This window comes from Hippocampus bargibanti, linkage group LG03, assembly GCF_051943395.1.
Source record: "Hippocampus bargibanti isolate YZ-2025 linkage group LG03, ASM5194339v1, whole genome shotgun sequence".
Taxonomy (NCBI): Eukaryota; Metazoa; Chordata; class Actinopteri; order Syngnathiformes; family Syngnathidae; genus Hippocampus; species Hippocampus bargibanti.
The window spans coordinates 13,553,003-13,697,181 of record NC_142736.1 but is presented as its reverse complement, the minus strand read 5'-3'; the positions used below and the strand labels follow the sequence as shown (position 1 = coordinate 13,697,181).

General features: G+C 42.7%; 6 protein-coding genes and 2 pseudogenes across 13 annotated transcripts in view; 6 read left to right on the top strand and 2 right to left on the bottom strand.

Moving 5' to 3' along the window:
• Nucleotides 1-19,474, bottom strand: part of itga11a (integrin, alpha 11a) — a 49,410-nt gene extending 29,936 nt beyond the window's left edge. Inside the window, exons 1-10 of one of the 2 annotated variants that reach the window (XM_088992075.1) lie at nucleotides 19,339-19,474; nucleotides 9,073-9,187; nucleotides 3,463-3,575; nucleotides 3,003-3,094; nucleotides 2,015-2,129; nucleotides 1,784-1,911; nucleotides 1,545-1,693; nucleotides 1,314-1,458; nucleotides 693-858; nucleotides 74-144 (exon numbers count right to left, since the gene is read on the bottom strand). In XM_088992075.1, the coding sequence (XP_088848201.1) occupies nucleotides 74-144; nucleotides 693-858; nucleotides 1,314-1,458; nucleotides 1,545-1,693; nucleotides 1,784-1,911; nucleotides 2,015-2,129; nucleotides 3,003-3,094; nucleotides 3,463-3,575; nucleotides 9,073-9,187; nucleotides 19,339-19,411 (1,167 nt within the window). In that variant the 5' untranslated portion in view covers nucleotides 19,412-19,474. Of the gene's footprint in view, nucleotides 1-73; nucleotides 145-692; nucleotides 859-1,313; nucleotides 1,459-1,544; nucleotides 1,694-1,783; nucleotides 1,912-2,014; nucleotides 2,130-3,002; nucleotides 3,095-3,462; nucleotides 3,576-9,072; nucleotides 9,188-19,338 lie in introns of those variants that run through there. The other variant, XM_088992076.1, reaches the window with a different exon arrangement.
• A 28,525-nt stretch (nucleotides 19,475-47,999) lies between these two features.
• Nucleotides 48,000-82,699, top strand: coro2ba (coronin 2Ba). Its single transcript, XM_088992074.1, has 12 exons — nucleotides 48,000-48,323; nucleotides 70,278-70,478; nucleotides 73,366-73,482; nucleotides 74,139-74,288; nucleotides 74,988-75,152; nucleotides 75,657-75,773; nucleotides 75,870-75,974; nucleotides 77,320-77,416; nucleotides 78,612-78,724; nucleotides 78,963-79,053; nucleotides 79,163-79,302; nucleotides 79,940-82,699. The coding sequence occupies exons 1-12, from the start codon at nucleotides 48,309-48,311 to the stop codon at nucleotides 80,069-80,071; spliced, it is 1,443 nt and encodes a 480-aa protein (XP_088848200.1). The 5' UTR covers nucleotides 48,000-48,308; the 3' UTR covers nucleotides 80,072-82,699.
• Nucleotides 82,700-82,950: 251 nt separating this feature from the next.
• On the bottom strand, nucleotides 82,951-96,079 carry LOC148900403 (acidic leucine-rich nuclear phosphoprotein 32 family member A-like). Of its 2 annotated transcripts, none has more exons than XM_088992071.1 (3): nucleotides 90,322-96,079; nucleotides 84,082-84,280; nucleotides 82,951-83,983 (listed from the first exon to the last, which is right to left on the bottom strand). In XM_088992071.1, exons 1-3 carry the CDS (start codon nucleotides 90,592-90,594, stop codon nucleotides 83,817-83,819), a joined length of 639 nt encoding a protein of 212 aa, XP_088848197.1. In that variant the 5' UTR covers nucleotides 90,595-96,079; the 3' UTR covers nucleotides 82,951-83,816. The 2 variants fall into 2 exon arrangements, with proteins under 2 accessions (XP_088848197.1, XP_088848198.1); XM_088992072.1 differs by lacking the exon at nucleotides 90,322-96,079 and adding an exon at nucleotides 85,762-85,848.
• Nucleotides 96,080-96,607: 528 nt separating this feature from the next.
• glceb (glucuronic acid epimerase b) lies at nucleotides 96,608-129,323 on the top strand. Its single transcript, XM_088992070.1, has 5 exons — nucleotides 96,608-96,776; nucleotides 112,806-113,329; nucleotides 115,957-116,202; nucleotides 121,578-121,870; nucleotides 122,110-129,323. The coding sequence occupies exons 2-5, from the start codon at nucleotides 112,819-112,821 to the stop codon at nucleotides 122,839-122,841; spliced, it is 1,782 nt and encodes a 593-aa protein (XP_088848196.1). The 5' UTR covers nucleotides 96,608-96,776; nucleotides 112,806-112,818; the 3' UTR covers nucleotides 122,842-129,323.
• Nucleotides 98,993-100,674, top strand: LOC148900402 (uncharacterized; annotated as a pseudogene).
• On the top strand, nucleotides 101,628-106,585 carry LOC148900400 (uncharacterized). Its single transcript, XM_088993122.1, has 2 exons — nucleotides 101,628-102,257; nucleotides 105,260-106,585. The coding sequence occupies exons 1-2, from the start codon at nucleotides 101,628-101,630 to the stop codon at nucleotides 106,583-106,585; spliced, it is 1,956 nt and encodes a 651-aa protein (XP_088849248.1).
• LOC148900401 (zinc finger protein 445-like) lies at nucleotides 103,251-103,835 on the top strand (annotated as a pseudogene).
• An 8,738-nt stretch (nucleotides 129,324-138,061) lies between the features above and the next one.
• paqr5b (progestin and adipoQ receptor family member Vb) overlaps nucleotides 138,062-144,179 on the top strand; it is a 9,935-nt gene continuing 3,817 nt past the window's right edge. For 3 of the 6 annotated variants that reach the window (XM_088992067.1, XM_088992066.1, XM_088992064.1), the window contains exons 1-6: nucleotides 138,062-138,217; nucleotides 139,338-139,465; nucleotides 141,125-141,330; nucleotides 142,171-142,297; nucleotides 142,688-142,732; nucleotides 143,251-143,347. In XM_088992067.1, coding sequence (XP_088848193.1) covers nucleotides 138,062-138,217; nucleotides 139,338-139,465; nucleotides 141,125-141,330; nucleotides 142,171-142,297; nucleotides 142,688-142,732; nucleotides 143,251-143,347 — 759 coding nt within the window. Of the gene's footprint in view, nucleotides 138,218-138,934; nucleotides 139,066-139,337; nucleotides 139,466-141,124; nucleotides 141,331-142,170; nucleotides 142,298-142,687; nucleotides 142,733-143,250; nucleotides 143,348-144,179 lie in introns of all 6 variants that reach the window. The other 3 variants (XM_088992068.1, XM_088992069.1, XM_088992065.1) reach the window with 2 other exon arrangements.

Here is a 144,179-nt window from a genome sequence, read left to right as displayed (position 1 = left end):
AAAGTGAGACAATGTGTTGCTTGATATGATGAGAGACGGTATGAGACAATCTGATAACAAAAGTGCGACTAACCTCAACATTATGAGCAGAGAATCCAGCCTGAGACATCTGGAGACCAAACGCCGTTCCATTTTTACTGGTTCCTGTGTAAACAAATACGTCTTGAAGGTCTTTAGCGCACACAGAATGACTCTTTTAAACCATGGAGAGAGATCCAATTGCAGTTGAATTTTTATTACCTCATTTCAAATGTACAGTATAATGTGTACATTCTGCCTAAATGGCTATTGAGACAAATAATAATGTCTTGCCATCGGAACAAGTCTCTGCCAGCACTAGTCTGATGAGCAATACTGTGACAGAGAGGATATTGCAACTATCGACACATTATGGGCATCCAGCGAAAACACAAAGTCATGTATTGCATTGCCTGATTCAAGTGATGAGACTTTGCTCTACTAGCTTTATTGGTTGAGTTAATGGGACATTGACCGCCACTGAGGAGTTTCACGTGTTCAGAAAGCAAGGGAGGGAGAGTTGAAGGGAGTTTGTCAACGATGTGAAGCAGACGATGCACTGGCATGACAAAAGAGTGTCATTACCTCAAAACAACCAAAGTACTTGCACACATTTATTCGATCTGGAAGAAAATTTTACGAATATCGAATCACATAAGGATTATCAAGCAAACCTTCTAAACTGAAGATGCGCTCGCCAAGCGCATCGACGATGTCCTTTAGGGCCGACTCGTCCGTCACATTAAAAAAGTGTTTATCATCTGGGTCACTGGCAATGTATTTGATCTCATTGAGGAATGCCTCAGGGTTAATTTCTCTCCTGTTGTAGTAGCCAAGGACCTGTCAAGATGAAAGCAATATTTAGAATTTGCATCAATAAAAACATTTCTATTGTGGTAATGCATAATTTGCAATTTAAAGAATCTCGATTTAAAGTGTCAGAGAATGGTGGATTATGATTATTTTGTTATGACTAACTGTACTTAGTTCTTAGAAATTCATTCCAAAATTAAAGGTTGTTATCAGCAACACAAAGCAGGGCCTCAAATCACAGTTTTAGGTGTCCTGGAAAATCTCATTTATACCTTTCATTCAACATTCTCTCAGTAGAGTTTGGGGTTTATTGTATTTTGCTCCATTGTTAACATGAGATTCCCACATCACCTGCTGATGTCATTACTGTTCACATGCCATTGCTGCTTTTAAGCTGCACTTAAAACTCTGTCGCCAGCAGAAAAGTAACCTCATAAAATGAGAGCCCAAACCCGGGTGAATGAAAGGTCTAGCGGACTCACGGCAATGGCGTAACGGGTGATACCATCCTTCTCACTCTCCTCTATGGCTGGCTGGAGGTCAACACTATCATGGGACTCTCCGTCAGTGATCACGATCATCACTTTCTTGGCCCCACGTCGGCCCCCTTGTTTGAAAGCCTCAGATCTGTGGATGCAAACGTGCAACTTATTTGAACCAAATGACATTGTGAAAATGAGCTCAGAATACATATGCGGAACGGTGGCATGTACCGCGCAATGTTGATGCCAAGAGCCGTGTTCGTCTCCTCGCCACCTCGCTGCTCGATGCTGCGTGCTCTCTTTACGACTTCCTCAACAGATTTGAAATCATTGAGTTTGAACTCGTGCACAACTTTCTCGCCGTACTGAACAACTCCAACCTGTTCAAAGAGAGACGGTAACAAACCGCAATTCACAATGAGTATAATTCCAGATAAAGAACACGTAGTGTAAAATAAAAAAAGAAACACCTGGATTTGACCTGGTCCAATATAGAACTTCTGAAGAATGTTGATGAGAAAAGCCTGCACTTCATACCAAGGATAGATGGAGTTGGATCCATCAAGAACGATCACTATGTCCATATAGGTCTCACATCCTTCAAAAACAATTTAAGATGACAATTGAACAAAATGGAAGTTCAGCACAATCATAAATAAATAGCCCTTTTTGGGGCAGGATGTGCTTGTTTTAAAGCTTACTCTGAAAGGCAGGTGCGATCGTCCGAGAGAACTTGAAGCTCGCATTGACTCTGGAGCATATACCAGTGCTGTAGTAAGAGCTGCCACACTCATAAGACCATAGTGGGCCGCAGGCCTGAAACATGAAAGAATCATCGTACACTGTGAAACCCAACATGTTGAAAGTACTCAAATTTTTTATGGCAACTGATTACGTCAACATTTTTGCGTACAGTTTACTCAAAAGTTTTGAGTAACCTGTAACCTGTTTTGAGTAACCTGTACAGGTTACTCAAAACTTTTGAGTAAACTGTACTCAAAAATTTTGACGTAATCAGTTGCCATAAAAAATTTGAGTACTTTCAACTTGGTGGGTTTTACAGTGTACTACTCATATCTGGAATGGTTTTAATCAAGAGCTGAAAAACCAAAACAAAACATTGTTGTTGCAGAAAAGGGAGCAAAGACATTTCCGAGCGCTCGTTGATTGAACATTGCTCTGAATGTGGAATAACTGCCGGTATGTATCTTATAACAATCAACTCTTAGAATAGGTTTGATGGTGATGATGGAACCGCAATTTCAAGCAAAACAGGGAACTTTCTGCACCATCACAAAGTAAGCAAAGTCAATAAACTGTCATCTTGTAGATTTATTCTGACCCAGTTGGCTCAACAAAACCAATCCATACATGTGAAAGTAACGAGAACAAGAACAGGGAATATCAATTTTCAGAATCCATTATACATGCTGTGAGTCCGGAGCAGGGTTGTGGTAAATTTGATGCTAAGCCAACCAAGGCAGGAAATTGAAAACGTTGATCTGCGCTCAAGTGACACTGCGGATTTGCGAGTAAGAAGAACATTGATTATACATGCATCATAAATTAACATCAACAACCTAAAGTAAATTGAAGTTTTCGTCAAGCAAAGACGCTCTTATGAATACAGTTCATAGTTTTCCGATATCCTTAGTCTGGCAATCAATTCGATATGTAAGATGGTCTCACCACAAAACTGTTGTCTTTGGGATTGGTCGTAAGTGTCATTCCCAACCTCATCTTGTCTTTCCGCTCAGATACATTGGTCAGAGATATCCTTCCTTGATCGAAAACAAGAGGTGTTCTCAAATTCTCATTTCTCAAACTAAACATACACAAAGTACATTCATTGTGTTGGACTTAGGTGTCGCCCTGGTCACACGCAAACTAACGAAAATGCACGTTTAAATTAACAGGGCCAAGATGTGAAGTCTGAATTAGTTGGCATGCAATGTAAGGACATTAGTGGGAGAAAGCACATGGAAATGTAAAGAAACTGTAAAACTGTTAAACTGTAAAATGAGGAATGACTGCTTTGCTACCAATATCTGTTTCGCACATGCCACCGTGGTGTTTCATGATTCACATGCAGGAGCACATGCAAGGTATTTGTACAGTGATTTGTCTTACTGATCATGAATCACTTTACCTAGGTTAAGCTTGGTGCAACCATTTCCATTGGTTCGTTTGGTCAGTGAACATTTGTAAACATCACCCGTCTGGTAAGCACCGTTCATTTCATATGGTGCGCCGACTAATAACCTGCAAAAACAAACAAAAATGAATCATTAATTTTCAGTGTGTCCTGTCGCATACTGAATGAGCGCACAAACATCCTGATTGCTAATTACCTTGATAAAACATACATTCTCACGGATATGTTAATGCATAGTAAACGATACAACATACTGAAAACTGCAGCTTAAAAACAACAGAACTTGAGAATGCTAGGTTTTATGCTTTTTATTTTACTCTTCAGGAATAAAAAAAATGGACCAGTTTGAACAATATTTAATGTTGCTAAACTAACAGGAATAAATGACCTTTTCTAAAGTGTTCATGTTTTTATTATTTTTTTCAGGTTCAGTCTGAATGTCAATGTTTCCATTTTGACATGAAAACACCAACAAAGTGATCAACAGTTCTGAATTATGTCCATGTCTTATAATAAGTTGTTCTTGAAGAGAAGTGTCTTCCAAGCTTGCAGTGTCAGAGTGTCATGGGTTGCTTCAAGACAGGCCAAATTTAGGTTTGTCTTAAGAAAGAAATAAGGCAATTTAATCATGTTAGTCGTGTTTTTGCATGTATTGGTTATTCCGAAACGGCAAGCCACGGTGACCACATTTAGTTACGTGAAGATCAAAAGTATTCATAATGGTACTGATGCAACACAACCTCACCAGACAGTCATTAACCATTATGACCTGAGAGCTACATTAAATAGCTACCATGATGAATGTTACCTTCATCATGGTAGAATGTTTGTCTTGTACAGTACTGGAGATAGTAGGAATAATATGATCAAGCGATTATATTGTGGCTAGTTGGTTCTGTATTTATGGGCATCCAATTGTATTACAGTAGCTATTTTACAACAATTGCTTGAATGCATTTATTTGAGGGACTTGCGGTAGAAAAGTTGCTACATCACAAAAGTGCAGTAATATAATGAGCTGGATATTTAATGCACAGACTTGGCCCCCAGGTCTTGACTTTGACACCTGTGTCTTAGATCGTTTCCCCTTTGGTTTATGGTCTGGGGCCAGCAGTGTGGAGGTGTAGTCAGAGAATCCAAGGCGGGGGAAGACAGGCATATTTATGCACCGCATGTATTCTTCTACACACATTCCAGCATGTTGTCCACCCGTGTTGGCATGGTGACGTGCTGGTGAAAATTTGGTTGAATGTAAGTCAATTTGACATTTTCAACATCACCTGTGACCTCATACAATTCCTTCGGGTGCTTGGATTATAGAGAGCTAATGGAGCTCCAGAAGTGCCTCTCTGGCATTTTCATTAGAATCAGCTCTGAGAACTATTTAAATTGTGGTGACATCCAATTAACAACCATAAACTCGTGGAAAACACACACACTCACACACACACACACACACACACACACACACACACACACACACACACACACACACACACACACACACACGCACACACGCTCACACACACACACACACACACACACACACACACACACACGTACACACGCACACACACACGCACACACACACACATGCACACGCACACACACACACATTCACGTATACACACACACGCGCACACGCACACACACTAAAAACCTCAGGATTTTGTCAGTCAAACCTTGAGGTTTGAGGTTGATTTTATTGGCAGCTGACATCTCTGCATACAATCCTCTCTTTCATTTCAATATACACAAAAGCAAAAGCACTGACCAGCCCAAGCTCTCAGGGTGAAAGATGATTAATAACACAAGAAACTGAAACGTATGAAACAAAAAACGGATGAAAAAAGTACAAAAAAAAGTATGACACAAAAAAAGTATGTTTTTTACATGAATACCATTTGGCCCAAAGTGCAATACAATACGACTTTTAATGTAAAATACATTCATAGTTTTGCAACATGTGAAGGTCGTTTTCTGTTGTTACTACTATGATTGAACATGTTGCAGTGAGTGACCACAGTAATAGCTGATGGGTGTATTCTGTCCATATTTAGTCCTTCAATTGTAACTTTCCAATGTCCGCAGTGAAATTTTGTCCTTGAAAACACACCATCTGATGAAATAGACATAAGGGTATCTCTCCCCCAAACATGACATTTTCAGTATTTGCAAATCACTCAATGTGAACTTTATTTTTATTGTTGATTGAAAATCAGCTTTTTTTCTTCATGGTGAATTAGTTCATTAATGAGTGGTAGAAGTTGATTTCATGTTTCCTTGAATCTCATTTTTCTCATTAAGTTATTTACGGCAATTACTTTGTTCCCAAAGCCCGGATAAATACAGAGGGTTGTGTCAGGAAGGGCATCCGACGTAAAAGCTTGGCTAAAACAAACATGCGAATCAAACCTCTGAAGATGGAGGACACTGATTTGCTATGGCGACCCCAAGAAGGGAAAAGCCGAAAGTAAAAGAAGACTTTACTCTCAAATTTGGCGAAACAGTTTTCAGAAGTACTTTTTTTTCTTGTAACATTAGCCAATAGACCAGGGATGTCCTTTTTTTTTTGCAAAAGGGGGGCAGCTTTTGTGTGTTAAAAATGTAGGGGGGTCATCTTTGACAGACATGCTTTACATATAACAGCAATTCATTCAAATAAATTTTAACGAGCAATTCAGTTTCACATTGATTTTTTTTGTTACATTTCAGTATGTGTTTTGGTTTATTTGAAACATGAATATCAAAATTGAATTTATATCACCATTTTATAAATATGGGGGACTCATTCAGTCAATAACTCATATACTAATTTGCTGTTCCTAATTGAGCTTCTAATGGCGGCAAAAACCATTGTATTTGTTTTTTTTACTCACCTCCATTTTTAATTTCTTCACAGAAACTGCATTTATCTCAACACCATTCATCCATTAGTAACTAAAACGATGATTTGATTGTTATTTGCAATTTCTTTCTCAATTTCATTTTAATGAGATAGCAGTCTTAATTCCTGAAAATATAATGAACAGACGGGTGGGGGTGTATCTGGACATCGATCAAGATTCTGAAAACTGCATATAATATTGTCCTTATGTTTAAACCAAGTAGTGTACTGTGATTTGTCTTTTTTCTCGATATGCAAAAATCAGCAATTTCATACAAATTCTTCTACAAAAACTTCTTCATGCTGAACCTATTCATTATTGTGCCTTCCTTGCTTTTGGTGTTATGGCCCAATAATATTAGATATACAGAGTTCATTCGTTTAAAACTTGTTCATCAGTACCATATGTATTGTTATATTATACTGTCTGCCAATACTCACAAAAAAACGAGAGCATATGGCTGCCTTTAGACAGAATCCTTATAGGTTACAAATAAAACAAATCAGAAAAATACTACACTGTCAAAAAGATCACACCAGCTTTCCAAGTCAGTGATTCATCATTTGGCAAAGGGACCTTAAAGCAGAAATATAAATATTCCTTCTCACTGCGCTTGGCAAAATTTATTTAAATCACCGGCCTGAGGTTCGTCATTCAGTTATTTAAATTTGTTGGGAAAAAAAGAAACAAGGAGAGCAACGCCATTTCAAATGCTAACGTTTTGACTTTATCAATGATGAAAAAAAAATTACGACAAAAAAGTAGTTGTCAGGGAGCACTTTTTTAACTAAGCAGAGGGAGGAAAAAAAACCAAACAAAACAAAGAAATGACTCAATACTGAGAAAAAAAGGGCTGGAATTATGTAAATGTCCATTGCCCAAATGACCATTGGCATACTATTGCATCTGATCATTAGTCAGCAGTTAATCTGTTGTGATCCCCTTGGACACCCATTGCATCAAGTGATTTGGCATGAATCCTGGCTGCAACAGAAGAGATGTCATTTCAAAAAAAATATCTGCTCTTTTGTTTCACATGAAATCTGTACATTTCTACATTTCGTAAAGAAGGCGAATTGTGCAATTTTGCAAAAGATGACGGATCTTCACAGTCAGCTCTGCCTAAAATCTGGCCCAAGTACAAAACAAGTCAGGAAGGGCTGTGCAAAGTAAGCACAGCACAATGATAGACCAAAGATGACATCAAAGTGAGACGACACAAACCTGAAAGCAATATGTCTTGAAAACAAAACTCGCACACCCAAAAAAATCAGTATAACTACGTATATGAAAGCAATATTCAGTGATGAAAGATAAATCTGCATTGGGCATGGCGATTGGGAATATCAGACAATTTTTATCAATTTAAAGCAGGTTTGGAGATGATGAGACCCATCCATCCATCCATCCATCCATCCACCCATCCATCCATCCATCCATCCATCCATCCATCCATGCATCCATCCACCCTTCCATTCTGGACTGCTTATTCAGGGTCGGGTCGCGGGGACAACACCTATAGTGGGAAAGCTCAGACTTCCCTCTGCTGAATCATTTCCAGCTCTTCCCCGGGAGCAAAAAATGGGTTCTGTCCTGGGTTGTCCTCCCAGCAGGACATGGCCGTAACACCTCAATAGGAAGGCGTCGAAGAACCATCCAAATCAAATACTCGAGCCACCTCATTCCGGCTTCTCTCTTCATAAAATACACATAAGTTGGTGGCCTGCAAATAGTCTGGATCTCTCTCCAAGTGAAAATATTTGGTGGAAGCTCAAGAATATGATTGATGACAAGGCTCCAAAGCTGATCTGACAACAGCAATCGGAAGAAGTTGGAGCCAGAGTGATGAAGAGTATGTTTTATCATTCAGTCTCTCTCTATGATACTGGGACCAGGTGATGTTTCTCTTGTTGCTTTTTTCAGGATTCATTTTTTCCCCTCTGAAATGAGCGATATTTTTCCCCCCTCTGCTTGGTCTAATCAAACAACTGTCACTGAGAACTAGCCCCGTCCCCTTTCAATTACAGTAAAGTCTCCTTATATCGATATTCTCGGGAGTCGGAAAAAATATCGATATAACCGGACTATCGATATATACGATCCTGCGGCATGTAAATTTTCTCCTTGCGTTCATAGAAATAGTATCGTAATAAGCAGTACTATCGATATAACCACTATCGATATAACCGATATCGATATAACGAGACTTTACTGTATTTCAATCTCCAAGCAAGAAAGGTGCCATTTTAAATTATTTTCGTTTCATGTCACGTCAGTAATTTTTTTTTTTCACCAAAATTGAACTGCATTAGCATCCTCTGAGACCATTGGAGGTTGTATTTGAAAAGCCAGTGTCTCACTGGGGACACACAGAGTGAAAATATAGAGCCATTAAAATCCAATAACGGTAGTTTCACAGCTCATCAATAGCAGACTGCCTTTTGGACATACAGTAGTTTCAGGTGGCAGCAAACTAATTTTGGCCATCCCTCTGTGCCAATTGGCCAACGGATGCCTGTGTGATTCAGGTGTATGGGTATGATTCATGATGAAGATGAAACATATATCTCAAATGCATTGGAAAAAGGGCAGAAATGAGTTGAGCGAATCGATAAACAAAATCAAAACATTAGCTATAAAGAAAAGTCAACTTTATAAGTGAATGATCTGATCAGGATCTTAGTAGGCCAATGTTTCGAAAGAATGAGTAGCTTACCATTTTTCTCCCCCAGATGCCACATGTTGCTGAACGGTGTATCCAAACTGTGCTTGCTTTGGGCCTTTGATGATCTTGTGTTTTGTTGTGTCGATATTAAAGCAGTAGTGGCATCCTAGAATGAGTCCAAATGAAAATGGCTTACTTTCAGGAACCAAGCAGAGCAAATGAAAGAATCAAAGCATCAAAGTTAGTGCACCACAATAAAGTCTGTTCATTCTTTAAACACCTTTGACGACGCAAGGTTCAACAAAAGCATGATTACCATGTCATTGATCATTTCCATATTGATGGTTGATGGTATACACAGTGGTTTGAGTGCACATTGTAATTTTTTGGGGATGATCAACTCAAATTTTCTGTCTGTCTAACAATTGCAGTACAACTTCTGAAATGACTTGCTGCATTGTTATTATTTCAGGAAGGTTATCTTTTAAGGAATGTGGCCTCACACCCACAAAATCTTTACGCAAGTTGGCAACATATCACAGAGTAGACCTCACTTGAGTGTAGTTCAGTGAACAAATGATTAACTTGGGGTCTTTTTTCATTTCTTTGAACTACGCCGTGACCGATGGCAAGTAATTTTAACAATTAATAGCATAAACTGAATATATGGACCAGATAGATGTCGCTAATTGAGTTTCGAGTCTAGTCTAGTAAGAGAACCTTTCTGAAAGCCGCAACCCTATGTTTTGTCTCTTCAGATACCTTCAGTGTCATTTTGCATGTCAGCACTTTTAGCGTTCATGTGTATGGGGGTTCATCATTTCAGATATGTAAAGGACAACAGTGCACTATGGACATCTGCAATGGAATTGTGAGAAAGTCCAGTATAAACAAATCTACCAATCAATTCCAATTCAAGAAATCACCTCATACTTTTTCAGGTATCTTTTTTTTCTAACCAAGATTTTTGTCAACATCTCAACTGGAGATATCTAAATCTGTCATTTGTAGCTGAATTGTAGAAACCCTTTCTCAATACTCAATACTTTTTATTGTGTACATGTTTTGTGAGCTTTAATAAATTCAATAAGCGAGATATATCTACCAATAAAAATATCCTGTGACTGTAAAGTGTCCTTGAGAGTTTTGAAAGGCGCTTATAAATGAAATGTATTATTATTATTATTATTATTATTATTATTATTATTATTATTATTATTATTATTATTATTAAAAATGTGAGAGAAGAGGACGCACAAAACCAGGATAGATGGAGGACATTGATTCGCTGTGGCGACCCCTGAGGGGAAAAGCCGAAAGGAAAAGAAGATTATTATTATTATTAATGTACTTTTATAATGCTGTCCGCAGGAGTTACAAGTGTTAAAATTGCACTTTTCTTAAAAACTAAAGTTTGAAGTTGGCAAAATTTGGTTGTACGATGGATTCATAATTTAATTTACAGTAAAGTCTCGTTATATCGATATTCAAGGGAGTCTGAAAAAATATCGATATAACCGGGACTATCGATATATCCGACCCTGTTTGCATGTAATTTTCTCCGTGCGTGCATAGAAATAGTATCGATATAACCGGGACTATCGATATATCCGATATCGATATAACGAGACTTTACTGTATGTTGTTTCCAGTCAGAACATTTATTGTAGAAGGTCATAGAACGGGTTGTGTTCAACCAAATTTTCTCTCTCTATGTCTGAGCATTGCAACATCAATGCATGTAGAAGTAAACACCGTGAAGTGTGATTTGGATGCATTTCTTACATTCTTACACCAGCTAAGATGGACAGAAGCTGAAATAATAAGGACATGTCAGTTTTGCCTAAATGCCCAATACTTGAATAAATGCAGACCCATGCTAAGTGTGGGAAGTAAAAAACGTCCACAATTTAGCAATAAGGACTAATCATTTCCTCGGTACGTAGTCATACATTTTTTTTTCCATGAAGTCCAACAATGCTCTTTACAATGCCATAGTAATGATTGTGGTGTGTTCGGTTTCCGTCAGCAATGTGTGGAAACACAACCCCAAAGAAATCGTCAAAACCTCAGAGGCACTTTGGTTTTTCTGGTGTGATTGCAGATCCGGGGAAATGTGTTTTCGACATTGTGAACTGTCACTCACATCGACTGACAGCTTTGCGGGTGGTAGAACTAAAGCAGTGGGCCTGCTTTTCATCAAAAGTCTAAACATAAGATAAAACACGCTTTAAATATTTGCCACAATGACATTTACATTTGCATCCGAGCTCTGGTGTACTTCATGAAGAATAGAGACTTTATGTTGGTCTGTGAAGAGGTGTAACACAGAACCAACAACCATTGTATACTGCTCTTAGTCGCAACTCATATGTCATTGATTTAATCTGCTAATGGTATTTTCACTGCTTACCAGAAACATTCTGTCTACAGTGCTTATACAAGGTCAAGGGCAAAAATGTCAAGGACCCTCATGACTTTTAAAAGACTAAACACTGAGAATCTTTTCAGAACATTGAGTAAAATCATGTTCTGTGTTCATAAAAGGGGAATCTTGTGAAGCTGACTATAATTGTTGATGAAGGTGTAAAGGTGAGTGTGACGGAGTCTTAACACTGTCCTTGTTCAGTGGCATACAAAAGTTTCTCATCTGGCCTCACCACCAGCAACTCTCCTTAGTCCACCCGCTGTGAGGCTTACTCAATCACTCACTTACATGCCAAACATTCTCTCAGATCTGTCGCCCCATATGACAGTATTCAGGGTCAAGTCAAGTCAAGTGTTCCTTTTTCCCTGCTAGGAGGTCTTCAAGTTGAATGCAAACAACAAGAGGAAGGAATGAAAGTGTGAATGTGAAATTTGGCGACTGAGCGGGAGGAACAGTTGCGACAAGGATATTTTGTTTTAGTGTAGCCAATTATTAACAAGAAAAAAAACAGATGTCGGCCAATAGTTTTTCATGTATATCTGCATTTTATGGCGATTTACTCTGAATTCATAATGCTAAAGTCATGGTCTTTTGTGAGTATACTTATTGATGCCTTTTCTAGTATAAAACATTTTGCAATTTGCATTGGGTAAAAAGCGACTTAGTCATAACAGCGACAATGCAAGTCAACTTTGTGAGTACACTGGCCCCATCTTTCCAGTGATAGAGATGCAGGTGTTGCCAACAACCCGTTGTGTATAGTGACATATATTTATAATAGTGACATAAGGTTCTTCGGAATAGGCACTGTAAAATGCATATAGCATAAACTGTTTTTACAAATGGAGGAAAGTTTACAAGAGAATTCAAAGACCTGTATAAAGTATAGGTGCAATGTAAAATAAGCAAGAAGCAATGGTGAAACGGAGAAGTGATCTATGAAACTCAAATGAGTGAACATTTTGTTCAATGTGATATTTAAGGCAGAGCAGTGACGCAATTGTGAAATAAATATCTATAAATATACAGCATTTGCTTTTGTGCTTGTTACTGTGTGTCATTTAGACCCTTGTTTGTACTGTAATTTGAATTGCACTGAGGTTTGAGATTTGGGTCTATGATGTGACAAGAAAAACGGTTCTGAATATATATGTTGATGCATGTTGTTGCAAATAATATCCATCCATACATACATTTTGCATACATCCTCATTATGGTCACGGGGGTTGCTGGAGTAGCAGTCTTCGGTTCTGTTCTGTACTTTCCGGTGTATAAGGTGCACCCAAAGCCTTCATTTTCTTCAAAAGATGACCCTGCGGCTTATACACAGGTGAGCCTTATATATGTGAAGTAATATTGAGCCACAACAGGTCTCGCAACTACTGTGAGCAGCCACCGACTCCATTTTACCCTGTAGAAGTAGTGCAGAACGCCAGCCTCTCCTGTTGCGCCTTATAATGTGGTGTGCTTTATACAGTATTTGGAAAACTTTTATATATGTATATATTATAGTGTAAATACTTTAATTCATTGAAGGTGCGCCTTACATATGGAAAATGTTTGAAAATACACTATTCTTTGGGTGTGCGCCTTATACTCCGGTGCACCTTGTACACCGTAAAATACGGCAAATAAACGAAGGGAGGAGGAGACATAAAACTGCTCAGGACAGTTGGCCCCTTGTAGATATGAGTTTCTGCGATTTGTGTGCCTTTCTGTTGAATCTGTTGTCATCATAACTTTGGTATTTCAGTTCGTTTTTCGTAATGCCATTTATATTAATATGTTTAATATCCATCTTTGGGGCAATCACGACTTCAGCCTTCCTATGTGGAGTTTACATGCTCCCCTGTCCCTGTGTGGGTTTTCTCTGGGTCTCTGGATTCGAAAAACATGCATGGTAGATTGATAGAACATGACAAATTATTCTTCTATATGAGCGTCTTGCCCTTGTGAGGATTAAGCGGATCAGAAAATGGATGGATGGATATCCATGTTTGTGACCAGTTATCATGACTTTTTTCCAGGTGCAGCAGTTATAAAGGCGATACAGTGAGACCTCAAATTACAAACACCTCAACTTACAAACTTTTTGTCTTACAAACGTCAAATTTATGAAAATTAAACCTTATAATAAGCACTATTTTCATAATACACACCCACCACGGCTGGCGGAGTGATCTTCGGCGGAAGCACACGACCGAACAGCACCAGAGGTTAAGTTGCCAACAGTCCTTATGGAAGGTGACTCTCCTTCCATAAGCCATCAACGACCATCAAAAGGGTAAATAAAACTTTATTTTACAGCACAGTTTATTTCTTTAATTACAGTCGTCATGTAATGCGCCTCTCTTTCCAAACAGCAATTCCCTTTGACCTTCGACCTCCAACGCCAAGTGACTTTATGATACAATGCAGTGTATTTCTTTCATTACAATACAATAGCACATTTATTATACATAGAATAAGGTATGTTGTGTGTAGTCTTAAGGCTTATTTAGTTAAAAAGTATATTTTATGGAAACCCGGGAACGGATTATTCCCATTTTAATGGTTTCCTATGGGAATTATTTTTTTGAGATACACACTTTTCGCCTTACACACTCTGTCTGGGAACCAATTAAGTTCGTAAATTGAGGTCTCACTGTATATCACAGGTGTCTATGTCAAGGCACAGGGACCTAATCTGGCCCGCTACATCATGATGCTTGTTCAATTATTTTTTTTAATTGTCCCATGTAAATCACAATAACATTATTTTTCACTTCAAATTTGAAAACTAGTTATTCATGAATTTGTCATGAGCTCTATATGTAAAATCTGGAGGGGGTGAAACATCCCCAAATACATAATGGCCCCAAAGATGAAAAAACCTAATTACAATAAATGAGTTTGACACTCTTACTCTATATAAATAAAGCTTTATTCCCTTTAGCATAGCTTCATCTAGTAGTTGCATAGCACCGGCGCATTCAGTATTCGCCTTACAAAGCAGTGTGCCCGATATATGAACACTGTTTTAAAATAGACAATTTATTAAAAGGTGTGTCTTCTAATCTGAATCGCCTGATAGTGTGGAAAATACAGTACTTAAGTAGCTGTTGACCAAAAATGCTCCAGCATTTTTGGTCATAGAAAAACACCACGTGTTGGACCATGTGATGAGTCTTGTTTTCTATCCAAGTTGATTTCGACATGGTATGTCGAAGAAATCGTTCGTCATTGTTGTAAGATGAAACCAGTGTTGTTTTCATCAACGATGATGAGGCCAAAACTATGTTATTAATGCCCCTTTATTCATGAGAATGAGGAGCTAAACATGGCTTTTTGCTGACTAAACTATGACGTCTGTGACTTTCTTTGACGAGCCGAGACTGGATGAAATTGTTAACATGTGATGTCTCAGTCGTTTAAAATGCATGACATCTCTCTTCCTATTGTGCATTCATTCTGTCTGTCAAAATAGCAATGCTGCTGCAATTCATCCTTGTTTGGTTACGCCTAACACCTGGTCTGCATGCACACAATAATTGAGTTTATCCAGCTAACTGACGATAAACATTTTTGGGAAATGGCACAGTGTACAGTGTAATACCATTTAACATGAGTCGGTGAAAGGACTCCTTGTATCTGCTGTTTCTCATCGGGAAAGCTGTGCAGCTGTCCAACAGTTTTTAAGCACCGCTACATCTGAATAGATGTTTGACACAACGTGCATTCCTTAGATAGAGAAGATTTAGGCATGTTAGCATTATAAACAAACAGAAAACCAAACATCTATTTGCCTGTTACCCTTGGGAATGTTTAGCAACCTCATTCTCTTCTTATGGCACAATTCGCAGCCACGGAGTCAATAGACCACTGATGTGTGTCACTCAAGTCAGTCGTGGCTATCAAAAACAGCAAAAATGAAGTCAGTTTATTTTGCTTGGTTAAAAAAAAAACTCATCTAAAAAAATAAAAACTCATGATTATCACACCGCCATCACTGTGATCTCCTTGTGTAAATATTGACACATTCTTCACACACTCATTTCCTGTCGGATAATGAATGCTTCCCATGTCAAACTGACATTTGATCTCACTCTGAAAGGTTAATTGATGTTTATTGAGGAACAATAAATGTTTATAAAAATCAAGGGAAACCAGCACCGTCAGTTTTGTGTTGATTAAATCAATTTTAAGAGAGAGTTGTTTTTTTTTCGTTTGGTGTAGAGTCCTTCAGGCAAAGAGAGGAATTTCCAGAGGAACAATAACGCGCCACCATGAAATGAGTGAAAGCTTAGACATGGACAGGAAAAAGTAAGTGCATGTGAAAATATGAGAATGGGTGAGGTTTCCAGTTTCCATTTCACGCTGCTAAAGGGGCAGCACAATTTAATATTCCAAGAAATGTCAGCATGTGTTAAATGCAAGGTCTTGTTGGATTTCCTGTGTAGCTGCTTCCCTGCCCAAACAAATAAACTTAAAGCCGGTGGCTGTCGGAGTGACCGACATTAGTTCAACGTTGCATTTGGCCCAAAATCAAGCTGTAGGAGCTCTACCGCAGACGCAGTGAGGCAAAGCAGCCACTGGACTTCATCATGCTAGCCATTAACATCAGGCATGCATGATTGTGTCGCAAGTAATTATCATTAAACATTATGCAGATGGTTCACAGCTTTTTTTGTGTTCACTGTTTGTTTACTTCCTGTCCTGGGATGTCGATGTGGGTGTGTATTCTCCAGACATAAAGATAAAATACAATCAAATCATTCTCTATGGTAGCTGAATTTACAAGATCTATGGGGTGTGCTGTTTTTCTATTGATCCATTGGGTCTTCTATTTCAATGGTTTTCATGAAAAAAAAAACAGCGTACAATACTTTGTATGAAGCATTTTGGCAACTTAGATTCCTCTTGATCTCCGCCAACGTAAATACTGAGTATCCAAAACCAGATGTTCCTGACACACAACAGCCAACTGCACTCTTCTTAACAGGCTATTAACCTTGTGAACTACAATAAGACACTCCAGCCATTTCAGCCGAGGTTTCATAATAACACATCATCAAACCCAAATGAACAAATAGGTTGAATACAATTTGTCATTTACACTATCACAAAAAAAGGATTATGAACACATATAAACAGCTGGAAACTGCCATTTTGACTGGTAAACTGTTTGAACGTGTCTGAAATCCAAGTTCATTCGAACATAGATCACACATTGGCTACTCTTGAGCTGTGTGTGGCTTTTTACGTATCAGTGGCTGCCTAGAGCTTTTTCAAAATTGGTTGAAAATGGAAAAAGATGGGAGGCATTTTTCTTTTTTTGCTTTAATTTGTTAAAGAAAAAAAACATCACACAAACATTAATATTTTACAATGCTTTAAAATGTGTCGAATAAATATAAATGTCAACATTTCGTCAATGAACATTAACATCATAGCGTGTGACACACGTTGCTATTAGCTGGGTGGGATGTCATCCAAGGGGCTGTTGTGAAAAAATAAATCCACCAATAAATATTTTTTTTAAATAGCCTCCTCTCACATACTGAGGGTATTTGCTATGAAAAGGAATCTATGCGGTCAACACAAGCATTTTTAAACGGTACATGTGAACTAACATAGTTAGCATCCCGTTAGGGCAGTTACTCATGACGGCATGCATGTGCAAGTGTGTACGTATGGGCAACGTGTGCCCCCATAATGCCATCAGGTATTGACTTTCGCATGCACATAGGCCACGGCATGATGGGGAAAAAAATGCAGAACTGAAACTATACACTGCAGAGATACCTCCTTACCCCCTTTTTTCCCCACTCTGGATTTTCCATGCGTTGCAGCTGTGACGTTTCAGTAAATAAGTTCCACCTGTCATTGAACCTCACCATTATTTCATAAACATTGTGAATATATTATGTTGACCAATTAATTGGCCAAACGATTAAATCATCCGATTATATCCCTTTTAACATCGATCAAAATAATTGACCAATGGGCAATGTCATTTTTTTTTTCTTACTATATCTACAATAAACAGTTGCACCGAGGTGACACTGCTCTCATTATTTACTCTACATTCTATGAATCTACACAATATGCTTGTATCCCTAAAAGCTCAGTATATCACAATGTTTGTTGATAAAGGTCATTCAAGCGACCAGTCAGGCAAACCCAAGCAAACCCACACTTTTACAATGTTGAATTAAATGGTGCGAATTGTGCAAAGAATTGGCCAAGATGCCACTCTGATTACATATTTCCGTGTGTGCTTGAGGAAAAACCAAAGCAGATTCTGTGTACACAAAAAAATCATATTGAAAATCTAAATCTGGATCTTTGATAACGACTACTTTGGCATGGCTATACAACAGTGGAAAAACAAAATATTGTAAGACATTGCAAATTATATGAGATGATGATCATTAATTCGGTACTGCAATAAGACACTTTTTTTCATGGCCTGTACATAATGATTTATATTTTTAAATTTAAGTATTCTGATCTAAACAAAATGCAGAAAAATCCCAAGACCTGGTGAAAGAAGGATGTATTATCTCCCAAAGAAACGTGTGGTGAAATACAGTTCAGCCCACCACTCGCAATTAAGCAAGTCTTGAATGGTCATCAATGATGACTAAAAGCTGTGCTTGACAGATAGACAAAATCTGAAACGAACATGAAAACACTCTGGCTGAGAGGGTGGAAGATGCAAACAGAGTTTGAAGTACTGGACTTATTTGCTCACCAGCCTAGGAACTAACAGAAAGAAAGGTATGGCAGCTCTAAAAAGAGAGTGAGGGGGTGGTCTGACGTCACATTAAAAGGGCAGATGACTTTCGGGAGGGAAACTGTCGTCTGAGCCTAAGAACTTGTCTCCTCCCTTGGATACCTGCATGTTCTCATTTGATGTTATCTAATGGGATCATCCCACAGCCCCAATATACACAAACTGTGGTCAAAAACATAGCATCGTTCTTGCTTGATGAAATATGTCTGACAAAGCCTCCCACCACATCCAGCATTCTCTCCCTATTCACATACTGCTGGCACAATTCCATTTCCGACTTCCACCAAATTCCAAAATCAAGCTAAATATTTGCAAAAGACATTCCTTTTATTCTTAAAACTTTTCAAAGTGTAAGTATTATTTACTGCTGTTGGCTGCCAAAATTCTTCACCTTTAACAAAATTCAGTTGCCCTCAATCTGGATCAACATTCGAAGGATTTTTTGCTTTAAGGAAATTGGATAATACTTGAATGGGAGTCAGCAAGGATACAGCAAGAATGAATAGCTAGCGCTGTGTAGATGTAAACACGATGACTGTGGTACAAATTCAGACATTATTTGCATTCTTAAAAAAAGAATATGCTTTGTAATCAAGTATTTCATATCTGTCTCTCTTACAATTTTAATGCCAGAATGATTTCACCGGTAATTGACCGCAGTTCTGGATGAGAACCAGAACCTACACAGTCACTGGAAACTTGACTGTGAGAAGTAGAGCATCAACATTCTTTTTAAGCGGAGACGTCTGTTTCCAATGAGACACAGGGTAACCCTGTTGACGTGATATAGTCCATATAGTCTCAGCAATCTCCTACCTCCTGTACCCAGGCGACAAGGTCACGTTGTCAGGAAAGGGTGCTATTCATATTAACAGCTATTAATTCACAGAAGGCAGTCAATGGCATTCTTAAAATACACTTGGGACAATATTTCACAGCTCCTTATTCGGTAGTTTACTTCAGAAACAACATTGTGTAAATGTTACAATGTAGTTTGAATGGATCACGCTCAAAATGTAATCTATAGCAATAATAGCACCACAATACTTAATCTATAAAATTGGGGAGAAGCTTTGACATACACATGTACACATAACACACTTTGACTCACCTAACAGCTGACTGCAGGTCCAGAACAGAAGCAAGTAGGAGTACTCCATATGTTGGCGGGTGCACGCATGCATGACGGCTGTGATTGTGAATGGGATGGACTGAGGCAAAGAAATTCAGTGGAAAGCCCTGTTAAAGACCCCACTCTGATTGACTGTAAGTCTTAGTTAAAGCACTCCCTATGTCTCAGAGAAGTAGGAGGGGGCTGCAGAAAGAGGAGGTCCACATCTGCAGACAACAGGCAGGAATAGTCATTAAACATTTTACTACAATGAAGGCATGGAAAAAGATGTATTTTGACAATGTCTATGCTAAATATATATATTTTTTTTCATGTATGAAGAGTGTTTTTTTTGTTTGGATAAAAGTCAGCAATTCCTAACCACTGTGAGCATGAAGCATCATCAAATACCAAGCAAAGGGCCTACTTGAGTTATAAATTCAATGCATCACACACTTGAGCTGTAAAATACTGTATGTGGTGACCGATGGTAAGTCATTTTAACATTTAACAGCAAGATTGGACAGGTGGTGTCGTCATTCAGTTTCAAGTCAAGCCCAGTAAAAGATCGTATCGGAACTATGCTCTGTGTTCAACTATGTTCAAGTCACCTGGAATGTCATTTTGCACATATGATATCACATTTTGACATTTATATGTATGGGCTTTGTCATCCGACATGTAAAGTACACCTGTCCATTATGGATATGTGCAATACAATCAATTTAATACATTACCAGTTAACCCGAAAACCAACTTTTCTTGTGAGGCTCTGCTTAGACAGAACTCATCAAATAAACTGATGATGCTGAAGCTGTGATTTAAAGCTGACACAGCTGCATAATTTGTACCACGACTATGCTTCAATAAAGTGATCTAATTTGTGAAAAAATGTGTTGCAGATAGTATTATTATTTCTGAGACAGCAAACAAAATTACAAATATCAAATTCTATTTCATTTTTACAAGTCAAAGTAAAACTCACTTACAGATATCTATACTGTATTCTGTTTTGGCGAGTATCAATATACGTGAGTGACAGCTTGAATAAAATGCATCCTCTTTAAAATATAAGTAATTTATAAGCAGACAGAATTTTTAGAAAGCTGTTGTTAATTCTGTATATTTCAACATAGCCTTTGATTCCCAAATCCGCTTGCCATAGTGATCAGACAGTTAATACTGCAGACTCTACAGTATATTTATGGCCATCTCAGATCTGATGCATATCGTGGTTGAGCTCTGAGAAAGCTATATTCGCAGATCCTTCCCCCGCTGCGCAATATCAATGGTTTAATTTTTAAACTATAATAAATATGATTATTACAATTACTTGTTCATTGATTTAATTTTTACAATAAATCAGAGGTTTAGCGCACCATGTTGTCATATTTCTGAATTACATACAATGACATGCACCACACATGTCCACAGAGGACATCATCTGTCTGTCTGCCCCTGGATTACATTCAATAAAATCGCTTTATACGATATTTAGTTCCAGCAGGCTTCAAGTTCAAATGTGTGACTGTCAGACACCATATTATGATGTCAGTTTTTTTACACTGTTCTGCCCTTGTGCTGAATTCAATAAATGATGAACAAACAACATGAAAATGCAGGACGGAAACAGTTTTACTGAGGACCGCCTTACAACAAATATGAGCTGAAAGTATAATTTTAAGTCGCTGAACACAGTGCTACAGCTAAAAAAGCCCTTTCACTGCTGGTTAAACAAGTGATTCTGCCTGTAACTACGAATATTCGCTGTCAGCATTGGTAAAAGGCTACAGTGTAAAAAGTAGCAAATGCCCTTTTTTCACCAGCACAACTATACCCGATGATGTAAAAGTACAATAACTAGAGAGGGTTAAACATCACTGATTGTATGTAACGATAAATTTGTATTACAGTGGATAACTTTTCGGGTAGTAGAATTTAACTCGCTATTTTAACATAAATACCCTATGGAAATATTGCCTTATGATAAAATGGCCCTAAGTCAAAAAACAGGCTATGGAACATTGCTCTTGAAAACAGAGCGCAAAGCATTCATACAGATCCAGGTGGCTGAACTTTCCAAGGGTTTGAGTGAATACGTGAAAATATTAGTACATCAGCATTGCCTCTCTAGTCGCAAATGTCAAATCCATTGGCTGACTCACTGTTCATCATATTTCAACCACAAACTATTCAGAGTATTAACAGTGGAACACAAACACAGGCTTTGTATGTTACCTCATAACCTTGCAGTTAGACCATCCAGTCCTAACTACAGAATGCATAGCGAGAGTACTTGGGTAATTATGAATAGTACGTCTACGTTACCTTCCCTGAAATCCCTTTGTGGTCACTTTTTATGTCATCATGTCCTCATGTAGATTCTTTCTTGCAAGGGTCTTGTGCTAAAGGCCTCCACAATGTGGAATTTAATGTCAATGCCTCGTGGACGAATGAAACAATTTCTATGTTGGGACAATCTTCAAGACAATTATGCAACCAATACTAATATAGAATCATCTTTTATCAAAATGTTTATGTCATGAAGTCCAGTCAAATGTTATTGCTCAAATGAACAATGTGAAGATCAAACCGACAAAAAATTTAGTTGTACTTAAGAGGCCTAAACCCCTGCTTTTTCTAATTATATGTTCACTCTGACGTTTAAAAAAAATAACACTGGCTAAACTCTTTGAAATTAAATAGTGACTCACACAATATGTCAACTTAAGCAGGAAGACTGAGATCATAACAGCTTTAGGTGATAGCCACTGTTAAAACACTTTGCAATGTAAAATTGACAAGGCCATTACACTGGTCTTCTGAAGTCCTGACAGTAAACCTGCACGGCTGAAAATAATAGCAACTCCTTTTAAAATGAAATGTTCTTAAATTTGGAGGGAGTTCAAGGGGAGTTCAAGGGGTTAAATGGATTGTTTGTAGTCACAATATAAATGCATTCTTCATGAACAACAAATGTTTCATAAAAGTGTGTCGTCATCTTTTGTGGGTACAAAAACTAGCCTAAGAGTTTCCCAGATCTTGTAAGACAAATGATGACTTGTATTAAACCTTTTAAAACCATGTGCTGTGAAAGAAGGCCATGTGCCAGTGCAAAATTTATCACTGTTCATCTGTCACTGATCAGCCACATGAGTAAGAAACTCTCTTAGTCCTTATGAAAAAAAAAACAATTTTCATGAAAATGTTTAGGTTATTTTTTGGAGATACTGATGAGAACCCCCCCCCCCCCCACTCCCTAAGCCGGTCTCGACAAAGCGCCAATGTGAAATGGAATGTTACTTAACTCACCTTTCTTGACCTTCCACAACACCAAACCTCAACTGCAAGCAATTATCTCAATCGCCGTGGATTACCTGACCGTCTCCTCAGGCGAGAACGGTACTTTTATCCAAACACTAGACAAGACCTCAGGGATCAAATGCAAAGAAGCAAAGTGCTAATCCCCATAAGAATTCAGGCTGGATACCTGCTTTATGTTGAAGCTCAGCATATATTACTTATAATGTTGTTACATTGGAAACCTTTTAGCTGAGTCTCAGAAGTTTAGCCTAATATCCTTATGTCTGATTTATCCATCCATCCATCCATCCATCCATCCATCCATCCATCCATCCATCCATCCATCCATCCAATTACATTCATTGCTGGTTGAGAAGTTTCATTTTTGAAGTGTTCAAAGAAGCAGTTTTCTTAATAGGAGTGTAATCTTGGAAGAAAAGATCACACAAGACCATCAAAATGAATGCATGGGTACAGAGAATTTATAGAAACACTAATCTTTTTTTTTCAGAACAATGCTCTGTGAAGTGATACACATGATAATGTATGTCTGAAGCAATCTGCCTGCACAATTACAAAGAGAAACATTTTGTATCCTGAAAAAACTACCCACTTATGAATTCTATTCTTTTTCTGACGACAAATTCTATTAATGGTAACATCTACAGGAGATGGAATGAAATTCAACCAATCAGAACAGAAGGGAATGTGTACTTCAATTTAACGAAGTGTCAAAGGACAATTACTGCGATCGGCTGACCCCCATGACCCTTATGAGGATAAATTGATTAGAAAATGAATGGATGGATGTTTGTCTGAAGTTATGTCCAACATGCCCCATCAGAGATAGAAATTCAGAAAATCATCCTTTCTCACATACACAGTGAGACCATGTTACCCCCAGGTGGTTGTCAATTTTCACAAATCAAAAACCAAGGAAGACTCAATGCAACTGTCACGGTTTGCAAGGTGGTGATGGCGGGTGCGGATCCCAAGAAGCAGGCAGGAGGGAGCAGGAGGTTGTGTTTGACAAATTGTATTAAAATAAAATCAGCAAGAACAAAATCTAAAAAATCAAAATCATCTGAATCGAAAAAATACAAAGTATCAAAAGAAAAACAAGATTAAAAGTCCGCCAAGGTTAAACAAACACATGCACAGCATACAATGCATGCGATTGCAGACAAAGCATGCAACAAACAATGAACCAACACCGGATGGTCGTGCCGGGAGTCCTTTTAAGTGTCAATGATTAAAACGACCAGCACCTGCGAGGCTGCAGGCAGGGCTGACGTCTCTACCCGTTGGTCGCCAATCCCAACGTGGCAGTCCGCTACTGATCGGAACGACCAGCAGCTGTGCAGGTGCAGGCGGGCCGACAGCGCCACCGGTTGGTCGCCAACCAGATCATGACAGCAACGAAGAATGATTCTAATGTAGTGCCATTAAACGTGGTTTGTGTAGACACCAGAAAGAGATTACAGATTCAGCGGATGACCGAATATTTGTTTGGAGAAAGTGTTCGCACGGAGTGTTAAGCAAACAATTCATTTCTTCCATGCAATGATCCTTGTGGGACAATTTCAAAATCTAATATTATCAGCCACAAAATCACTCATAGAGCTTGCGAAATACAGTGAGACCTCAATTTACGAACGTAATTGGTTCCCAGACAGAGTGTGTAAGGCGAAAAGTGTGTATCTAAAAAAAAAAATTCCCATAGGAAACCATTAAAATGGGAATAATCCGTTCCTGGGTTTCCATAAAATGTACTTTTCAACTAAATAAGCCTTAAAACTACACACAATTTACCTTATTCTATGAATAATAAATGTGCTATTGTATTGCAATGAAAGAAATACACTGCATCGTATCATAAAGTCACTTTATTTACATTTGTGATGGTCATTTATGGCGTGATGGAATGGCGTTGGAGGTCGAAGGTCAAAGGGAATTGCATGAGGACTGTAATTGAAGAAATAAACTGTGCTGTAAAATAAAGTTTTATTTACCTTTTTGATGGTCGTTGATGGCTTATGGAAGGAGAGTCACCTTCCATAAGGACTGTTGGTGCTGTTCGGTCGTGTGCTTCGCCGAAGATCACTCCGCCAGCCGTGGTGGGTGTGTATTATGAAAATAGTGCTTATTATAAGGTTTAATTTTCATACATTTGACGTTTGGAAGACGAAAAGTTTGTAAGTTAAGGTGTTTGTAAGTTGAGGTCTCACTGTAAATCACTGCTTTCGATATAGTTTTCAATTTTGGAACACACAATCCACTGGTTTCCACTCAGTTTTCAAAGGAGCAACAGCACCTTTAAAAAGCTAGACACAATTATGGTTAATATTTACACGATTCTGACAACTTTCTGGCTACACTGTCACAGGATAAAACTGTTTTAAATAATTAGTTCACTTTGCAATCAGCCTGAGAATTATAAATAAGCCACAGATAAGCTGTCAGTGTGGAGGCCAATGGAGGGAGCAGATAAGCTGTTGGTGTGGAGTCCAATCAAGGGAGCAGAAAGTGTGAGAAGAGTGAGGATTAGAGAAGGCTGAGGCAGACATGATGAGGTGAAAAAGCAAGAGGAGGAAGGCGGGTAAAAAAATAGAATTACTGAGGACATACCAGAGAAATAGTTGGGATTTTCTTATGGAAGTGTAAGGTTTGTGGGAAGTACAACATCATCAACATGCATTAACTCCATCCTGAAAAAGCCCGAGCAGAGGATGTACAGTACTTCCTGAGGCTGTTGAGGAAGCATAGTCTGTCACAGTACCTGCTGACGCAAGTCTACACAGCAGTCCCATTTTCCTCTATCACAGTCCGGTTTGGGGCCACAAAAAAGGGACACAATCCCACTGCAACAGACAATAAGGACTGTGGAAATCAATCGCAGTGCTTATTATAAGGTTTAATTTTCATACATTTGACGTTTGGAAGACGAAAAGTTTGTAAGTTAAGGTGTTTGTAAGTTGAGGTCTCACTGTAAATCACTGCTTTCGATATAGTTTTCAATTTTGGAACACACAATCCACTGGTTTCCACTCAGTTTTCAAAGGAGCAACAGCACCTTTAAAAAGCTAGACACAATTATGGTTAATATTTACACGATTCTGACAACTTTCTGGCTACACTGTCACAGGATAAAACTGTTTTAAATAATTAGTTCACTTTGCAATCAGCCTGAGAATTATAAATAAGCCACAGATAAGCTGTCAGTGTGGAGGCCAATGGAGGGAGCAGATAAGCTGTTGGTGTGGAGTCCAATCAAGGGAGCAGAAAGTGTGAGAAGAGTGAGGATTAGAGAAGGCTGAGGCAGACATGATGAGGTGAAAAAGCAAGAGGAGGAAGGCGGGTAAAAAAATAGAATTACTGAGGACATACCAGAGAAATAGTTGGGATTTTCTTATGGAAGTGTAAGGTTTGTGGGAAGTACAACATCATCAACATGCACCATCGGGACTGGTGCCCCCTCCCCTTAGGCCCCTAAGGATGCGGCCTCGCTCCAATGCTCTTTTCTCTCTACACGAATGACTGCACCTCAATACATGCAGCCATCAAAATCATAAAGTTTGCAGAGACCACAGTCATCAGCCTCATCAAAGACAGGGATGTGCTGACAAGAAGTGAAGCAGCAGGCATGCAGCCAACACCACCTGGAGATCATCATGGACTCCATCTGCCCTGTGTCAACCGCGGATACCTTTAAGTTCCTGGAAATCACACTCTAAGGACATACGGTGGGACGCCAACATTAACTCCATCCTGAAAAAGCCCGAGCAGAGGATGTACAGTATTTCCTGAGGCTGTTGAGGAAGCATAGTCTGTCACAGTACCTGCTGACGCAAGTCTACACAGCAGTCCCATTTTCCTCTATCACAGTCCGGTTTGGGGCCACAAAAAAGGGACACAATCCCACTGCAACAGACAATAAGGACTGTGGAAATCAATCGCAGTGTCCTACGCACTCTTGAGAGCTAAGAAAAGGGCACAGAAAATTATACTCGACCCAGTTCACCCTGACCACTACCTCTTCCAGCCACTTCCTTTCAAGTAAGTGCCATGCGCACAAAACCAGCAAATATTCCAAATGTTTTTCCCTCTTTCCATAAACTCTCTGAACAGTAACTCAAATCTATCTTGACTCTGCATTTTAGCACACCCCTGTGAAACAGTATTATCAATCTGATCAATGTTGTGGCAGCACACTACATTCTTGTACAATTGTCCTTGATCAATATTCCACAGCATCAGACACTTGAAAGGACCGAAAGACTTTCTGTTGAATTACACAGCTCAAGTTGTACTCTTATTCATCAACTGCACAGGTGTCATATTATTTTACTGCACCACTGATCACTTTATCTCTGTACATTGTTGCACATCTGTCATTGGGTGGTCCTACTGCACAACAGTACCCTTACATTACAGCAAGTCTTGGGATATTTGTATGGCATGTCTTTGTTTATTGTAGTTGTTATTTTTTGCAATACTGCTGTGTGTAGTTTATACTACCGGAGGAAAATTCCTCGGGTGTTTCACATCCTGGTCCAATCAAGATGATTCTGATTCAGAAAAAAAATTACATGAGGAAATGGCCAATAGCTACCCATCCCCATCTCCTAAAACACTGCTTAAGCCATCTGACTAAAATGACAGAAATAGATGCTATCCATTGTACAGAGACAATATTGCAGGTGAAAACGTTGTTTGTTATGTTCTTAAGTGTCCTATTTTATTGTCAGCTGCAGGTTTGTATGATGACATTCCCAGAAAAAAAAACAGATCAGCACCACTGCTCTAGCCAACTAAAGAAATTAATATGAGATCATCCTTTGGGAATGGGATAAAGTAGTTGACAACGATTGAGGTTAACGCAAATCAGAGTATGGAGAATGGTAGTGGGTAAGGGGAATATGACTGACAGTGTACAGGCTGAGAGGAATTCAGTGGTCTCATGGCCACCATTCAGGCATATTTTACGTCTGCGTCATGTGGACTATATCTTAACTAGAAATTGTTGAATCTGAGGCAGTGTGGAAAAAGTGTTAGCCCCTTTTCCTGATTTCTTATTTTTCCGCATGTTTGTCAGACTTAAATGTTTCAGACCATCAAACAAATTAAACTATTGGTCAAAGATAATACAAGTATACACTACATGTGTTTTTGTTTATAATTAAAATGTTAACTATTAAAGGGGAAAGAAAATCCACTGATCTTTTAATTGGCTTCAAATTTATTATAATCTCTTAAAAAAACATACCTTGGTCTATACATGTTTTGGGCATTATAACGTGTACATTTGATTGTAGTTTTAATAATGTTGGCTCATACAGTAGCGGTGGTTACATTAAACGTACATTTAAACTGTAGGTACAAACATTTACTTCATGAATTTGTTTCTCCATTTGACATTCAAGAATTTGCCTGGCCACATTTACCATGTCAAGATCAAACGACTCAGTCATAAAAGCCCATTGAATAACTTGGCTCATGTGTGTCTCTCTCACACTCCCACCTAACCCCCCCACACACACAAACACACACAAACACAGACACACGCACAAACACGCACACACACACACATGCACACAACTAGGGACTGATGTTAAACTACCCCCCAATTACTCCCGCTATGTTCTTTATAACATAAAATAAACACTTTGTGGTTTTGAAAAACGGATAACAAATTCAGGATTAAAGTATAATGAAGTGAAATCTAAATACATTTCGGAGTGAGTTATACATCTAAGGATGAACCATTTGATCAGACTCAAATATGATGTCTAACTTGATGTGCTTTGTACTTTGACAAATCTTCATCCATTCATGGTTTGTTTCCGCTCATTAGGGTTGCAGGTGAGCTACAACATATGGCAGCAGGCATTGGACCAGAGGTGGGGCAGACCCTGGATTGACCATCAACTAGCTGTTAAGCCTATGAGTGCTCAGAGAAAGCCCATGAAAGGGCAGGAAGAACATTTAAACTCTAGCATGAAAAAGTACCCAAGATTCAAATCCCAAATCTTAGAACTGTCAGGCTGTGCTAACCACAACTGTATTTCACAATGTTGCTTGGGTGAATCTCCCACCAAGAGAAACATACATACATTTTGCCTCAGCCACTTCAATCTCAGCAGCTGTCAAATTCTTGGAAATTCATATATCCAGTACATAGTCTGTGAAAACAATGAGAAGCAACTTTCAAAGAATGAGAAAGATAAATGTTTCTGTCTGAGTTTGAGTGAGTCATTTGAATGTTTCCAGATCCCTCTCCGGTTGAGTTGTGCCATCAGTAAATATAAGTAAGTAAGTGGGCAAGTAGACTTATCAGGAAACGTAAAGCCACGCGCCTCAAGATGAACAACAGACTGCAACAGAGTTGAAGCATTGACGAAGTTGAAACTGAAATTCAAAATACCACAATATCCACGTTAAAAGCATGTCACATTTCTAATGAGGTGCATAAACAAAGTGCAGATACATTAATCACTATCACAAGACAGAAAGAGATTCTTGCAGCAGATTTCGAAGAAAGCTAAACCACAAGGTACAAGGAATCGTTCAAAGTCTTGCACATGTTTTAATGCTGTTTGTAAATAAAATAAATTCATCTTGTGATTAAGGAAGAGGAGGCGGGTTCATGATATAAAATATGTATGTTCATTTTAAAAGGAATCCTTTCCTGGTCTTCGGTTTAACACACATACTGTAAAAGGAAATATGAAACATATGTCCAAATGGATCTTACACGCGCCCTTCTCTTGTTTTCTTGACAAAAATGTTGAAAAGAAAGAAAAAATTAGTGTCACCACATTCATTGATTCAATTATGCTGCTCATAACAGATGCTTTGGTCATGCCGTCATGTGGTTTAACATAAACGTATGCTTCCGTCATGCCTTCATCCTTGGGAGCACTCTATCTTCTTTTCATTGCTCTTGGATTTTGATCTGACAGATGGAAAAGTTGTAACAGGGTTTTTGTTCTGTTGGATTTCAGTGGAAGACCAAACAGTCTAAAATATCCTGCATACAACGATTATGCTCCACTCCTTGACTTCTTAAATGGAATACTTAGGACAACAAGACTCTCCTCCAAAGGGAATGTGTGTGTGTGTGTGTGTGTGTGTGTGTGTGTGTGTGTGTGTGTGTGTGTGTGTGTGTGTGTGTGTGTGTGTGTGTGTGTGTGTGTGTGTGTGTGTGTGTGTGTGTGTGTGTGTGTGTGTGTGTGTGTGTGTGCGTGCGTGCGTGCGTGCGTGCGTGTGTGTGTGTGTGTGTGTGTGTGTGTGTGTGTGTGTGTGTGTGTGTGTGTGTGTGTGTGTGTGTGTGTGTGCGCGTGTATGTGTGTGTGTAATTGCGTGAGAGCCACTAGTCTCTGTTGCTATACACCCTCACAGCAGGCACTGTTCAAACTTAAGATTTAACGTTTCCTTTTCGATCCGGCTGACAGTTTGCTCGGGATGGAGTAGACCGATTTTCAAACCGTATTTTTTAAATAATTGTGTCATTTGGCAAGCAAAGGAAATTGTAATGCGGTCCAAATTATACAGGGTGTATGTGCAGTACTGTGCTGATCAAAAGTTTTCCCGACGTGCCACAAAATGGTGACGTGCACAGGTGACGTGCACAGGTGAGCTCCAAGTCTCAAAGTAAACAAGACGTTGTAGTGTCCATTGATGAAAAAAACGAGATTGGTTTCCATTAAATGCACTTCCAACCGGCGACTCTCAGTTCCAAATATGCATCAGTGCTCCGCGCTGACGCTCTTCTCTCATCATCCTCAACTTTTCAGCAGCCATTCATGCACTCTCACTGACACAGACTGTCCAACAGCGCCAATGAACAAAGAGAGACTGTGAAAAATGCTGTCCATTACAGGCGTAAAAAAAAAAAAACTCACAAGTGCCCAGGGGCTGTCCAGCACATGATATAACAACAAACGCCATGATGTCAGGGGATGGCGCTACACCGGGGGTAGGAATGCGATAGCTCTGTCAGAAATCTGTCGCCCCATTTAAGCCTCCATTTTATTAAATATTCTACATTATATGTATCAATTATTTTCTCAGCCGCCTCCCAGGTATTAATCAAGCCTCGCTTTAATCTGGAGAGAGAGAAAAAATCCCAGAGCCATTTTTGAATTGCAGCTTTCACAAATCAGCAAAGCTGTTCTCAAAGCGTCCAAAGGACTTAATTCAAGGTCATCGCTATCCTTCAGAAAACATATTTTGTATTGCACAACCAGCACACACATGCATGTTCAATGCAAATGAAGCTTTTACTGGGGATCCACATACATGTGAACACAGTGTTGTGAAAAATGTTAACATGTAAAGAAAGATTAGCATTTGTGAGACATGTGTCTGAAATGGGTAAAATATCCCCTCTGGGACATCTCATGACACGAGATTACCTCTTGTAAGTGAAGGCCCTATTGTGAGAGGCCCCTGAACCCAGGGGAGTGTTCAAAGTTACAAAAACACAGACCTCAAATGTGAAAGCGGCAACTGGCAGAACTTCTATTCAGTGTTTGGCTAGGAAGAAGATATTATTCTACTTTGTAAGGGAAGGGCAACCATTCAGTGATACTTTTTTATACGTGGGATAGCAAACCTACTCGACAAACCATTTTATTACTGTTCTATTATTATCCTGTTCTGGGAAACGGGAACAAGGGGATGACGAGGGCTGTAGGACAATTCAACAAAAAGTTCAGAGACAGGAGAACATATGACGCCAACCCTGAGCTAAAAAAACGTCACAATACAACTTTTCACTTACTGACTTTATCTGTCAATCAATCATGTTCAGGTTCAAAGGTTCAGAGCAAACGTTTTCAACTTTTTTTTTCCAAGTATCCCCAAATTTGAAGAATTACAATGGATTAGATTTCATCAGACATCCTGGAGTTGTCGTGAGAAAGGTTGAGCCATTCAGCACGGACTCGCTAGACTTGAACACACAACCAGAAAAAGAACATCAGAAAGATGTCTATGGAAAAAAAAGGACACGGAGTGTACCTATACCAAAACCGCTGAAACAGCTGGCTGGAGCCCCAGTTTCCTTAGCCAAACAGCTGGTGTCCAGGAATGAAAGTTTTAGCTGGAAATACCGACTCAAGACTGCAGCTTTTTGAACACTGCCTACTACTGCTACTGTAGGCAGTGTTATGTTAGCAGACTGCTAAGTACCTTCTCTTCGCCAGTTGCAAGTCAAGTTGCCCCCTGTGGTTGTTAACAGCCGGAGAGCCCGCTCAACATCGTACTTTCAAGCTCCCTTATGTTCATGAAATATGTCGGTTGTTGAAATTCTCTATTTACATTCATATTACTGGTCATGGAGGAAGACTTAAGAAGCCACAATTTTCTCATTTCTAAACTTTATATGATTAGATGAAGAGCGTTAGCGGTTTTTGCTGGGGTGTATGTGCTTTGTTAGTCCGAATAAAATAAAAAATAATAAAAATAATGACATTCCCACACTGGTATCACAGTCATGTAGAATTAGTTTCTGTTACAGAAAAATCAAATATATTTTGTGAGCTTTTGGAAAAACTGTTTCAAGAATAAAGATAATAATTGACCACTAAGGTACTCAACTAGATAGGAATGCACTAAGTAAAATCCCATTCAGCACCAAATAATATGCGCACAATAACATCATTAACACTTAATGACTTTCTCTGTCTGCATTTTACTACCCACAATGCTTCGGTCTGATATCTTTATGATGAACACAAGACAGGCTTTCATGTAAAAAGAAAGCAACTACTCCATGAGTGGAGTTTGCATGTTGCCTGAATGGTTTTTTCCGGGTCCTTCGGTTCCCTCCCACATTGCAAAAACATGCACACACACTTCATGAAAATTGATTGTTTGTTTCTCCCACTTTGATTACCAAGCGCGCAATCATGAGGGGAAGTTGAAATGGAATCAAAACCAAGCAGTTTATATTCAGATAATTTGCCCAATTTGAACAATTCAATAAAGGAAACAGTGAGATGAAAGCGACATATTTAGATCCACTTTGGAGTGACATGATTGTCAAAAACCTCATCTGGTTGGTTTTGAGAAAAAAAAATATATATATATATACAGTACACACACACACACACACACACACACACACACACACACACACACGCACACACACACACACACACACACACACACACGCACACGCACACACACACACACACACACACACACACACACACACACACACACACACACACACACTGTATTTTGAGGGTGTATAAGGTGCACCCTCAATGAATGGTGTAGTGTATTTTGGAACTTTTTCCACATAAGGCACACCAGACTGTAAGGCGCAACTTCATTGAATTAAACAAGTTTTCATAATATAATATATATAAATATATATATTTTGAGTGTTCAGAAAGGCGCTTGTAAATTAAATGTATTATTATAAAAGTTTTCCAAATATAAGGCACACCATCTGATGTGGTGCTACAGTAGAGGCTGGGGTCACGCACTACTTCTTGGGAGAAATGGACTCGGTGGCTGCTGACAGTAGTTGCGAAACCTGTTGTGGCTCACTCAAGCGCAGGGCCATCTTTTGAAGAAAATGAAAGCTTTTGGGTGGAGCGCCATAACCAGGTGGCTGGCATAGTCTACCGAACCATCTGTGCGGAGTATGTACATCATTAATGTATCTTAAATAATAGGGGAATATATCATTGTTCTTGACATTTTTGTATTCGGTTTCAGTCATAACGGCCCTCCAAGGGAAATTTAGTCAAATCTGGCCTGCGACATAAATGAGTGTGACAGCCTTGATCTAAAGTTTCGGGAGCATTCCATTGCTTTTTTTCATCATCCCAAGTCTGTTAATGTTGAGCGAGGGAGTGAAAATTTCAGACTTGGCAACAAGCTGTGTAAGCAATGGCAGAAGCTTCACTAATCGAAGAAAGAGTTTTGGATTTAGTACTGAACCAGATGATAGCCTGTCTTTTCTCTGAACTCTGAAAAAAAAGACGACCACACAATAACATACACAGCACGTTTGTTTCTGTGACACTATTAGCGCAACAGGAGGCTAAAACAAATTCGTTGGATTACATAAAAATGAGGGTCCCCGAACAAAAATTATTGTGAATTCATCATTGTAGAAACAGAAAAAGTGGTCACGTAATACAATTTGTGATATACAGAAAAAAAATATTGTACTATTAAACTAATAAGACATAGTAAAATCAAGAATATTGGATGAAATTGAAAAAGGAATAAACAGAAAAGCAAACACAAAAACACACTGTTGGGGGTGGAGTTGTTCAAAATAAAGATTGAAGATTACATTTTGTTGAGTACAGGGACAGTAGTTGAAAAGAATACTTGCCTGCCTCTCAAATTCTTTTTTAGATTAGTTTCCCTTCTTGAATTGTAATCAAACACAAATTTCAGACAAAAATAATCCAGCCACAACATAGAATACGTACAGGTTTGAAAATTGTAGTCTTAATGATTTAAGGTGGGTGGGGAGGGCATTCTGATCATTGAACGTAACTGAGACAAAGGAGGGCAGGGATGCTTTAGACGTAGTCCTGGGTTCTTTTGTGACCTCCTGGATGAGCCGTTTCTGCAGTTTTGTTGGCTTGCCATTTGTGGGAGGGTTCACCACATTTCCATGTTTTCTTCATTCATGGAGAATGGGTCGTTGGAATCCTGAAGGTTTAACTTGTAGATGTCAACTACTGTATTTCTTGTTGATTCTTGGATTTTCATTCATTCATTCATTCATTCATTCATTCATTCATTCATTCATTCATTTTCCGATGCGCCTAATCCTCACAAGGGTCGTGGGGAATGCTGGAGCCTATCCCAGTCCTCTTCGGTCAGCCTGCGGGGGGCCCTGAAACGGTGGCCAGCCAATCACAGGGAGCCACATCCACACTCACACCTAGGGACAATTTAGAGTGATAGATCAGCCTGCCATGCATGTTTTAGAATGTGGGAGGAAACCGGAGTACCTGGAGAAAACCCACACAGGCCCAGGGAAAACATGCAAACCTCACACAGGAAAGCTGGAGCTGGAATTGAACCTGGTACCCTCTGCATGGTGAGGTTGATGCGCCAACCAATGGATCACCGGCCAACTGATTCTTGCATTTTCGTTTTTTGAGATTTTTGGCTGTCTTAATTTTTTTCTTGACAGTTTCACTTTTAAATGATTTCTTAATTCAACACTTATGACAGTAATCAGGCTTAGTTGTGGACAGTGAAAACAAATTAAGCTTCCACAAAAAAGTGGAACTCCATCAGTGTTTTCATGGAAGGCAAAGCTGTCCATCCAATTTCTTTAGCTCGTCAGTCGCGGGTGAGCTGGAGCAAATCCCAACTGTTTTTGGCAGAGAGGTGCCGTCTAGAACAGTGGGTCTTAACCTGGGGTCGATCGAACCCTAGAGGTTCGGTGAATCGGTCTCAGGGGTTTGGTGAATCCTCCGCCGCAGAGGTCCAACCCTGCAGTTAGTGGGCAGTTATTGAAAGGAGGGTTCGGTGACTGAGCATATGAAACTGGTGGGGTTCGGTGCCTCCAATGAGACTAGACTCTAGACCAGACATGGGCAAACTACGGCCCGCGGGCCACATACTTAGGCTTTTTAATCCGGCCCGCTGAACGTGTCCAACCAAATAATAGTAAAAACAGTGTCTGAAACTCATGGCAAAAAATTAGCGGACACCAGGGCAGACAAACCAGGGCAGACAACTCTGAAAACTTACCTGCCAATAAAGTTGCCTGTCCCATTTTTCTTCAAACACAATAAGACGACTAATCGCAAAAAAGCGTCATAAATTTTGTTAGCTTCTTCTGAATCTTTCTTCGGGGGCTGAGGCTCTGTGCACCTACTTTAGAAAATGACATGCAAATGCGTGACCTTATAACGCACGGGACAGTCTGAAGCACGAAGCAGGCCTCTGATTGGCTGCCGTGCCGACTAAGCAAATTTTAGCTGCAGGTAGGATATTTAATACAGCCAGCCTATCTCTGTATGCTTGGCAACGATACACGTGTACTGTTTGCGCGTGAAGGCGAGGGCGTCCGTGGCGAGTTTGTAGAGCGTGCGGTCAGGCCAATCCATCTATGATTTTGAGGAGTTTAACACAAGTAGATATTATTGAGCTTGAGTAGTTCGTTGTGTAATAATGTTTTGAATTTTGAAAGTGGTTGCATTTTTCAATAAATGTTGATTTCTTTAACTTTGCACCTCCAATTGAAACTTATTAAAAACAGACGCAATCTTGATAAATCAGTGCGTATGTTATTTTAATCTATTTACATTTCCTCCTCCCAGTATCTGCGAAATACAGTAAAGTCTCGTTATATCGATATTCAAGGGAGTCCGAAAAATATCGATATAACCGGGACTATCGATATATCCGATCCTGCGTCGAACTGCATTAAACAAAAGCCGCCAAAAGAGGGCAGCCAAGCGCCATATAAGAAACGGAGCTGGCCATTAGCTCCCTTTTTTTTGGGGGTGAGAGATGTTCCCCCAATGTTGCCTCAAAATGGCACATAAAATTCTTTAATGATTGTAAACATGTATGCTTTAATCTTCAGAACTACAGTGTATTTGAAACATATTCATAACTGGATGTGTAACAGGAAAGCATATTATCCGAATCTGAAACCATTGTTTGGATTCACAAGCAATGCAAGACGTCTTGGCGTGAAGTCATTTTTATTTGCATTTGAATAAAAAGTGACATCGGCTGTCCTTTAATACACAGTATGGAATGTTAATAATTTTCTAAATCATCGCGCTTCAGCAGACAAAACAAGAAACATTGTTGCAAAAAACGATTGCATTCATATACAGTACAGTGGGCATGTACATAACACAACAGGGAAACTGCAACGCTTACATCTTACTGTATTATGTATACAATTTAAAAAAGTCATCAATCTTCTTCTGCTTCCCATTTTTACCTTTTAACACAAACACTTCAATCTCGTCTGCTACACACGAGCTAGCGTCTGAAAATGAAAATGGCTCTGCTACACGGGTGCTGGGCACGTAACCAAGTCACCTGACCAAGTCGACCAATGGCGCGACTGATGGCGTGACACGTAACCAAGACACGTGACCAAGTTGACCAATGGCGCGACCGATGGCGTGTCACGTGACAAAGTCACACGGCCAAGTCGACCAATAGCGCGACCGATGGCGGCTCATGTGACCAAGTTGACCAATGGCGCGACGGATATATCGATATAAACAACAAAAATGGCCGGCGGGGGATGAAAAGGAGCACCGTGATAACCGGATTATCGTAATAACCGGGTATCGTACTAAACGGTACTAATTATACATAAAAAGACTAGAAATGTGCAAGGGAAATGAAAATAGTATCGTAATAAGCGGTACTATCGATATAACTGATATCGATATAACGAGACTTTACTGTAGTATGTAAATGCCATCTCTTGCATTTCCTTGAGACAAATTTATTAACTGATAAGGGCTATTTTTCACATTTGAAAGACAGTTAATAAACACCAACTCTATCCTGAAAAAGGCCCAACAGAGAATGTACTTCCTGAGGCTGCTAAAGAAGCATGGCCTGCCACAGGAGGTGCTGCAACATTTCTACACGGCTGTCATCGAATCCATCCTGTGTTCTTCCATCACCGTTTGGTTCGGGGCCGTCACAAAAATGGACAAAATCCGACTTCAACGGACAGTTAGGACGGCGGAAAAAATCATTGGCACCGCCCTACCCACTCTCGAGGACTTGTACACTGCAAGAATCCAAACTAGGGCGCGGAAAATCCTACTGGACCCTCCACACCCTGCCCACCACCTTTTCCAGCTACTCCCCTCAGGCAGGCGCTACCGATCCATGCGCACCAAAACCAGCAGACATTTAAACAGCTTCTTCCCCCAAGCCATTAACTCTTTGAACTCTTTCAACAGTAGCCAAAATGGAACTGTATAGTGCCACTTAGCAGTTTTTTTTGACAACGATACTAATGCAGCGTGTTCTACCGGAAACAAATTCCTTGTGTGTTCTACATACTTGGCAATAAAGATGATTCTGATTCTGATTCTGATTCTGATTCTGAAATTGGGTTGTAGTGTTCTTACTGTGCTATGTTTGCACACACTACATTTAATGCATTAGTATATTCGGCCCAAACACTCCCTCCGAAAGCTCCTGGCTCGGCCCCTCTGTCAAATTTTAGAATCCATTGTGGCCTGCGAGTCAAAAAGTTTGCCCACCCCGGCTCTCGACTGATCACAAGCACAAAGTAATTAACATTTGTGAAAATAAATCAAATTGAACAGAAATTCTATGTTTGGTGACTAATTTGAGACCTGCAGAGGCACATCCCTCCTGTTGGCTAATACAGTATTTGAATTATCTTAAATGGAACATTCAATAATGACAAGGAGACCTTGTCAATAATTCAGGATGTACTAACAAGAGAGAGGTGTGAGGCATCTAAGCTGCCACCCCTTCCTCACCTCCCAATTAGATGACACATCTGCATAAATGACAGCCAGGTGAAAAAAAATATAAGTCAAACTGCAAAGGGAAAAGTGGAGAGAGGACCCATGTATATTCCAGGGAACTGGAAAATCTCTTCAGAGATGCTGAGATGTCAGTGATCCAATAACTAATGCAAGGGTCAAGGCAGCTGTGAGCAAAATATGAGGGGGGAAAATGACGTTAATCTAAATATGGCTCATTACTACTGTCTGGCGTACTTTCTGGTTCTGTTAATTTTTGTCACATATTTTCCCTACCTATTCTTTTCACAGTCCTGCTCACGCCCCTCCCTTCTTTTCCCCCAGTTTGCTGTGGCTAGAGGAAGTGTTTTTTGGGCGCAGACAGTGGCTGACTGGAACTCAGTGCCATGAGCTCCAGAAGCTGAAATTCGAGGAGCTGGACATTAAATGTTCCAATAGAGCAACAGTTTCACTGAAGGGAAATAATGGGGGCGGCGGTGAAAAGGACCTTCAGGGGATTTAGGGTTGGAAGAAGAGGGAAAGGAGGAGGGATAAATTACAGGAGCTCTTCTCTTTCTTCCAGCTATGAAAAATGGCCCCTCTGGTGGTCTCGATGCAAACTGCAGTGAGCATTTCGAAACTGATTGTGTGTTCAAATCGTAGAACAAAGCATTGCTGTTTTGCTTAACTGATTTCTATCCCTCGACGAAACACAATAGTTTGCAGGAGGATAAAAATATTGTGTATGTTTCAGTAGTTCGCCTTTAAGGGTGTTAAGCAAATTGGTTCCAGCATAGTAGCTTTGATAAAGAGAGTTTTTCAAATAGCTGAGGAAAACTCTGAGCGATTTAAACTAGAGGCCGACAGCATTTCATAATTTTTCAGACCTCTTTTTGATGATGCATGCTGTATGGGCGTGGGTTTTCGTACCATGTATTGCCAAAGGAGAACCTTTGATTCATAGTTTACCACCAAAGGAATTCGATTTTGTGGAAGAGAGTTCCCAGATTTTTGTTTTGCTCATTATTCAACTTGATTAAACATTATTAGATGTGTGGTGGCGGCCCCGTTGTCGACTGGTGAGCACACTAGCTTCACAGTGCAGAGGCTGTGAGTTCAAGACCCGGTCCGCCCTCCCTGTGTGGGGTTTACATGTTCTCCCCTGGCCCGCGTGGGTTTTCTCTGGGTCCTCCGGTTTCCTCCCACATTCCAAAAACATGCATGGCACTCCAAATTGACCCTAGGTGTGCGCGCGGAGGGTTGTTTGTCTCTGTGTGCCCCGCGATTGGCTGGCAACCAATTCAGGGTGTCCCCTGCCTAGTGCCCGAAGACGGCTGGGATAGGCTCCAGCACCCCTGCGACCATGTGGTTTGATGAGAGTTTGAGGTCGACACACATTTTTAAAGGCAATTTAGTCACTCAAATCAATGATTTTTCCATTGATTTGAGTGACTAAGTTTGCCACTTAACTGGGACTCGCTCATTTATATAGGAACATACATGATACAGATACATATGGAGTACGTATAGCTACAAAGATATTCACAACCGTCTTCAGTTATTCATTGATGGTATGTCTGATCTCATTCAAATAATAAATAAATAAATTATAAGATTGACATCTTTGTTTTATCGCCATTAAGAGGTTACATGGAGGATAACATAATGAGATAGATAAATAGTTCATAGGCTAAAATGATAATACATTAGATTAGATTAGATTAGATTAGATTAGATTAGATTAGATTAGATTAGATTAGATTAGATTAGATAAAATAAATCTTAATTAGTCTCACACTGGAGAAATTAAATTTCTCAGCAGCAAAGTGATGAAAAGAAGAGGAAAGGAAAAGACATGGAAAAACAAAATACAGGAGCTGCTGTAAAGGCAGCCACTCTTGCGGCACTATCTTGAAGTCACAATAACATAATAAAGCACAACAAATAAGACACAGTCACTCAATCAGTCACCACTTTTCTGCATACTCGTTTGAAGCGTTTCGAGATGAAAGAGGAGAGGATCAAAGCGACCTTTTCACCAGTGAATCAGGGACGTCATGTCTGCTACAAACTAAATTTTGAAAGCAAACATGAAGCTGGAACAGCCATTGACGAAACGAGATTGTCTCACATCTTCTACATACATGTTAAATTTCAGAAATCATAAATCGGGAGATTTTCGACTGTGTAGTGCGTGTTAAAATAATGTGAACGTTATAAAAGTGTACATTACCGATCCATGCATACCAAATCTACCGGACATTTAAACAGCTTCATCCCCCAAGCCATTCATTCTTTAAACAGTTACCCCAATAGAACTGTATAGTGCCTATTTGCATTTTTTTTGATGATGATACTAGTGCAGCGTGTTCTACCGGAAACAAATTCCTTGTGTGTTCTACATACTTGACAATAGATGATTCTGATTCTGATCAGATTCTGATTAGAAGTAAATGCAAGACAAAAATGCTTTTGTTGTTTATTTATACACTCAATTAGTATAAAAATGAATGTGTTTAACATTTTCTTTTGTTTCACCTTACAAATGAACTGTCTGTATTGTGTCAATAGTTGCTTGAAAAGTGAGTATTGTGACTATTGCGGTCAAAATCGGGAGTCTCCCAACCAAATCGTGAAACTTAACTTGTATGCTTCCGTCATACGTAAATGCGCTTCAATTCTTAGGCACGACGGTTTCACATATGCATCGACTCTGCACTGACACTGTTTTCTTATCGCGGGATGCTCAAGCTATGCATCCATCCAGCCGCAGACTCGATAATAATAAAGCCAAATAGTACCGAATATAATTAAAAAATGACCAACCTATATTACCTACCTTTTATCATGTTGTTTTGATGATTAAGAATATTTATATACGTGAATGATTTCTCATATTAATTAAGAAACATCCATCCATCCAGTTATCCATCCACCACACTAACCACTCAACTAGTAGATCTTCGCCAATGTTCGTATTTTGATGATCACGTTTAACAACAAGATGAGGAAATCACTATGTCCACTAGACGTTGAGATCTTTGTAAAGTATTGAAAACTCTGGCATGCCCCTGGTATTCGAGTCTGTCTTGGTCTTTTCAAAATTGGATCTAATTAAGATGTACCACTGCTCATCAATGGCACAAGAGCCCTTCAATGGCTTGGCATTCAGAAGGATCAATTATAATATTGCACCACAATTGACATACAATGACGAAACGAGTTAGCATCCAGGAGATGCCAGCGTACTTGACTATAAAAGGCACACCTGCATATTGTCAGATCCCGTTTACCTATAACACTATCGGGAAAGTCCTGGATGACTATGTTCAAAGGGTTGAAATTCCCATTATCCCTCACTCGCTCCAAAGTGGTCATTTTCCTAATCCGGTATTACAGGGGCTCATCTAAATTCTCACTTCCTCTGTTTTAAGAAGTCAGTTGTGTTTTAACATTTTCATCCAGTTTATTGTGTAATCTTAATAGAAATAGAACTAATATCAGGTCCTTTAATTTATATTTTTTTATTATCCTTCTGTTACTGTTAAATGAACATAAAACTCATGACAGTTTTGTATTTTCATGTATGATCATCACATAAATATTGACATTCAGGGAAAAATACTCAAATTAATTTTTTCCCACAAAGCTGTCATTTCAACATTTTTCATTGGGACACCATTGAATAAACACAAATTTGAGTTCAGTGTGTGTTTTGAAAACAATTTCCAGTGATGCGCAAACATAGTTTAAAGGTGGCCAACTTTTATTTATTTTATTTTTAAGGTGATTTTACAATTTCACCACAAGAGAGCAGCAAATGATTGGCAATGCAGGTAATTCTCATGGCCGTGATAAGTGGACAGAGCAGGCGTGTTCAATTAATATTGCATGGCGGGGCATATGAGAAACTGGACTACTGAAGGTGACATGGTAAATCTTGGTCAGCACATTCACCTCAGTGTGTCGAGGTTCTGGGTTTGATTCCTGGCTTTTTGCCGTTCTGTGTTGAATTTGCATGGTCTCACCTTGCCTGTGGGCATTTTCTCTCTCACATTCCATAACTATGCCCGAAAGGTTGTTCGAACACTCGAAATTGTCCAGAGGTGTAATCGTAAGGGAGAATGGTTTTTTTTGCGTTCAGCAATTTCCTGGCAACCAGTTCAGTGTGTAGACTCGATAGACTCGAGATGCCCACTCGTACCGTGAGGCTAAAATGGTTCAAATAATGAATGGATGAATGGATTATTATCCAAACAGATGGAAATGACCTGTGTAATCCCCCTGAAAACTAACTATGATGTCAACAAATAATACATTTCAAGCATATCTTTTTTCTCATTTACACATTTCGAGACAACTGGTCTAACATATGGGACAAGTGGACTATACGTCAGAGTCAGACACATAGTTATCCAACAACCCCTACTACTTGACGTCCATGATTGCCTCATCTCATTTTATTGGTGTCAATTTGGAAGACTGCCCTGTAATTAGCTGGCAACCAATTCAGGGTGTCCCCTGCCTAATGCTCAAAAAACTGCTGGGATAGGCTCCAGCACCCCACGCCACCATAAATAAAGAAGAGAATAAATAAGGAATACGCGGTCTGGAAGATTAATGAATGAATGAATGAATGAATGAATGAATGAATGAATGAATGAATGAATGAATGAACGAATGTTCCCCAAATCATACATTGCCCGTTATAGCATTCTTTAGAACACACAGTGAAGCAGTGGTCAGCATTCTAGCCCTAAACTTTCAGGTTGCTATATTCAGAATCAGAATCATCTTTATTGGCCAAATATGTAGAACACACAAGGAATTTCTCTTCGGTGGAACATGCTGCACTAGTATCATCATAAGAAAGACATGACAATTAAACAATATGGAGGACAAGAAGAAAGAAAATCTAATCTAATCTAATCTAATCTAATCTAATAACGGCTCTGTTCTTCCAGTATGGAATTTGCATGATCTCCCACAGTCTAACCTGTTAGGTTAGACTAGAAGTAATTGAAGACTAGCCCAGTGGTCCAGATACAGTACCAACGTGAGCGTGAATGGGTGTTGGCCAATATGTACCCTGCAATTTGTTGACGACCAATCTAGTCACTTCCTACACAAAGTCAGCTTCTTTTTTGACTTCCGCTCATCCGAGTCCTGAAGGAGGTTAATTGAGCCATAGAAAACGGATCGGAGACTTGGATTGGATATCCGGTGAGCCGTAGTGAAATAAAGCTCGGCAATGTTTCAATCAATTAAGTTTCACACTTGATTTAGGAAATACTATTTTGTTGTAAACAGGAAACACTTAAGAATGTTGCAGCAAAACCGTAAGAGAATGACAATGTGTGTGATGATCAAACCGCAGTAAATTAAAAAAAAGACAGTGCTGTTTATTCTATAATTCAGAGAAACAATCAAGTCCCACTGCAAAATAAACTTCAACCACAGAAACAATGATTGGAATCTTGACTTGTCTCGATCATCGCTCCATGAAAACAGATTAGTATTAAAACGTGACTCTGGGAGACGGGGCAAAAGGCTGCTTTTGTGCAACACCATGGAATGATGACAGCTTTCTTTGCAAAGCACAAAATACTGTGATCACATCAAGTTTAAAAGTCAGATAGACAACACTGCAATAGGTTTCAATCAAAACCAACATGTGCTTGCACATCTCTGAATTCAACATATATGTTTGGAGCAACATACAGTGGATTGATGTGTTTTTTTTTCCAAGGTTGTCGCCAACTATTTCAGCAAGACAATGTCAAGCCGCATTCTGCACATGTTGCATGTTATGTATTTCAGAGACGCGGGCTGATGAACAATTTAAGTTGAGCATCTTCAACAATGAATGTCCTCGGTTCCAGAACCTTTTTTCAAGATGTTAAAGACAAAGTTATTGAACATACAGGCATTGTCATATTCCCGCGTCATTTTTGTTTTCAGTACCAAAGTGGAGGCAATAATTTTAGAGTGGCGAGTTACCAATCAGGCCTTTCCATGATTTAGAGTGACAAGCTGCTAAATGAATGTCAGAATGTTGACTTTGCTTGAAGTTTGCTCATGAGAAATGTCCTTGATTACCTACTCATGGTTCTAGTGGCTATCATTTTAATAGCTTTCCGTGTTTTTGGGTTTGTTTTTAATCTTATTTAAGTTTAGTGTAGTTGAATTGTTGCCATTTCGATAACAAAATAACTTTTTTTAAGTGTTTTTTTTTTTTATATTGGCTTTTCCTGATTTTTGTTTATACTGAGGCGATACTTGGTTGTCCTGTAAATAATACTTTGATGTATCATTGTTTATTCTGGCCATCGAATTATGAATCATTTGTAGCTCTCTCTCTTGTTTCTATTTATAATTGTATTTTATTTACTGCATTCTATTTGATTGGATTGGATTGGATTTGCCTTTATTAGTCTCACAGTGGAGAAATTTACATTTCACAGCAGCAAAGTGATGAAAGGGATGAAAGTAGAAAAACAAAATACATGAGCTGCTGGAAAGGCAGCCACTCTCGCGGCGCCGTCTTGAAGTCAAAAGAACAAAAAAAAAAACTAAATAACAAATAATTGTGAATTGTGAATTGTAAATATTTGTGATTGTATTTTATTTATTATAGTACCTTTGCTTGTCTGTGACTGTAAAGTATCCTTGAGAGCTTTGAAATGCACTTAAAATGTTATGTATTATTATTATTATTATTATTATTATTATTATTATTATTATTATTATTATTATTATTATTAGTATTATTATTATTATTATTAACTCATTCACTTCCATTCCCAAACTTATTCGGGAATTGAAAATATGACATGGAGTACCATTCCCAAATTTGTTCGGTTTTTTTTTTTTCTTGCGGGGATGCCGATAAAGCGCTGGTTAGACCTCTGGTCATATTTTTCCCTTCCACGAGGGGGCAGCATTTGCCTTTTGTACAGCCACCCCCACTTGCACCTCATATTGCTTCAGACCCTTATAAGTTGGGAAGTAACACTTTTTTTCTGATGAGAATCATGAAACACTGGACGTGATGTTATTCTGTCCATTTGTGCCAATGGATGGTCCTCGCGAACAAGGAATGGGATCCACCTCCCACCTATCCGGGCATACATGGTTGACATGACCACCTTGACCACTACAGCAGCTTGCACCAGGCGGCTTCTTGGAAAACTGCAGGAAAACATCAAATGGGCCCGGATGAAAATCAAGCCGAACAAGTCACGCAGCATCTCATTCGTCAAGGGACAGCTAAAAAATGTGAAGTTCTGCATTGGTGATGACCCAATACCAACGGTGTCTGAGGAACCGGTCAAAAGCCTGGGCAGGTGGTACAATGCAAGCCTCAGAGACAAAGATCAAGTGCAGCAACTAAAGTCTGGAAAACATCAACAAGACTCCACTGCGAGGAAAGCTCAAGCTCTGGTGTCTGCAGTTTGGACTTCTCCCTCGGGTAATGTGGCCACTCACAGTCTATGAGGTCCGACTCTCAACTGTGGAGAAGATGGAGCGAGCCATCACTAGATATGTGAAACGCTGGCTTGGTGTTCCACACTGTCTGTTCAACATCGGACTTTATGCCAAAGGGGTCCTTGAGCTTCCAATCACAAGCCTCACTGAAGAGTACAAGTGCGCTAAAGTGAGACTTCAGATGACCCTCACAGACTCCAGAGACTGGAAGATCAGTCAAGCTGCACCCCCCCCCCCCCTATCAACTGGACGGAAATGGACGCCATCCATTGCAGTGCAGCAGGCCACAGCAGCCCTAACATTGTGGGACACGTTCAGCTAGGAAGAGGGGGGTTTGGACTTACAAACAAACCTTCTTGGCATAAGGCTTCAACATCGGAAAGAAGGAAAATGGTGATTGCAGAGGTGCACCGCCAAGAGGAAGCTGAAATAACTGCACAGGCTGTCTCTTGCAAAGCAGGGACAATGGATGAGGTGGGAAGGCCTGGAGAAGAGAAAGCTCAGCTGGAGGGATCTCTGGAAAATGGAGGCAAGCAACATCAGCTTCATCATCAGAGCTATCAATGATGTGCTCCCATCTCCAAAAAACCTCCACCAATGGTATGGCGAAGATCCAACCTGTGACCTCTGTCAAACTCCAGGAACTCTCAAACACATCCTGACCGGTTGTAAGACCAGCCTCACACAAGGCCGCTACACCTGGAGGCACAACCAGGTCCTGAAGAGTTTGGCAGTTGTCCTTGAGAGCAAGAGGAATACCATCAACTCCTTGCCAATGAGAGCCACCACGTCCAGCACAGCACCATTGATTTTCATCCGAGAGGGACAGAAAAAGCCCAACCATCCTCTTGCCAAACCAGAAGTTGGACAGCTATCCAGGGCCCGCGATTGGGAGATGCGGGTTGACATTGGCCAGCAATTGGTTTTCCCAGCGGAGATTGCAGCCACCACCCTCAGACCAGACTTGGTGCTCTGGTCCCCTTCACTCAAGGCTGTCTACATCGCAGAACTCACAGTCCCGTAGGAAAACTCTGTTGAAGAGGCCTATGAGCGCAAGAAGCTGCGCTACACAGAACTCGCAGTGGATGCGCAACAGCAGGGACGGAAAGCTAAGGTATGTCCAATTTAAGTTGGATGCAGAGGGTTTGTGGATTCCTCCACCATCAGGCTGCTAAAAGACCTGGGTATCCACGGAGAGGCTCTGCGGCACACAGTTAGATCAGTCTCTGAAGCCGCAGAAAGAAGCAGCCAGTGGATCTGGATGAAGAGGAAGGACCCTTGTTGGGCTCATAGAACAGCAACCTAAGACACAACACCCCTCCCCCACCAGCTTCTCAACATCTGATTGGGCATGGGACACAAGCGCGGGCGTGATCAACCTGTCGCTGGCCACCATCGATGAGGGTGTCTAGTGATTAAAAGGCCGAAACACCCAATGATTCTTTGGCACACTACTGACGATGTGTCCTAAATTCACAACCTCCCATCCCTGAGGCACAGCTCCCACACCACTCTCAACATCAAGGCTAATCTCATGTGAGGGAATAATGTGATGGAAGAAGATAGTCTTAAGGTTTCATACGCTGTCCTAAAACTAAATTCTGTGGGTCCTGGAATTTCAGTAAAAAACCCTGGCACTGGAGTGGACACATTGTTGCACGTTTGGCAGTGAATGAGTTAACATGAAAAGGTATTTCCCAATACATGTTTTATGGCTTGGAATGATTGTAATTGGCCCATGAATTAAATTGGCCACTATTTGGAGATTCATTTGGGTTGGTGCATCCCAATGTAATGCAACACAAGCACAAATGTCTTTATAGTCAATGCTAGTAAACACCAGAATAGTTGTACGTTCATGGAGTCAGCTAGACTTGGATATTTTCTGTCATTTTGGGTACCAATTGTACCAATTTGAATCGCAAATGATATCTTGCAGCTGTTAAGAGAACAATAGAAGCCTGTAAAAATTAACTATCAAACACCTTTTTTTTTGCTTTGAAGCGTGAAGGTCACATAAAGGTAGTACATAGACAGCTCACAATAACTTTCATTTGTGTACAGACAACATCCAATCAGTCATGCAGGGCACACAGCAGTCTGCAGGGTGGCAAAGTGAGACACCCCCAGTGTCCAAAATTCCTCTTCCGGCCAATCATATTTTTGCACAGTCACTCACCCTGCACAGCTCAATAAGCTGTATGAGCCCACTTGTAAACATACAGTACAGTACTGCAATATTGAGTGAGAAAGCAGGCCAGGCAGATCGTGTGCATCATCCCAACATCCCAGTGTGTGTTGTTTCCTGTGGACATGTAATGAGGTAGGAGGAGAGGGGTGTGTCCTGCGGAATGCGGGGAAAGCGTTTCCCTCTGTTTGAAGCCAACAGCACTCAGAGCGCCAACCAGGACTTCACTGCAGCAGCAATCAGCCTCCGGTACTTAGTGGGCGAGACGCACAAACGCGTCTGTCCCCTCCTCTCTCTCTCTCTCTCTCTCTCTCTCTCTCTCTCTCTCTCTCTCTCTCTCTCTCTCTCTCTCTCTCAGCCCCCTGCACCCAGCCTCATGCCCCCCTCATCTCTCTGCAAACCAGCAACCAGAGCTGCCCTCCTTTCCTCCTCATCACTCTGCCACTCCTGCAGCATTGATTTCATCTCTGTTTGAACGGGACACTGGCCTGTCGCTCACTCACTGATTCTGCATGACTGTCACAAAGGTAAGAGGCGCCGTATTGCGTTGGGGTGACTCCTCTGACATTTTTGTTTTGAGATGGTGAGGATGGTCGCTTCTCTGTGCTGCGATTGATTCCATTCAAGTGCATAACGATGTGTAGCCAAGATGGTTACTGTTGAAATAGCAAAAACTGGGTGGCAGCTTCTAGTCTGCAATATGTGACTTTTACCACAACTTTTTATCCTCACAAACTGTTTTCCCTTTCAATTGTTCTAGATACATTTTCAAGTCTGCAAAGCACAGGTATTATTTATATGCAACGCAGAGCAACCTTATTTGTTTTGGATTGGATTGGATTTGAGTTTATTAGCAGTAAATTTCTCACAGTGGAGAAATTTACATTTAACAGCAGCAAAGTTATGAAAGGAATGCAAACATTCACATTTCTAATACTACACCACCCGAGGCTGATTTAATTGGGATTTAATTATAAATAGAATGAAACGCGTAATAACCGGAAGCCACAGGTGTGAATAGTTTTGCTCACAAAAGGTAATTTGGGTTTTCATGGAAAATTAACTCCCATACAAAATTTCTGTAATTAAAACCACTACGAATGCTTTTTGAAAAGTATTATACGCTTTTAGGCATTAACTGTTTCTTTGAGCTTCTAAATACATTTCATCGGGAGTTGTATATATTTTGAATTGAATGGCTGATTGAAATGCATGTGTGAACCGTTTTTTGGCCCTGCGGCTGAAGGTCACCCATCCACTCTGTGAAGCAATCCAAACAAGTTTGGGGTTCTAGTCTGAAGGTGAGAGCGAGGCAACACCCCTGGCAAGAAGGATTGAGACTTGCCCAAAACACGTTCATATCAACCATTATCAGGCTTCACTCGGGGCCCCCTGAAGCCTACATTCATCAACGTCAGCCATCTTGCTTGGCCCAAGGCCCAAGGCACATCCTCACATCGCCCACACTGTTGCACCATCTCTGGTCAACAAGTGTGCGTACAGTCATAAGTTGATCTGAGTGTTTACGTTGAGTCAAGATTGTGTTTTGTGCTTAGGACTGCAACAGCAGGTGGAATCCTCTTAATCAATTAACCAAGGGAGAGAAATCCAAGACAGGAAGACAGTTAAGGGGAATGAGCACACCTACACCCAGGAGGAGAATTAAGCTGAACCAAAATAGATGCCCTCATGGAGGCACAGGACATTGGCCTCATTTGCTCATTTTTCTGTCCCACGCCCACACGTTGTACAGAAATCTTCTTTCTTTCATTTAACATGGAATTAATTGTGTGTGTGTGTCTTTGGTTTATCTTTGACATGCACAGAGAAAGATACTTTCACACTACAAATTATTATCTTCCTGTGTGTGATTGTGTGGGATGTGTGAGAGCTGCTGCTGCGTAGGTTTTGCCACTATGACAACTGAAATAGGAAAAAGCCATGTGCTCCTTTCTTAGAACGAAGCATGTCAAAATATGACTCCTGAGAGGACACGCATTGTTCTCATCCATTTGGCAAAACAATCATGCAGTTGTCCAAAATTTAGAGGTGGAGAAAAAGGCCATGGCTGGGTATTGTTGTCAAAATGTTGATGAATTAGAGAAACGGGCAGAGATGAAAATTTTCTAGGCTCTGCCTGCCAACCACAGAGAAGTCACCTTGGTATAGGAAGCAGGACAAGTGCTACTGTGCTGACAGTGCTGGATGACACTCTGTCCCTGAGCAATATTGTAGACAGCCGTCTGGATGATTTTCCGTCATCATATCATATTTGAATACTAGAAGTTGGAACATCAAGATACAAGATGGCGCCCCCCTGTGTGGCTGCCTCCACAGCAGCTCTTTCCCTTTCTTGTCTACTTTTTCACTTCTTTACTTTTCCGTTTTTGTTTTGCCTGATCTCGCTCCATAAACCTACGGAGAGGAGATGGGCATCTTTTCTTTTGCTCATCGCCGTTATTTTTTACTTTTTCATCGCTCCTGTGAACGGGGAATCCACGCGCACGCGGAATCCCATTGTTTACAGTCGAGACCAGCTACTAGCGTGGCGGGCTAATAGCGGACTAGCGGCCGCCGCACCAGACATCCCCGATGAATTGAAGAGGAGGAAACGAGGATGTCGGGCCGGGAAAGATCGCCGCAAAAGAACGAGGAAATACCGACACGTTCTCCCGTCCGTCATCATGGGGAACGTGAGATCGCTCCCAAATAAAATGGACGAGCTGGCGGCGCTAACGCGACATCAGAGGGAGTACCGGGAAGCCAGCTTGCTACTCGTCACGGAGACATGGCTTTCGGCAATCACTCCGGACGCCCACGCAGAGTTGGAGGGCTTCCAACTCGTACGAGCGGACAGAAATGAAGGCAGCGGTAAGCAGAAAGGAGGGGGGATTGCTGTATTTGTGAATGACAAATGGTGCAATCCTGGGCACATCACGGTGAAGGAAAAACTTTGCACTCGGGACATCGAGCTGCTAGCCGTTAGCCTTCGGCCGCATTACCTGCCACAGGAATTCTCACACGTCATAGCCGTGACGACGTACATTCCCCCTACGGCAAATGGCGGCGCTGCCTCCGATGCCCTCATATCTGTTGTAAACAAGCTGCAAACCCAGTCCCCCAACGCCTTGTTTATCATCTCAGGGGACTTCAATCACATTTCCCTGAAATTCTCCCTCCCAACATTCACACAGTATGTAACTTGTGCCACCAGAGACAATAACATATTGGACCTATTTTATTCAAACGCCAAGGATGCATACAAACCCTCCCCCCTCCCCCCTCTCGGAAGAGCAGACCACAATATGGTTTATCTCAAGCCTGTGTACAAACCCCTTGTCCAGAGGCAACCAGCTGTGACCCGCACGATCAAAAGATGGTCCACAGAAGCTGAAGAAGCTCTGCGGGACTGTTTTGATTCAACCAGGTGGGAGCTCTTTACTGAGATTCATGGGGAAGACATTGACTCACTCACCAACACCATCACAGACTACATTAACTTTTGTGAACAAAACACCGTACCCACCAGGACTGTGCGGTGTTTTGCCAACAACAAACCATGGATTAATCCCGACATAAAAGTCCTCCTGAAGGAGAAGAAAAGGGCTTTTGTGTCGGGCAACAGAGAGGAACTGAAGGCCGTGCAGATCCAACTGAGGAGGAAGATCAGAGAGGGGAAGAAGGCCTACAGGATGAAAATGGAGGAGCCAGCAATGTCGCTGGTGTCTGGAAGGGCCTGAAAAACATCTCAGGCCACAAAAGCCCAGTGACATTGAACGAAAAAGACAAGGACTGGGCAGATGAACTCAACCGCTTTTTCAATCGGTTTGACAAGACGCCAGCCGCCCCCGGCCCACCGTCAACTTCACCTGTAGCTGCACCTGCACCAACTCTCACTGTGGCCTTACCCTCCCTGCCCCCTCTCACGACCAGCTTTCCACAACCAACATCTGCCCTCCCAACCGTTGCCACACCCTCAGCCGCCACTCTGCCTCCTGGTTCCTGCCTGTCTGTCACAACTGCGCAGGTGAGGAACCAACTGAGGAGGATGAAGGTGAGGAAGGCAGCAGGTCCGGATGACATCAGTTCCCGACTCCTCAAGACCTGCTCCGACCAGCTGTGTGACATTGTCCAGCACTTGTTCAACCTGAGCCTGAAGCTGGACAGAGTTCCACAGCTGTGGAAAACGTCATGCCTGGTCCCAGTGCCCAAGATTGCCAACCCCAAAGAGCTCAACAGCTACAGACCGGTGGCGCTGACGTCTCACCTGATGAAGACGCTGGAGAGACTCGTCCTCGCCCACCTGCGACCGCTGGCAAGCTCATCGCTGGACCCGCTGCAGTTTGCCTACCAGCCCAGCATCGGTGTGGAGGATGCCATCATCTACCTCCTCCATACGGCGTTGCTGCACCTGGAGAATGCTGGGAGCACGGTGAGGATCACATTCTTCGATTTCTCCAGTGCCTTCAACACCATCCAGCCCAGTCTACTGGGGGACAAGCTGCAGCATGCCGGAGTCGACCATCACCTCACATCCTGGATTACAGACTACCTCACAAACAGGCCACAGTACGTGAGGGTAAAGAACTGTGAGTCGGACAGGCTTCTCTGCAGCACCGGAGCGCCGCAGGGAACAGTCCTGGCTCCATTCCTCTTCACCCTCTACACCTCGGACTTCAACTACAACACCCCAACCTGCCACCTTCAGAAGTTCTCTGACGACTCAGCTATTGTCGGCCTCATTACAGAGGGAGACGATAGGGAGTACAGGGGACTGACAAAGGACTTTGTGGACTGGTGCCAGCAGAATCACCTCCAGATCAACACTGGCAAAACCAAGGAGCTGGTGGTGGATTTCTGCAGGAAACAATCGTCACCTGCACCATTGAACATCCAGGGTTCGGACATTGAGAGGGTGACCTCCTACAAGTACCTGGGTGTTACTCTCAACAATAAACTGGACTGGACAACAAACACGGATGCCCTAATCAAAAAGGGACAGAGTCGCCTGTTCCTCCTCAGGAAACTGAGGTCTTTTGGAGTTCAGGGGTCACTCCTAAAGACTTTCTATGACTCTGTGGTGGCATCAGCCATCCACTATGGCATTGTCTGCTGGTCAGGCAGCATCACCACCCGGGACAGAAAAAGACTGGAGCGCTTTGTCAAGCGGGCCCGTTCTGTCGTGGGCTGCTCGCTGGACTCTCTTGAGGAGGTGGGCAACAGACGGACGCTAGCTAAACTAAAAGCTATGACGGACAGCCCCTCCCACCCCCTCCTCCCCATCCTGACAGCTCTGGGTAGCTCCTTTAGCCAGAGACTATTACACCCGCGCTGCAAGAAGGAGAGGTACCGCCGCTCGTTCCTACCGACTGCTGTCAGGCTTCACAATTCCCAATGATCACATGTGAAAAAAAAAAAAAAAACTGGACACTTGTAAATATGGGTTGTTGCAATATATCTTAATGCATCTCTTGATTCTGCACTATGTACAGTCTTGTTTATAGAACGGTTTTTGCACATCTACATTTGCACAGTATACAGTTGACATTTTTATTTTGTTATGCTTAGAATATCTTGTTTTCTATCCTTTCACTCCCACCCCAACCCCATCCCTCTTCAATTGCTGCTGTGGACTGCAAATTTCCCCATTGCGGGACGAATAAAGGTATTCTGATTCTGATTCTGATTCTGATCACACAGGGTGGCGCTCATTTGCATTTACTATATGAAGAAATACTGTCACCAAAACCTAGTTTGAAGTTGCTTGAAAAAGACTGATGGTGAACGGTTAACTTGCTTGTTTTCAGGAAAATCTTGTCTTGCCTTTTTTCGTGGTTGAGGAAAGTGATGAATAAATCGAGGCAATTCTCATGTGATGATAGCAACCCATTATTCCGTTAGTTTGTACTGTTTTCTAAAATTGTCAGATAATGCTTATGGCAAGACGTGTACATTCATGGTCCAGAAAACAACGACTATACTCCCAAATATTTTCCACACAATAAAATATTGTAGAATACATTTGACTCTTAAAGTACTTGATACCAGCCTAAACTGCATACAAAGTGCTGCAAGGAGCAACTATCATAAGACTCAATTATATAGTCATAGAATCAGAATCAGAATCAGAATACCTTTATTCGTTCCACAATGGGGAAATTTGCAGACCACAGCAGCAATTGAAAAGGGATGGAGTTGGGGTGGGGTGAAAGGATAGAAAACAAGATATTCTAAGCATAACAAAATAAAAATGTCAACTGTATACTGTGCAAATGTAAATGTGCAAAACCGTTCCATAAGAAAAAAAAAACTGTACATAGTGCAGAATCAAGAAATGCATTTTGATATATTGCAACAACCTATATTTACAAGTGTCCGTTTTTTTTTTTTTTCCCCTCACATGTGATCATTGAGAATTGTGAAGCCTGACAGCAGTCGGTAGGAACGAGCGGCGGTACCTCTCCTTCTTGCAACGCGGGTGTAATCGTCTCTGGCCAAAGGAGCTACCCAGTGCTGTCAGGGTGGGCAGGAGGGGGTGGGAGGGGCTGTCCATCATAGCTTTTAGTTTAGCTAGCGTCCGTCTGTTGCCCACCTCCTCCAGAGAGTCCAGCGAGCAGCCTACGACAGAACTGGCCCGCTTGACAAGGCGCTCCAGTCTTTTTCTGTCCCGGGTGGTGATGCTGCCTGACCAGCAGACAATGCCATAGTGGATGGCTGATGCCACTACAGAGTCATAGAAAGTCTTTAGGAGTGACCCCTGAACTTCAAAAGACCTCAGTTTCCTGAGTAGGAAGAGGCGACTCTGTCCCTTTTTGATTAGGGCATCCGTGTTTGTTGTCCAGTCCAGTTTATTGTTTAGAGTAACACCCAGGTACTTGTAGGAGGTCACCCTCTCAATGTCCGAACCCTGGATGTTCAATGGTGCAGGTGAGGATTGTTTCCTGCAGAAGTCCACCATCAGCTCCTTGGTTTTCCCGGTGTTGATCTGGAGGTGATTCTGCTGGCACCAGTCCACAAAGTCCTTTGTCAGTCCCATGTACTCCCTATCGTCTCCCTCTGTAATGAGGCCGACAATAGCTGAGTCGTCAGAGAACTTCTGAAGGTGGCAGGTTGGGGTGTTGTAGTTGAAGTCCGAGGTGTAGAGGGTGAAGAGGAATGGAGCCAGGACTGTTCCCTGCGGCGCTCCGGTGCTGTAGAGAAGCCTGTCCGACTCACAGTTCTTTACCCTCGCGTACTGTGGCCTGTTTGTGAGGTAATCTGTAATCCAGGATGTGAGGTGATGGTCGACTCCGGCATGCCACAACTTGTCCCCCCGTATATTTGGCTGGATGGTGTTGAAGGCACTGGAGAAATCGAACAATGTGATCCTCACCGTGCTCCCAGCATTCTCCAGGTGCAGCAACGCCGTATGGAGGAGGTTGATGATGGCATCCTCCACACCGATGCTGGGCTGGTAGGCAAACTGTAGCGGGTCCAGTGATGAGCTTGCCAGCGGTCGCAGGTGGGCGAGGACGAGTCTCTCCAGCGTCTTCATCAGGTGAGACGTCAGCGCCAACGTTCTGTAGCTGTTGAGCTCCTTTGGGTTGGCAATCTTGGGCACTGGGACCAGGCATGACGTTTTCCAGCTGTGGAACTCGACCCAGCTTCAGGCTCAGGTTGAACAAGTGCTGGACAATGTCACACAGCTGGTCGGAGCAGGTCTTGAGGAGTCCTCACCTGCATCCTCCTCAGTTGGTTCCTCACCTGCGCAGTTGTGACAGACAGGCAGGAACCAGGAGGCAGAGTGGCGGCTGTGGGTGTGGCAATGGTTGGGAGGGCAGTTGTTGGTTGCGGAAAGCTGGTCGTGAGAGAGGGCAGGGAGGGTAAGGCCACAGTGAGAGTTGGTGCAGGTGCAGCCACAGGTGAATTTGACGGTGGGCCGGGGGCGGCTGGCGTCTTGTCAAACCGATTGAAAAAGCGGTTGAGTTCATCTGCCCAGTCCTTGTCTTTTTCGTTCAATGTCACTGGGCTTTTGTGGCCATTGCTTTGTCTGGTCTCTCATCGAGGTTGCCTGTGCCCAAAGTCACTCTGCCAGGGGCATTAAGCTCCAGACAACTATTTATTTCTTCCAAAACATTTGAACAATGTATTAATTCATATGTGTTGCTTATTTTGAAGATATGAAGAATAGTCCAGTCAAACAAACAGAAGTCAAAATGACTCGTTTTAGTGGTAACATTGGAAGTGCCATGAAAATAGGTCATTGCTTTTTTAATTCCTTGCCCTTTGACTTCAAACAAGGCCTTTGGTTGAGTCGTCCGCATGTGAGACACTCAGGAATTAAGCTCTTTAACCTTGTAAGACTGATGCTTTGGTCCACTTTCTTTTGGCCTGGATCTGGAGCCAGTGCATTGCACCCAAAAATGTTTGTTTGTTATTTGTATTTGATAATAACATTTAAGTTATAGACATACTAAAGAGGTATACTCAAAATGATTCATTAATTCATTCATTTTCCGTTCCACTTAAATCTCATTACGGTCATGGGGGTGCTGGAGCCTGTCCCAGCCGTCATCTGGCAGTAGGCAGGCGACACCCTGAACCAGTTGCCAGCCAATAGCAGTTCCAAATGATCAGCAAACAAAATGGAAATAAGTCACACGCTGACTATTTCTATATCACTTTTGTTGATTTGGGGGTAAAATAGGCAGCGTTTATGTCTATATAGACATAAAGAGACAGAACAAACAGAAGTATGCTGATTTTCAACTACCGGTGATAACTTTTGCAATTTCCTTTTGTTCTCCATAATATGATATTTCGCTGCCTCCCAATGCATATAGCCTGTGGTGCCATGATGTCATGAGTTTCAGAGTTTTGTTCATGTGCATGTGTGTTAGTGTGTCTTTTTGTGTGTTTATGTTAGTGTGTGTGTGTGTGTGTGTGTGTGTGTGTGTGTGTGTGTGTGTGTGTGTGTGTGTGTGTGCGCGTGTGTGGTGGGGGGGGGTGCGTGCGTGTGTGTGTGTGTGTGTGTGTGTGTGTGTGTGTGTGTGTGTGTGTGTGTGTGTGTGCGTGCGTGCGTGCGTGTGTGTGTGTGTGTGTGTGTGTGTGCGTGCGTGTGTGTGTGTGTGTGTGTGTGTGTGTGTGTGTGTGTGTGTGTGCGTGACAGAGCCTGAGTAAGACAGAGATAGAGAGAGGGGGGAGCACAGCTGTGTTGGTTGGCAAATAAAAATGTGTTAGTTTCTACTGGTGAAGTGCATTGGCGATCCTGTGATCCCAGCAAAACATGTATGCCCTAAATCAATGCAGGTGTGAATAGACATCTTCAAGGCTTCTAAATAAAGCCCCCTGGAGCTTGCATCCATCTACTATCTTACATAAGCTAGAAGTGGGAAGTTAGGGACCCCATCAGATGTTCTCACATTCCTTCAGAAAGAAGCCCTTATCGTTTCAAAACAAAGCCTCTCTTTCGTGTTGGTTGTTGCACCCCGTTATCCTCATGTACGTTTTTTACATGGAAAGGCTTTATGACCACAGCAATACTTTTTGTTTAAGTTCAGAAGTGTTTCCAGATGTCTGTCTGGCTGCAGTCTGTCTGCAAGTCTCGTATGAGACAATTTGGGTGTAAAAGGAATAAACAGGCTGATTTGTGCCTTATGTCCAAACCAATTTCCGTTCATTAAGCATTTTTTCAGAAGTGCCATCAAGATTCATGGTCAGCTACTGGCACGAAACGTTGCAAACAACCAACTCAAAGCCATGAATTGTACATGAAGTCCTAAAATGGTCCTGTTGTTTTGTGGCACTACAGAGAAAGCACTGTGTTATGAGTGAGCGAATTATGGGATACAGACACAAGAATTTGAAAATCAGAGGAACATGACAGACAGTAAGGAGAGTAAGGCTTCAGTGTTTCCGTATTTAGTATTTCAAGCTAGCTAAAACTGCTTGTATGAGACGATTGTCTGTTGAATGCAATCGTCTTTCAAAACCAAACCAGTCATCTGATCATTGTAGGTCTTCTTGATACATGAGCCCCTTGTAGCCTGTTTTTCCAACAATCCCCAAAATAAAACAAAACAAAAAAACATATTGTGTGTAATAGCTTTCAAGTAGACGATATGTTAAGTTGAGAATGTTTGGTAGGACACGCTCGGAACATCTCACCAGGAACGTAGCCACGGGCCATCCCAACCAGATGCCTCAGCCACTTTTTTCATCATGGGGGAGCAGCTTCTTGAATCTGTGTCCCTCTCAAAAGGAGAGATTGGACACCCTGCAGAAGAAGAAACTCAGTTTGGTTGATTGCATCTGGGATCTAATTCTCGGTCACAAACATAGGCAAGGGTAGGGACCTAGATCAGCTGGTAAATTGACAGCTATGCTTTTCAGCTCAGGTCCTCGACATATCGATATACATACTGTATATATAGAGTCCGCAGATGCTTCACTGATCTCCTTCTTAATCTCCCGCTCCATCTACTTCCCCCATGACAACTGAACTGTGGAAGATTTCATTCCAGCCCTGAAACCAACGAATGCAGGAAAAAGGTTCCATGGTATTACATTTTTTTTAAAAATTCTGATTCTGATGTATTGGGAATGCATCAACTGGCAGTGGAGCAATACTGATCCTCTTTTTTTGAGTTCTCTATTGATCCTTCACTACTCTATGTTGAAACCCTAACCTGAGATTTGGACAACAATACCATTTATATTTTTGTATCCATATTAATTAATATGAAAATTCCACGAGAAACTCTTAATGTTCTTTCCTCAGGGTACCTTGTCTGTCATTACTAAATACAGTCTGATTTAGGCGCCTGGTTAATTGACGGGTTTACTCACAGTTACACACTGGCACTCACAATCTCAAGCTAAATCAGTGACCTAGCAAAACTTCCTTTCTTGGAATGTGAAAAAGATGACCAATGTAACAGATTAAAATATTAAATCCAGAATTTGTCTGAAAAGAGCAAATAACGAAAACACATAGGGGAGATTCATAGAGAAAGGAAGTGAGGCAAAGGAATAGACTAAAAGTGTGACACAAAAGAGGCTCAGATAGTAAATAGCTGTGAAAAAGCTACAGAAAAAGCTATTCGTATTGGAAAACATTCACTTCTCATTAGCTCACTGCCAGTCAGAAAATATCTCATCCGCTCATGTGGTGGGACTACAGAACCAACATTTCAAATCTCTATGAAAGGGCTGATTAGCATTTCCATGTGAGATGGGGAAGCTCTCCAATTCGTTTGTGTCTGCATATACAATATCATTCAATCACATGGTGACAGTATTCACATTAGGACGGCAACATATTTTTCTTTGAATGACTAGAACTAATTGTGAAAAAGCTCTCAATAGAATGGGTTGTTATATTATTTTGCATTTCTAGCGGTGTGTGTGACTATTGACTGGCACAGTGAAATGAGACTAAATCACCAGAGGATGCTGAGAGACATCAGCTCGAATTCAGTTCAAACCCAAACACAGGTTCCCAAGAAAGCCATAGATGAATAAAGCAAATCAAATCAAAAAACCTTTGGAGACACCAATGTCTCTGATCATCCATTGGTGGTCCCAAATGATTTGTTTTCAATTTAACTTAAATCTAGAAAACAGATGAAATCCAAATATTTTCTTGATAGTACCATAAAATTGGACAATAAGACAAAGGCCCGCTAACATACATACATGACATAATTTTATCCCACCCCACACGTTCATGCATGAGACTGTCAATGACAATACTGCACACTTTGCTGTGTTGTCATTTTGCATATGCTTCTTCAACATCAACTTGTATTTGCCTTATGTTCTCAACTTCTCATAACCACTGCTTTTTCTCAACGCATCGTTTGGTTATTGGCCATGAGTTCCTTTTTGTTTTGTTTTAGTGCATCAAGATTTAAAATGAAATATACAAAACATCCTAACATACGTTTTGGTCTGAGCTGCCAGCACCGGGGAATTGAGTGAACATTTGTGAGTGTGGGTACAAAGAGAGCACATCAATGGTGAATGATCCACCGTCCACAGAAAGGCAGCCAGAGAAACATGCACGTGTGTGCACACACGCGCGCGCACACACACACACACACACACACACACACACACACACACACACACACACACACACACACACACACACACACACACACACACACACACACACACACACACAATTAAGTTCACTCAGGTCAAACTCAGCTCTGTATTATGCCTATGTGCTCTGATAGCAGCGTAAATATAGATATTACTTTCTAAGCAGCTCATAGTACATTTTTTTACTTTGTTCTGCATCTTTTTTCCGTTTGTGTGATTATTGTCAACACAGAAGTATCACACAAATCTAATGATTTGTTTTATAAAAGCTTAGTCGTGGTGCAAACTGCACAACTGTGTCAGCTTTAAATCACAGTTTCAGCATCATGTCATCAGTTTGGTGGATGAGTTTTGTCTCAGCAGAACCTCAAAAGAAACGTCTGTTTGAGGTTAATGGGTAGTTTATTAAATCACGACCAGAAGTCACTGAATATAAGGCAATACTTTTGCATTTCTGACAGACAATGATCATAGATAAAACAAAAGCTTTAAAGGCAGCCATGTGAGAATTTTCCTGTAGAGTGTAGATATCGGGTGAGAACTTTGCGAAGACATGCCAAGATAGTGAAACAACATCCAGAACAGTATAAGATGTATCGATGAAAAGGTTTCTTCAGCCGTCACCTGTACTTCTTTGAAGGTGTCGGACGTTTCGCTTCTTATCCAAGATGCTTCGTCAGCGAACTAAAGTCTAGCTGGTAGTTTCGGCCCTACATACGAACGAACGATCCAAATTGAACCTCACACCACCATGGCGGTTAAGTGAAGGATTTTGCTGTTTGATGAAAATAGTTTCTTTTACTCCCCTTTCAAACCATCTATTTTCTTTCGCTAAGATTTTAACCAAGTATTTTTTTGAGAATTCTCAAAAAAAAAGACTTTATCAACAATGCAGGGATAATACCATTGGGCCTCAATCTGCAGTACATATGCACCTAAAAGCTAGCAACCACTCATTTGACGAATGAGATCGTTCGTACAACAGACTTATTAGGCAACATAGGCTTAGTCATGCTGATGAGGTGATACAAGGGCAAATGGGGCAATCAGGTGAGTCGTCAGTCAGGACAATAGAAGTAATTAGTGGAGCCGCAGGGAGTAGTCCTCTGCTCCAATCGTAGCACCGCCACTTCTGGACAGTAGGGCTATATATAGGGCCAAAACTACCAGCTAGACTTTAGTTCGCTGAAGAAGAATCTTGAATAAGAAATGAAACGTCCGACACCTTCAAAGCAGTACAGAAGAAACCTTTTCATCGATGGACCACTCCTGCACGACGGAGAGCTTACACAGATAGATAAAATGTATGTATGCGTTATTCACGCATTGGAGTATTTATTGTCGAATTATCGCGATAATTCATGTCTAACACATTACCACCCAAAAGGGAATACTAAACATTGCCACTAATGAGACACATGTGTAATAAAATAGCCAATTAAATATTTTTCCAAAGGATAAAGAGGCTATTGGGATTACAGGCTTACTGTTCTGTCGTCCAGTTAACAGGCTGAATGAGTTAGCTTTCAATAGATATAGCAGCTATCCAACTGTGCGTAAAGTCAAGCACTTTCCTACCATGGGTGGTGTGCACCAATGGTCCTCAACAATCGATCCAGGTGCCACTTTAGACCAGGCCACACAAATTAAAGAATAAACAACTGACAGTACATCCACTGTATTCATTATCTGAGGTTGACAAATATATTTTTTCAATAGTGACCAGCTGTTTTCCGGTCCATCAGTCTAAAATGGATTCTCAAAGCAGAAAGAGGGGACCCGGAGAAAACCCACACGGGCCTGGGGAGAACATGCAAACTCCACACAGGGAGGCCAGACTGGGTCTTGAACTCACAACCTCTGCGCTGTGAAGCCAGCGTACTAAACGCTCGACTACCGGGCTGCCAATCTAAACATTATTTTAGGAAAAGAGCTGCAACAGATTCATTCAGAGGTCTACTTTTGTGACCCAAATAAATCCTGTGCGTTGGGTGGCATTGCTATTGAGATGGTTAGAGCTGACTTCAACCAATGTCCCTGTAAATTAAAGGGGCTTCACTCGATTAATTATGCACTAGCATCCCGAAATGGCAGAATTAATCTGAATCTTCTGCCAAACGCACTCTCTCACTGCCATTGTTTTGGGGCTAAAACAAGCAGCAAGGCTTTATGACACATTTCAAACACATTCTCAAAAGTCATCATGGAATGTTTTGTTTTATTGTTTGTTTTACAACATCTGGTCAATACCTGGGGCTCTTGTGGTTATTCTTTTTCAAGACATATTTCAACGCCAGTAAAAAGAATGCAAAAAAGTGAGGTTTGGAATCAACCTCACAACTGGCCACTCTTATAACATGAGTTACAATCCATCCTGATTCTTGTCTAATTAAAGGGGCTTCACTCTACTTATGCACTAGCATCCCGAAATGGCAGAATTAACCTGAATCTTCTGGCAAACGCACTCTCGCAATTTGATAGCTGGAAGAAATGTGTTAATAGAGAGGAGTGAGATTTAGTCACCCGAAAACAGACGACTTCTTGATGATTCCTCAAATATATTTAAAAACATTAAAACATGAATATTAAGTAATATGGGGTTTTGAAAGTAATTTTGTGGGCAGGTATTAGTTTGCTCTGCAAGAATTCCACTATTTAGCCTGTGACAGGACCTATAGATGTTTTACAAAGGTCACAGCAATCCAATCATTTTACACGGGATTTTTATAAGCACCACAAAATATGAAGCCCTCTTTGGGGAAGAAATGTGACGAGATCCCAGGAGCAAGGGACATAAATCATTAGGATTAACGCAAATGTCCTTGCACTATAATGAAGGCGCAGAAGACTTGTATCCATGCACATAACATAATTTTATGTAATCCCATAATTTTATGTAATCCCTCAGGGGTCCATTTAGATGGAAGATCCTGGTTCAAATCAGAAATGAGTGAATTTGTATCTGCGCATGTGATATTTTAAAGGAAAGGGCGACACAAATGCCACATTACCATTTTAAATTGTTAAATATTGTAGGTTAATTGTGTGAAAGATGCAAAAACAAGAACATGTAATACAGAATAATAATATCCATTATAAATAATTATGTATATATTTGAGAAAGCATTTTTCGGCAAATGAAAAGTGCTTTCCCCAGTTCAGCATGTGCCATGCCTGCAGACCAGTCACAATCAATTTTCATTCTGTTGGCTCCGAACTCTGCCATGATTTTGTTGGATGGTTGACAAAATCGTCGACTTTGCCGATTTGTAATCTCAGCTGAGTTTATTCTGGGAGACTCCCTTTCGAAAGTGACAGACAATTTCAGCCTGGACAGACAGCGAGAGAGTCATGGTTTCAGACCATGTGCTCAAGACAGCAGTGGGAAGTACTCTGCTGAGTCGAATAGTAACATTGATATGCAAGCCTATAAAGGTTACTCTGCTGATGCTGCAAAGAGGAATGTAGGGGTGGGAGTTATATTGAGCAGTCGAATAATTCAGAGGTGGAAGGAAGGCTTGGTACCAGTAGAGTGCTATACTCCAGCGATTAGTGCCAGTGGAAGGAGAAATTGGTGAATGAGAGAAGAGGTCGAGAAGGTACACGCTGTTGAATTGGACGTTCAGAAATAAAATCAGGGAACCAGGAAATCTCTGAGGCCTCCTTTGAAGAATAGATTGGATGTTTGAGATCCAAGCATGTAACAGCAGCTATGTGAATATATTTATGCAGTGTCATTGAGAAACACTGATGTCCGGATCAGTGTTGCGGGAGAGAGGAAGAGGTTTTCAAACCTTGTATATGTGTGATGTTTGCCTATGTACCGGTAGTTCTGTTTCTGTGGGAGCATACATAGATCATGCAAACCTCTGTGAGAAGACAGATGCATCATTTCAATTCCGTATACAAGTGACCAATGAATGAGTCCTTGTTAAGAGAGCTAAAAGCAGATCAGTTTCTAATTTCCCTCTCCTCAGTCAAATTCCGTGCTGTTACACTTAATGTGTTATCCAGCTGCTTGTCTGGACCTGATTTCTGAACTGGTGTCCTCGATTTGGATATGAAAAACGGGATAACAGCCTTTAGGAAACTGATTTATGTGAGGTCAGATGTTAAACTTGCATTCATTTTCACTTTAGCAGACGGGTCATTCACTGTCTGCAAATGTCTGTTTCAAGTCATCGCAAAATACCAGCCAACGATTGATGCCATTTCGGTATGACTTGAAACACACATGAAACAATTGGATTGATTGCATCTGTCTCCAAACCATTAAAAAATACAATTATGAATTTGTGATGTTCACCAACATAACACAATATATTTTCAGTCAGTGCCTGAAGTTGTATGCTAACCAAGGATTTCTATCAGTTCCTCTGACGGTGTTAAATATTAACCATCCAGTCTCATAATGATTGCACATTTCTCACCACTTGGTGTGACTTTCATCAGACATACTCTCTCTCTCTCTTGGCAGTCCATCGAAGTCGAAGATGACGTCGCTTCCATTGCTTTGTGGGGTATTGGACAGTGGTTATCGGCGCTGGCGTCGATGCCACTGTAGGTGACTATGAAGCCCGATTCTGGAGCCACACATCCTGTCACATTCAGGACATGTGAGGCCAGGACCGGGCTGGCGAGGCGGTACTGAAGCAGCACAGAGGTGTCTTTGCTCGCGCCGCACGATCCTCCTCTGGGTGCGTTTGTTTTCAAGTTGTGTCACCCCTTTGTGGCATAAGGAACGCCACAGTGGCCTGTTAGCTGCAGCAGACTCCAGATCGCTGGGCTTGATGTTGCATTTCTTTAGAGTCTGTTTAAGCTGGTCTTTGTATCGCAGCTTAGGACCACCAGGCTTCCTATTCACTGACAGGAGTTGTCCATAAAGCACCTGCCGAGGCAAGCGGCAGCTAGGCATCCGGATGACATGTCCAACCCACCGGAGTTGCCTCTTTGCCAGTATAGCCTCGATACTGGTGGAGGCGGTGCGTTGAAGGATGTCGGTGTGTGGGACACGATCCTGCCAGGTGATGCCAAGGATTCGTTGGAGGCACCTGATGTGGAATGCATCAAGGCGTCTCACATGGCGTCGATAGATGGTCCAGGCTTCTGCGCCATATAGCAGCGTGGACACACACACTGCGTGGTAGACTGCGACTTTTGTTGGAGTTCTTAAGTGGTTGTTTTCGAACACACGAGTACGCAATCTGCCAAAAGCTTTGGAGGCTTGATGGATGCGGGCCTGGACGTCGTCGTCAATTAGACAGGAGGGTGTTAGAATGCTGCCGAGGTAGCTGAATTGTTGGACAACCTTGAGGGGTGTGCCACTGAGGGTGAACGCTGGGGTAGGAGAACTCTCTTTTGCCATGACCTCCGTTTTGGTTACATTGATCACGAGACCGAGTGATCGGTAGACGGAGGACATGGTATCAAGGGCATGTTGCATGGCAGCTGGGCTGTGGGCCAACAGAGCACAATCATCTGTATACTGCAGCTCGTGGATGTCGCTGATCAGGGTCTTGGTCTTGGCCTGCAGGCGTCTGATGTTGAACAGGCTACCATCCAGGCAGAATTGGATTTGTACGCCGCCACCTTCCTGGATGGACTTATGGAAGAGGAGCGTAGCTGCCATCAGGAACAGGTTGAATATAGCACGGGCCAGTACACAGCCCTGCTTCACCCCGACTTCCACAGGGAACGGGGAAGATTGCTGGCCACCAACAAGTACAGTTGCTTGCATGCCGCTGTGGAACTGTTTTAGGATGCCGAGAAATTTGGAGGGAACGCCAAATTTCTGCAGTATGGTCCAGAGAATGTCACGGTTAACTGTGTCAAATGCCTTTGTAAGGTCGATGAAGGTGATATAGAGGTCCTTGTTTTGTTCCTTGCATTTCTCCTGAACTTGCCGCGCAGCGAAGATCATGTCCAGAGTGCTTCGATCCTTCCTGAAACCGCATTGTGTCTCTGGGAGGATGTCTTCGGTAATGTGTGATGTAAGACGGAACAGCATTACTTTTGCAAGAATCTTGCCAGCAACAGAAAGTAGGGAGATGCCAGGGCTGTTGCCACAGACTGACTTGTCCCCCTTCCTTTTATAAATGGTAACAATGTTGCTGTCTTTCCATTCCTGAGGAAGTGTCCCGTTTTGCCAGATGTTGCAGATGAGGTGGTAAAGCTGCCGTGTCAGGAGGTAACCGCCGCTCTTGAAAACCTCAGCTGGAAGTACATCAGGGCCAGGGCTTTTGTTGTTTTTAAGGCTCCGGATTGCAGAGAGGACCTCTGTGAACTGAGGAGGTTCATCAAGGGAGGGAACTGATGGAAGCTCTGGGAGGGAGTCAAGGACAGATGTGTCTGAAGGGTTTACTTGGTTGAGCAGGGAGTCAAAGTGCTCTGCCCAGCGCTCAAGTATTAGCTGTTTGTCCTTCAGTAGTACAGAACCGTCTGCAGATTTAACTGGGACAATGTGTTGTCTTCATGGGCCGTGCAGGGATTTTACAGCATCATAGAAGGCGTGGGTGTTGTTGTTGTCTGCATGCCTCTGGATTTCTTGGGCCTTGCTGAGCCACCACTTGTTCTCCATCATCCTCAGCTCTTTCTGTGTTTCACCACGGATGGCCTTGTAGTGAGAGAGGAGAAGTGGAGAATGAGGGTTGGAGAGAAGTGTGGTATGGGCTTTGCGCTTGGCTTCCAGAAGCTCCTGTATGGCAGCTGAGCTGTTATCGAACCAGTCTTGATGACGTTTCTGAGTGAAGCCGATGGTCTCAGAGGCAGCTTGATGAATTGTTGTCCTCAATTTTTTCCACCTGCTTTCAATATCAAGGTCACCGTTACTGGTGTCCTTGTCCAGGCTGGCAAGTCCCTCTGCCAGCTTGTTGCGGTAGCTGGCTGCACACTCTGGGGACTCCAGGGCCCTGGTGTTAAGATGCCTTTGGGGTTTCTGTTTCTTGTGAGGAGGTCGAATTCTCAGCTTGAGCCTGGACTTGATCAGTCGATGATCAGTCCAGCATTCAGCCCCACGCATGGCCCGTGTGATGCAGACGTCATTTTGGTCTCGTTGCCTTGTGATGATGTAGTCCAGTAAGTGCCAATGTTTGGACCTGGGGTGCATCCATGATGTGATGTATTTCTTTTTCAGTTGAAAGATGGTGTTAGTTACAATCAACTGATGCTCAGAGCACAGAGTGAGGAGTCGGAGGCCATTGGTGTTTATTTTCCCCGTCCCGTGTCTTCCGATTACTTGTTTCCAGAGCCTGGCATCAGTACCTACTCGGGCATTGAAGTCACCGATCAGAACAAGTTTATCAGTGTCACGGTTTGCGAGGTGGTGATGGCGGGTTCGGATCCCAAAAAGCAGGCAGGAGGTTGCAGGAGGTTGTTTGACAAATTGTATTAAAATAAAGTCAGCAGGAACAAAATGTAAAACATCAACAAAATGATCTGAATGGAAAAAATACAAAGTAGCAAAAGAAGACCAAGTGTAAAAGCCCGCCAAGGTTAAACAAACACGTACACAATGCATGCAGCAAACAATCAGCAAACAAACAATGAATCGGCACCGGATGATTGTGCCAGGTGTCCTTTTAAGTGTCATTGATTATAACGACCAGCACCTGCGAGGCTGCCGGCAGGGCTGACATTCGCTACCCGCTGGTCGCCAATCTGACCGGGACGACCAGCACCTGTGCAGGTGCAGGCGGGGCCGACAGCGCCCCCCGTTGGTCGCCAACCAGATCATGACAGTACCCCCCCCCTTCAAGGCGCTGCTTCCAGAAGTCCCAACAGTCTCCCAAAAGGTCCACTCGCCAGGGAACGGTCGGTGGAGAGGGCAACCGCTGCCTCTCCAGCATACGACGGGCGGCGGCCTGATGGGAACGGGACTCGGCCTGGGGTGGACGAAGATGCGGCACGGATCGTCGTGGGCGTGAGTGCGATCCCTCTCGCACGTTCACGCGACGGCGCGTGGCTCTGCGTGGACGTCGAACTGCCAGGCGCAGAATGGCACCCCGTACGGCCGTATGGGAACAGGTCTCGGCCGGACGCCGACGTGGGCGTGAACTGCCCGGCTCCGGGGGAACGAGACCAGTCCAGAGCCGCTCCGGGATCCAGCGGTGAGTGGGGTCTCGGACTGACGTTGACGCGGACGTTGCACGGCTCGTCGTGGCTGAGACTCAATTCGTCATGCACGACGACAGCGTGGCTGGACGTGGGCGTGCAATGCCAGTCACCCAGTTTCACCCTGGACGGCCACCTGGAAGGAGGTCTCGGCCGGACGTTTACGTGGACGTTGCGGCTCGTCGAGTGACACAATTCAAACTCGACGAGGCTTGCGCTAACGTGGACGTAGCATTGCCAGGCACAGGGTGGAAATGAGACGGGTCCGATGTACCTGCGGGATCCGATGGTAGGCCGATTCATTCTGTCACGGTTTGCGAGGTGGTGATGGCGGGTTCGGATCCCAAAAAGCAGGCAGGAGGGAGCAGGAGGTTGTTTGACAAATTTTATTAAAATAAAGTCAGCAGGAACAAAATGTAAAACATCAACAAAATGATCTGAATGGAAAAAATACAAAGTAGCAAAAGAAGACCAAGTGTAAAAGCCCGCCAAGGTTAAACAAACACGTACACAATGCATGCAGCAAACAATCAGCAAACAAACAATGAATCGGCACCGGATGATCGTGCCAGGTGTCCTTTTAAGTGTCATTGATTATAACGACCAGCACCTGCGAGGCTGCCGGCAGGGCTGACGTCGCTACCCGCTGGTCGCCAATCTGATCGGGACGACCAGCACCTGTGCAGGTGCAGGCGGGGCCGACAGCGCCCCCCGTTGGTCGCCAACCAGATCATGACAATCAGAGGCAGGGATTTTGGATATGGTAGCATCCAGGGACTCGTAGAAGGCATCTTTGGTGTTATCGTCAGCATCCAACGTGGGAGCATAGGCGCTGATTAAAGTTGCGAAGCGACCTTTTACCAGGGGAATACGCCAGGTCATAAGCCGTTCACTGATGCCTTGGGGGGACTCAGGGATGTTACTGAGTAAGCTGCTTTTCACAGCAAAGCCAACTCCATGGAGTCTTCGCTCATTCTCTGGGAGACCCTTCCAGAAGAAGGTGTAGCCCTCACCAACTTCTGTGAGTGAATCCTCGCCTGAGAACCGAGTCTCACTGAGTGCGCCAATATCGATGTTGTACCTCCTGAGCTCATGTGCGATGAGGGCAGTTCGTCTTTGAGGTCTCTCCATCCCGTCTCGAGCATCGAGGAGGGTGCGAACATTCCAGGAAGCCAGGTTCATAGTCATGGGTTTGATTATATTTCGTTTTCGACCGCAGAGGGGGGATGCCTTGGTGGCTGCGGTGGGCCACCCAGGTGTGGTGGAACAAGCAATGTTTAGGTCACCTTTTCTAGACCCTTCCCCTATAAGGGGTGAGCAGTGCGGACCCTGAATAGGGCTGCTCAGACGCACAGGATGCTGCCGAAGGATAATGTTGCTCCATCCCATCTTCGCAACGACCATCAATCCTGTACCGCCCCTGTGTAGGAATCAAGCTAGAAGCTTCCAGTCACATCCATGACCTGCCCCCGTCACTTTATCCTATCGCCAGTGGACTTATATGGTGGAAGCTGGAACCTGCGCTACTAGTGGATTTAGTGTGAGGGACGGGGCACGCAATTCCTTCCCCCACATACTTGGCCGCACCCGCTGTATTCCAGTGGCAAGAGTGAGGACTCAAGACGACCTTCAGGTGAGTGCGGTTGCAAGGGGCTGCCGGTGGTCCGATCAGTTGGACTCCGCCTAGGCCTACCCCCGGGTGCGGATTTGGAATCACTCTTTGTCTGGCCTCTACCCTCTGACCTGTTCGGCTTGGGTGACCCTGCCAGGAGTACAAGACTCCAGCCGACATAGCTCTCGGGGTCATGGAGACGCGCAAAGTGCCTCACCACGATAAGGTGGTGATCCCAGTCGAGGCACCATCAGACATACACAGATGAGACATCCCACCCACTCAAAAATGATCCTTGAGAAAAAAAAGTGAAGCGTTCTCTTAGTGTGATAAATTATTGAAAGTGTGCCCATCAGGGACAATATAGCGGTTGGCTTCCGAGATGACATCAGAAGTGTTGTAGCGGGGAGCTCAGGCTGTATGTTGGGGTTTCTGCACACACACCTGTGTGTGGTCCACTGGGTATCTTCAACTTCCTCAAAATGTCTGTGGATTTGTTTATGGGTATGGCAGCACAAATATTCAGGTCTGCTCAATTGCCAATTGTGAAACAATCTGAATTAACTTTGCTCACTGTTAAAATGTTGACATTGTTATTCTTGAAAACATGTAGTTTATAAAATACATTTCACAGCGTATGTGTTGAACGTCCACTCTGTCCTTTTGACGTCAGATGTCATGGCGCCTGTCCTACCGAAGCTCCAAGTTTCGAAATGTCTATGGGAAAGTAGGAAGTCGGGAGCACTGCTACGATGGAATCCCCATTACCAAGAATGTCCACGACAACCACTTCTGTGCTGTCAACTCAAAGTTCCTGGCTGTGGTCACTGAGAGTGCTGGTGGGGGCTCATTTATCATCATTCCTGTTTCCCAGGTAACGTTGTTGAAGTCGGATGCCACATGTGAAATGCATTATTCAAGAATAGTTTTCTGTAATGACTCTGGGCATTGCAAAAATAAAAAAAGAAACATATATTATCATTTTGAAATGAAAAAAAAAATCTATATTTGTATAAAGATAGACAGTTAACAACCGCATTTTTAAAATCTGAATTTGAGTATCTATTTGGCAATCTCTTCTTTAGGCCTTTTTCATCCTGATAAAAATCAAAATAGTAACTCTAACACTTACAGAAACAAAGTAATGGCAGCCACTGTGTGGGAATGTGTGGATAATTGTTTCTCGCAGTGGAGAAAACCAGATGTACAGTAATTCAAGTTATGCGGTCCTTCTTTTCAACAGCTCCAAATTTAACTCAAGTCTTGCGCCAAGTCCACTAGTCGCCGAGTGACGTTTCGCTTGTGCATTGAGATCAGTACCACATTGTGTTGGTCCATACAGTAGGATGTGTGTTAAATATATTTGTCCAAAATAAATGGGGCACGACAATTATCTCCTGTGATAGTCACAGTGTATGTGAATGAGCCATTTAAGTTATTTCCAAACCTCACAAGGATTTCATGGGCGATGACATTTAGATCAAGGCTTTGTCTGCCACTCCAGCCTTTATGTGTTTTTAAACCCCATATACCTTTTATTCGACAGACTTTGGTTATGCTGGTTCAAACATAATGTAACATTGACCACCGACTCGTGCTCTTCTCACCAATTCATTCCAGACAAAAGACTAACATACAAATTGGCTCATGACATGAGCATTTCCTGGCCCGTTCTTCTGATGAGTTGATGAGCTCATTAATCCGGTTACTGAGTCAAACTGAAGATAATGTCTAGTCTGACAATGGGCAGCTATTTACTCTACATGCAGACACAAAGTATTTTGGAGCTCAACTGCAGCTGAAAAAAGTAGTCAAGGCTGAGGTTGCGATACTAATGCCATGCACAAAAGTGCATCACATCCATTTGAGAGTCATTCGTTAGCTGTCCCTGAAGTGTCGCTTGATACAGTCATGAGAATGGTAGCAGCAAGAAAGTCACCCTAAGGCTGTTTTCGTAAAATGCATCCTGTATAGAACCATAGTGATAAAATTGGGTGATACAAAGGTTGCGATTCTCAGAATTTAATTCGCCAAAATGTGTTGGTCCAGAAAATACACATAGCTTACAGTCATGCATCTCCCTTCTTCCCTTTCTGATGTCGACACCAAGGTTACATGTCCTTGAATGAGGCTGACATATAATGATGACAGCCAGTGTGACAACCACACAGCTGCCTCTCAGACAGAGCCAGCAGCAGGAGGAACGCTGATACTGCTGGCACCAACTGGCACACAGGAGAACCCACAATGTTGTTGTCTTTGTGATTTGTAATTACTGCACGTGCTTTTTGTGTATGTCAGGGACGTGCCATGAACTAAAAAATACAATTTCACCCAACAAGCAGACAGTATATGCGCCTATTGTCTTTATTCAGAGACAACCAGCTTTGATCCTTATCCACACTTAAGAGCAACACCGTGTCTTTGTCAATCTGATAAAATACTGCAGGAGAATAGCAATTAACATCCAGGAGTATGACTCAGTATAATCATTTTAGTTTAATGAGAAGTGGCTGTCCATGTGGGAGAATATGGCAGAGCATAATCTGAAAAGATTTGCAAATTATTGTAAAAATATGAAACTGTTACACGCACACACACATACACACACACACACGCACAGTGCCGAATTTAGTACTATATCGTCGGCAAATAATAGAATGCAATTACCAATGCTAGAAGCAAGCAAAATGACATTGAAAAAGACTTGCAGACTTCCTTCAAGTGACAAAGTAAGCGAATTGCATTAGTTGATTGATGTCTTGGTCATGTACGTCACTACGTGGGTATATTTAGTGTACATGATGTGAGGAATTAAGTTTGAAAACGTTGTCTTCTTCGGGTATGCGTAGTTGAAAGATGGCAGCAAAACAATGGCAGCCACTGCAGTGGAGGTGAGCCCTATACAATGCAATTAGCAATTACCTAACATGCAATTACATTTAAAAGATCTATATGTTGATATGCTAGAGCATGTTTTTTGCACAATATTTAATTTAATACCGGGGTTTAGAAACAATGATCATTATTATTGTTTTTCTACACATTATCCCTTTTTATACTTGTACATTGCTACAGAAATTATGATTCCAATACACGTTCACCCTATTTTATAGTGTGTTTGGGTGGTTCTCTTTGCTTCTCATAAAATTAAACGACATAAGTGAGGGTCCCAAATACACTTTCAGACACGGTGTTGCTTTAATCCTCAGAGTTCACAGAGGACATTGCATATACTAACACACACATTAACAAACGGAAGTCAGAGCCCTGATTTGACCGAATGCAATGTCACGTAATACAAATCCCTCTGGCATTAACAAAATGAGGTCAGTGGACTAAAGTGACTTTAAACATTTATGACATCACTTACATCATTCTTACTTTTTACTGTTTCATTATTATGGGCCAGTGCCCCATAGTGGATATAAGGTGTTATTGCAACCGTCAGGACACTACAGTACTGTATTCCATTTAGAGCAGTGGTTTAACCTGTGGGGAATTCCCCACAGGTTAAGAACCGCTGATTTAGAGTGCTTCATCTAAATAAGTCAAAATATGCCTTGGAAAGATTTGAGTTTCTTTGGACCAGCATCTTCTAAACTTCTTTAAGACATTAAGCGTTGCATCTGTGCATATAATGTTTTTGCCATGTAATCATTTGTTCAATCATTCATCATGAGATCACATTAGTGATGGTATGTATTTTACTAATTCATGTTTGAACATGAGAAAAGCATGAATATTTCACTCTCTTGCAGTCAGGCCGTCTCGACACTCACTATCCGAAGGTCTGCGGCCACCATGGCAATGTACTCGACATCAAGTGGAACCCCTTCTTTGAAAACGTCATAGCATCATGCTCAGAGGACAGCTCGGCAAGTGACCCTCGCCATTATTATTCCATTCTCTTTAGCAGATAGTTATTGAGCATGTTTAATTTGAACTCAACTCAAGACTTCCTCTTTATCTTTGAAGGAAATAAATCCCAGATATTGAAGTCGTGCAAATGCTGTATGTGGAACACAATCCTTCCTGTCCCTCACCGCCATCCGTACTTGATTTAGTGGTACTTGAAAGGATTAAGTGTCTACTGGTTCAGTTCTTTGTCTTTCAAATGGTTATATCTCTTCAAAGGAATACAAAAAAAAAACTGACTACTAGTTGCTTAGAATCGGGCCTCTGATTGTTCCTGCCTATGGCTCATTTCAGTTTTACATTTTGAGCTGTATTTAATTCTGGATCTATATTTTTGCATTAATCGATCATTATCACGTCACGCTGAAGGAACAATGTCTCATCTGCTGTATAGTAAATCCCATTCAGGCCATCATAGTCCTTCCATCCTAAACTGTAATCCAGTTTTATCTGAAAGCAAAGGACTTCTGCCTATCGGCCACGGACGGGATCTGGTTAGATTGTAACAAAAGCCATCAAACAAAATGAGGCCTTTCCTCACGGATAGTAATTCATGTACACTTCTCGGTTTCTGTTTTTACATCTCATAATGCATTTTGACATGCCAATGTGACAGGTGCGAGTATGGGAGATCCCAGACGGCGGCCTGAGGCGTAATATGACAGAGGCTGCGCTGGAGCTATACGGTCACAGCAGACGGGTGGGTCTGATCGAGTGGCATCCCACCAGCAACGGCATCCTATTCAGTGCTGGCTATGATTATAAGGTATTACATCACTTCATCGTTGCTATGAGTGGCTGGCAACATGAAATAAATTAGTCCCAGATATTGTACTGTATATGGAACACAATCCTTCATAGCCCCGAATTCCCATCTTCTGAGCCTCGCATTTGACCACAAATAAAAACATTTCTTTATGGTGCTGCATAAGAGAAAAAAGTAAACAAAGCAACATAAAAGCAACAGTTTAATATTTGCAAGTTTAAAACAAAACATATTTGATTCCAAGGCACGATAACACAGTAAACTTTCAATGTTCATTTTAGTAGAGACTAATATATCAGCAAACTATTGCTGAATTGACAATATGCTCCAGTAAATAGGCATTTGAAAATCGTTACTGTGAGGCTAAAGTTCTTTCCGCCCTCTCCTCTAATTTTGTCTGTGTCATTGGCAAAGCTGGTTTGCAAGTACTTTTCCACCACACTAATGAAAAACAGGGTTGGTAAATCACATTGCACATGGTGAGATAATCAATTTACATATACTGTACTTCCACAACTGTCAAATAAACTGCCTGGTAATTTTGTTTGGATGACACAATTCTGGTTCAGCCCAGTGAGTCAATCAACATCCGCATCTGCGTAGGTGCATGTAACAATACGGTTTGTAACCGTTTTTGCACGTTCAAACCTTATGTTTAGCTAATCAGAATCATCACTCACTCATCCCTTTTTTTGTCAGGTCCTGATCTGGAATTTGGAGATCGGGGAACCAATAAAAATGATTGACTGCCATACAGACGTCATCCTTAGCATGTCCTTCAACACAGACGGCAGTTTGCTGGCCACTAGCTGTAAAGACAAGAAGCTGCGAGTCATTGAACCTCGCTCTGGCAGAGTCCTTCAGGTGGGTTGGCTGGAAGGGGAGTATTCTTTTACGAACACTCCACTGTGCTTGAATTTAAAATGGCATCAGGAAATGTGGATTACATGTCATCATGTGCACGTTAAAACAGTTATAAATAGGAAATTATGTACTGTAAAATTGATGAATGAAGTGTGGTGTTCAGGCATTCAAGCTTGAAGCCGTCATATGTACTCCTTAAAGTTGACCTGTTCACTGATCCAGTCACTGATAATAAATATTCAAAGTGGTAAATACTCATGAACACCGTCAGGGATGGCCAAATGGGAGCGCCATAACGAATTGACATCTTGAGTCAGGTGTGTCTTAACCTCTATGGCAGAGGCCTGAGACGACTCACCGAACCCTTAGGGTTCAATTGAACCTAGGTTACGAAACACAGGTATTGAACCTATTTTCATGAAAATGATGGGCAGGACTTTCCGTTGAAGCTCTTCTAGTTAGAGAATCCCGATACTCCACTCAGTCTTTGTGCTCCTCCCCTAGCAAGCCAGCTACAAGAACCACCGGGTAAACCGAGTGGTTTTCCTGGGGAACCTCAAGCGGCTGCTCACTACAGGCGTCTCTCGTTGGAACACACGTCAGATTGCTCTTTGGGATCAGGTCTGTTCAACCTCCATCTGGCTGTTTCTGAGTGGGCGGAGCAAATGTGTGTACGTGTGCCTGTCTTTGTAGCAAGATGTATTCTTCCTTCCCCAGGAGGATTTGTCCATGCCATTGGTAGAAGAGGACATAGATGGTCTCTCGGGATTGTTGTTTCCTTTCTACGACTCTGACACTCACATGTTGTACCTGGCAGGCAAGGTGAACAATGCCTCCATCTGTTTCACACTTGAAGATAGTTTTTGTTTGTCATATTTACTGTACAGAAGAAATAGTATTTTGGTAGCTCAAATAATGTGCAGTGGAATTCATATAGTCAACTTTACCAGAGGCAACCCAGTGTTACGGTGATTAGCGCGTCGACCTCTCCGGGCGGCGGTACTCGGCTCAATTCCAGTAACAGCCTCCCTGTGTGAAGTTCGCATGTTCTCCCTGGACTTGTTTTGTCCAGGTCTTTATTTGTTCTAAAAACACGCAAGGCAGACTGATTGAATGCCTCAAATTTTCCCATGGTGTAAGTTTCAGTGCAGATAGTTGTTCGTCTCTGTGTGACCTGCGATTGGCTGGCAAACCAGTTCAGGGTGTGCTCCACCTATGGCCCAGCTGGGATAGGTGTCAGCACACCCGTGACCCTAGTGAGGATAAAGTGTATGGAGAATGACTGAATGAATGAATGACTGACTGAATAGAAATAGAAAAATAGAAAAAATAATGAACAGAAATAGAAAACCTTTCATGAATTTCCCCACCCGCTACAAGACTCATACTGGAAAAGGTCAGAGTACCAATACTCAACTCAACTGTATTTATAAAGCACTTTCAAAATAATGTTTAAAAAATACTAATAAAACCCCACCTCATTCATTCATTCATTCAAGCATTCATTCTCCATACCGCTTTGTCCTCACGAGGGTCACAAGGGTGCTGACGCCTATTCCAGCAGTCTTTGGGCCGTAGGGGAAGGACACCTGAACCATTTCTATCAATTTCCTTTTCTTTACCCCAGGCAATTTCAGTCATGGTTATCGTCAGCTAGGAGCAGGGGTGCATTTAAAGTGTAACAGTACGCGTGAACACTGTAACAAATATTGCGCTCCGGTTGAAGGTGTCATGCTGCTTTTTTAGATAAGGCCAGTTTCAATACGACTTCAGGTCAGCTGCCACAAAAATCTCTTCTGGGGCCAACTTCAAAATAAAAGTAAGGTATTGTAGTTTTAAATCTTGCACAGACACCCATTTTTGATAAAACGACATTAACATTGCAATTCAGTAATACATATTTTGTCACAATAAAAAGTCAGAACGAACAAAAAAGGTACCTGGTCACGCTGCATGAAGCTGTGACCCAATGCGGTGATTTCTTTCACTTCAATAACTTTTGATAAGGAGGAAGGAAAGGAATGAAATATGGAAAATGATCAACAGTATTAAGAGAGTGGCTGGATATCTCTGTTTTATTCTTCGGATCACACTTAAAATGTCATCATTTTGATCCAAAATGTTAATCCAAGCGCACACGTTTTATCAGATGATAATGTTTTACTAGGGAGATGGCAACATCCGTTACTTTGAGATCACTACAGAGAAACCATTCATCCAGTACCTAATGGAGTTCCGTTCCCCGGTCCCCCAGAAAGGATTAGGTAAGTGATATAGCTGATTTATAATTATCGGGGTTCCCACTATTAATCGTCCTTAGTTATCAGTGAAAGTTTCTCAAATCAATAACAGTCCTTAAAAATTAACCAGTTGTGTTCATTTCATTTGTGTATGTCAGAGGTGTCAAAATTAAGGCCCGTGGGCCACATTTCGCCAACCACATCGTTTTATTCGCCCCGCAAAAGCAAATTAAGCATGCCAAGTGCCATGATGCAAATAAGTATACCACAACATCAGTTTTTATTCTTCACTTCAGATTTGTTAGCTAGTTATTCATAAGTTTGTTGTGCATTCTTGGTGTAATATGTGGACGAGATGAACCATTCTAATGGTATCTCCAAATTCATAATGGCCCTCGAGAGGAAACAGTTACTACAATAGGGCCCGCGGCAAAAAATGACTGACATCCTTGACCTCGATGGAAGAAGAGTTGGACCCCCTTGGTGTATGCCATTCTCCTCACCCTTCCAATTAATAAATAGTCTTGCCGGAAAATTCACCTGGCGCCCTTCCCCTAACCCCGCTGTCAGGCTACATGCCTTCCTGGTTCCCAATATGATTTTCCCATAGTCTTCAATGAGTTCCAATGATGATCACATGATCACTTCGGGTAATTTCGTGACTATTTGACATCCAGTATGAGAAATAAAAAGTTAGATGATTTCCCCTGCAAATAACTTTGCTGCTGTGAAATGTTTGTCTTGTACAGCAACAGAATTTGAAAAGAATATAAGAATAAGAAGAATAAGAAGAAGAAGAACAGAATAAGAAGAATTAGAAGAAGAAGCAGAAGAACAATATGAATGAGAATAAGAATAAGAATAAAAAGAATAGAATAAGAAGAACAAGAATAAGAATAAGAATAAAAAGAATAGAATAAGAAGAATAAGAAGAAGAATAAGAATAAGAACAATATAAATGAGAATAAGAATAAGAATAAGAATAAGAATAAGAATAAGAATAAGAATAAGAATAAGAATAAAAAGAATAGAATAAGAAGAATAAGAACAACAAGAACAATACGAATGAGAATAAGAATAAGAAAGCAATTAATAGTCACACAATGGGGACATTTTTAATGAAAGATAAAACAGATTCATGCCAAAGCGCCTTCAACCTCAAAATTTCCAGCACTGTCAAAGTTAGTGATGCTGTCACACTAATCACTCTCTTTGACAGGCGTGATGCCAAAGCGTGGTCTGGATGTGGGAGCGTGTGAAGTGTTCCGCTTCTACAAGCTGATCACACTGAAGGGCTTGATCGAGCCAATTTCAATGATCGTACCAAGAAGGGTCAGTGAGAACTTGTTTTTTTTCCCCTGAATCATAATGGACAATCCTCTGCAGTGAAAGCAATAGCGACTTTGATATCAATTCATTTCAAGGTTAACTCACATACAACCATATTCTATCCTAGCTCCTCACTCATATTTGAAAGAGGCGGTCAAAGAGAGGGCTGCCTTGTGGATCATTGGGTTTGTGAGAGAGCATATGCATAACACTTAAACCAGATTTAATTAATGTTTTCTAGTCAGACACATACCAAGAAGATATTTACCCAATGACGGCGGGAACAGAACCTGCGCTCTCAGCCACTGAGTGGCTCAGTGGCATCAACAGAAGTAAGGAACACTTGAAATTTCAAACTGATTGAAAACTGTCATATGACACTGTTTGTGTTCTGAGGTTATGAACAAAAATATCACGGAATGTGTTCTTTTGTCCAAATAGACCCCGTCTTAATGTCCCTTAAGGATGGCTACCATCGACCAAACAAATTAGTGTTCAAGGCCCCTTTGAAGAAGAAGAAAAATATTGTCGTAAATGGCATCGACTTGCTTGAAAACATTCCACCTAGGACAGAAAATGAGGTAAAGAATATGAATTCCAAGATCCCAAAATATATACATGAAACACTGTCTTCGTCTTATTATTTACTATTATTATTTATTTATTTGTATTATTTATTTTCCGTTTGACGGGTGTATGAAATCTAATATACTATATTCTTCTGTATTCAGTATTATTGTTCTGTAATGTTATGTATACTGTGTGTGTGTGTGTGTGTATATATATATATATATATATATATATATATATATATATATATATATATTGCATGTTCTCCCCACAGGTCCGTGGAGAACATGCAAACTCCACACATGGAGGCCGGAAAAAAAAAAATATATATATATATATATATATATATACAGTAAAGTCTCGATATATGGATATCGGATATATCGATAGTCCCGGTTATATTATATTGATACTATTTCTATGCACGCACGGAGAAAATTACATGCAAACAGGGTCGGATATATCGATAGTCCCGGTTATATCGATATTTTTTCGGACTCCCTTGAATATCGATATAACGAGACTTTACTGTATATATATATATATATATATATAAAATTACAGAAGAATATCACCCAATTAATAAATGATTTTTATTGTAATTAACCAACGTACAGTATTGCTCTTATTTCTCTTTTCCCAATGAAGCTCTTGCAGATGTTCTTCCGGCAGCAAGAAGAGTTGCGCAGTCTGAGAGAGGAATTGAGCACAAAGGATGTGCGAATACGCCAATTGGAGCTGCAACTCAACAACATGAAGAATTTGAGCCCTAGCATTTGACCTTTGACAAAGCTCCCTGCTTTGCCTCTTGTTTTGATCTTCCAAGTGCCCCACACTACGGTTGGTTGACCTTACACGTCAGCCTAACCCCAGCGGCCCCGCCTTACATATACAATTCTGCGGTTTATGGAACAATCTTTTTTTATTTTTTAATCAAGGTACTCCAATATTGCAATCAAAACAGATACTGTATATGATCCAGAAAAGAAGTAGGGGTCATTGACTGCCAACTTGAGGAAATATGTTATTTTACATTGTTATGAATTCATTGGTTTGGAAAATGTGATGAATAGTTGCACATTTGCCCCAAATACAGCCAACCAAGTATTGACAAACAAGAACATATTTCACACCATCATCTCAAACTGACCAATGTGTATTTATGTACAATGTGTCTTACTTCTTCCCAACACTGATAAAATTGTTCTTCTGAGGGGAGTCAATGACTAACAAGCAGGGACGAACCCTTGGGTAAACAACTCATCCTTAAGGAACCTTTTTGCTGACACTTATGTATTTGGTTTGAGGCCTAATTATAGGGACGGGGGTTGAATTATGGATTTGCTACTATTTATTTGTTGGTTTTCTCTTACTGTACCTGATTATGTGGTTAAGCAAGTAATGACTGTGATGATTGATAGGTTTCGCTGAATGATGCAAGATTTTTGTGGAAGTGGCTAATTTATGGCTTTTGACAATGTCACGATAACTGCAGACAAGGTAGATGTTTAGGTAGTATTATACACTCAATAACTAATCCCTTTAGTTGACACATTTATTACTAGGAAATGTCTAATTTTGTTCTGTCTCTAACAGTAGAAAGATAAGCTAACTGCATATTTGAAAAGCTTATATCCTCTTCTCGTTTGACTATACAGCCATTTTTTTCTTGACAATGAATAAACATTGAATAAACATCTTTGAACTAATCCTGCCTTTAGTGGACATAGAAATAACAAAAGATACATTGGTCGCAGTACAGTATACAGTGTGTTACGTCAATGAACCAAAAATAAATTTAGTAAAGGGCAATTATTTTACCAAGCACCACTTGTGTGAATTATTGTTACAACTGAGCCTAATCATCTTTTCTTGAGCCTTGTTCGATTGTGTAAGGGGTGTACTGCAGGTTATTGTGTAGTCAGTTATCCAAGGCAAAATATACTAAGTATGAATGGCCATATGAGATACTGTACGGTAAAGGGAAATGGGCACCTTCACCGTGAAGTTGACTCTTGGGGCATGTTGGAAGAGGCACAGAAAAAAACAAGGTAAAATAGGATTGACTTTTTGAACTTTAGTATAACAGCCGTTACAGATCTTCTTCTCACCAGATCCAGTGAAACCATGGCCAATAATTGAGATTTGCCGTAAATATACGTTAACATTATACAAACTACATGGTAATCCTCATTTTAATAGATGAGGAAGAAAATGATCATGTTGGAAAAAAACACGCACTGTATGTCAAAATATAAACAGGTTTTATTGTTGTAAATGGTAAGAGGAAAATACAATTGAAATGATGAAGGCCAGTTTGACCATGATGTATGTGTATTCATGTAAATTTACTATAAGTGCAGTTAACAGTTTTCTGCAAATGTGTGCAGTTTCAACATTTATGGGGTAAGCAGCCTTCTATGCACATTTCCAAAGTGTGGTTATAGCTTGTCACAGAAAAGAAAATGGACAGACAGAATTCTCACACCCAATTCATTGTATTTATGGAACTACTACGCTTAAAAATATCTGTTCAACTCCAAGACGTTCAACACTGGCCATTACAGGTAAAGTCTAATCCAACATTCCAATTTTATTACAATGTAGTTTTGCATCATCATATATCATCGCTGTCTGGTGCCATCAAAGAGAATACAATAAAAATAGATTTTGTTCATATTTACAGGAGCACGTAACATCCAGAATATCAAAGTTTAGGTTTTGAGAAGGGTCAACTTCTGCTATAATGCCTCAGGGGCTCACCCTCAGTGCACATTTCACACCAGGATACCATAGTACACATTGTTTATTTCAAAGAAATATAACTAGAATTCAAAAATACAATGATGGGAGGGCAAAGACATTTTCTGATTACTGAACATGGGTGCTTCTCAGGAAGTGTAATCCCGCCAGATTCTCAAACGCTGACCCACTTAAAGAATCACTATCCTCACCCACTTAACACTCAATGACCAGATTTCACTGCTAACAATATTGCGAACATACTGCAAGGATAACGTCAACAACCTTACTGAGATCTGTGCTGTCGTTTGTGCTTGGATGCATTTTGAGTGATGAAATATAGCCACTTCGGCCACGACATGGCAAAGAACCCATGTAATTGAAAGCCCTTTATAGCTTTAAAATGCACCAGCTTGTTACCAATACACTGGCAAAGGATGTCAGAATGAACCACAATGCTATTTAATGAAGGCCCACACTGTCCAGATTGTGAAAATACGTTGTGAGAAAAATATTACATAGCATGTATTTCCTTCTATCCAGAGGTACATGCCACATTTAACTATAACAGACAGCATATTTAGACGAGAATGAATTTGGTGAGTTGAATTGAAATTTGAATTGGCTCACTGTAAATATCATGTGAACACATTTTGAACATGATGTCTAGTTTTATTGGTAACATGCAATAAATGAAAAATGCATGTTTTTTCATACTTCTTGCATCTCGCATTTATTCAGTGTATTTTTGACTCAGGAGAATTTTAAAACCACATGATTTAGCTAGAGACATTTTGTATTTCGTGAAGCAAACAGCTAATACGTTTTTGTCAGCGGAATATATCTATCAGAGTTAATCTGCTCAAATTGTGCTCACATTTTTAGTTATTGGTGCTCATATCCCAAGGGCAGCAGAGTTTGATTTAAAGCATATGTTATTTTGACTTGGTTTTGAGCACATTCATTTTATGGTTCTTGTGTCACACCTTTGGACCATGCTTTGTGAGAACTACCTATATCTGAACGACTATCGGATTTTGCCTTAGTTCGCGACAGGCCATTTTGGATGGTTGTATGCATTTTAATGTGAGAGGCCTAAAATAGAGATGCATTCAGAAAGCGGTTTCATAAAAACAGTGAGAACACACCCCAAATATATCTTAAAAGGTTTATCTTTGCCTTGTTTACAAAATATGTGTTGTAGCGCTACTAAAGTCCACAAAGTTGCAGAGCCTGTGATGAAAGGGCAAAGACCCAAAGCTCTCATACTTAAGGGAAAAACACTTGGTTACTGGGAAGAGACTATGGCATACAAGTTCCAACAGTTCACATTTGACTCCAAAATGGCCCTCAATCGTCATCGTCACCGTCGTCTTCTTTCTCGTCATTTTCTTTTCTGACATCGGACTTGTTCTACTGGAACAACAGTCATACAGTATATGATGCCAGAACAATTTTTAGATATTATTTCCATTAACCCATTGACTGCCAGACGATGTGTGAATAAATTCGGGAATGGAAGAGAATGAGTTAAAAAAAAAGTGAGTAGGATCGTCACACGATCCTACTCACTTTCATCCTCCTCTGCCTCCTCTTCCTCGTCTACTTATTTCTCATTCAGGTCCTCCTCATCTTCCTCCTGAGGGTCAGATTTTTTTTCATTGCTTCAAAACATAAGATCACTTTCATTCATACAATGATTTGTTTTAATTATCATTTTTATGGCGACAATTTTATCATAGCAAAAGCACTACTCTGGAGTTTGTGTACTAAAAAAAGAAAATTAAAAAGGACTATTCAAAGTGTTAAAATATTTCAGGAACAATTCAAGTCTAACTTCTTCACTGACACCCCCTTCTTCATTCTCCTCATCGTCATCGCCCCTTTCCTCTTCTACTCCCGACGGTGCATTATCATCATCGTCGTCATCATAATCTTCTTCATCTACATCTGGGGGAAAACAAGAACGCACGTTGTTCATGGGTCTATCAGTTCTGTATAGTACAGTACGGTATCTGGAACTTTAACATATTGTGTGTCAAACACACCATCCTCAACTTCGCCACCATAGTCCCAGCCTTCTGCGTAAAGCTCTGTGTCGGAATACGATGCCTCTTTGTTGTCTCTGTCATATCCGTCCAGGTAGGTGAGCTGTGGTAGTAATTTAAAAACGCTGTCTCTGTATTCGCTCAGTTTTGTCACCTCACATGTGAATAGCTCAAGGCTTCTCAGGTTCCCCAGTTCTTTCTGTGAAAAGGCACGAGTCTCATCAGCAATGCAGCAATGTTTGTGGCGTAAAACAGCTCCATCTTACAACTAATGTGTAATGCAATGTTGATTTATGATGATGTTTGTATGCAAATAGTTTGGTCTTTGAAATGCCTGCCCGGGAAGGTTGTTACAGTTCAACAAATAAATACATGTCAGAAATTATTGAACTCAAACACGAGTGCCCCCCCCCCCCAAAAAAAAAAAAAAAAAAGGGTTGACGACACAACCAGAAGGATGAACAGAAGACTTAGAGGTGTGAACCAACATGAAGGTGAGGATGGTTGTCGTCGCAATGTTCATTTACCTGCTCACACCCTGGCCATTTAACAACGAAGACAATGAATAAAACTACCAATACATAATTCCATAAGTTTCCATAAAATTTTCTTTTCCTTTGCAACGCTTGAGGGCGTGACCAAACTATTTGAATCCCATAAAATCCAAAGGGGATGTAAACACGATTCAGTACTCCAGCAAATACTTTTTCGGACAATGACAATGTTTAATTAAAAATGAAAAATATGACAATGACAGCAGTTCACATTATGAAAGAATAATTTTCCATTATAATTGTAATCGTGATAATGAAGGTAAATTATACAAATGCAATGAGTATCTGTCATGAGCCAGTTGACAGCTGGGCGGGGCCTCCGCTCCCGCCGCTCGCCAGCTGCTGTCAATTTCCTCCTCATTGACTGTGGACATTTAAACCCGACGCTGGCAATCACCCAGCGTCGGAAGATACTTCGCCTTGTGCCATGCCAGTACTTGGAACTTGTTGCCAGTACATTATTTGCTTCGCCCGAGGAATGATTTTAGCCACGAACGCGTTTGTTGTTTGCACCGCGTCGTAGGTTGTTTTGCACCCCCGTGTGCCACTTTATTTTTCTAGGTTAGTGTGGTTGGGTGGATTGCCGCCACTCACCCACTAACATTGTCAGTTTGTCATTTTGGGTTTTGTCTCACGAGCTTTTTACCAGGTCCGCGTATTTTCGGACCCGCGCTTTATGTTAATAAATCAATTGCCGGTACCCACGCCTCTGTCCTGCTTAGCGATCCACCGCCAATACCACACGTTCCTGCTCGCCAGCTGCCACTGTCGCCGCCGGAACGTGACAGAATCTTCCGACCAACATGGATCCTGCGGACAGTAACCGAATCTTCTCCGTCCTCGCTCAGCAGGCAGAGCAGCTCGGTCAAGTGGTGCCCGCCATCGCGGAGATCCGCCGCGACATCACCCGATTAGCGCAACGGGTAGATAGACTTGAGACCAGCGGCGCCTTCGCCGCGGGGGCCGTCCCTCCCCAAACTTTGAGCCGCGAACCCAACATCCCACATCCCGCCCGTTACGGAGGGGAGCCCGGACGCTGTGCGCAATTCCTGCTGCAGTGCTCCATAGTTTTCGACCAGCAACCCTCCGTATACACCACGGACGCGGCCAAAGTGTCTTACGTTACCAGCCTGCTTGCCGGACCCGCAGCCGCTTGGGCGTTGGCCGTCTGGGAATCTCGGCCGGAGCTCCGAGCCTCCTTCCCGGACTTCATCGCCGAGTTACGGCAGGTGTTCCATCACCCGGTGAGTGGGCGGGCAGCGGAGTCCCAGCTGTGGAGCTGCCAGCAGGGTAACCGATCGGCGGCGGAATATTCCGTCGCCTTCCGCGTCCTGGCTGCCGCCAGCGGGTACGAGGACCGTGCGCTGCGAGGGATGTTTCGGCGCGGGCTCAGCGCGGCGTTGAAGGACGAACTGGCTACCCGCGACGAGTGCTCCAGCCTTCGCGAGCTGATCTCCCTCACGCTGCAGCTGGACAACCGGATGCGAGACAGGGCCCGGGAGCGGGCTGCCCAGGCTAATCTCGAGCCGCCAGCAGGGACCCGAGGGGGTGCCCGGACCTTTCCGCGTGGGGGGCACGCGGCCGTGGAGCCGATGGAGATGGGGGGCGAAAGGGCCGCTGCGCGGGCGCCGGAGCGACGCAACACCGGTCCGGCATGCCAGCTCTGCGACAAGTTGGGTCATCGAGCCCCGGACTGTCCCAGTTGGGGGCCTTCCGGTAAGACCCCCAGTGACTGTAAGTTACCCCGTCCACACAAACAACGGGTTCCCTTAAGGTCCACGGGGGGTTCACGTCGCGGAGACTGGAGCTGGATGCCGTTATACACGGTCCCACCAGGACAATGTCCGTTCGGGCCTTAGTGGACTCGGGGGCCGACGGCTGTTTTATAGACCCGCGCGTCGTGTCGGCGTTGGGTTGTCGGGTTGTTCAGCTGGGGGCGAGTCGAAGCATACTCGATCTCGACGGTCGGTTACTCGCCGAGGTTACGCAAGAAACCGTGCCGCTTCGACTCGTACTCTCGGGCAATCACGTGGAATACCGGCGGTTTTTCGTGATGCATTCACGCTCGGTTCCCATCGTGCTCGGGTTACCTTGGCTGGGGACCCACAATCCGGCCATTTCGTGGGACGGACCTACCATTCAGGGGTGGAGCCCCCTCTGCTACGCTCACTGCCTCCGGTCGGCCGCGGGCGGGTCGGCACCATCTCACGGCTACCCTAGGGAGGAGATTAGCCTAGAGGGGGTACCGCCCTGTTACCACGACCTACGACAAGCGTTCAGCAAGGACCGCGCCCTGTCCTTACCACCGCACCGTCCCTATGATTGCGCCATTGACATTCAGCCCAACGCTCCGTTGCCCAGTTCTCGTCTGTACAACGTCTCCCAACCCGAACAACAGGCTCTCCGGGACTACATTGACTCTTCGCTCGCGGCTGGGCTCATTCGGCCATCACGGTCACCCTTGGGAGCGGGGTTCTTTTTTATCGCTAAGAAGGATAAATCGTTGCGTCCGTGCGTGGACTATCGGGGACTCAACGAAATAACTATAAAGAACAAATACCCGCTCCCATTGATTGACTCCGCCTTCACGTCCCTCCAGGCCGCGACCGTCTTCACTAGACTGGACCTCCGGAGCGCTTATCATCTTGTTCGGGTTAAAGAGGGGGATGAATGGAAGACCGCATTTAAGACACCTCTGGGACACTTCGAGTGCTTGGTGATGCCGTTTGGTCTCACCAATGCACCCGCTGTGTTCCAGAATCTTATTAATGATGTCTTGAGGGATTTTCTGAATATTTTCTGTTTTGTATATTTGGACGACATTTTAATTTTTTCAGAGTCCCTTGAGGCACATCGCCAGCACGTCCGGCTAGTTCTGCAGCGGCTGCTGCAGAATCGACTATACGTCAAAGCCGAGAAATGTGAATTTCACACCTCCTCCTTATCCTTCCTGGGCTTCATCGTGAAGCGGGGGCAGATCCGGGCTGACCCAGCCAAGACCGAAGCGGTAGTAGAATGGCCCACGCCCACCTCGGGCAAGCAATTACAACGCTTCCTGGGGTTCGCCAACTTCTACCGCCGCTTCATCCGGGACTACAGCCGGAATGCCCTCCCTCTCACCCAACTCACCTCCACTAAGACCCCGTTCAGGTGGACGAGAGAAGCGGACGCCGCGTTCCGTCTGCTGAAAGAGGCTTTCTCTCACCCCCCAGTTCTCCGCCATCCAGACCCCAACGCCGCGTTCATTGTGGAGGTAGACGCCTCGGACTCCGGTGTTGGGGCAGTACTCTCCCAACGCTCCTCAGTCGACCAGCAACTCCACCCCTGCGCCTTCTTCTCCCGCCGCCTCAGCTCCGCCGAAGCCAACTACGACGTGGGCAACAGGGAGCTGCTCGCCGTCGTATTGGCTCTTCAGGAGTGGAGGCACTGGCTCGAAGGGGCGAAGGAGCCGTTCACCGTGCTTACGGACCATATAAACTTGCCGGTCATCCGGGCCGCCAAAAGGCTGAACGCACGCCAGGCACGGTGGGCGCTCTTCTTAACACGCTTCTCCTTCACCCTAACCTACTCTCCAGGAACCAAAAACACCAAGCCCGACGCCCTCTCGCGGATCCACGAGCCAGCAGACAAGGAAGACCTTGCGGAACCCATCCTGCCCGGCCGCCAGATCATGGGGGCGCTCCAGTGGGAGGTCGAACGGAGGGTCATGGAATCATTAAAAGGTACCCCAACTCCCGATAAGTGTCCCACAGGCAGACTGTTCGTCCCCCAGTCGCTGCGCTCGGAGGTGCTCGGAGGTGGGGGCACGCATCCAAGGTGGCGTGTCACCCAGGGGTGAGCCGCACCGAGCACCTCGTCTCCCAGCGATTCTGGTGGCTGCGGCTCCGCGACGACGTGGCGGACTTTGTTAAGGCCTGCCCGGAGTGCGCCTGTGGCAAGGTCTCCCATCAGCCTCTGGCAGGACTGCTCCGCCCCCTACCTGTCCCCCCGCGCCCTTGGTCCCACATATCAGTGGATTTCATCACCGGCCTCCCCCCATCCCGTGGTAAGACGGTCATTCTCACGATAGTGGACCGGTTTTCTAAGTCGGCACACTTCGTGCCGTTGACCAAGTTGCCGTCCGCTATTGAGACGGCGACACTATTGGTCAAACACGTCGTCCGTCTCCACGGGATCCCCACGGACATCGTGTCGGACCGAGGGCCCCAGTTCGTATCCCGGGTCTGGAAGCGTTTCTGTAGGTCCATGGGGGCGTCGGCCAGCCTGTCCTCCGGTTACCATCCACAATCCAACGGCCAGACCGAGCGGAAGAACCAGGACCTGGAGGCGGCCCTGCGCTGCGTATGCCTTCATCGTCCCTCGGCCTGGTCCATCCATCTCCCGTGGGTGGAATATGCCCACAACACCCTGGTCTCCTCAGCCACAGGTCGGTCACCGTTTATGTCGGCTTATGGCTACCAGCCGCCGCTCTTTCCCACACAGGAAGGGGAGGTGGAGGTCCCGTCGATACAACACCATCTTCGGCGGGCCCATCGTGTATGGAGGGAGACCAGGGCAGCCTTATCACGCACGGCAGTCTGGAACCAGAGGGTCGCGGATCGCCGTCGCCGTTCCGCGCCAGCCTACCAGGTGGGCCAGAAGGTCTGGTTGTCCACAAGGGACCTACGGCTGGCCGGGACAACCCCCAAATTGGGTGCGCGATTCGCGGGCCCCTTCACGGTGGAGGCTATCATCAACCCGGTCGCGGTCCAACTGCAGCTGCCCGCCTCCATGAAGATCCACCCGGTTTTCCATGTCTCCCTCATCAAACCGGTGGAGTCCAGCCCCTTGGCCCCCCCTCTTGCCCAACACCCCCCCCCCCCCCCCCCCCGCGGATGGTGGACGGAGGACCGGCATACGCAGTGCGGGAGATCCTGGATTCACGCCGCAGGGGAAAGGGCATCCAGTACCTGGTCGACTGGGAGGGTTACGGACCGGAGGACCGTCAATGGGTTCCGCGAACCTGGATTCTGGACCCGTCGCTCCTGAGGGAATTCCACGAGGCTCACCCGTCGAAACCAGGTGGGCCGCCAGGAGGCGTCCGTTGAGGGGGGGGGTACTGTCATGAGCCAGTTGACAGCTGGGCGGGGCCTCCGCTCCCGCCGCTCGCCAGCTGCTGTCAATTTCCTCCTCATTGACTGTGGACATTTAAACCCGACGCTGGCAATCACCCAGCGTCGGAAGATACTTCGCCTTGTGCCATGCCAGTACTTGGAACTTGTTGCCAGTACATTATTTGCTTCGCCCGAGGAATGATTTTAGCCACGAACGCGTTTGTTGTTTGCACCGCGTCGTAGGTTGTTTTGCACCCCCGTGTGCCACTTTATTTTTCTAGGTTAGTGTGGTTGGGTGGATTGCCGCCACTCACCCACTAACATTGTCAGTTTGTCATTTTGGGTTTTGTCTCACGAGCTTTTTACCGGGTCCGCGTATTTTCGGACCCGCGCTTTATGTTAATAAATCAATTGGCGGTACCCACGCCTCTGTCCTGCTTAGCGATCCACCGCCAATACCACACGTTCCTGCTCGCCAGCTGCCACTGTCGCCGCCGGAACGTGACAGTATCGGCATTCATTACATTCAAATTTGTTTTTGTTTGATCAAGTGATTTGTCACTACCTCTGGCTTTTAGCCATTTTTAACTCACCAGTGGTTCAATGATGCTGAGGTCCTTGATCCAGTTGCCATCTAAATTGAGATGCGTGAGATTGGGGCATTTCTCCACCAAAACTTCCAACCCTCCTGAGATCTTGTTATCGCTGGGTTCAAGCTGAGAATGATTCAAACCATCAGAAGGACACAATCTTACCACATGATTCATCTCACAAAACCAGAAGAAGGAGAACAAGAAGAAGAAACTAACCTTCTTGAGCTTTTTTAGCATGGGCAAGTGGGCAACCGTGGTGAGTCCAACCCTCATCGTACTCAGGACTACCAACTCCTCAAATTCATCAGTTAGACCCTCGAGCTTGCCGTTATTGGAGCAACAATTGTCAAGAACAAGTTATTTGACCTCCAGCGCAAACACATGATAGTCTGAGTATCATTTGCAAATCCAAAATAATCAATGATTAAAGTAACACAAATAACATACGGCTCAAGCAGAATCCTCACAAATTATTTTTGGGAGCCTCTATGCTGAATTAAGTGTGCATTAATTGCACAAAGCATATTTGAACAGCTTCATTCTGATTCTCAGTGCTGTTGAGTAGCACTGGTGGTATGCAGGCTTCCCTCTGGTGGTAATATCTAGTTGCGTTCACTTATGTTGAACATTTAAACGCCAAATGCAATACGTTTGTTCCTTCAGTTTTCTGAACTATTACTAGCAAAATACTTCTTCAAATTATTTTAAGTATTTTCCGAATGGTAGAACATTACACAGGTTTCCAATATGTGCTGAATACTGAGGCCTACTATGTTGTATACTTGTATTAGTCTAAAAGGGGAGTGTGTGATTAAAAAATTCTATTTATAATACATTTTATTCTGTCAGTGTGACCTGCCTGCAGACTATTAGGTTTTCAGGATCGGAGGTGTTGAAGATGGATCAATAGATGGATGAATGGATGGATGGATTTTTATTTTTTATAATAGAACTAACCAATTAACTGAGATGGATGATAGTAAAAGTATAATTACCATACAGCCATTCTAAGAAATTTCACTGAGAAAGTATCTAAATAAATGTTAAAAAAAGAAAACAAAAAAACACACACAGAACTCATTGTAGAGGTCAGATCATTGAACAGGCAGTTTAAAAAATGTGTGATATACCAAGACTGATTTGACTGAGAGGAATTTTTCATTTTTCATAGCCCTACTTCGTTCAGTGGAAAGGCCTGTGCTGTTGGACAGCCTGCAGCTGAATGGATGGCTTGGAGTGCTGATGATGAGAAGGAGCGTGAGCGCAGACCGCCAATGCATATGTGGAAGCGGATTTACATGGGAGAGAAAATGTGACACAATCTCTTTTTTTCATGATTGGACACTACAGCTTCTTGTTTGCTTTCATAACATAGCTTGTTGCAGACGTATGCACATTTTCAGCACGACAAACCTGATCCACTGGTGAAAGGACACTGATCCTCTCCTCTTTTATCTGTAACTGTTTCAAACAAGGAGTATGCAGAAACGTGGTTAAGATACTGATCGAGTGACTGTGTATTTTGTGTTGTGCTGTATGTTATTATGACTTCGAGATGGCACTGCGAGAGTGGATGCCTTTACAGCAGCTCCTGTACTTATTGTTCTACTTTGTTCCTTTCATGCCTTTCTGCTGTAAATTGGGACATTCTCCATTGTGAGATAAAGGGTCTCTTCTTATTCTAAATAATTATGTCATTTTTAAAACAAGTCTACCCCCCTCCCTGCTTTCGTGAAATGCTTTGCTTAGAGTCATGTGATGACGACAACACTGCACTTGTCATGAGCTGGTTAGCGACCAACGGGGGGCGCTGTCGGCCCTGCCTGCAGCCTCGCAGGTGCTGGTGGTTTCAATCAGTGACACTTAAAAGGAGTCCCGGCAGTCCATTCCGGTGTCGATTCACTGTTTGTTGCATGCATTGTGTATGCTGTGCATGTGTTTTACTTTTGGTCTTCTTTTGATACTTTGTATTTTTTCTGTTCAGATGATTTTGATGTTTTACATTGGGTTCCTGCTGACTTTTATTTTAATACAATTTGTCAAACAACCTCCTGCTCCCTCCTGCCTGCTTTTTGGGATCCGCACCCGCCATCACCACCTCGCAAACCGTGACAGAATGAACCGACCAACCATCGGATCCCGCAGGTACATCGGACCCGTCTCATTTCCACCCTGTGCCTGGCAATGCTACGTCCACGTTAGCCCACGCCTCGTTGAGTTTGAATTGCGTCACTCGACGAGCCGTAACGTCCACCTAAATGTCCGGCCGAGACCTTCTTCCAGGTGGCCGTCCAGGGTGACACTGGGTGTCTGGCAGTGCACGCCCACGTCCAGCCACGCTGTCGTCGTGCATGACGAATTGAGTCTCATCCACGTCCGCGTCAACGTCAGTCCGAGACCCCACTCACGGCTGGATCCCGGAGCGGCTCAGGACTGGTCTCGTTTCCCCGGTGCCGGGCAGTTCACGCCCACGTCGGCGTCCGGCCGAGACCTGGTCCCATACGGCCGTACGAGGTGCCATTCTGCGCCTGGCAGTTCGACGTCCACGTTGAGCCATGCGCCGTCGCGTGAACGTGCGAGAGGGATCGCACTCACGCCCACGACGATCCGTGCCGCGTCTTCGTCCATCCCAGGCCGAGTCCCGTTCCCATCAGGCCGCCGCCTGTCGTATGCTGGAGAGGCAGCGGTTGCCCTCTCCACCGACCGTTCCCTGGCGAGTGGACCTTTTGGGAGACTGTTGGGACTTCTGGAAGCAGCCCCTTGAAGGGGGGGTACTGTCATGAGCTGGTTGGCGACCAACGGGGGGCGCTGTCGGCCCCGCGTGCACCTGCACAGGTGCTGGTCGTCCCGATCAGATTGGCGACCAACGGGTAGCGACGTCAGCCCTGCCTGCAGCCTCGCAGGTGCTGGTCGTTTTAATCACTGACACTTAAAAGGACACCCGGCACGACCATCCGGTGTCGGTTCATTGTTTGCTGCATGTTTGTTGCATGCATTGTGTACGCTGTGCATGTGTTTGTTTAACCTTGGCGGACTTTTACTTTTGGTCTTCTTTTGATACTTTGTATTTTTTCTGTTCAGATGATTTTGATGTTTTACATTTTGTTCTTCCCAGCCAGGATGAAAAGGAAACGTGTATAAAACAGCGGTGAGACCAGCCATGATGTTTGGACTGGAGACAGTGCCACTGAAGAAAAGACAGGAAGCAGAGCTGGATGGAGAAGAGCTGTAGATGTTAAGGTTTTATTTGGGAGTGACCAGGTTGGATAGGATCAGGAATGACTACATTAGAGGAACAACTCATATTAGAGGCTTTGGAGAGAAAGTCAGAGAGGCCAGACTGAGGTGGTTTGGACAGGAAAGAGAGGGACTATATCGGCAGAAGGATGCTGAGCCTTGAACTGCCAGGCAGGAGATCAAGAGGAAGACCGAAGAGGAGGTTTATGGATGTGGTCAAAGAGGCCAACAATTTGGCAATCAAATACCCAAAAATAATGCAGTTAGCATTTATCAGTTGGGAAAGTATTACAATTCCATTCCTTAAGGTTTGAGATGCCAGCAAAGCACAGCTTTTCTCCGCAAAGGTTTATGGATGTGGTCCAAGAGGACATGAAGGTAGCTGGTGTGAGAGAAGAGGATGCACACAACCGTGATAGATGGAGGACATTGATTCGCTGTGGCGACTCCTGAAGGGAAAAGCAGAAAGGAAAAGAATAATAATAATAATAATAATAATAATACATTTTATTTCTAAGTGCTTAAGGACACTTCACAGTCACGGGATAAGATTTTTGTTTCTCCTATTTTTATAAAGCTGCACCAATGAATAATGACAGAATGCATTCCAAAAGTATTCCGTCTTACATTCTTTTGGATCATAATTCCACAGAACTACAGAAGCATTCTGAACTCTCTTGTACCACAAGAGGGTGATTCAAGACATGCTCGATACGGTCTACCGAAATGTGATCAGGCTCTGGAAAGAATTCAAACAAAGCTGAGTAAAATCACAAAAATCACACCGGTGACCTTTTGCAGAGAACGTGTTTTAGTGTATTCCTGTATTGTTTGACATAAAAGTAGCCCTAATTTTAGCATTAGACGAAGAAATGTGTGTTTCCACATATGGAAACATGAAACTGTTGACCCTTTCTATTCATCGTTTAACTTGATCCCCCCCTTGTGAGAATAAGTGGAACAAAAAATGGATGAGCTTGATTTTTAAAGGCACTTTGATGCAATCATTGCATATGCTTTCCTCTTCAGAACTATTTGAATCATATTCATAACTGGATGTGTAACAAGAAAGCATATTCTCCGAATCTAAAGCCATATTTTTGATTCTCCAGCAATGCAAGACGTCTTGGCGTGACGTCACGAACTGGGGGCGGGACTTTCTGAAAATGCCCAATTCACAGCTCAATTTTTTGCAGATTTTGGACACTTTAAGTCAATTTTGCATTTGAATAAAAATACCAAACTGCGTGTTTTGGGTATTTTAGATGCTATAAAATGTTTTTCTGATGTCAGTTAGGAAACAAAAAAGTGACGTCGGTTGTCCTTTAAGTGGTGTAACTAATTTCTAACCATTTTCCCCATTTTTTAAAAGCACTATGAGTTTCCCCGTGTAGGATAAACATATGTAACACATTAAGAAAATAATCTGTTGTAAATTAGATATCAATTAGACAGGATGAACTTATCACAACTATATGTAACACATTATTTCAGTTTTTTTAGGCAACTTTTAAAACATTATTTTCATTTACCTTTTCATAGCCTCAAATGCTTCCATTTCTACAAGCGGTGTAGACAATTTACTGTATATCCACTGTAAATAGTGCTTTTTGTTCAGAACAGCATTGTTACTGCAACAGGTTCAGTGCGTCCCCCTCCTAATGCCTGTGTTAAGCTCTAACACCCATTGCTACTTTTGTGAGGATAAAGAGGTTCGGGAGATGGATGGATGGATGGATGGATGGATGGATGGATGGATGGATGATGATATAACCTTTATTTGTCTCATGTTGGAGAAATTCCTATTTCCCAGCAGCAAAGTTAGGAAAGGAAGAGAAAAGGAAAAAGAATACGGAGAAAAACAAAATCTAGGAGCTGCTGTAAAGGCAGCCGCTCTTGAGGCGCCATCACAAATAATATGACAACACAAAAAATGGGTGGAAGGAAGGATGAATGGATGGATATTATCATTTTTAGAAGTGTGTTTGTTTATTCAAATTCGCAGATTATTTCACAAGATTTGGGATTAGCATTAAAAATGGTTTAATTATTTAAGCGTTTGGTAAAGTGGCCTAGGCTGCCTCATGCAAAATACATGAGGGCACCAAAAACAGCAATGCAGTTTCCTCCTCTCTCTTAAGCATATGCTTAAGAGAAGCGTATGCACGACGTGCACATTTTTTTGTACACATTCTGTCATGATCCCGTAATTTTTTTGTTTTTTTGTGTCCTCGGTCACACTGGTAGTAAATATGGATAGTTAGATCCAAGCCTGGAGACCACAGTGGTAATGGCAATACATTTTGTTAAAAAGTTACTTTTTAAAATAGTTTAAACTGGCAGTGATTATTTTTTTCCATAAAGTGATTCTGATTTTGTTACTGGCAAAAAAAGTATTTTTTTTAAAGTTCTTTTTTTTCTATGAAGACATTGTGAACTGGTTACTAGCTTGGGATGTTATGTCAAAGACAATAAAATGATGTGCTGATGAATGTTTTGTAGAATAAAAACATGTAATAAAATGGCGGCTTCGAAATAAAACAAAAACATGTTTTCAAATGTGTATTTTCATCAAACCACCACCATCCATGGATGACTCCAGAAATCAGAGAATAATTATGTTTAAACAGTTGCCACACAGTGGAGCGGCCATGGGTTTGACTCCAGGATGCGGCCTTCTTGTGTAGTTTGCATGTTCTCTCTGTGCCTGTGTTAGTTTTCCACCCACATTTCCAAAAGCATGCGCATTGACAACTCTGAATTCTCCCTAAGTCTAACAGCGAGTGTGAGTCGTTGTTTATCTACACGTGCATTACCACTGCCTGGTAACGAGTTTGGGGTGTACCCTGCCTCAAGACCGAAATCATATGCGAAAAACTTCAACACATCCGCAAACGTCGGGAGATGAAAGCGGTTCAGATAATGGATGGATTATGCTCCCTGTGTTTATGAAGAGTTGGCAAAGGAATGTGCTATTTTGATTGGTTCGTTCAGTTGTCGTTTTATCTCGCGATATCACAAATCCTTCAGCTCGAGGCAGACCCTTCACTGAGCGGTGTCAGTCGCCGTTGTGCATCAGAAGCGCTACATTCAGTTTGTCCTCTGGTTGCTTCTGTCGAGTGTGAAGTGTTAATCTTTTCAACTGACCTACAGAGGAAAACAACAACAGTTGGCGTGGTCGATTCAAGTCGGTACCTTCATCACCATTAATGCTGCAGGTAAGGTCGGGAAAAGCGCGTCTTTTTGGCTTCATTTTTTACATACTCATATCTATCCACAGCTAGCTGGATCACTCTCGTATTTAACGAGCTCCTCCACAAAAACAGAGAGAGAAGAGAAAAAACAATCGCCAATTATCCTCTCCCAAAACACATTGTTCATCGTAATGACTTTCTCGTCCCGTGTATCTAATAGTATCGATCACACCGGCTCATGTTAAACAAAACTAAAAAAAGAATGCAGTAACTTCAAATCCCACCGTCCCCTTGGGATATGAAGCCACCCTTAGCTTGTATGCTAACGACTCGTATGATTAATCCAAACGGATTCGCTTGCTGGGGCACAGTGCTCCCTTGTTCAGTTGTGTAATGATCCTTTTCGTTATTGCTATTCAGTACTTCTGAAGCTGCTTCACAAAGAGTCTCAACATTTGGTCATTTCGGATCCATGCCAGCAACTATGTCGATGTATGTACCATGTTTTACTCCGTCAGAATGCAGATATTTTGCACGGTTTCGGCTGTCGCCTTTAAATCTCTCATCCTGATTACGCCCCGTCTGCAAAGTCCTGTTGATGTAAACTGCGATGTAGTTCACTGACGACGGCTTTAATTTTGTTTAGTTGAGTTTTATGTTTGTTAAATACTTCAAACTGACACTGAAACGATGCTCCATTTGAGGCAATTGAATTATAGACGGCAAAACATCAAACTTTGATTTCTTTGCAGCATACATTGAAAATAGGATGCATCATTTTCTGTTAAAAAAACGCGTAGACGTATGAATATCAGCACACACGTCTTCCTCTCCAAGACTTAGGGTTTAGGTTGAATAGCGGAAAGTAAAAACATTGCAGACGAGGACAGATGTACTGAGTTGTTTGTAAACTCGATTGAATTAGACTGCAGGAGTGATCATGTCAATGCACTTACCGGGCTCCTCATGTGGGTCACACTGTGGTACAATAGTGTCCAATGGTAGCCAATGACAAGCTCCAAATTTAAAGCAGAACTGGTTCAGTTGCCCTGTGGACAAATACTTTAAAACATGTTTTAACATTTACATATCACTTCCCTTCATCCTTTTGTATCCATAAAGTAGATTACTGCAATTAGTTTGGTTTAAAATGCAAGCATCAAACATCTATTGTTATTATTATACATTAGAAGAGACAATTGATAAAGTGTGTCAGAGTATATTTTTTAATATTGTTCAAGTTGGAACAGGAATCCAAAATTGGTTTGCTGGTGACAAGATACAAGAACATAAACGACTGTACATCAATCTAAGTTCATGTTGCTTGCTGGCTTGCCGGAAAGATGGCATGTGTGGCATTTTCTTTCTTTTAACTGTAGACATCATGGTCCATCAATGCACAAAACTTAATCTTCCAATATAGGTGCCATGGTACCTCTGCTTGGAACGTCTCTTCACCCAAAATTTTCAAATTAGGAAATGTCTCAACGGACACATTTTCTTGTGACTGAATTTCTTCCAGATCCATTTAATTTCGTAAGGAGAGGTACAACTGTAATTTATACTGTATCCTAGTCATGATATATATTCCGATTGTTTTTTTTCTTCTGAAAACAAAGCCTGTTTCGAGCCACCACAAGCCAATTTTCAAAATGTCAATGATTATTTCCAAACTTCAGTGATTATTTCTTATTTTGCATCATTGTGGAGTTTGCATGTTCTTCCCAGGCTTGCATGGGTCTTCTCGGTGTCCTCCGGTTTCCACCCACATTCCAAATACATGTATAGAAGCTGGTTGAGCGCTCTAAAATTGTCCCCCTGAGTGAGTGTGAACGTATAGAGTTGTTCATTTGTGTACTCCGCGTTTGGCTGGCAACCAGTTCAGGGTGTCCCCAGCCTATTGCATGATGACGGCTGGAAAGGGCTTCAGTTGAGAGACAGCAACTTGCGGTCCGGGCTGCAGTGTGCGTCGAGCTTCATGACATGAGTGCACCGTTCTTTGTTGATATAGAAGTATATTCCACCACCTTTGGGTTTCCCCGATTGCTCCGTGTCGTGATCGACTTGGCGGCGACGGAAGCAGGGTAGGTGTAGCGTGGAATCTGGGTGGCAGTCACTGAATGTGCAAATGTTTTATTGGTCTTTGTGAGGAAAAGTTATTCCATCATGTCTCACAGTTGTTCCTGAGAGGTCCCACATATATTAAGGACTATCCTTCTGTCATGATGCCAAAAGAAATGTTAAATAATTTTGTGTGTTCTGGATTTTGGATGGGAGAAAGGTGCGCATTTCTCCCCATCCAAAACAGTAGAGTTGGGCGACCACTAATTGATTGAGACTGATTGAGAAGGTGATTGCAACCACCTGGGAATGGCCAATTGCCGCTGGGATCTGATTGGCCAGAAGCTCAGGTGAAGCACCTTCAAAACTAGACTGAGCCAGTCACTTCGAGGAGGAAGAAGAGGGACAAAGGACAAGCTGGAGAGCGGTGTTACCTGTGGTCTGTTGAAAGCTGATATCAACTTCAAATAAAGAAAACTCACAATACCCTTCCTGCATCTGGCTGAGTGAACTTTTATCCTCTTTCCACCTGCTTGCTGTATCGCCCGCACGACAATTGGTGGCAGTGGTGGGATCGTTACGCCTTGCTGGAGTGGAAAGGATAAGAGGAAGCCGAGATGGAGAAGGTGGGACGAGGAAGAAGACGTGCAGCACGGGCCAACCAAACTGAACTGGAGAGTTCTGAAGAGGATCAAGGAAACCAGCAGCTTGGGTTGCCCCAAGACGATGCCGTTCTTTATTTCCATGAGGCGTCTGGCCAAGCCAAGGCTGGAACTGGGCAGAGTGAGCCAGAACCAGTGGTGAAGCCTAAGACTCAGACAGTGAGTACCACCAGAGCTCAACTTAATGAGGAATTGGTGAAAGAAATCAGAACTTTCATGCAACACTCTAAAGATAGAGAGGGGGTGTTGATTGAACAAATCAACCAATTAAGAAATCAGATGCTCCTCAACAAGCAAGAATGGACATTTGATTATCAATCGAGTCAACATTATCCTCAAAAAGCAGAGCCGCAAAACACTGACCCTCGAACATCCAGACCAACAAACCTTCCTCCGGCACAAGAAACCTCCAAGTCGGGTTACCTACCATATGCCCAACCCCCACATTTTCCTCATCAAAGACAAGCTGCAGTTCCCATGGTTTCTGAACCGAGAATTCCAGAACTGAGAGAGGGTGAAGATGCAGAAAGTTTTTTCGTCAGGTTTGAAAGAATAGCTAAAACCTGGGGGTGGAATTATAAAGAGTGGGCTGCTCGAGTAGTGACCTTGCTGACTGGAAAGGCACTTGAGGCATATGCTGGCATGGATGAAGAGCAGGCTGAGTCCTACGAAGCCATTAAAGCAGCAGTATTAATCAAATACAACGTTACTGAAGAAACCTATCGACAGAGGTTTCGCAGTACGATTGTTCCAACAGGAGAGACTGTCACAGAAAGTTATAATCGACTGAAAGGACTTTACAGGAGGTGGATGCGCCCTGATCACCGCAGCAAGGATCAGATTGGAGAAGTCGTGATTCTGGAGCAGTATCTGAGAGTTCTTCAACCTGAGGTCCGCATTTGGGTAAAGGAGCACAAGCCTAAGACTGGAGAAGAAGCAGCGGAGTTGGCTGAGCGCTACGTAGCGGCACACCGGGAGTCGTACAGGAAAAAGGGACCATCGGCAAAGCTGAAATACGAGAGCCCTCAAACCATTCAACATGCAGACTTGGGTAAAGCTGACAATGGGGCTCAGAGACAGTCTGGAAAGTTTCAACCAAGAGGTGACTTTATTTGTTTTAATTGTCAGCAACGTGGCCACAAGGCTTCCGTGTGTCCTGTGCGCCAACCCAGAGCCGTAGAATTTTGTTCAGTTCCTAAAGCTGGGCAGGAAAGCTGTCCAAATGGAAATTATTGCAAACATAGACATACAACATCTGTTACGGTAAATGGGAAAGTGGTAAAAGCACTGGCCGACACAGGCAGCAATCAAACATTAGTCAGAGGGAGTTTAGTCAGTAATGACATGCTCAATTATGATCAAGTTGTAAATATTACTTGTGTTCATGGTGACAGTCATGATTATCCCACCACCAAAATGACCTTTGAGATTGATGGCCAATTTTTCATACTTAAGGTTGGCGTATTGAAGAATTTATTTTATGATGTCGTGTTGGGGGATGATTTTCCTGTATTGGACAATGTTGTCCATAAAATTGCGAAGGATTGCACATGTATGGCAGTCACTAGGTCTCAAACAAAAGTTTTGGAACCATTGCCTAATCTTGATGATACACTTGTCCAAGCAGGAGGCAAGGTAAAGAAAAGTAGACGACAGCGCAGACAGGAAAAGAACTGGAGATGCGTTCCTACTAGCATTCCAATGCAAACTGGTATGGAGGGCACGAGCATTAAAGCAGAGTGGCAGATTCCAGAGAACTTTAAGGATCATCAAAAAAATGATCCAACTTTGAAATCACTGTTTGAGAAGGTTTATGAGGTTGATGGGGTGCCAGTGAATAGCACAAAGTGTTTAGGAAAATTCACCAGGAGACCCGTTTATGTTAAAAAACGCCTTATTGTATCTCTCTGACACTGCAACACCTAGATTAGTTATCCCTACCATTTACAGGCAGCTCATCTTACATTTAGGACACACTATTCCTTGGGCTGGACATCTAGGACAGGCAAAGACGTATGACAGAGTCAGTCAGCGATTCTATTGGCCAGGGCTCTATAAAGATGTACAAGAATATTGTAGGCAATGTGGCACTTGTCAGATGGTTGCACCAGCAAAAAAATCTGATAGGGGCTACTTACAGCCATTACCTATCATGAGTGTCCCCTATGACAGGATAGCCATGGACATTATTGGCCCATTGCCAAAAAGTAGCTCAGGATGCAAGTATGTTCTTGTAATTTGTGATTATGCAACCAGGTACCCAGATGTTTACCCATTACGTTCTATGCAGGTGAAACATGTAGTCCGATGTTTGGTTGAGTTATTCTCGAGAACAGGCATACCTAAAGAGATATTAACAGACCAAGGTACAAACTTTATGTCTCACCTGATGAAAGGCCTATATAGCCAGCTTGGAGTTAAAGGAATAAGAACCACTCCTTACCATCCTGAAACCGATGGTCTGGTTGAAAGATTTAATGGGACATTAAAACAAATGCTGAGGAAGTTCATTCATGAAACTGGTAAAGACTGGGACAAATGGCTGCCTTTTCTATTATTTGCTTACCGAGAAGTGCCCCAAGCGTCAACTGGTTTTTCTCCTTTTGAGTTGCTTTATGGTAGACAGGTTCGTGGACCCCTGGACATGCTGAAGGAGAACTGGGTGGCTGGAGAGGCGACGTCACGCAGTGTCATCTCCTATATTCTTCAAATGAGGGACAAGTTGGAGAACTTCAGGGAGATGGCAAAGAAGCACATGGAGGAGAGTCAACGAAACCAAAAGGTGTGGTATGATAAACACGCCAGAGAGAGAGATTTGCACCCTGGACAGAAGGTGTTAATATTGCTGCCTACGGGACCAAGTAAGCTACTGGCAAAGTGGCAGGGCCCGTACACTGTGACAAGGAGAATAGGACCTGTCACATATGAGATTCTCTGCCCTGACAGACAAAAGAAAAAGCAGATTCTACATGTGAACCTCCTGAAGGTGTATGCAGAGAAACAAGTGGAACCATTGAGCTCCCAGAGCCTATTCATCAGAGAAATCTCGGTTACTGAGAAGGAGGAGATGGATGAGGCTGTGATGACACCCAAGAGGGAATGGGGTAATTCTAAAGAGACCTTGTTACACCTGACCCCAAAGCAACAAATTCAGTTAGCAGAGGTAAGGGAATCATTTCCTTCCCTATTCAAAGATAAACCCGGACGAACTAATCTCATCACCCACAAGATTGTGCTCAAAGAAAATAAACCTGTACGTTTGAGGCCATATCGGATTCCGGAGCGGCAGGTTGAACCACTGAAGCAGGAGGTACGAGCAATGCTTGATATGGGGATCATCGAACCATCTAAAAGTGAGTGGTCTAACCCAATAGTGTTTGTACCTAAAAAGGACACCGCTCAACTACGATTCTGCTCAGACATGAGAAAGCTCAATAGTGTCTCATGTTTTGACTCCTACCCTATGCCTCGTATTGATGAGCTGCTGGAGAGATTGGGGCGAGCGAAATTTATTACAACGCTGGATCTGTGTAAAGGATACTGGCAGGTCCCTCTCGATCCCACCTGCAAAGAATACACAGCTTTTCAGATTCCGGGGTTAGGGCTCTTCCACTACACAGTTTTACCATTTGGTCTGCATGGAGCACCAGCGACCTTTCAAAGATTAATGGATATTATCCTGAAGGACTGTTCCAGTTTCTCAGCTGCCTATCTTGATGACGTCGTGATCTACAGTGAAGGTTGGGAGGACCATCTCCTGAGTGACCTTGCTGACTGGAAAGGCACTTGAGGCATATGCTGGCATGGATGAAGAGCAGGCTGAGTCCTACGAAGCCATTAAAGCAGCAGTATTAATCAAATACAACGTTACTGAAGAAACCTATCGACAGAGGTTTCGCAGTACGATTGTTCCAACAGGAGAGACTGTCACAGAAAGTTATAATCGACTGAAAGGACTTTACAGGAGGTGGATGCGCCCTGATCACCGCAGCAAGGATCAGATTGGAGAAGTCGTGATTCTGGAGCAGTATCTGAGAGTTCTTCAACCTGAGGTCCGCATTTGGGTAAAGGAGCACAAGCCTAAGACTGGAGAAGAAGCAGCGGAGTTGGCTGAGCGCTACGTAGCGGCACACCGGGAGTCGTACAGGAAAAAGGGACCATCGGCAAAGCTGAAATACGAGAGCCCTCAAACCATTCAACATGCAGACTTGGGTAAAGCTGACAATGGGGCTCAGAGACAGTCTGGAAAGTTTCAACCAAGAGGTGACTTTATTTGTTTTAATTGTCAGCAACGTGGCCACAAGGCTTCCGTGTGTCCTGTGCGCCAACCCAGAGCCGTAGAATTTTGTTCAGTTCCTAAAGCTGGGCAGGAAAGCTGTCCAAATGGAAATTATTGCAAACATAGACATACAACATCTGTTACGGTAAATGGGAAAGTGGTAAAAGCACTGGCCGACACAGGCAGCAATCAAACATTAGTCAGAGGGAGTTTAGTCAGTAATGACATGCTCAATTATGATCAAGTTGTAAATATTACTTGTGTTCATGGTGACAGTCATGATTATCCCACCACCAAAATGACCTTTGAGATTGATGGCCAATTTTTCATACTTAAGGTTGGCGTATTGAAGAATTTATTTTATGATGTCGTGTTGGGGGATGATTTTCCTGTATTGGACAATGTTGTCCATAAAATTGCGAAGGATTGCACATGTATGGCAGTCACTAGGTCTCAAACAAAAGTTTTGGAACCATTGCCTAATCTTGATGATACACTTGTCCAAGCAGGAGGCAAGGTAAAGAAAAGTAGACGACAGCGCAGACAGGAAAAGAACTGGAGATGCGTTCCTACTAGCATTCCAATGCAAACTGGTATGGAGGGCACGAGCATTAAAGCAGAGTGGCAGATTCCAGAGAACTTTAAGGATCATCAAAAAAATGATCCAACTTTGAAATCACTGTTTGAGAAGGTTTATGAGGTTGATGGGGTGCCAGTGAATAGCACAAAGTGTTTAGGAAAATTCACCAGGAGACCCGTTTATGTTAAACGCCTTATTGTATCTCTCTGACACTGCAACACCTAGATTAGTTATCCCTACCATTTACAGGCAGCTCATCTTACATTTAGGACACACTATTCCTTGGGCTGGACATCTAGGACAGGCAAAGACGTATGACAGAGTCAGTCAGCGATTCTATTGGCCAGGGCTCTATAAAGATGTACAAGAATATTGTAGGCAATGTGGCACTTGTCAGATGGTTGCACCAGCAAAAAAATCTGATAGGGGCTACTTACAGCCATTACCTATCATGAGTGTCCCCTATGACAGGATAGCCATGGACATTATTGGCCCATTGCCAAAAAGTAGCTCAGGATGCAAGTATGTTCTTGTAATTTGTGATTATGCAACCGGGTACCCAGATGTTTACCCATTACGTTCTATGCAGGTGAAACATGTAGTCCGATGTTTGGTTGAGTTATTCTCGAGAACAGGCATACCTAAAGAGATATTAACAGACCAAGGTACAAACTTTATGTCTCACCTGATGAAAGGCCTATATAGCCAGCTTGGAGTTAAAGGAATAAGAACCACTCCTTACCATCCTGAAACCGATGGTCTGGTTGAAAGATTTAATGGGACATTAAAACAAATGCTGAGGAAGTTCATTCATGAAACTGGTAAAGACTGGGACAAATGGCTGCCTTTTCTATTATTTGCTTACCGAGAAGTGCCCCAAGCGTCAACTGGTTTTTCTCCTTTTGAGTTGCTTTATGGTAGACAGGTTCGTGGACCCCTGGACATGCTGAAGGAGAACTGGGTGGCTGGAGAGGCGACGTCACGCAGTGTCATCTCCTATATTCTTCAAATGAGGGACAAGTTGGAGAACTTCAGGGAGATGGCAAAGAAGCACATGGAGGAGAGTCAACGAAACCAAAAGGTGTGGTATGATAAACACGCCAGAGAGAGAGATTTGCACCCTGGACAGAAGGTGTTAATATTGCTGCCTACGGGACCAAGTAAGCTACTGGCAAAGTGGCAGGGCCCGTACACTGTGACAAGGAGAATAGGACCTGTCACATATGAGATTCTCTGCCCTGACAGACAAAAGAAAAAGCAGATTCTACATGTGAACCTCCTGAAGGTGTATGCAGAGAAACAAGTGGAACCATTGAGCTCCCAGAGCCTATTCATCAGAGAAATCTCGGTTACTGAGAAGGAGGAGATGGATGAGGCTGTGATGACACCCAAGAGGGAATGGGGTAATTCTAAAGAGACCTTGTTACACCTGACCCCAAAGCAACAAATTCAGTTAGCAGAGGTAAGGGAATCATTTCCTTCCCTATTCAAAGATAAACCCGGACGAACTAATCTCATCACCCACAAGATTGTGCTCAAAGAAAATAAACCTGTACGTTTGAGGCCATATCGGATTCCGGAGCGGCAGGTTGAACCACTGAAGCAGGAGGTACGAGCAATGCTTGATATGGGGATCATCGAACCATCTAAAAGTGAGTGGTCTAACCCAATAGTGTTTGTACCTAAAAAGGACACCGCTCAACTACGATTCTGCTCAGACATGAGAAAGCTCAATAGTGTCTCATGTTTTGACTCCTACCCTATGCCTCGTATTGATGAGCTGCTGGAGAGATTGGGGCGAGCGAAATTTATTACAACGCTGGATCTGTGTAAAGGATACTGGCAGGTCCCTCTCGATCCCACCTGCAAAGAATACACAGCTTTTCAGATTCCGGGGTTAGGGCTCTTCCACTACACAGTTTTACCATTTGGTCTGCATGGAGCACCAGCGACCTTTCAAAGATTAATGGATATTATCCTGAAGGACTGTTCCAGTTTCTCAGCTGCCTATCTTGATGACGTCGTGATCTACAGTGAAGGTTGGGAGGACCATCTCCTGCACATCAAGACCGTCCTTGGGAAAATACAAGCGGCTGGACTTACAATTAATGAGCAAAAATGCTCCTGGGCACAAGAAGAGGTGCGTTACCTGGGACATTTGATTGGGAAAGGAAAGATTCAGCCCCAGGTGGAGAAAGTGAAGGCCGTGGAGAAGATACCACCTCCCCAGACCAAGAAGCAATTGAGGTGATTTCTTGGGCTGATTGGTTGGTATAGGCGGTTTATTCCACACTTTGCTACATTAGCTGCTCCTTTAACCGACATGACAAGAAAGAACATCAAATCACCTCTACCATGGACAGCAGCATGTGACCAAGCTTTTAGGGCCTTGAAATATTTCATCATTCAAGCTCCTGTCGTACAGAGTGTAGATTTTGCCAAGGAGTTTCTAGTCCAGGTGGATGCTTCGGATGTTGGTCTCGGCGCAGTTCTGGTACAGGGCAGTGCTGGAGAAGAGAGACCCATCCTGTTCCTGAGTAGGAAACTCTATGAGAGGGAGAAGAAATACTCCACAATTGAGAAGGAGGCCCTAGCCATCAAGTGGGCAATTGACTCACTCCGTTACTACCTCCTAGGACGGGAATTCAGATTACAGACTGACCATCGCGCCCTGAAGTGGATGCACTCCATGCAACACCAGAATGCGAGGATACTGCGGTGGTGTCTTGCCCTTCAGCCATACCAGTTCACCATTGAGCATTGCCAGGGTAAGAAAAATATCATAGCTGATTATTTGTCAAGAATGTCTGAACTCTGAGGAGAGGGTGTGAATGATGTCATGATGCCAAAAGAAATGTTAAATAATTTTGTGTGTTCTGGATTTTGGATGGGAGAAAGGTGCGCATTTCTCCCCATCCAAAACAGTAGAGTTGGGCGACCACTAATTGATTGAGACTGATTGAGAAGGTGATTGCAACCACCTGGGAATGGCCAATTGCCGCTGGGATCTGATTGGCCAGAAGCTCAGGTGAAGCACCTTCAAAACTAGACTGAGCCAGTCACTTCGAGGAGGAAGAAGAGGGACAAAGGACAAGCTGGAGAGCGGTGTTACCTGTGGTCTGTTGAAAGCTGATATCAACTTCAAATAAAGAAAACTCACAATACCCTTCCTGCATCTGGCTGAGTGAACTTTTATCCTCTTTCCACCTGCTTGCTGTATCGCCCGCACGACACCTTCCTTACTTATTTGCCATGGTATTTTTTATTTTTATGATGATACTCGTGCAGCGTATTCTACCAGAGACAAATTCCTTGTGTGTTATAATAATAATAAAGATGATTCTGATTCTAATTAAAATACGATGCACATTGAGCCACTGGAAACACAAAAACACATTTCTGACATGGACAGGGCCACTCAAACCTGAGTAATGATGTGAGGGAGGACATCAGTTCCGTTGATGTTGTCGTGGATTGCTTTCTGACCAAGCTGTGTTCTTGAGGGCAATTTTGAAGGGCTGCGTCTCCTGGGAAGTTTCACCGCTGTTCCATGTTTTTTCAATTTGCGGAGAAAAGCTGTGCTTTGCTGGCATCTCAAACCTTAAGGAATGGAATTGTAATACTTTCCCAACTGATAAATGCTAACTGCATTATTTTTGGGTATTTGATTGCCAAATTGTTGGCCTCTTTGACCACATCCATAAACCTCCTCTTCGGTCTTCCTCTCGGTCTCCTGCCTGGCAGTTCAAGGCTCAGCACCCTTCTCCCGATATAGTCACTCTCTCTCCTCTGGACATGTCCAAACCATCTCAGTCTGGCCTCTCTGACTTTCTCTCCAAAGCCTCTAATATGAGTTGTCCCTCTAATGTACTCATTCCTGATCCTATCCAACCTGGTTACTCCCAAAGAACACCTCAACATCTTCAGCTCTGCTTCGTGTCTTTTCTTCAGTTGCACTGTCTCCAGTCCAAACATCATGGCTGGTATCACCACTGTTTTATACACTTTTCCTTTCATCCTAGCTGAAACCCTTCTATCACACATCTCACCTGACATTTTTCTCCAGCCGATCCAGCTTGCCTCGACACGCTTCTTCACCTCTTTTCCATACTCTCCATTGCTCTGGACAGTTAACCCCAAGTACTTAAAATCCTCCACTTTCTTTATCGCTTCTCATTGTAGCATGTCTTTCAATTCCTTGATCTCCTTGATGTGCGTCTCACCCTGACGCATATCACACGCTTGAAAATGGTATAAAAGCAGCTGTCGTGGGACAGAGAGACTCAGACTCATCTCGGACTCACAGACTCAAAGAGACTTGCAAAGCCCCGCACAGGCACGCCCGGCTCATGGACGGACATCACGGCACGACTTGCTCGACTCCACGCCACGATCAAGCTCTGCGCGTCACCTGCCTGGGAGATCTGACAACGAACCTACTTACAAATAAAGAGAAACATCAAACTCTTTAACTTCATCAAAGTCCAACCAAAATTTCTCCTTCTCCGCCAGCTCACATCCTACTTGTGGGGCATACCCACAAACAACATTGAACATCACGCTTTCAATTTCTAGCTTCAGACTCATCATTCTGTCTGATACTATTTTTACTTCTAAGACATTCCTAACACTGATACTATTTTTACTTCTAAGACATTCCTAACAAACCCCTCTTTTAAGATAACCCCAACTCCATTTCTCTTTCTGTCTTCACCATGATAGAACAACTTGACCCTAAGCTTCTAGCCTTGCTCCCTTTCCACCTGGTCTCCTGGACACACAGTATTTCTACCTTCCTTCTCTGCATCATGTCAACCAGCTTTCGACCTTTACCTGTCATTGTTCCTACAGTCAAAGTTCCTATTCTTAGTTCTATACTCTTCTCATTTTTCCTCCGGGCACACCTTCCTCAGAATCAGAATCATCTTCATTGCCAAGTATGTAGAACACACAAGGAATTTGTTTCCGGTAGAACACGCTGCACTAGTATCGTTGTCAAAAAAAACTGCTAAGTGGCACTATACAGTTCCATTTTGGCTACTGTTGAAAGAGTTCAAAGAGTTAATGGCTTGGGGGAAGAAGCTGTTTAAATGTCTGCTGGATTTGGTGCGCATGGATCGGTAGCGCCTGCCTGAGGGGAGTAGCTGGAAAAGGCGGTGGGCAGGGTGCGGAGGGTCCAGTAGGATTTTCCGCGCCCTAGTTTGGATTCTTGCAGTATGCAAGTCCTCGAGAGTGGGTAGGGCGGTGCCAATGATTTTTTCCGCCGTCCTAACTGTCCTTTGAAGTCGGATTTTGTCCATTTTTGTGGCGGCCCCGAACCAAACGGTGATGGAAGAACACAGGATGGATTCGATGACAGCCGTGTAGAAATGTTGCAGCACCTCCTGTGGCAGGCCATGCTTCTTTAGCAGCCTCAGGAAGTACATTCTCTGTTGGGCCTTTTTCAGGATAGAGTTGGTGTTGACCTCCCACTTCATGTCCTGGGAGACTGTGATTCCCAGGAACTTGAAGGTCTCAACGGTTGACACCAGGGAGTTGGATAGTGTGAGGGGTAGCTGTGGTGATGGATGTTTCCTGAAGTCCACGATCATCTCAACTGTCTTGAGCGTGTTCAGCTCCAGGTTGTGACGGCTGCACCAGAGCTCCAGCTGCTCCACTTGTTGTCGGTACGCAGACTCGTCGCCGTCTTTGATGAGACCGATGACCGTGGTGTCGTCTGCGAACTTTATGAATTTGACAGCTGGGTGCGTTGAGGTGCAGTCGTTTGTGTAGAGAGAGAAGAGCAATGGAGAGAGGACGCATCCCTGCGGGGCTCCAGTGCTCGTGGTTCGTGTTGTGGATGATATATTTCCCAGTCTGACCTGTTGTGTCCGTCCTGTCAGGAAGCTGAGGGTCCACTGGCAGATCGTGGGGGACACACCAAGCTGGAGAAGTTTGGGGATGAGGAGTTCTGGGATGATGGTATTGAACGCAGAGCTGTAGTCCACAAACAGGATCCTTGCGTAGGTTCCTGTGTTGTCAAGGTGGTCGAGGATGTGATGCAGTCCCATGTTGACCGCATCCTCCACAGACCTGTTTGCCCGGTAGGCAAACTGAAGAGGATCTAGCAGAGGTCCGGTGATGTTCTTTAGGTGGTTCAGCACGAGGCGTTCAAAGGACTTCATGACCACAGACGTCAGAGCGACAGGTCTATAGTCTTTCAATCCCGAGGGTGCTGGTTTCTTTGGAACTGGGACGATAGTAGACTGTTTGAAGCAGGATGGGACTTCACACTGCTCCAGGGATCTGTTGAAGATTTGTGTGAAGACCGGAGCCAGCTGGTCAGCGCAGACTCTCAGGCAGGAGGGGGACACTCTGTCAGGTCCTGCAGCTTTCTTGATCTTCTGCTGCTTGAAGAGCCGTCTAACGTCCAGTTCGTGGATCTGTAGGGCAGAGGGCGGAGATACGGTAGTTTCTGGTAATGGTGGGCAGACCGGGGAAATGGGGGTGTCCTTTTCAAATCGGCAAAAGTATGTATTTAACTCATCAGCCATACCATTGTTGTACACTGCTTGGGGGGAAGGTAAACGATAATTTGTTATTGCTTTCAGGCCATTCCACACCGATGCAGATTCGTTAGCGGAGAACTGTTTGTTAAGCCTCTCCGCATAACGTTTCTTTGCGATGTTAATTTCCTTCGTCAGTCTGTTTCGGGCGAGTTTGTAAACTGCTCGATCACCGCTTTTAAATGCGGATTCTTTCTCTTTCCTAAGCTGCCTGAGTTTGGGAGTGAACCATGGCTTGTTGTTGTTGAATGAGCGGAAGGACTTTGTTGGTACACACATGTCCTCACAGAAACTGATGTATGATGTTACAGTGTCTGTGTATTCATCCAATGTGCCCGTTGAAGTTTCAAAGACGCTCCAATCAGTGCAGTCTAAGCATTCTTGTAGCGATAACTTTGCTTCATCTGTCCATGTTTTAACTGTCTTGACTACCGGTTTTACACATTTGAGTTTCTGTTTGTATGTGGGAATTAAGTGGATTAAATAGTGGTCAGAAAGACCCAATGCTGCATGCGCAACAGACCGGTATGCACCTTTGAGTGCTGTGTAACAATGATCTAGAATGTTTTCTCCTCTGGTGAAACAGTCAATATGCTGCTTATATTTGGGAAGTTCACGGTTTAAACGTGTTTGATTAAAATCGCCCAAAATGATCAGGGGTGATTCTGGATATTTCAGTTCGAGATGGTTTACATGGTCCGCTAGCGTTTGTATACACGCGTTAGCATTAGCTTGTGGCGCGATGTACACGGCAACGAGAATAAAGGAAGCGAACTCACGTGGCGAGTAGAATGGCTTGCAGTTGAGAGACAGCGATTCCAAACCAGGGCTGCAGTGTGCGTCGAGCATCGTGACATCGGTGCACCATTCTTCGTTGATGTAGAAGCATAGTCCACAGCCTTTGGATTTCCCCGATTGCTCCGTATCACGGTCGGCCCGAAGGAGACGGAATCCGGGTAGGTGTAGCGCGGAGTCCGGGTGGCGGTCACTGAGCCAAGTCTCAATGAAGCACAGCGCAGCAGAGCGGGCGAACGTTTTATTGGTCTTTGTGAGAAGCAGAAGTTCGTCCATCTTGTTTGGTAGTGAGCGTAGATTAGCGAGGTGAATCGATGGGAGCGGCGTTCGAAATCCACGCTGCCGAAGCTTGACGAGAACGCCGGCTCGCTTGCCCCTCCTACGCCGGCGTCTCAAAGCTCCGTACAGAGCTGCTACGCCGCTCGCGAGCAGCCCCGAAAAACCTTGTAGATTTTGGTGTGTCGGTGAAAATAGTCCAAGAGTGGATTCCCCAATGCTCAGTAACTCCTCTCCTTCTTCGACCAACAGTAGTCAATTTTTCACTGGCACCATGAAGGCGCTTATAAATGAAATGTATTATTTATTGTTACTGAATGGACCATTGTCGGTCACCATTTAGAAAAGGGGTGTCAAACTCATTTCTTGCTGCGGGCCAAATTATAGTTACGGTTTCCTATCAAGGGCCGTTCTTAATTTGGGGAAGCCATTAGAATGTGTAATCCCCTCCACATATTACACATAGACCACACAACAAATTAATAAATAACTAGTTTTCAAATCTGAAGTGAAGAATAAAGACTGTTATTGTGGTTTACGTACAAGTTAGAAATTTTGGCTCGGACTTTAGTAAGCATCATGGTACTTGACATGCTTAATTTGCTTTCGCGGGCTGAATAAAATGATGTGGCGAGCCAGATTTGGCCCCCGTGCCTTGATTTTGACACCTGTGATTTAGAAGGATTCCATTTATTATGTTTTTACAACTACTGTTCCTATTTTATATATTGTTGCAGACTACACGGTTGAAAGGTGACATACTTTAATCCTACACTTTACAATTGTTATTTAGACCCAATGTGACAAAATGTGATTCTGATTATCTGTAATACCTTGTTTTTGTTCTTCTTTCAGGGGAGTTGTGACCATGCGTTGCCTGGCTGCTCGTGTCAACTATAAAACCCTCATTGTCATCTGCGCCCTTTTCACACTCATCACCGTGTTACTGTGGAATCGCTGCTCAAGTAACACTTCCCTGCGTTTTTTGCCTAGAGCTGCTTTGGGCATCCCAAGTCTCAAGGATGGAGATGCTAGTAGTATCAGCATCCAGCAACACCCTCCACAACCTCCAGAACCACCACCTGTTGTCGGTGGAAGCAAGCATGAGGAAATTGACTGCCTGATCAATGATGAATCCACAGTCAAAGGCAGACGTGAAGGTGGAGAGATCTATCTGCCATTCAGTTGGATGGAAAAATACTTTGAGGTGTATGGCAAAGTGGTGCAATATGATGGCTACGATCGCTTTGAGTTTCAGCACAGCTACTCTAAAGTTTATGCGCAGCGAGAGCCCTATCACCCAAATGGGGTTTTTATGTCATTTGAGGGATACAATGTGGAGGTCCGTGACAGAGTAAAATGCATAAGTGGAGTGGAAGGTAAGGCTATTTGCGGAGATATACTTTACTTCATGTTGTTTTCTTACAGGACAGCACGTGCATGACTTTAGTTGTTCATTCACTGTTAAATTGCATCTTAAGAACAGTCTCAAAATGTGTTTTACATGCCAAGTGCATTTTCACCATTGACAGTGTTAAAGAAAAAAATGAAAAAAATGAGGTGGGGGGGGGGCATACACATAAGCAAAAAATGAGTACAATTCAATTCAGACACACATGCATCTCCTTTTTCCCCACATCTCCTATATGTATTATGCTTTCTCTCTCCTTTTTTTCTATAATATTATAATTGTTTAATTTACCCAAATAGTTATGTTGTGGAAAATATGTACACGTGTAATGTCAAGAGACATGGAGCACATGTTTTAACTGAATGATAATATTCTGTAGTTCATCTATCACATGGGTAGGCAAAGTTGTTGGCTCAGGGGCAACATTAATTTTAAAATTTGACCAAAACACCATATGCACACAAGAAAACAAAAGTTTCTGTGTTAACGCTTTTACTATGAAGAGGACATAGGGCCTGGTGATATTGTTGAAAAGTATATCATGATATAAACCTCGAGCTGCAAACAACCGCTTTTAAACACTCTTCAAGTTTTGTCCACATTCTTGCAGTGTATATGTCCCCAATTAGGTACTTTTGTTACATGAACCATCTCACCATGCGTGTGCGTACAGATTGTTGCTGTCCTTTCGCTTTATATTTCCATCGTTGAGTTTTGTCGTACCCCGTAATGATAGTAATGCTTTCTTTTTTACTCTTAATAATCGATCTCACAGTGATTTAAGTTACTATTGACTGTAAACGCCCCAAACACCGGACATAAAACTTGATGTCTTGTTCTTGGCAGCAAATAAATATCCATTGTGTATATGAGAGGGAAGTTCCGTTTACACACTGCAGTGCTCAAAAGTCCCAACGGTTGGGCTTGCATATGTTCCGGTTTTTTTTTTCTTCCCCAATTTATGCTAGTAAAATTTTCATCTGGTCGCACAGTACATGTGTGTCTTTTAATGCTCCTATTGGTACATACAGGTGGCCTGGTAGTCAAGTGGTTAAAACAGCAACTTTACTGTGCATAGGTACCTAGTTCAATTCCAGATCCGGCCTCCCTGTGTGGAGTTTGCATTTTCACATCGGGCCCACATAAGTTTCCTCCGGTGTCCTCCCACATTCCATGCGTGGCAGGGTGATTGAAATGCCCCAAATTGTCCCAAGGTGTGATTGTGAGCGCGAATGGTGTTTCGTTTCTGTGTGCCCTGCAATTGGTTGACAACCGGTTTAAGGTGTCCCCCACCTATCTCTCCAAGATAGCTTGGATAGACTCCAGCACCCGCCATAACCTTTTTGAGGATAAAGCAGTTTGCAAAATGAATGAATGAAAGAATGAATGGTACATACAAAGATTATGATCTAATTGTGTGTCCGCCTGCCACACTCCACACAAAAGGTGAAACATGTCATTTAACATCAATCCATCCATTTTCCATACCGCTTTTTCCGAATTAGTGTCACTGGGGTGCTGGAGCCAATCCCCGCTGTCTTCGGGCACGAGTTGGGGGACACCCTGAATTGGTTGCCAGCCAATCGCAGGGCACACGAGGGCAAACAACAGTCACTCTCACACTCACACCTAGGGACAATTTGGAGTCTTCAATCTGCCTGCCGTGCATGTTTTTGGAATGTGGGAGGAAACCGGAGGACCTGGAGAAAACCCACACGGGACCGGGGAGAACATGCAAGCTCCACACAGGGAGGCCGGACCGGAAGGCGAACCAGCGACCTCTGCACTCTGAAGCTGGTGTGCTAACCACCTGACTACCGGGCCGCCCGTCATTTTACATCCTTATTCTAATGGTATTTATCGATTTATTGATGTCTTATTTGCCACGGAGACTGTCATTTAACTTAACCAGTACTGCTTGCTTTATAAAGGACAGCTTTCCATCCTGCTTGCTTGAGCGCAGATTATGCACGTGTCTATTTTTATTGGTACATTTGCAATTATGAATACTGTTAGAGGCTACTGTTGAAAAAAGCAATACGTATATACTGTATGTGGATGGCTGTGTCAATAATTATAAATTTGTATAAGGGAATCACTAGCATAACCAGTTACACCAGCAACAGTTATTTTAAAATGTATTCTTCATCTTATTGGGAGCCACTGTATGCAAGATCTTTGAGTAATATGTTTTGATCTCTTGTGAATGCTGGTGCGATTGGCTGGCGCTGCTCACCCGCAGAAAAAAAAAAATCATATTCCGTGATAGTAACGTGTCCTTGAGAGTTTTGAAAGGCGCTTAAAAATAAAATGTATTATTATTATTATTATTATTATCAGAAACTGGGCTGCAACATACTCATGTTCACAAAGTGGCTTTAAGACATGAAAAAATATTTGTCATGTAAATAATGAAATTGTTCATTTATGTTCTTGTATATTTATTGTTATAAAATAAAACCATTGGAATAAGGTCCCTCAGATGAGCTTGCAAGACAACATTGTTCGGCTTATTGTTTTGGGGAAACTCAAGAAACGTCCATGTAGTTTGTGAACATTTACTCCTTTCTCATGAACATTTTCTCTTTTCCACAGGTGTGCCTCTGTCCACACAGTGGGGTCCTCAGGGCTACTTCTATGCCATCCAGATTGCCCAGTACGGCCTGAGTCATTACAGCAAAAACCTAACAGAGCGTCCACCACACCTGGTGGTCTACGATACAGCCGAGGAAAGAGATAGCAAAGCCAGCACAGCAATATGGAGTGTGCCAAAGGGCTGCAGTCTCACCCGTGTCCAGGACAAGGGCCGTGCTTCCTCAGTTCGTCAGTTCAATGCTCCAGGTATGTATACGTCCCTCAAGCACAGATGGCCTTGAGGCAAAGAATTTATCACTTGTTAACTGCAGCTGCTTGCGGTTCGATATGAGTTACACCCGTAGGGCAGAACGATTTGTATGTGTGGTGTGACTCGCTTAAACACTCATAATACTAGCAAAATTGGTTGGTGGTGGATCCAGTGTAATAAGACATACTGTATTCCTAAAAAAACAATTCAAGGAAACAGTAGATTATCTAATGATTAGTGTTGCACACTCACTTGAAAGGCATATAACATTGACAGTTTTACAAACCGCAGTCCAGATTTGGATTTTTGTTCACTCAATTCCCCTAATTCATGGGTAACAAGGACTGAGTCATGCTACAAATATCGAACAAAACAAAAAAATTCTATGTCGTGCCCATCTGAAAATTGACAACATAGCCCCAATTCCCCAATTACTCCCCTCTCAGACCAGACCAAAATTACACATCTGTGCAATTGTACTGTAAACAATACCGCATTAGCCACAGGTGCTACGTTGGTAGCTCGGCTTATTTGTGATTGAGTGATGCCAAAACACTGATGGCCCTCTTTTCATGCCCAGCACAAGATTAGTGCAAACTACGGTGTAACCGTGTGCATGGTTAGAGGTTTCTTGGCGTTTTCACGGACAGGCGAAATAGGGTTTTGTGCCACTGTGGGAATGAACACAGGCTAGTTGAGTCTCAGCCAATCAAAGCAGCTCCTCTTATTCCCTTTAAATTCAGTGTATGTGTGACACTTGACAGAAACATAATAGTCTGCTATAGTCTCGCTAGAGTCTGTTAAGGAGGTAGGAAAGCCCAAATATATTCACTTGTGAATTATGTTAAGTCTGCCACTGCAAAGTCTTGCGCCAAAGTGGGGTTTTAAAGTGAACGCTCTTTGAAAAATCTAAAATTTCTACCCACTGTCCCTTTAACGAGTTAAGGCAAAATTCAGGCAGAATTATTTGCAGTCCAGAAATGACAATGTTTTCAGTGTTCTCCTATTTGTACTGACTGCTTTCTTGATATTTTTACTGGAAATGGACAAGCAAGCTAGAACATTTTCAGTTACCTTTGTCTATACATATTTCATTTTGTCAAATAAAATCGTTAAGACATTAAAAAGTTGCTTAAAGGACAACCGACGCCTCTGGACAAGTTGTTTCCATAATTTGTAAAATCATTTCAAATGACTTCTACTGAGCGTATTTTACAAAGATTCCACCGCATATAGCTATATTTTACGTTTTAAGACTTGCACTGAATATTCAGGAAGTCTTGTTTTTGAGTTGGTGACGATTCCTGACGTCACGTCGCGGAGGGAACGCCCCTGACCGAGAAAGCGACACACAATGCATTTTGCAGTACTTTGTTTGGTCTGAAAACTTCGTGTTGATCCGTGTTGATGGCAAAATTAGAAGGAAAACGCATAAATAACGCAATGGTGAATCATTGTGTGTTGCACCAAGACAACTATTTGATATTCGCTGACACAAATTCCCAGCAGACAAATCAGCCCTTTTTCAACGGAGCTTCGGCACCATCTTCTACATTTTCTTTGGTGTTACACATCATTCCTGATGCCTCAAAATGACCCGGAAGAACTTCTTTAATCGATTTAATCGATTATGCTTTCCTCTTCAGAACTATTTGAATCATATTCATAACTGGATGAGTAACAAGAAAGCATTTTCTCCTAATCTGAAGCCATTGTTTTGATTCTCGCGCAAGGCAAGATGTCTCGGCAAGATGTCTCGGCGTGACATCACGAACTGGGGGTGGGACTTTCTGAAAATGCCCAATTCGCAGCTCAATTTTGTTTGCAGTTTGAGCACACTTAAAGTCATTTTTATTGGTGTTTTGCATTTGACTAAAAATATCAGCCTGCGTGTTTTGGGTATTTTAGATGCTCTTAAACGTTTTTCTGATGTCAGTTAGGAAACAAATGTCGGTTGTCCTTTAAGGGTGTATTCCATCCTTAGTTAGTTACCTCAAGGAAAACAATTGAACCATAGATCAATGTCTATGGCTCTACTGAAAGTGATTATAATTGCCTTCGTTTATAGTTCCAACCAGATTACCATACTTTAAACTACAAATACAGGCAATACATTACGATTCTAAAGCAGTTCTATAGCATTTCAAACACAGCTATCTTCAAACAATGCTGTGCCCTTCAAAATATTGTACTATCATCGTATAGCCAAAAAACTCACTTTATTTTGGAAATTTTAGAGACCTTGGTGTGCGTGTGCATGTGCGCGTACAAATGAGATTGAGCAATGATTTGTGTCTTCCCTGTGATAATGGCGCTATTTTTAGCAACAAAGAATGTGGCAACGACTGCGCAGCTCGTAACATTCAACATTTCACATGTGACTCCCGAGTACAGAGCACCTAATATGACCTCATAGCTGCTGTTCAAAATGTCAGCACACTTAAAAAATATGGAAACATCGACCGTTTACCCACTTTTTACATGTGTGCATATGTGTGATAAATGAATTCTATACTTGTGTGTATAAAGTGGCGTGTTCAAGCTATGGTAAAAGGAAATGACTATATAATTGAACTTCTTCCACCCAAAGCTTAGTGTGTGAGCTGTCATGATTGTCCAGAGCACCTGCTGTTCTTCCTCTGTGTTTGTCCTCGACCAATCTACTGTCTCAACTGTAATTTTCCTCCTTCTCATCCTCCCACTTTCAGGCTCTTATCATCAACAATTTCTTTGCACTTGCCAAGCTATACACTTTCTTTTCCTCCCTCTGCTATCCTTGCTCACCTTACTATGCGACTCAACTTCCAATCATCGCTTTCTTGCCTTGGCGCCTTCATCATTTCTTTTGAGTCTTCTCAGAACGCTTCATCCTCCATTTATTTCTCTTGTCTAGCTACAAATTTCCGGCTACCATGGACTACTGTTTACTCATTTGCATCCACGTTTCTGTCTTTTTTCCAAAGCATTCATTGTAAGTAACAATCTTACTGACACCATCCTTGCATGCAATGCATCATTTCTTCCACTGTGTACTTCTGCTTTCTTTTTTTCCTCTTACTGTTTCTTGGGTGCAAGTGTTGAGCACCATCTCTAATTGCCTGAGTGGATCAATTGTCCGTCCCCTGTCATCAACCCACTATGTGGTTCTGAGCACATTAGATTGCCATGTGATTGGTTGAATGGACAAGTCAAGAAGCTATGATCATTCTCTAAATCTCATAATGCTTTCATTAAATCCACAAGCTAGCAAGAATTAGTAAAAAAGAGACATCTTTGTGAACGTGGTGAGCCACTCGGCTGAATTTGGAGCACACATACTGTCGTGTAACTACATGACATCGTACTCGCCTTCTGTCAGACACCCGCATATAAGGAAGGGAATAGTCAAGGTTAAATCTCATCTTTATTCTTTACCCATCCTTTGTTGATGGCAAGGTAATCAAGCGGACAGAGTCCAAATCCATTTACTCTCTGCATTATCTTAATTAATGGATTGGAGTGCGTTAAAGAGTCGTCGTCATCCAGAGGCTCCTGCCAGACTGTCTCTCTCCTTCATTTCTCCTCTTGATTACTCCCTTTGTGTCTGTGGCCCTCATCTTGTCCTCTGTCTGTGTGGTTGTCAGATGCCTTTTTTTTTCTGTGAGATTTTCACTTGTGTCTGACTGCCTGCAGTGTCCTTTATGGCCCATCATGCCATTACTTATCCTCCTTTTGGCTTTTTCTTATTCCTTTCACCTCACCAACTTTAAAGTTATTTTTGTAAGTATTTTGGAACTCCTTTGGTTGTGTAGAATAAGTAGCACAGCAAAAGAGAGGATTATTCTGAGAACTGTGGGCACTTCAAGGGATAGTAATGAATTCACAAAACCTATACTGAAATGATTGTACTTGAACAGAGACATTCCTGACAAGAGACCAGAGATGAAAGTGGACGTTCCTGTAAATTCCAGAAAATAAGTAAATACATTTAAAGCACACGCACACACACACATATACAGCTGTGCAGTGTGAATAACTACTCCAAGTGGTAAAAAAGTCTTTAATATAAGAAAATCAAAATTGTTGTTTCAGTAAATGTTTATATTCAGCACAAAGAAAACTGATCCACATTTTCATGTTGGTGAGAACATTAAAATGGGAACAGTAAGACGAAAAGAAATCAAAGGAAATTTAGAACACATAAAAACCCGCAACTAACTGCGATTGATCGTTCTTGTTCATTGACTAATCTGCCTGTTGTGTGCACACGTACACCCTTTCTGGCTTCGTTCTCGCTGAAATTGCGAACTCTCTGAGATATGGCGAGACCATGAGAATGCCAAGCGAGGGCTGTTACTTTTACCAGTGTTGGTGCCTCAATGTGGCTACACTACTGAAAGCACAAATTGGACAAAAACACACAGATTAGCATAAAAACGTCCATCTGACCTTGAGCATCATGTCATCTCTGCTATTTTAGCTGTTGCCGTAGTTCAAAGCTTCATTGATCTGTAACTTTACTTGCGTTGGTGCTGATTGAAACCAAAAGTCGCGTGCGTGCGTACCTTTGCGTGCTAAAACACGGGCAGTAGAGAAAGGCAGTGTATCGAGTGTGAGGGTCAAGTTCCACAGGAGCTTTCATGAAAATTTGAAAAATTTCATCTCTGGACAGACTAAATCAAGCTACAAATTGACGACAAAAATGACTGCATCGCCACATTATTTTGTACTTTACCCAGGATTTCTCTGTATTCGTCCTTTCCTTCTGCTATCGTTGAGAGCAGCATGCAGTCATGCATCTGTCACATGTGTCTTGAAATAGCTTGACCCTGATCCAAACGCTTAACAAGGTAACATTTGACAGGCTTATGGTCATATTTAGAACATGTCATGGAAATGCAAAGCATGCGCACGGCCTTTCAAGGATTTTGTGTGGCAGTGTGAGTTAGATGGCATGATAACATGAAGTTGGCAGGACCCCTCCTTTGCAAATATAGAATTCTGCTGACTTAATTCTAATGCTCAATTTTTTTTTTTTTTAATACTTATTTGCCAAGTTTTTCAATGTCCCGAGTATTTTTTTATTTTATTTTGGTGCTCTGAATTATTCTCATTTTTGTTATTGAACACGATCAAAATACTCTTGAAATACAATAAAATGCATATTAGCTATGAACAATTGTCATCTTCTGTGCCATTTTTACACAAGGATAAACTTCCTAAGATCAGACACATTTTGGCTAGTTGATTTTCTGATTGGATAGTAACATTGTAAGGTAACTAGTCCGGCTGGCTGGTAAGAAAAAATATGAATTTCTCAGCCTCTCCTGCATTTAAACACGTTGGACACTCCCGTCTTCCCCTCCCACCCCCTCTCGCTCTCTCGCCACAGAGTCTTTGGATGCAGTGTCCATCCTACTAGATAATACCAAAGACTTCATCCTCAGTTTGGACATTAAGTTCACCTCCAACGGCAGCTTGTCTGTAATCCTCGACACAACCGATAAAGGATCGGCCTTCACGATCCACTATGTGACCAATACGCAACTCATCGCCTTCAAAGATCGTGAAATCACCTACGGCATCGGGCCACGAACCACTTGGAGCACCCTGACACGTGACCTGATCACAGATCTGAGGAAAGGCATCGGTTTGTCAAACACTAAGGCAGTCAAAGCCACTAAGGTTGGTGTCCAGCTGATGCTGCACAATGTTGCACTGACATTATCACGTGATTATCGCAATAACAGGAAGCTGCAGTGGTGATAATTAGAAAATATGTTTGCACTTTATGTGAAGACAGTGGCACCTCTACGACTTACCTTTTGAATCTATTGACACACAAACATGTATCAACTTAACGACCAGGTATTGAGTATTTTTGTCTTTTAAATGATTTTGCTCTTACCTGTGGTCTCCCTTAGGTCATGCCCAAGCGAGTTGTACGATTACTGTTGCTAGGACGGGGATTCATCGACAACATCACTCTCTCCACCACTGCCCACATGGCCGCTTTCTTTGCCGCCAGCGACTGGCTAATGCGCAACCAAGACGAACATGGCGGGTGGCCCATCATGGTCATACGTAAATTGGGTGATGGCTTCCGGGCACTAGACCCCGGCTGGTACTCTGCAATGGCCCAAGGCCAGGCCATGTCCACCCTCGTTAGAGCCTACATCCTCACTAAGGACCACGCTTACCTCAATGCTGCTCTGAAGGCAATTGAACCCTATAAGGTGCCATCAGCGCAGCACGGGGTTAAAGCAGTATTTCTGAACAAATATGACTGGTATGAAGAGTATCCCACATCACCTAGTTCCTTTGTCCTTAACGGCTTCATCTACTCGCTGTTGGGACTCTACGATTTGAGCGAGACGGCTGGAGAGAAGCTGGGCAAGGAGGCCGGGCGGCTGTTCAGCCGCGGCATGGAGTCGCTGAAGGCCATGCTCCCGCTCTATGACACTGGGTCAGGAAGCATCTATGACCTGCGCCACTTCATGTTGGGCACTGCGCCCAACTTGGCTCGCTGGGACTATCACACCACGCACATTAACCAGCTCCAGCTGCTGGCATCTATAGACAATTCTCCCATCTTCAAGGATGTGGTAAAGCGCTGGAAAAGCTACTTGAAAGGGAATCGTGCTAAGCACAACTAGACTTCCAAATCCATTGTGGCCTGTGGGTTAACTGAATGCGAAGACTAAGCTTATCGGGTGTGCCTCACTCGGTTTGCATCGCAGCGTCAAGCGCTTTCGAAATCCCAAGGATGCTAAAGTAGCTGCAGCTTTCAACATTAGAGCGTGTGGTCTCTGTTACGGGTGTTGTGTTCTCTGCAGCATCAATTGTAGCACGCCTTCTTATCAGGAGCTAGTGTTTGTAATTATGCACAGACTTAGTTTCTGTTTGCATGCATTTGTTGTCAACTCCCAATTTTAAATCACTTTCAATGGTGAGACCATTACAACAATCATTCACCAGTATTATATGTATTTTTATATTTCATCCTACATGGACGTCACTGTAAATAATAGAATATATATTTAAACATAAAAGGCTTATCACAGAGTATGCATTAAAATTCCCCATTTCCACAATTTAAACAGAACTGTGAGTACTGTAGTTGTAAAGGGCCCACACAACCATGGCAAAGTTGAGGTTCACACACACGGAGGTACATATTGGCACATTTGGGTACTGATAAATAGGACAATAATGCTCTGAAATAGAAATGTTTTTTTTTTAGGTTTTTTTTTTTTTTTTTAGGTTATGTATGTGCAACATTTTGAGTATTCGTTCACCCTGGTTTAGACCCTCAAAAACGTGATTTTTCATTGTAAACAGCGCAACATAGATGAAACACAAAGATGATTGGATTAAAATCTGAGTTTTTAAAATTATGAGTCCCCAAAAAATGGTGACACATTCTTCAAAATATTATAACAATTAACAACAACAAATAACAATTATTCTCAAGATTCAAAAAGGAGAGGAGTAGCAGTACCGTACATTGCAGGAGTTTCTGAAAAATTACAAAGAGTCCTTTGGCAACATAAAATTCCTACTTATTTCAAACCGATAAACACGTTAAGGCAAAAGTTAGTGCATCCAAAAGATAGGCTACCAAATGAAAAACAAAGTAATGTAGTTTATTCCATACATTGTAAGAATGAAAATTGTAAAGAGCAGTACATTGGGGAGACTCAACAAATTCTCAAAAAAAGACTTTATCAACATCGCAGGGATAATACTAGTGGGCCTCAATCGGCAGTACATTTGCACGTAAAAGCTAGCAACCACTCATTTGACGACAATGAGGTTAAAATCTTAGCGAAAGAACATAGATGGTTTGAAAGGGGGGTAAAAGAAGCGATTCTTATAAAACAACAAAATCCTTCATTAAACCGGTCTGGTGGGGTGAGGTTCAATTTGGATCGTTCATACAATAGCCTGCTTAGGCAAAACAGGTTAGGCAACTTTCGCAATGCTGACGAGGGTCGTTATGCTGATGAGGTGATACCGGGGGGAGTGGGGGTAATTGGCCAGTCGTTAGTCAGGAATGTAGGAACTATCAGTGGGGCCACAGGGAGGGGTCCCCTGCCCCCTCCAACCTGAGAGTAGGGACCTATCATAGCTGTGTCCGGCGCCACCATGTCTGGACATTAGGGATATATAAATGGGGCCGATACGACCAGTCAGACTTTAGTTCGCTGACGAAGCCTCTTGGATAGGAGGCGAAACGTCCGAAACCTTCACTTTTGTACAGATGACTGCTGAAGAAACCTTCTCATCGATGGACCACTCCTGTACGACTGAGAGCTTACACAGACGTATTCTTCAAAATAGTGGACTTCAGTCAAAATAGTGGACTTCCTGTGAAGTTTAACAGATGGCCTCAACATAGTTTTTCTTACACCGTGAGCTATGATACACTGTATCCATCCCGATTTTCGTAGACCTTGGTGAAACGTAGAACTAAGATTGCTTCCTGCAGAAGATCTTCTGGAATGCAAAATCTGATGCCCGCTCCTATAAAATGATATGTCGACAATGACTCCCCCCTCTCCAATCCCCTGTCTCCCTATTTTTCGGCCGAAGCGCCCTTGGCCCTGCAGAACCGCTTCCAGACCCGGGACACAAACTTGGGGCCCCGGTCCGACACGATGTCCGTAGGGATCCCGTGGAGACGGACGACGTGGTTGACCAATAGTGTCGCCGTCTCGATGGCGGACGGCAACTTGGTCAACGGCACGTAGTGGGCCGATTTGGAAAACCGGTCCATTACAGTGAGGATCACCGTCTTACCACGGGATGGGGGCAGGCCAGTGATGAAGTCCAGCGATATGTGGGACGAAGGGCGCGGAGGGACCGTTGGTGGGAAACCTTGCCGCAGGCGCATGACTGACAGGCCTTCACAAAGTCCGTCACGTCGTTGCGGAGCCGCGGCCACCAGGACCGCTGGGCGACGACGTGCGCGGTGTGGCTCACCCCGGGGTGACAAGCCACCTTGGAGGCATGCCCACACTGCAGCACGTCCGAGCGCAACTCCGGAGGCACGAACAGTCTTCCTGTAGGACAGTTATCGGGAGCCGGGGTACCTCGTAACGCCTCCTGGACCTTCCGTTCTACCTCCCACTGGAATTCCCCCACGATCTGACGGCCGGGCAGGATGGGTTCCACATGATCTTCTCTCCGCGCCAGTTCGTGGATCCGTGAGAGGGCGTCGGGCTTTGTGTTCTTAGTCCCTGGGCAGTATGTGAGGGTAAAGGAAAACCGGGTTAGCAAGTGCGTGCACTGTACCAAGCGTGAGTTCAGCCTCTTGGCGGACCGGATGACCGCCAAGTTCTTATGTTTGGTGAACGGCTCTTTCGCCCCCTCGAGCCAGTGCCTCCACTCCTGTAGAGGCCACACGACGGCGAACAGCTCCCGGCTGCCCAAGTTGTAATTGGCCTACGCGGGGCTGAGGCGGCGGGAGAAGAAGGCGCAAGGGTGGAGCTTGTGGTCGACTGGGGAACGCTGGGAGAGTACCGCTCCCACTCCCGAATCCGAGGCGTCCACCTCCACGACGAAGGTGGCGTTGAGGTCGGGGTGACGGAGGACTGGAGGGTTGGTGAATGCCCGTTTAAGCAGACGGAACGCAGCGTCGGCCTCTTCCGTCCACCTAAACGGGGTCTTGGTGGAGGTTAGTTGAGTGAGAGGGAGGGCCTTCCGGCTGTAATTGCGGATGAAACGCAGGTAGAAATTGGTGAACCCCAGGAATCGCTGTAGTTTGCGAGAGGTAGGTGTAGGCCATTCTACCACCGCTTCGGTCTTGGTGGGGTCAGCTCGGATCTGCCCCGCTCCACGACGAACCCCAGAAAGGATCGGGACGTGGTGTGGAACTCGCACTTCTCGGCTTTGATGTAGAGTCGGTTCTGCTGCAGAACCAGCCGGGCGTGCCGGACGTGCTGGCGATGTGCCTCGAGGGATTCAGAAAAAATTAAAATGCCATCCTGGTACATGAAACAGAAAACGTTGAGAAAGTCCTTCAACACATCATTGACAAGATTCTGGAACACTGCGGATGCATTGGTTAAGCCGAATGGCATCACCAAGTACTCGAAGTGTCCCAGTGGCGTCTTGAACGCGGTTTTCCACTCGTCCCCATCCCTAACCCGAATGAGATGGTAAGCGCTCTGGAGGTCCAGTCTCGTAAAAACGTTCGCGGCCTGGAGGGCCGCGAAGGCCGAGTCGATTAACGGGAGCAGTTATTTATTCTTTAGTGTTATTTCGTTCAGTCCTGATAGTTCAAGCACGGGCACAGCGACTTGTCGTTCTTGTTGTTAATGTTAATGAAGGGGTTGGATCCCTAAGCAGGTGGCAGAGACGTAGGGGCTGGCAGAGAATTTATTATAACAAAAGGCGCGGGTCTGATAATACCACGGACCCGGGGATAAGCGTGACGAAATAAACCACAAAAGGAGCACAGCGAGTAGCCGGGCGTGGGCCGTCCAGCCTAACAAGCTGGAAAAATAAAAAGGCACACGGGGGTGCAAAAGCATGCAATCCCGACAAACAGCGGATTTACGCGATCGCGGCCAACAAACACCTTGGGTGAAGCGACTACTCGTACTGGCAGAAGTCCAAGATACGGGCGAGGCGCGAGACGTCGTATCATCCAGCACTGTAGAAGTGACAGCAACTCGTTTAAATGTCCCAGTGTAGGTGATTATGGGATTGACAGCAGCTGGCGGAGGTCGGGAGCAGCGGCCCCGCCCCAGCTGTCAACTAGCACGTGACACCATTAAGAAAATGCTTCCACGAATGCAAAGGCATTTATTTGTATCATCACCTATTTGCAAGTGCGTTTGGTTACGAATAGAGATACATGGTAAGAAGCACGAGTTGAGCTCTTTTAGAGAAAAATACACTCTTATAATAATCCCTATATAGACCTATCATTAAAGTGCACAGTTTTGTTTTTCCTAATCAATCAAACTTCATGAGCTTTAAATAGGAGTCAAGGGAAACGAAAACACTGGAGCATTTGCACGATTGTATAAACGGATGCAAATGATCTTTACCTGTCAAAATGATCAATAACTGACGATTAAGCAGAAATTAAGTTTGGCCAACTCTGCAGATTTCTGTTATTATCATTTTTTTCTCATGCAAAGTGGATGCACAGGAGCTGTTTATACTAATCTTTGGTGACATCACTGTCAACATATTGTTCATTACATTTAATGAGGCAATCAAAATATTTTATCTATCATATTTCTATGAAAGGGGTTTTCCACCCCATGGGTCTGTTTTCAACATTTTTAATGAGAGGTTAGACAATCTTCAAATTGTTCTGGCTTCACAATTCAACATTCCAATTTTGAATTGAGTAACCAAGTGTTAAACTGTTTTGAAGTACAGTTTAAAAAAATGTTCATAGAGAAACCTGTACAAAAACGTCATAATATCCCAAATTTTGCAGCGTTTTTGAAAAATGTCAACAATAAAATTACATGGCTCTTGAGGCAGGCATACCCAAGGTCCAAGATCGCAATAACTGGTATATTTACCTAATTTAGACATTGGAGGATGGGAATAATATCAGTTTCCATATGTTTGAAGAATAAGGTCAATTTTGAAGAGGTCTATTGAGCATACATCATAAAACATTGAAAATTTCATTTTACATGGATATCAGTACCAGTCTGTCTGAAAAACAACAGATATGGTCGAATATTAGGAGACATTCCTAATATTTGACCATATCTGGTTTGTTGACACTTATGCAATATTGAGGGGAAAATTACTAATTATTAATTTGTATTGTCTAATATTTCACACAGGACAGCCTTGTAGTGAAGTGGTTAGCACACTGATCTTGACCTTTGTGCATCATATTGTGTCCAGTAAAATGTCTTGGCCCCCTTTAACTTGCAACATTAAGTCCATTTGAGCCATGGATCTTAACACGATGATTCCTGTAGCCACATAATAACCATCGGCTCCATTTCGGACAGGTTTTAATGTTAACAAAATGAACTGTATGGGGTGGTCAATTACAGAAGGGGCAGAATACTAAACAACATGCTCAACATGACTTTGTAGGATAAGATACAAATTGTTGACAGGAAATGGAGACAACAGTCCTATTAACCCAATTAAAGTTTGAGCGACATTATGCCACGACTCAAAATATATGTTCATGATTTTTTTTGTCTGGAAAATGTGACAAAAAATATCTGGCTTTTTTTTAAGTACTGCATTTTTCAAAGGGAATTTTTTGTTTGCGGAAATGGTAACATGACATTCATTTTGTCATTGATCAATGATCCTGGACTAACTGATGGGCAAATGGAAAATGGAAAATAATTTGAAGTTCCCTTTCATGTTGGTGTATTCCAGTATTCCATGGTGTGTTTTTGTTTTTTTCCCCATTTCATACAGTTTTTTTCATCATTATAGTAGTAGCAAAAAAAATCATCAGTAGCATAGTAGAGAATATTTAAATGTACCGGTATATATTTTTGTGCAAAACCTTTCAAGAATTTCATAATCTTTAGAAAACCAGTCCAGGTGACTGTGCCTTTAATGAGCACACCTTGTGCAGTTTCATCAAACTTGCTCTTCTGATATTGACAAAAAGCTGTCCACTCCCACGGAATTTATTTTCCTTTTTTTTCAAGTGTGTGTGCGCTGTGTCGGTTTGGTCTCTTATTTCCAATATTTTTGTAGAAATGTTCAATGTCTTGATCTACAGATAAAAGCACAAATTCTATAGATAAGTCATCATCATGTCTTTTTTGGCTTTTTTTCTTTTCCCTGATATGAGGTTCGCAATTAAGAAAACTGCTTTTATTATTCAATGTGTAATAACTACACATCGTTCTATTTTGTCATTTTAGTATTACTTTCGACTCACTGTCTGCTTAAATAATTGCCATTAAGTCAACATAATTTATGCAATAAAATGTTTACTTTGGTTGTGTACAACAAGAGACCCGGACGGTCATATAGACTTTCCAGTCTTAGCACAATGTGCGAACGGTACAATTTTTTTAGTCCTGATAGAGGTGTATACACAAAGTAAAACTTTGTGCTTTAAAATTTGCTTTTTTTCTGGGAAAAATGTGTAAGAAAAAAAATAAAGGCATTTTCTTAATCTCTGCGTGTTGTCGAATATGTATTCATAATTGAAGCTGAAAAATATTAAGATATGATTGTAAACTCGGTTCAAATCTTCGCATGTTTCACAGCCAGCTGAGAAGGTCAGCCCAGCCAACCCAGTGCTGGTGGTCTGCCACTGCTGTAACTTTAGCTATAAATAAACTCAATTCCACCTGCACCCAAGCATGGCAACCCCTCAACATGGTTCATTAATCTTCGTTGAAGCCACTTAATGTTATTTGGAAACCATTTGGCCTTCACGGCTTGGTGATCTTTTGCCGTTTTATTTTTTTTCAGCCTTCTTCTGGTAACATTGCTTCACATGTTCATTCATGTATAACTGCTCTTACATTACAGCAGACAAACAGCATACCCAAATAAAATGTCCTTCATGCCTAAACCTCTATAAAGAGAGACAACCTAGATGAATATATAATCAAAATGACACTATTTAAATGCATTGAGAAGTGCAGATACCTCAGAGGAAATGTGCCTGCTTTCATTTTTCATTGCCTTCTGGCATTTTTGCTATCTATATCATAATGTGTGTAGCACAGCAACCTGGTCTTCCATCCTCAGGCTTTCTTTGGCTCCAATGATATCGCCATCCCCCCTGACTTTTGAGTGCATTCTCGGTCCTGTGATTAGCCTATGACCAAGCCCATAAGCTCAGCCTCTTCATGGCTCCGGTGTGGGCCTTTCCGTCACCTTGGCTGCCATTCAGATGCCTTTTGAAACAGCCTCTGGCTTTATGGGCTTCATAAATTCAACCACTTGATAAAATTAACACTCTTTTGACCACTCCTACTCTATTGGCTTCCTATACCTGTTTTTCAGAGTCTTCAGGCAGAGGTTCATATATGTTGTGACCCTGCAACCGGTATCTGCTTTTGTGAGGGAGTCGTGAGTCACTTCGATAGACATAAGGAACCGAGCCCCTGTACTGTAACAGAAAAAGTAGTAGGGACCTATCATAGCTGTGTCCGGCGCCACCATGTCTGGACATTAGGGATATATAAATAGGGCCGATACGACCAGTCAGACTTTAGTTCGCTGACGAAGCCTCTTGGATAGGAGGCGAAACGTCCGAAACCTTCACTTTTGTACAGATGACGGCTGAAGAAACCTTCTCATCGATGGACCACTCCTGTACGACTGAGAGCTTACACAGACGTGTAACAGAAAAAGCAATACAGTGATACCACAGCTTACAAACGCTTTAGCTCCCGAACTTTTCCCCTTATGAACATTAAATTTGCGAGAATATAAACATGGCATACAAAAGAATTTTTGGCAGATGAAAAAAACCACACAGCGCCACGGTGGCTGGTGGATGAGTTTTTGTCACCACTTTTCTTTGAGTGCAGACATGGTTTGTTATCGAGTGGAGTACTTTTGCTATTATGGGACCGAAAAAAAACCACCACAGGCTAGTGTTAAGACTAAAAAACATGAAAGAAAATTACGATCGAGCAGGAGATCACTGTGGCTGGCGGACACGTTTTCGTCACCCCGTGGTTTGTTATCGAGTGGAGTACTTTTGTTATTACGGGACCAAAAAAGACCCCACTAGAGGCTCGTGTTAAGATGAAGAGGACACAAACGACAATTATGGTCGAGCAGAAAGTGATCATCAAAAAACACAAACGAGGTGTGCGTTTGTGTAACTTACCGTCCATGTACCAGTACGCTAAGTCGACCATTGCTACGTGTGGCTAAGAGTGTTTTCTGTGTTGACTAAGCAACGGTCTCAGGCAGTAGAAGAGATTGAAAAACTCTTGATTTGGATTGGATTGGATTTGCCTTTATTAGTCTCGCAGTGGAGAAATTTACATTTCACAGCAGCAAAGTTAATGAAAAGCAGCTAGCAGGGGACATTGTGAAAAAAACGACTTAAGGTAAGAAACACTAGTGATTTGCATTTGTCTGTGTGTGTGATACCTCGGTTTACGAACCCCTTGGCTTACGAAATTTTCGGTTTACGAACGTTAAATTTATGAACATTTTACCTTGGCATACAAACTTTACCTTGGCAAATGAACTTTTTGTGTAAACAGAGCTGCCTCAATGAGTGATGTGTCGACTATGCCGACTGTTTTTGTCCCCTATTCTGCGCCCCCAGTCTTCGGTTAAAGCCACGTGATTCGTCAAGAACTCAGCAGTGAGGGAAGGTGGTTTAAACATTAAAGAGACAGTCAGATTACAGTGAGAGAGTTTCAATGTTGATAGTTCAAAGGCAGAGTGTAGACTGCTAGGTTAAAATATCCCATCAATAAGGCTCCACAAACAACCCGCACAAGCCATCTGTACACTTGATGCAAAAAGCTATCAACCCAGCTAAACAGAACACAATTGATGAGGAACAAGATAAAATTATCACAGAGAAAGCACCTTCAAGGGATCATTCCTCAAGATGGTGAAAGAAGCTTACGTTCCTCATCTAGTGTTTAATGCTGGGGAAACTGGCCACTCCATTCCATCAAGCCATCAATGACCATCACAAAAGTAAATACAACAGTACAGTTTATTTCTTTAATTATAATACCTTGGCACATTTATTATACATAAAATAAGGTATAGTTTGTGTAGTTTTAAGGCTTAGAAAATTAGAAAGTAGAAAATTATGTTTTATGGGGACCTGGGAACGGATTATTCTCATTTTAGTGGTTTTTAATGTTTTTTGAATGGAAATTAATTTTTTGGGATAGACACTTTTCGCCTTACACTGTCTAGGAACCAATTAAGTTCGTAAGCCAAGGTATCACTGTGTGTGTGTGTGTGTGTGTGTGTGTGTGTGTGTGTGTGTGTGTGTGTGTGTGTGTGTGTGTGTGTGTGTGTGTGTATATATATATATATATATATATATATATATATATATATATATATATATATATATATATATATATATATATATGATCAGATACCCTGCAGGAATAATAAGGTGGCCAAATAATAAGGTGGCCAAAGGAAGAGATTCAGACCACGGAAACTCCTCACCATGCACGGAGGGTTCCATCCCAAGTCCAGCACCCTGAGACTATACACAAGCCGTAAGGAAGGAGGCCGGGGACTAGTGAGTGTGAGAGCCACTGTCCAGAATGAAACATCCAAGCTCCATGAATACATCAAAGAGAAGGCTCCAACGGATGATGTACTCGGAGAATGTCTCAGACAATGGGGAAAGGAGGATGAGGTGCTGGAAGAGGGACAATCATGGGAGGAAAAGCACCTACACGGGATGTACCACCGAAACATAGCAGAAGTGGCTGATCTCAAGAAGTCCTATCAGTGGCTTGAGAGGGCTGGGCTAAAGGACAGCACAGAGGCGCTCATCCTGGCTGCCCATGGCCATAGAGGCCATAGAGGCAGGGATATACCACACCAGACAAGACCCAAGGTGTAGGTTGTGCAAAGAGGCACCTGAGACAATCCAACACATAACTGCAGGGTGTAAGATGCTGGCAGGGAAAGCCTACATGGAGCGCCATAACCAGGTGGCTGGCATAGTCTACCGAAACATCTGTGCGGAGTATGGACTGGAAACCCCAAGGTCAAAATGGGAAACACCTCCCAAGGTGGTGGAGAATGACCGAGCAAAGATCCTGTGGGACTTCCAGATACAGACTGACAAGATGGTAATGGCCAACCAACCCGATATCGTGGTCATAGATAAAAGGGAAAGGAAAGCCGTTGTCGTGGATGTAGCGGTCCCGAGTGATGGAAACATCAGAAAGAAGGAACATGAGAAAATCGACAAATACCAAGGGCTCAGAGAGGAGCTGGAGAGAGCCTGGAAGGTAAAGGTGACAGCCGTGCCTGTGGTGGTCGGAGCACTCGGGGCAGTGACCCCCAAACTCGACGAGTGGTTGCAACAGATCCTGGGAACAACATCGGATATCTCGGTCCAGAAAAGCGCAGTGCTGGGAACAGCACGGATACTGCGCAGAACCCTCAAGCTTCCTGGCCTCTGGTAGAGGACCCGAGCTAAGATGGGGGACAGACACCACCCATGGTGGGTGAGACGAGGATTTATATATATATATATATATATATATATATCATCACTCGTTTACAATTGATTACCATCCATCCATTTTCAGTACCGCTTATTCCTCATTAGGGTCCCGGGGGTTGCTGGAGCCGTCTCAGCTGTCTTCGGGCACGAGGCGGGGGACACCCTGAATTGGTGGCTAGCCAATCGCAGGGTCCACAAAGACGTACAACAGTCACTCTCACACTCACACCTAGGGACAATTTGGAGTGGTCAATCTGCCTGCCATGCATGTTTTTTGGAGTGTGGGAGGAAACCGGAGGACCCGGAGAAAACCCACGCGGGTCTGGGGAGAACATGCAAACTCCGCACAGGGAACCGGCGACCTCTGCACTGTTAAGCCGGTGTGCTAACCACTCGACAACCGGGCCGCCCATGATTACCATTTTATTTATTTTTAATTCAAAATGGGATTTGTTGGCTGCTCCCACTTTTCTGTCCTTGAATTATTCAGCAAGTTCCTTTGAAAAGGAAATCAGTTTGTGAGAAAGGCCAATTTTGCAAATCCACACAAATGTTTCAGGCCTGTGGTAAGAGGCACTACTTTGCATACTGTGAAAAAGATGCAAAACTGAAACATTTGCGTTCTTACTCCTTGCCATCCATCCATTTTCCTGAACGTTCTCAGGAGGGTTATGAGTGATCTGAGTATATTGAAGTGGTATATATCATGCACCAGTCAATAGCATGGCACGGAGGCGACGGCCAAAGAGCCATTCACACTCCAATCGGTACCTATAGAAAATGGAAAGTCTTCAATTCTTCTTGAGACAGATGTGCTCACCACTGGCAACACTATGTTGCTCTCACCAACACTGTGCTGAATAACCATACCAGCAGCATCCCACTTCCCAATTTTTCGCTCTGTGACTGATATGATCAAGGCCCAATTCATGACATTTTAATGACGAGTTAAACGTAAACGAGCGCGAGAACTGATTCTCATGAGCAAGTTGATCTCCCTTTGTTTTGACAACACTGACCTCTCGTGGTCATGAGGTTGACTGATTACACCGATGATGTCAGATTAGTCAACTCGACGTATTTGTCACTTGACATATGTAGACGCTAAAAACATCCACGCAGAGGCTTCATGAATCCGTATTGATACTGCACTGAAATGCAACGGCGTTTAAAGCACAGTGTTTGACGTTTCCCATCCTTCAATCTATTTTCTATGTTACTTCATTTGAGTTGCAGGTGAGTATGTCCTTTCCTTGGTGATTTTGAGCGAGAGGCCTCATTCCCTGGAACGTTTGGAATGGCTTTCCAAAAGACTTAACCTGATTGAACATTTGTGGATTATGTTTATGATGTATTATTTCAAGAAACCACCCAATTTAAACAAAATAGGCCAGTTCTGTTAGAAACTGTCGGATTGCCACAAGGAAATGACCAGAAACGTGTTGATGCTTAAAAAAATGTTTGGTTCAAATTACAAAAGACAAATTAACTCATTCTTTATATTCCCGAATATATTTGGGAATTGAAAAGTGTGACGTGGAGCGCCATTCCCGAATTTGTTTGGGTTTAGTTTTTTTTTTCTTGAAGGGGCGCTTGTCAGACCTCTGACAATGTTTTGGCCTTCCATGAGGGGGCAGCCTTCGCCTTTTGTCCATGTGAGCGCTTTGTTACAGCTTCAGCTGTTGTTAAAGCGATATATATACGTATATCAATTTATATGTACTATTGTGTTGTATTTTGTACAGCCACCCTCATTTCAAGCTCAGATAACTCCAGATTCATATAACTTAGGAATTAGGTATTTTCTTCCTGAGGAAAGAAGAGTCTAAGGCTTCTAACACTGTATGGAATGTTTATGTATCCTAAAACTCATTATTCAGTGGGTCATGAAATTCAAGTGACAATGACAAAAACCCTGGCAATGGAGTGGAGACATTTAATAATAATAATAATAATAATAATAATAATAATAATAATAATAATAATTAATTACTGTAGCAGTTGAGGAAGGAGCACACATGTTTATTCCAACTGCTAACAAATGGATCTGGCTCCAACATAGAAAAATGCAGTAAAATATTCTCAACATAAACACGGCCCCTGCTGCGCACCTGCTGGGTGAGATGGCTGGTCCTAGTGCCCTCCACAATAATACATTTTATTTTAAGCGCCTTTCAAAGCTCTCAAGGACACTTTACAGTCACAGACAAGCATCGTCTTCTTCTTTTCCTTTCGGATTTTCCCTATAAGGGGTCGCCACAGCAAATCAGTGTCCTCCATCTTTAGAGGTTTGATCTGCATGTTTGTTTTGGCCAAGCTTTTACGTCGGATGCCCTTCCTGACACAACCCTCTGTATTTATCCGGGCTTGGGACTGGCACAAGAAGACTTATGTCCCTTTGTTGCTACAGAACAAGCAACTTGTTCAGTAAAACTCTCCCAAACACAAAATGCTCATTGGCACCGCAACATTCAAAAAAGCAAAAACTATACACACCATTTGATGACAATGCTCTGATCTTACAGTGAAATGGGCATCTCTTTATAATAAAATATATAATAAAATACAATTACAAATATAATACAATAAATAAAATTCAATTATAAATAGTAACAAGAGACAGAGCTACACAGAAAATGCAATTTTAAATAGGTGGGTTTTGAGATGGGATTCGAAGGTGGGAAGAGAATCGATGTTACGAATGTTGGGAGGAAGTGAGTTCCAGAGTTTGGGGGCAGAGCAGCTGAAAGCTCTGTCCCCCATCGTGCTGAAACGGGCAGGGGGCGGCACACAGAGGTAGAGGGAGGAAGACGATCTGAGGGAACGAGAGGGAATAGAAATTTGAAGAATGTCAGATAGGTATGGGGGGCAAGGTTATGGATAGCTTTAAATGTATAAATTTTTTTAAAGTTGATTCTATATTTGACCGGGAGCCAGTGGAGCTCTTGGAGGACGAGGGTGATGTGATGAAAGGATGAGGTTCTGGTGATGATCCGTGCTGAAGAATTCTGGACGAGTTGAAGGTTGTGGAGAAGTTTCTGAGGGACACCTCGGAGAAGTGAATTGCAATAGTCAATTCGGAAGGTGACAAGACTATGAACAACGATAGCAGTGGTGTGAGGGGTAAGTGACGGGCGAAGACGATTGATATTGTGTAGGTGCAAGTACGCAGTTCGGGTTAAGTTATTTATATGGGAGTGGAAAGATGTCAAGGGGGCGGCCCGGTAGTCGAGTGGTTAGCATACCGGCTTCATAGTGCAGAGGTCGCCGGTTCGCGTCCCGGTCCGCGTCCCGGTCCGCGTCCCGGTCCGGCCTCCCTGTGTGGAGCTTGCATGCTCTCCCCGGACCCGCGTGGGCCTTCTCCGGGTCCTCCGGTTTCCTCCCACACTCCAAAAACATGCATGGCACTCCAAATTCCTCATTAGCGTCGCGGGGGTTGCTGGAGCCTATCTCAGCTGTCTTCGGGCACGAGGCGGGGGACACCCTGAATTGGTTGCCAGCCAATCGCAGGGCACACAAAGACATACAACAGTCACTCTCACACTCACACCTAGGGACAATTTGGAGTGGTCAATCTGCCTGCCATGAATGTTTTTGGAGTGTGGGAGGAAACCGGAGGACCCAGAGAAAACCCACGCGGGCCTGGGGAGAACATGCAAACTCCGCACAGGGAACCGGCGACCCCTGCACTGTGAAGCCGGTGTGCTAACCACTCGGCTACCGGGCCGCCCGTTGTTGCTGTCTGACTGTGACTTTTTTTCTCACCAATTCCTCTTAATGCGATGCTCTCGCTATCTCTGATAATTATTGTATACCCCCGAGGCTGCTGTGTTGCTCCAGTGTTGCTCCCCTGAGAGAGTGTGCAGAATGAGATCCCATGGTGCTCTGCAATAGCACTCAAATGAGTTCTTACCATTACATTGTTATGTCTGTGTAAGCTTTGTCGTACAGGAGTGGTCCATCGATGAAATGGTTTCTTCAGCCGTCATCTGTACTTCCTTGAAGGTGTCGGATGTTTCGCTTCTTATCCAAGATTCTTCTTCAGCGAACTAAAGTCTTACCGGTGCTATAATAGGTCCCTGCTCTCAGGTTGGGGGGAGCAGAGGACTACTCCCTGCGGCTCCACTGATAGCCACTGATGATATATATATGTCCGAAACTACCAGTAAGACTTTAGTTCGCTGAAGAAGCCTCTTGGATAAGAAGCGAAACGTCCGACACCTTCAAAGAAGTACTGATGACGGCTGAAGAAACCTTTTCATCGATTACATTATTATGTTTGTTAGTAGTGTCAACAAACAAAATGAAGCGGCCCCAGATCACAGTGTTACTAGCATCACATCACATCAACCTAATACTAAAGATGTAAGGTCCTAAATACGCTTTCCGTCAACCTTTCGGAAAAATCACAAAAGTGAATTTAAACACAGTAAACGTTTATCCTTCATTGGCCTCTCTCGTGTTGACATGAAATGTATATTTCTCATTCAAAGGTGTACATGTCCTTTATGTTATATACTTGATTTGATGCATCTTCAAACATCATCAAGCTTTTAACGACAGTTGTATACATACTTCTAACCGACGCGTGTCACAATGTTGTCATCTGTTTGATCCTCTGTTTGTTTGTGTGTATGAACAGAGAAGGAAGGAGTGGCACAGGTATACTGGATATTCTCGCTGGGTTTGAAAAAGGGGGAGGTGAAGTGAGGAATCCAATGGGGCGACATGGCAACACAACGCTTATAAAGACGCCAGGCACACCCTGCCGGCAACCTCAAGTCAGGTTGCAGACAGTACATCGGCACTTTGCATTTAGCATGTTCAGCCTCATGAAATTACCAAAGGTCGTCACCATCAATCAAGTGCCCAAAGTAAGTTTGCTGTATCTTTGATGGAACATGCGATCACTGAGATGGTAGAAAATAATTGGAAAAAAAGTAATCATGTTGTCATTTTAGATCAATGTGTGCTCTAAACATTGTTTTATTTCTGTTTTCCATAAGATGAGGCTAAATAGAAAGTGAAAGTACTGTGACTAGAGGAACCTTTAACTTGTAACCATGTTGTACATTTACATGAGTAAAAGTGAAGTCTTTTGAAAGAAATATTTTCTTGTAAAACAGTTCCTTGCATGTTTTTTTTTATTTAAATGTCACGAATATAAATATAATCCTGGAGTGCTATGCCAAATCATTGATTTTCAAACACCCAAGTTTTGCTTTAAATTATTCAAATTTCTTTTCCTTTATTTACTTTATCTGACATCTGCAATCAGTACAAGGTGTGTAATGCCTCTCGCTCAAATGTAACTGGGATAAAGCCCCCGTTCCACCACAACCAGAATGACAACAGCCTACGTACTTAAAAAATGGATGGCTTTTATTAGTTTGTATTCAGAGTTGAATAAATCATAGTGATAAGGGCCACGGCGCTTGATTAGTTATCACGTTCTACACACTGTGCAGAGATCCGGGCTGCAGTTCCTGGATCTGGCCTTTTTGTATGGAATTTATGCATTTTCCCCCTGTATCTCCCACATTCCAAAATCATTCATGGTAGGTTAATGGAACACTCTGAATTGTCCCAAGGTGCGACTGAGTGTGAATGTTGGTGTGCCTTGTGGTTGGCTGGTAATCGGTTCAGGGTGTACCCAGCCGACTGACTGAAGACTGCTGGGATGGGTTCTAGCATTCCCACGACCCTCATGAAGATACACAGAGTAAGATATGGATGAACATTGTTGTAAAATTAAATTTCTTAAAGCTTTCCCCCTAAACATAAACAAATGTTGAGATTCTTGAATGTTTCTTTTAGGGAGTTTTGGAAGTTTTCAGGGGACCCCACAAACAAAAGTCCTGATAACTTTATTCCAAGCCGCAAGAGATTTATGAGTGACTTGAAAATTATAATTATAATATCCTAAATGACAGAATACAGGTAGATTTCTTTACAAGCATGCTTTGATAGAAAATTGTAGTTTTTCTTTTGGAGGTTTTCCATGAGGACAGCATTATCTCTGGATACCGTTACCACCACTGCTCAGCCACTGACTGCATCTTGAGCCTCTTTCAGCGGACCAATGAGACCATTAACATCTGGACTCACTTTTTGCCCACATGGTAGGCATCTGCAGCATCTTGTCATGTGCCTCACTTTACTCTGGCATACCATATTTTCTGGTGTATAAGGCGCATTCAAAAGCCTTGATTTTCTTCAAAAGATGACCCTGCGCCTTATACGCAGTTGCACCTTATATGCGATGTAATATTGAGCCACAACAGCTCTCGTAACGACTGTCAGAAGCCACCAACTCCATTTCCCCCTGTCGAAGTAGTGCCTAACTCCAGCCTCTATTGTAGCACCTTATAATGTGGTCTGCCTTATATTTGGAAAACTTGTTTCATTCATTGAAGGTGCGCCTTACATATGGAAAGTTTGAAAATACACCATTCATTGGGGGTGCGCCTCATACTCCGGTGCGCCTTGTACACCAGAAATCCAATATCATTCCTCTTTTTAAAAGGGTGAGACATCTGAGTGCTTAATTTAGAAGCTTTATTACACATGAAAAAAGGTCAGGTTGTTTTCCTAACCCACTCAATGAGTGACTGTTTATTTTGACCAGATTGGGTTACTTTTGTCCAAAAATGGGGTTATTCTAATCCTTGCAGCCTAGGTTGAAGGAATGGTTCGGGTGGGCCGAACACCGCGGGTCAGTTCTTAAACCCAATCTGCTTGGTATGTACACCTCAACATTGGCTCAGTCAATTTTGGACCCCGCGCTGGTTTTCCTTTTTCTCAATTTGGGTTAATTTTGGCCCAGGAGCTTTGTTAATGTATGATCAATTTATGTTGTCATCTATTACAGCTTTAAAAGAAATGGAAATAAAATACCAGCATGACTTTCAGTTGTTGCAATCTGTTAAAATAGACTGTTAAAATAACACTAGGCCTTTTCGGCTATGGTTGGGATAGTTATGTGCTTTGCTTGAGAGCAGTTTAATAGTATAATAAAGAAACAGACAAGCAACTCTCTTACTATGTAGTTGAATTTCATTTTTTTTTCCGGGATGCACCTTAAAACTTTTTTTCCTTTCGGCTTTTCCCTTCGAGGGGTCGCCACAGCAAATCAGTGTCCTCCATCTTTAGAGGTGTGATTGGCATGTTTGTTTTTACGTCGGGTGTCCTTCCTGACACAACCCTCTGTATTTATCCGGGCTTGGGACCGGCACAAGAAGACGTATGTCCCTTTGTGGTTACAGAACAAGCAACTCGCTCAGTAAAAGGCTCCCAAACACAAAATGGTCATCGGCACAGCAACATTCAAAAAAGCAAAAACTATATTCACCATTTGATGACAATGCTCTGATCTTACCGTGAACATGACCCTTTAACTTCAAATCCCAAACTTTGCAAATGAGCTGCTTTCCATTTAGACTCCAGAATACATTTAGTTTGCTGACGGAGCCTCATGGATGAGAAGCGAAATCCGACACCTTCAAAGAAGTACAGATGACGGCTGAAGAAACCTTTTCATCAATAAATTTAGTTGAAATAGAAAAAAAAAATCCAGTCCGTACAATATGTTGAAGGATGCTTGAGTTTGTCTTTGACTTGCATTTCAAATGTGCATACTTGTCCCTGTAATATGAATCACCCATCATCCACTCTCCGGCTTCTAAAAACGACTGGATGTGCCTCAACCAAAGTTTTTTTCTGCTGTAGCCGCAAGGATGAAAATTGTTTGACTGACTGCTTCAAATTTTTCTCCCTTGAAGGTACTTCTTATGGAAATTGGTTAGCCTTGTACTGACACAAGCTGTGTGGCAGCACTCCTTCACCTGGCCTCTGGTGGTCTTAATCATTTCCAGCTGCATATATCCGCTGGCATCAACCTGTGCTCACACCTTCAACAGCATGTCGGCGCGGGTGCGACATGTGTGCTTTTATTTGGACTACGGAGCCATAAGTCTCTACAGCCTGTGTGAGTGTGTCTTGTGCACTTCATCCCTATAAACTCCGAGGCTAAAGAAAGTCTTGCTGTGATGCAATGCAGTGGTACGTCACGAGACACTAGATTGCCCCTAAATGGTAGCATTTTGCTCCTTAAATTTAAGACAAAGCAGGGAAGTCTTTAATCTGATCACACATGGACAAGCAGTACATTCGTAGATGTGTAAAAAAAGATGTTTTAGTCAATATTTTTATGGCTGACGAAACACGTTCTAATCTACACCATAGCCCATTCATTAATAATACAGAAAAAAACTTGCACCACTAAAATTTCAAGGTTGGCCAAGTAAAAAAAAAAGTTACAAAATAAGTTAGCCAGAATCCCTCAATTATACCAAACATGTAGTCAGAAGCCCATTTATTAATAATATAGGGGTGGGGGGGTGTTTTTATAGATACTTGCACCCCTAAAGTTTTTAGGTTTGGGTCAAGTAAAAATAAAAAAGTTATAAAATAAGTCAACCCTGAATTATGATAACATATTTACATTATTTCCTCCTGATTCTCAAGCAAAACCCAATAATAGATCACAATACTATTTGCTCTGTACTGTATTGAATTTTGCAGCTGACATCATGTTTTGGTCATTCTCTGTGTATATGCAATAAAAATGTGAACAATGTTATGAGTAGTTAATTAACAAAAGTAACCGAAATGTGTTAATAAATGCATATTTTTATGATTAACTACACTATATTGTGTCGTATACCCCAGATAACAAACAGAAAAGCCCAGCTCCAAATATACAACTGAGAGATATGAATCAAACTGTTGACAGTTATGTTTCTATAACAAATACGTTGCATTTCAGGTAGTGCTATTACGTATTCAGCGTATGTGTTCCCAGACAAGTGGGTAAACCACAGCTTCCATCACTGCTTTGTCCCTGTTGCTCTTCTGAACTCCATCGGATGCACTGGCCTGGCGTGCTACTCCAGGTATGCTATGAAATGTATGGTGAATGTTATCGCCATCTCTTGGGAGGAGAATGTCACGCTTGTCAGCACACCGGCTATTTGTTTTGTGAATTACGTATATAACAGCTATTTGTTAACTCTGGAGTTTTGGTGCCCAATATTTGTACAATCATTCCATTTAATGAAAGTCACATAGAATTTAGGGAAATATTTGTCTTACCCTCACAGCAAAGGAAACATTTGCATCTTAGCTCTGGCTGTAATGTTGTGCGTGTTTGATTGATTGCCCATGCAAATCATCACACTGAGTTAGTAAACACAGGTGAGTAATAGATGGTACATACTGTCATCAGATGGTGTACATACAGTAACTGCCTTATTGTTTTTTTTGCCCATCTGTTGATTTATCAGGCTTGGATTACCATTTTGTCATCAAAAGCAGGATGTTTTAAAGAGGTAAACATTTTATACTGCCCGTTTGCAATCTGTATACCTTTTTTTTGTGCCCCGTGTCATTCTTTTTTCAACCATTCATCTTAAAATCTGTCCAACAATAGCATTCTTAACTCATGGTCTTTTGTTATTGTCACGAGAGAGACCAACTACATACAGTGATTAACTGCATGGTAGTTTCAGCTGGAAGTGGGTGGAGGAATATTCAGTAGCAAAACTTGTTCTACAGAAACCTCCTGACATAATTTAAATAAAATATTCTTGCATTATCCCATCTGGATGTAACAAAAAGGGGAGTAGAATTATACTTATGAAGCAGGCGGCGAAAATTAGGGAATTTAAATTGCTGTCACGATCATAGTATCCACTTTAAGGCCCCTCCTCCCAAATGTGGCCATGTCACTTTTTTTACTGTTATTTTCTGAGCCTTTGCGCATTGCCATTTAATGCATTTGTAATAGGTAATTCCGTAATGCAAGAAGCGTGGTTATTTGAAGTTCATTTCTTTTCATTCATTTCAGATTCCCTAAATGCCAGAGTCCAAGATTCAGTAAAGTGCTCCGTCTTGTTGCTTTTGTCTACCCCTACCTGTTTGACAACATTCCTCTCTTCTACAGGGTAGGGCCTCACTTTTTTTTACCATTCCAAAATGGAAGAAAAGAACAAGAAAAAAAAAACAATTGGTCCCCATGCAGATGTAGTTCTTCCAATATTTACTCAATGCCCCATTCACAATCAGTCAGTGTTTGACAGGAGATCAATGATGGCGGTTTCTTTTCCCTTGGATCGACGCATGTAACAGGGTAGCTTGGGGGCATAGACATTGGATGGATTGCCCCCCATTCAATGTTGACAACAGTCTTCCAGTGTTTCCAATGTCAAAGGCAGTGTCTGTCCATTTGGGGCCATATTCAACAAAAATGATTTTGTGGCTTTTGTGTGGAGCTAAAAATGGAGCAACCCGATATTTTCCAATTCACAAAGCACACGCAGATGGTCAAATGATAATTGGCAGAAAAAATGCCCATGTCTATGCAAATGCAACTCATCATCATCCATTTCACTAACGCCAATAAGAGATTGTTAAATCTTTTCTAAAGCTGTTGGAAACCAGGTCCACTTCTATGGAAGCAAATGTAGCTCTTGACATCGGTCTTGGTCATCAAAGACTTTTATTGGGTCTTGTTTCTGTCTGGAACAACGTAAACTTGGGATTTTTGATCAAAACCAGCTGATATCACACCAGTGCTACAGTAATCAGTGAGAAACGCAGAATGCAGGTTGTGCCCTTCCTTGTTGATTTCACTTGGAGAGATACACCTCCTATAAACAGGGTGAAGACACAGCACCCTTCAAAACTTATAAAAATGATGGCAAGCTCATAAGTCATGAAGTTTGGTTTCAAATCCTCCCCATCAGTCATTTCATTCTTTGTTAATTTGGCGAATGT

Excerpts from the sequence above, each read along its gene's own strand:
- coro2ba (XM_088992074.1), top strand. Across the intron at positions 75,153-75,656 it reads GCTCTGGCAGAGTCCTTCAG|CAAGCCAGCTACAAGAACCA; the intron begins GTGGGTTGGCTG and ends CTCCTCCCCTAG. Across the intron at positions 75,774-75,869 it reads AGATTGCTCTTTGGGATCAG|GAGGATTTGTCCATGCCATT; the intron begins GTCTGTTCAACC and ends TTCCTTCCCCAG.
- LOC148900403 (XM_088992071.1), bottom strand. The coding sequence starts at position 90,594 with ATGAGGGTTGGACTCACCACGGTTGCCCACTTGCCCATGCTAAAAAAG. Across the intron at positions 84,281-90,321 it reads TCAGCATCATTGAACCACTG|AAAGAACTGGGGAACCTGAG; the intron begins GTGAGTTAAAAA and ends GCCTTTTCACAG. Across the intron at positions 83,984-84,081 it reads TGGTGGCGAAGTTGAGGATG|ATGTAGATGAAGAAGATTAT; the intron begins GTGTGTTTGACA and ends GTTTTCCCCCAG.
- LOC148900400 (XM_088993122.1), top strand. The coding sequence starts at position 101,628 with ATGAGTGTCCCCTATGACAGGATAGCCATGGACATTATTGGCCCATTG. Across the intron at positions 102,258-105,259 it reads AGAGTCAACGAAACCAAAAG|GTTCGTGGACCCCTGGACAT; the intron begins GTGTGGTATGAT and ends TATGGTAGACAG.
- glceb (XM_088992070.1), top strand. The coding sequence starts at position 112,819 with ATGCGTTGCCTGGCTGCTCGTGTCAACTATAAAACCCTCATTGTCATC. Across the intron at positions 116,203-121,577 it reads TCGTCAGTTCAATGCTCCAG|AGTCTTTGGATGCAGTGTCC; the intron begins GTATGTATACGT and ends CTCTCGCCACAG. Across the intron at positions 121,871-122,109 it reads AGGCAGTCAAAGCCACTAAG|GTCATGCCCAAGCGAGTTGT; the intron begins GTTGGTGTCCAG and ends GGTCTCCCTTAG.